This window comes from Salmo salar, chromosome ssa09, assembly GCF_905237065.1.
Source record: "Salmo salar chromosome ssa09, Ssal_v3.1, whole genome shotgun sequence".
NCBI lineage: Eukaryota > Metazoa > Chordata > Actinopteri > Salmoniformes > Salmonidae > Salmo > Salmo salar.
The window spans coordinates 139,463,765-139,596,451 of NC_059450.1; the positions used below are offsets into that span (position 1 = coordinate 139,463,765).

The 132,687-nt window shown below is 43.0% G+C and overlaps 3 protein-coding genes and 1 long non-coding RNA gene across 10 annotated transcripts in view; all 4 read left to right on the forward strand.

The window, feature by feature from the left end:
• Positions 1–20,823: 20,823 nt before the first annotated feature.
• On the forward strand, positions 20,824–25,328 carry LOC106613061 (glutamine amidotransferase-like class 1 domain-containing protein 3, mitochondrial). 4 transcript variants are annotated; one of them, XM_014214943.2, is made up of 5 exons: positions 20,824–20,931; positions 23,723–23,835; positions 24,166–24,337; positions 24,527–24,728; positions 24,830–25,328. In XM_014214943.2, the coding sequence occupies exons 2-5, from the start codon at positions 23,728–23,730 to the stop codon at positions 25,020–25,022; spliced, it is 675 nt and encodes a 224-aa protein (XP_014070418.1). In that variant the 5' UTR covers positions 20,824–20,931; positions 23,723–23,727; the 3' UTR covers positions 25,023–25,328. The 4 variants fall into 4 exon arrangements, with proteins under 4 accessions (XP_014070418.1, XP_014070419.1, XP_045580659.1 ...); XM_014214944.2 differs by lacking the exon at positions 20,824–20,931 and adding an exon at positions 21,288–21,552; XM_045724703.1 differs by lacking the exon at positions 20,824–20,931 and adding an exon at positions 21,460–21,556.
• An 11,346-nt stretch (positions 25,329–36,674) lies between these two features.
• On the forward strand, positions 36,675–45,759 carry LOC106613060 (uncharacterized). 4 transcript variants are annotated; one of them, XR_001330419.2, is made up of 7 exons: positions 36,675–36,840; positions 37,125–37,236; positions 41,051–42,016; positions 42,135–42,276; positions 42,733–42,790; positions 43,100–43,241; positions 44,470–45,759. It is a non-coding gene; the product is annotated as an uncharacterized lncRNA (long non-coding RNA). The 4 variants fall into 4 exon arrangements; XR_001330420.2 differs by having other exon boundaries at positions 36,711–36,840; positions 37,062–37,236; XR_001330422.2 differs by lacking the exon at positions 37,125–37,236 and having other exon boundaries at positions 36,758–36,840; positions 41,847–42,016.
• A 5,733-nt stretch (positions 45,760–51,492) lies between these two features.
• On the forward strand, positions 51,493–78,185 carry LOC106613058 (chordin). The gene is made up of 21 exons (XM_014214941.2): positions 51,493–51,955; positions 57,039–57,142; positions 57,403–57,529; positions 59,109–59,249; positions 59,713–59,830; positions 60,678–60,765; positions 62,187–62,328; positions 64,210–64,347; positions 65,416–65,498; positions 68,722–68,869; positions 70,389–70,495; positions 70,627–70,906; positions 71,839–72,080; positions 72,365–72,478; positions 73,369–73,560; positions 74,132–74,225; positions 74,385–74,441; positions 76,072–76,175; positions 76,333–76,590; positions 77,091–77,184; positions 77,361–78,185. Exons 1-21 carry the CDS (start codon positions 51,796–51,798, stop codon positions 77,423–77,425), a joined length of 2,856 nt encoding a protein of 951 aa, XP_014070416.1. The 5' UTR covers positions 51,493–51,795; the 3' UTR covers positions 77,426–78,185.
• Positions 78,186–118,869: 40,684 nt separating this feature from the next.
• LOC106613120 (chloride channel protein 2) overlaps positions 118,870–132,687 on the forward strand; it is a 222,177-nt gene continuing 208,359 nt past the window's right edge. Inside the window, exon 1 of the mRNA XM_045724704.1 lies at positions 118,870–119,404. Coding sequence (XP_045580660.1) covers positions 119,360–119,404 — 45 coding nt within the window. The 5' untranslated portion in view covers positions 118,870–119,359. The remainder of the gene's footprint in view (positions 119,405–132,687) is intronic.

Below are 132,687 nucleotides of genomic sequence, written 5' to 3' on the forward strand. Positions count from 1 at the left end.
TTGGGGGAGTAAACAGATAACTTCATGCATTTCAAAGCATTTTGACATAGGACAGAGAGAAAATGTTAAAGTAAATTTACACATGTTGTCATTTATTATGACATGTTCATTTGCTATCTGCAGGGCCCTGGGCACGTGCCCTGCATGCCCGTTCAGTAATCTGGCCCTGCCCAAAAGAGTCAGTGTTAGCACCTATCCTCTTCCTGCTCTACATGCTCCCACTTGGCCAGATCTTCAGACAGCACAGTGTCCAATTCCACTGCCCAGCAGACGACACACGGGTGTACATTAAAACAAATCTTCTCTGTCAACATTGTCCTACTGTCTGGAAGAGGTCAAATCTTAAAAGCAGAACAACTTCCTCAACTCGAATATTGATTATGGGAACGCAGTACTTGAGGGCCTGCCTGCAAATTAAATTCTTAAACCACAGCTCATTCAAAACAGTGCCGCATGGATTCTGACAGAAACAAAGAAGGCTGCCCACATCACCCCCATCCTTGCTGATCTCCATTGGCTACCTGTTCCTCAAAGACTTGACTTTAACATTCTCCTCCTCTTCTGAAAAACCCTGAATGGCATCTGACCCACCTACCTGTCAGACCAATTCTCCCCCATGAACCTCCACACCTCCTACGTTCAAGCCACGCTAAACTCCTCCATGCCGTCAGGACCAGGCTCCACACAATGGGGGACCGTGTCTTTTCCTCCAAAGCACCACACCTATGGAACTCCCTCCCTGATAATGTCAGGGCTGTTCAGACTGTTGGGGCTTTTAAAGCAGGCCTTAATGTTCTTCTCTATCATCTGTCCTACCCTTACTCCTACACTTTGATTGTTGCTTTTATGATATGGTTAGATACACAGTACATATGTTTTTAAACTAGTTTTACATTTTTTATACAATTTTATTCACATTGAGATTATTCTTGTTTAATGGAAAGTGCTTTACAAATAAATAATAATAATAATAATTCTTATTATTATTAACTAAGGGATCCATTTATTAAACAATGACAGAATGACAGACAGACAGAGACAGATCACATTCTGATGTTGAGTGGATAAATACAAGTGTCTGCATCATGACCTCTTCACACAAGGGCAATACTTTAACCCCATTGTCATAATTAGAATGTTCAGGCTGGTATGTCTGGGGAACTTTGGAGTGAATACAGCGGACCTACCGTATAGTTCTCTTGGCCCATAGTTCAATCCTATCTAGAGCTGTGTAGGCCTATACCTTAGGATGATCCAAGGAAAGGGTAGATGGGTTTTGAATAATTTAATAAGAGACAATCATTTCTTGGGGTCAATTTCCAATTATTATTAGTCAATTCTACAGTTTGGGAAACACCCGTGATTTAAGTTAGAAGGTAATGTAATCTAAAACAATAATATGTTTCCATTAAGTGGAACTGTGTCCAAAATTGAAGTACATTCAAGTAAATGTTTTTAGTACCAGCAGCAACTTTTTGAAGGACCTAGCAGATTTGTTAAACAACAGGTTTCATATTTTGACTAGTTGATGTTACAGGGACAGTCAGTTGTCAAGGTGTGCGCTACTGGTGGAGAAGTCAGGTGCAGGAGAGCAGAGAGTTGTGAACAGGCGCACACTTTATTTCGGCAGAGGCAATAAAACAGACAGACGCCACTGCGTCAAAACCTCCAGCCAAAGGTACAAGTGCAAGGCGCGAAACAGTCACAAAAATGATCAAATGTTTTACAATAAACATCCTTTGTGGAAAAACCACGGAACAACGGGGGAAAACCCAGCCTGGCGCATACACACGAAACACGTAAAAAAAACAATTTCACACAAAGACATGGGGGGAACAGAGGAATAAATACATGCAGTGTGATTGGGAATGTAAACCAGGTGTGCAGGGAACAAGACAAAACAAATGGAACGGCGATGGCTAGAAAGCCGGTGACGTCGATCGCCGAACGCCGCCCGAACAAGGAGAGGAGCCGACTTCAGCAGAAGTCGTGACATCAGTACAGGACATATGTCAATGCAATAGGTCAAAATGATAAGATTCCAAGAAAGGGGCTCTGGGATTGCTTACTTTAGAAGCTGCCTATTCTGCTTAACTGGACACTATCATCTGATGTGTCTGAAGTAAGAATTTTTAAGTCTGACTAAGTTTATCAATGATTCTGTATCTCTCCCTTTGAAAGGTTTCCTGAGGCAGGTGCCTTAAGAGAGCAGTTATTGAGACTGTGTAGTAATTTGGGAGCTGTTAAGGGAGCTCCCAAATTAAGTAAGACCTGGCCATTTGTTTGTTTTTACCCTACGTTTTACCACATGTCAGCAACCACACACAGCCCACCTCTTATGAATATTTGTGAGGGGTGTTAATACTGTGTTTGATTTATTATGTGGGGTCAATTTATTTTGGTTTTAGTGGGTTTTTCACGGGTTAGAAATTACATTGTCTGAAGTATCTATTGTCCGAGTTTTGGTTGCACACATGTAAATTCTCTTGATAAGAAATGTCCTGAAAAACCCAACGTAAACCTGGTACACAAAATTATTGGAATGTTTGAAATGTCTTTAAATAATGAGTCGGAGACACAGGGAAATAAAATGGAAAGAAACACTCACTTAATGGGGTGGAATGAACTCTGACCTCTGTTCTGACATTCTGGTGAGGCCTGATCACCCTCAATAGAAAGGCTAGAGACATTGGGTGAGATTTAAATGTAATATTTAAACACTGATAATTAGGAAGAGGTTTATAATTTATCAATAGTCCTATGTGTGATTCGGACCACGAGAAGGACAGAGAGAGAATGCTGCCCCTGAATGAGGGACATCTTTCTCTGGTATATTTTACTATTCCTTGAATTACCTTAAGGGATACAATAATTCAATGTGGAGTTATGAAGGCTTGTAATTCTAATTTGATTTCTTATTTTGATTTAACTGGCAGTGTTGGGTTTTTTTGGGACGCATGAATCACAATGTGAGTCATGTGTCAGAAGGGAAGAAGTGTATGTTTTGTTTGTTTTGTGTGTATTGTTGGTGTTGTTTTGTTTGTTTTGGTGTTGTTTTGTTTGTTTTGTTTTTGTCTTGCTTCAATACAAATCTCACCAGATTGGGTCTGCTGGATGGTCGGGATTTCTCCCTAAGGATTACCCCTCTAACTCCCTGACCCTGTATCTCTGCGGTGAGATCACCAAGATGGTTTCAACTGTGTGTTGTTATTCTCTTTGACATTTGTCTTAGACATTTGTTTTAAGAATATTGGTAGAAGTTATAATTTGTCATACAGTGAGTAGTTTGTCTGGATTTCCTGAATCAAAAATTTTCTAAACTAAACTGTTTTACTGGTCTGTCCTCTCTTGAGGTTAATGGTGAAGGTGACCACAGATGGTATCTAGATGCATGGAAGGGATAATTCAGCCAAGAACAGTATGAGCCTCACCCCCTCTAACCAGCTGAAGTGATGACGACAATGGTGTTCACTATGGTGTTTCACCACTTCTACCTGAAACCTGAGTCCAAGCAAGCAACCTGTGCACAGCATCCAGTCGAAGCTATCAACTGCCTTTTCTCTAAGGAGTGCAACATGAGTCCACGTGGAGTGAGCATGGAGAGAGATCCCGTCCAAACTTCTCTCATGCTGCTGGTGTACTGGTAGGTAAATGGACAAGACATAATGGACTATAAAAGATGGCGTTGGCTCAGGTGAGAGATTCATCTGCTTGTGAAAATCTGATTATCGCCAGATATTGAAATTGGGACATTATCAAGGGCGATCCACTTTGATCATGTGCCATTGGGAGGGCGAACTGAAATACTATCTGAAGAAGAAAATGAAGAAACGCCAGAAGAATGACTGCCGGGAAGGAGGGGGTGGTCAACCGTGCCCGTAATTGAGTTAGGCTTATCCCAAATTGTTTATTTGGGGTATCAGTTTGATTGTGGAGGTCTGCAAACTGAGAAATGTATAGTAGTTTAGACAAAAAATGCATTGAGATACCTATCTGTCATTAACATGCCACTCGCGACAATAGTTCCAGCTGAAATGTCATTACCAGAATCCATAAATGAAATTGTGTAATGAAGCAAAGGTCTTAAGCTAAAACATTCTACCTCAATGGTTTTATAGGTAATAGTTTTGGAAACAATCTGAGTCTACAGATCCCTTGTGTGTATTTTAGATTGTACAAACCAGAGTGAACGGTTTGAAAGGATGAAGTGTCTGGTTTTAAGTGTTGATTTCGCTTACTTTAATAGAAGAACCTCCTTTTGATAGAAGCTAAAATCGAATGCTTACCTTAAAATGCAACGACAATTATCACAGAGTGATAAGAGGAGGGAATGTGAAGGAATTTTAAATGTTTGTGCTTTTCTAATAACAAATTTGACTGGGTTCATGCAAGTGACTGATTCATTGTGCCTGGTAGGAATCCTCACTATCAGTATAACGAACATTGTTTTGAGAACCAAAATGGGTGTCTCAGTTTCAAGGTCTCAGCTTGGAGAGAATAAGCCTTGTGATGTATTGGTGGGTCACATGCATGAACCAAACATTAATGATGAATGAATTATGAATAATGAATAATGTAAATCATGCAAATATAACTTGTCTGTGTAAGCAGCATATAAGAGAACTAACAGGACTCCCCAGACAGTGCTCACTTCAGACCGGTACTTTATGTATCTAAGTCTGACTGTAACCTTTCCAGCTTGCTGATAATAAATCATTATTAATTTAATACTGACTTCAGGTGTCCCTGGTGGTAATTTCCACGACAATACCATTCCACTAATTCCGTTCCAGCCATTACCACGAGTCCATTCTCCCCGATTAAGGTGCCACCAACCTCCTGTGATCTACACGCTCGCCTCCTCTCACCTTCGCTTGTACATTTACATTTACATTTTGTAGACTTCAGTACACAACACATCAGCTATCTGTGACCAGGTGAAACAATCTTTTCATGCCAAATCTTCGACTCATGACCGCTAACGGCTACAAACAGCCTAAATTGTTGTCACGTCATAGTCAACATAGCTACTAGAAGTAACACGTTAGTAAACCTGCTACAATCATGGAGTACAATGTACAGTCAGAAAGCAGTTTGGCAGTTACACCGGCGTGCCCCGGTGACAATAAATACATAAAACCAAAAGCTTACCATGATTTGGAAGAGTTCCAGTGTTGGCTAGCCATATCCAGCTAGCTATCATAGCATCCTTCTCTGTTTGAGCCGGTGTTTGAGTAGGCTAAACTAGCTAGCTAAATGAAAGTGGAAGTTTTAAAAAACGTATTCTCTCTCGGTCTCTTTCTTGCTTCTCTTTCATTTGGAAGAAATTAATTTATTCAAACTGTTCAACTATTGTCTTTCTCTCGGTTTGAATCAACTACTCACCACATTTAATGCACTGCAGTACTAGATAGCTGTGGCTTATGCTTTCAGTACTAGATTCATTCTCTGATCCTTTGATTGGGTGGACAACATGTCATTCCATGCTGCACATCCCCTTCATTATCATTGCATCATGTCAACAACATCAAAAGAGCCTTTCCAGACTCTGAATTTAGGAGGACTTTAATAAGATTTAGGTGTTAGCACCAGACTAGCTGTAGCTTGGGGAGTCTGATGGTTGTGTAGAGGTGTCTATGTAGGCAGGAGACTGGGTGGGTGGTGGAACAGTTGAGGACTCTGTAGACTGTGTGTAGTCTTTTTCTGTGTTTCTCTGAGGGTCTGTGAGGTTAGGGTTAGGATCAGGCTCAAATCCTGGGTTAATCTGACCGTGGGAGTGCCTCTTCTGGACCTCCTCAAATATCTGGAGCACCTGGCAGAGACAAACATACATTACATTACATTATAGACATTATACAGACAGACACACACACACACACACACACACACACACACACACACACACACACACACACACACACACGGCCCTGGACATAAGCGACATAGGCGGTTGCCTAGGGCACCAAGCTGCTAGGGGGCCCCTGAACAAAAACAAAAAACTTCAGGGTATCAACTTACTGTTGAGCGTTAGAATAGTAGAATACACAAGGTGCAATTTGGAAATTTGGTTGCGCATGAACAGTTTTCCTTTTGTTTTGTCATTCGCTGACAGTCACTCAATTAGCTCATGTCCGCTAAACTATTTTAGATTGGTAAATTAGTCTACCCAGACATCTAAACTTGCAATAATCATGGCCCAATAACCGATAGGGGACGAGTAGCACGTTCCCAGGGGCTTTGACCTCCATGGGGTCCCCATTGATTTTTTTAGTCACTCTCACTCAGATATCATATTAACATGGCATAAGTCATGGCAAAATGTGTAGAATTTCAGGAAATAAGCTCTAAACTGCAAATATTTCTCTCTACTCCATGGCAAAAAGTATCGAATTGCAGGAAAATCTCATCTAGGACCCCTAAAAGGCTGCATCCACACATATTGCTCCCGAGTGGAGCAGGGGTCTTGGCAGTGCATCACAGCGCAAGAGGTGTTACTACAGTACCTGGTTTGAATCCAGGCTGTATCACATCTGGCCGTGATTGGGTGTCCCATAGGGCGGCGCACAATTGGCCCAGTGTTGGCCGGGGTAGGCCGTCATTGTAAATAACAATTTGTTCTTAACTGACTTGCCTAGTTAAATAAAGGTTAAATTTAAAACAAATGAATAAATAAAAATACACACACACACAGCACCACATATATTACATACAGTACATGAGCTTGAGGTGGTGTTACTTTAATTTCATGTCTTGTCCTTGTGTTTACCTGAGACTTGGGGATGAGGCCCACTCTGAAGAATCCAAAATGGCCACTGTCTATCTTTGTGCAGTCAACAACAGTGGGAGGCAATGTTCTCTGGGGACAGACCGTCACACAACACACCAGACAGACAGACAGACAGACAGACAGACAGACAGACAGACAGACAGACAGACAGACAGACAGACAGACAGACAGACAGACAGACAGACAGACAGACAGACAGACAGACAGACAGACAGACAGACAGACAGACAGACAGACAGACAGACAGACAGACAGACAGACAGACAGACAGACAGACAGACAGACAGACACAGACAGAGACACACATAACAATCGAGTCAGTGTGCAGGGGTACAGGCTAGTTGAGGTAATCTGTACATGTAGGTGGGGGCGAAGTGACTATGCATAGGTAACAAACAAACAGCGAGTAGCAGCAGTGTCAGTGTACAAAAGGTGTGGGGGGGGGGCGACTGGTGGGACCAGTTTTTCCTAATCAGGTCACATGGTTTTTAAAAACTCCTGAAATAAAACTCCTGGCCCTGGTGGGATGAAAACCCTGTCAAGCTGCAGCTACCTTATATTTGTTCATATAAATAATATTTAGACTAGATTAGGAGGGGCCAGACACATACCCAGACACATAGACAACAACTGATAGACATTAGACTAACAGGGCTGAACTTTATGAATGTTTGCATCATGCAGGCCTATGTAACTGTAGGCTTTATAAAAAAGATTTACTCACATCTGTCATCACTATTATGTTGATAGATTCATTCCAGTTAATCATTTTGGATTAAAAACGTATAGGCAGCCTAGCCACCTCAATTTTGAATATAAACACAATTTGATCACATTCACATTTTCTCCTGATACACAAATGGACTATAAATACATAACGTTACCAATTAGTTTACCCTGACCAGATGAACAGGGCCCAGAGGCTGTATGCCGCTGCTCTTATTAGTAGCCTACAGTTGATCAGACGGAAAAAATAGTATTGTTTTCATCCCATTCAGCATGTCAGATTTCTAATGTTTAGGTGTAGCCTAGGCTGCTGCAACATTTATGTCATGAGTTTTTGCTTGTGTCTGTCTGGAGTGATTACAGATGAAGTCGGAAGTTTACATACACTTAGGTTGGAGTCATTAAAACTAGTTTTTCAACCACTCCACAAATTTGTTGTCGGTTCGGACATCTACTTTGAGCATGAGACAAGTCATTTTTCCAACAATTGTTTACAGACAGATTATTTCACTTATAATTCACTGTATCAAAATTCCAGTGGGTCAGAAGTTTACATACACTAAGTTGACGGTGACTTTAAACAGCTTGGAAAATTCCAGAAAATGATGTCTTGGCTTTAGAAGCTTCTGGTAGGCTAATTGACATCATTTCAGTCAATCGGAGGTGTACTATGGATTTACTTCGAGGCCTGCCTTCAAACTCAGTGCTTCTTTGCTTGACATCATGGGAAAATCAAAAGAAATCAGCCAAGACCTCAGAAAACAAATTGCAGCCCTCCACAAGTCTGGTTCATCCTTGGGAGCAATTTCCAAACGCCTGAAGGTATCACGTTCATCTGTACAAACAATAGTACGCAAGTATATACACCATGGGACCACGCAGCCGTCATACCACTAAGGAAGGAGATGCGTTCTGTCTCCTAGAAATGAACGTACTTTGGTGCGAAAAGTGCAAATCAATCCCAGAACAACAGCAAAAGACCTTGTGAAGATGCTGGAGGAAACAGGTACAAAAGTATCTATATCCACAGTCAAACGAGTCCTATATCGACATAACCTGAAAGGCTGCTCAGCAAGGAAGAAGCCACTGCTCCAAAACCGCCATTAAAAAGCCAGACTACGGTTTGCAACTGCAAATGGGGACAAAGATTGTACTTTTTAGAGAAATGTCCTCTGGTCTGATGAAACAAAAATAGAACTGTTTAGCCATAGTGACCAACGTTATGTTTGGAGGGAAAAGGGGGATGCTTGTAAGCCGAAGAACACCATCCCAAACATGAAGCACAGGGGTGGCAGCATCATGTTGTGGGGGTGCTTTGCTGCAGGAGGGGCTGGTGCACTTTACAAAATAGATGACATCATGAGGGAGGAAAATTTATGTGGATATATTGAAGTTACGTCTCAAGACATCAGTCAGGAAGTTAAAGCTTGGTCACAAATGGGTCTTCCAAATGGATAATGACCCCAAGTATACTTCCAAAGTTATGGCAAAATGTCTTAAGGACAACAAAGTCAAGGTATTGGAGTGGCCATCACAAAGCCCTGACCTCAAACCTATAGAAAATTTGTGGGCAGAACTGAAAAAGTGTGTGCGAGCAAGGTGGCCTACAAACCTGACTCAGTTACATAAGCTCTGTCAGGAGGAATGGGACAAAATTCACCCAACTTATTGTGGGACGCTTGTGGAAGGCTCCCGAAACATTTGATCCAAGTTAAACAATTTAAAGACAATGCTACCAAATACTAATTGAGTGTATGTAAACTTCTGACCCACTGGGAATGTGATGAAAGAAATAAAAGCTGAAATAAATCATTCTCTCTACTATTATTCTGACATTTCACATTCTTAAAATAAAGTGGTGATCCTAACTGACCTAACACAGGGAATATTTACTAGGATTAAATGTGTTTAAATGTATTTGGCTAAGGTGTATGTAAATTTCCGACTTCAACTGTGTGTGTTATCATCTTTGCTAAATAAATACCGGAGGACAGTGGAAAGCCTACTTGAGTGCACGCAAAAATAAATGCGCTGCGTCAACCTCTTGGATCACATTCTTTTGTACGATGAGATGGAAGCTATCAAATCATTCGGAATTGTTTGACATCCCAATAACGACAGTCGAAAGTTCAATATGTTCAGCAAGAAAAGCATCGTAACGTGCAATTACCTCTGCAAGCTCCTTGTAGTTGCCCTTGTTGGCCCAAATTTCCCTCTCGTCGTGTCCTCTAAAAGCAAATTCTTGCATGCCCAAAAACACAGTGGGGTTGATAAGACACGTGAGAACATCCCTGTTTCTTCTTACTTCCTCGTTATGTTATGCAGACCTTCGTCATAATCGATGTGGGCATTTATATGCTCCCTGCTTCTGTTTTGCCGTTTAGCTGAACGATCGATGTTCTTCAGGTCAATGTACCCACCTTTCGACCAAGGCTCAGACTTTCCAAAAAGTAGGAAAGGCCAGCAATACAGGTGGCATGATGTTAATTACATCTAGATGTTCCGCTAGCGGAACACCGCTTCAATATTCAATGATAGGGCGTGGCGCGAATTACAAATTCCTCAAAAATCCAAAAACTTCAATTTCTCAAACATATGACTATTTTACACCATTTTAAAGACAAGACTCTCGTTAATCTAACCACATTGTCTGATTTCAAAAAGGCTTTACAGCGAAAGCAAAACATTAGATTATGTCAGGAGAGTACCCAGCCAGAAATAATCACACAGCCATTTTTCAAGCTAGCATATAATGTCACAAAAACCAAAACCACAGATAAATGCAGCACTAACCTTTGATGATCTTCATCAGATGACACTCCTAGGACATTATGTTATACAATACATGCATGTTTTGTTCAATCAAGTTCATATTTATATCAAAAACCAGCTTTTTACATTAGCATGTGACGTTCAGAACTAGCATACCCACCGAACACTTCCGGTGAATTTACTAAATTACTCACGATAAACGTTCACAAAAAACATAACAATTATTTTAAGAATTATAGATACAGAACTCCTTTATGCAATCGCGGTGTTCGATTTTAAAATAGCTTTTCGGTGAAAGCACATTTTGCAATATTCTGAGTAGATAGCCCGACCATCACAGGCTAGCTATTTTGACACCCACCAAGTTTGGCACTCACCAAACTCAGATTTACTATAAGAAAAATTGGATTACCTTTGCTGTTCTTCGTCAGAATGCACTCCCAGGATTTCTACTTCCACACCAATGTTGTTTTTGTTCCAAATAACCCATAGTTATATCCAAATAGCGGCGTTTTGTTCTTGCGTTCAAGACACTATCTGAAGGGTGACGCGCCGGCGCATATCGTGACAAAAAAATTCAAAATATTCCATTACCGTACTTCGAAGCATGTCAAACGCTGTTTAAAATAAATTTTTATGCGATTTTTCTCGTAAAATAGCGATAATATTCCGACCGGGAGACGTCGTTTTCGTTCAAAGACTGAAAATGTAAAATGGACTCTTCACGTGCATGCGCACGCCCGTTTCATTGTTCTCAGATCGACCACTATCCAAATGCGCTACTGTTTTTCAGCCAGGGACTGCAGAGTCATCATTCCCCGTTCTGGCACCTTCTGAGAGCCTATGGGAGCCTTAGAAAATGTTACGTTACAGCAGAGATCCTCTATTTTCCATAAAGAAGCTAAAGAAGGCCAAGAAATGGTCAGAGAGGGCACTTCCTGTATGCAATCTTCTCAGGTTTTGGCCTGCCATATGAGTTCTGTTATACTCACAGACACCATTCAAACAGTTTTAGAAACTGTAGGGTGTTTTCTATCCAAATCAAACAATTATATGCATATTCTAGTTTCTGGGCAGGAGTAATAACCAGATTAAATCAGGTACGTTTTTTATCCTGCCGTGAAAATACTGCCCCCTATCCATAACAGGTTAACCAGCTATACTTTTGTAAGGCGTCTAGGTGTAGCAGGTAAGGCAGAGTCAGGCGCAGGACACAGAGATGAGTAATTCACGTAACTTTACTCAAAACAACAAATATTCCAAGAAGGAAAATAATCAAGCTCACAAATACAGACCAACTTACAAAGAACAAAACACGCACAAAACCATGGGGGGGACCAGAGGGTTAAATAAGGAACATAATTATGGGAATGGAAACCAGGTGTGTACAATGAAGACAAAATAAATGGAAAATGAAAAGTGGATCGGTGGTGGCTAGAAAACCGGTGACGTCGACTGCCGAACGTCACCCGAACAAGGAGAGGGCCCAACTTCAGCGGAAGTCGTGACAACTTTTGATACCATTTGGTATTGAACGCGCTCACATTTTCATCCTTCTTCATGAAACTGATCTCAGGCAGAGGTCAATCCTCGCTTTTAATTCGCACCTTTTCCGTGAACCCCAGAGAATGAAAGGGGTTCTTCAACAAAGTAGATTTTCGGCAGCTTTGGCCATTCTACCATTCTGGCGGAGATGACTGCACACTCATGCTGGTTGCTAGCTAAATTACACTAACTGGACACAAAAATAAAGTTCTAAAACCAAGAAAACAATTTAGAATATACCTCCTCCTTCTCCTGTTTTATTGAAAAAAAAAAAATTAATTGAATGATATCACTCTTAATCTCTTTCGAACAATGTCACCAAGCTTCTCAATACATAGAACCCCCATAATGCTCTGTGGCACAATCCCAATACAACACACTAGGTTCATTCTCTGATCCTAATTCTTTGATTGGATGGACAACATATCATTTCATACTGCAAAAGCTTTGATTGGTTGGAGGACGTCCTCCGGAAGTGGTCATCATTATCATGTATGTCTATGGAAGGGGGTGAGGCCTATGAGCCTCCAAGGTTTTGTATTGAAATCAATGTAGCCAGAGGAGGACGGAAGCTAGCTGTCCTCAGGCTACACCATGGTACTACCCCAGACAGTGCTGTTGAAGTTACTGTAGACCTTCATTGCAAAACAATGTATTTTAACCAATTATTTGGTGACATATGAATATATTTAGTATAGTTTTATCTAAAAAGGATAACTTTTTTAATGTTTCACTATTTAAAAAAAAAATACAAAATTCCACTGAGGAGGATGGTCCTCCCCTTCCTCCTCCGAGTAGCCTCCACTGATACACACACACATGCACAGTGTTAATAACCCACCCCTGGCTATGACCATGCTGATAGAGGAGGGCACAGAGCCTGTTATTCGTAGTGTTTTAATGAGAATGAGGCACTAGAATAGACCAATGGTTGTCATGGTTCTGAAGAGCAACTGTGTGTGCAGATTTGTTGTTTCAGCCCAGTACTGAGACCCTGCATTCTGCTCACCAGGACTTTGAATCAGTTTTGTTGGTACTGGAATGAAGCAAAACCCTGCACCCACAGTATTCACCAGGAGCAGAGTTGGTGACCAGTTTTGTGTCTCAAATGGCACCCTATGCCCTATAACATAAAGCACTACTTTTGACCAGGGAGGGAGGGAGGGAGGGAGGGAGGGAGGGAAAAACATTTGTTTATCTCTGGCTGATACCATGTTCAAACACACAGTAAAAAGTGCTTATTCAATTCCATTAAATCATGAATGCATGCCATAGTACAAATGTTAGTATAGTTAAAGGTGCTCCGCCATTTCTTGGTTGTTCTAGTAGTTTGCCTAATTTTTGTTTATGTGACAAAACAAGCAATGTATAGTGTAGAGAATCATTATACAATCTAAACCGGTGTGAAATATGTTTTCAATATATTGTATTTCAGCTGTTTGAAGCTGCTGTACAAAACCGAAAGACGTAACAACAAAACTTAAGAAAGGAAAGCAGAGAAATAGAACACACAGAATAGATCTACCGCTTCTTAGACTTGCTTTCAATGAGAATTGCAGATCTATAACTCACTTTTTATTTTTTAATTTTTTACTGTTTATTCCGTTGTACACACAAGAGATTAAAAAATAATAGAAATAATATACTCAACTAGAGAAAAAAAAATTGCTTTAAAGATACCGTACTTTAGACAAGTTAAACACAATGGGGCAGAAGGCTACAAAGGTTAAAGGGCAATCTGTAGTACAGGGACAGAGCAAACACCTCACCATTGTTCCTGTAAACAGTCAAGGGATAGGGGTGGAGAAATGCAAGACCAAAAAACTATGTGTGTGCAACATTGAATGTTTGCTGGGCATAAATGACGTTCAAAACCTTTACAATTTAAGTGAAGACCTCCAAAAACGTGTAGCCTCGGAACATTTACTGTTTACTGGGTCAGTTCAAACTGATGCAGTAAACAAATAACCAAAAATATTTTGAGTCACTGAGACGCTATGTAAACAAACTGAATAGGTGAATGAGACAGCCTAGAAACAAAAGAGTTAAGTAAAACCTTAATACAATGAAATTAAAATGACTGAATGCTTGTAAGGCAAGCACACTAGATGATCAAAAAATTAGATCACATCAAATAAGCCTGAATGGGTTCGCCAACTCCCCAACTATACAAGAATAGTATGTTATAACTAAACATAATTGTACCACAGGCGGGCTACTTAATATATACAGTTCGCAAGCAACAGTTGCTGATCTATGAGCAAGTTCAAGACTTCTTGATGTGACTTTGAATGTGAGCCATAGCCTCATCCAGAGACTCAAATGTGTAGTCTTTACCATCATGAGATAGCCATAAACTGCCGGGAATATACTTCACACCTGGATGGTTCGTAGTAGTCATTTGTCCTGCCCGAAAGCCGCACGCTGCCTGGAAACAGTGGGGGAGTAGCCATGGTAGATAGAGAAGCTCTGTCCTTAAAAGCTCAGAGTGGTATTGCGGGCTCGTCGGAGAATCTCCATCTTCTCATGGAAAAAGTGCACACAAAGAATTATGTCACCGGGCCTCTCACCATCCCGGGGCTTTGGGCTCAGCGACCGGTGGACACGATCAATCAGGGGTTTCTCATCCAAGGCAAGAACATCCTTCAGCAGCCCAGAAACAAAATCCGTGGCGCGAGGCATTTCCGCTAACTCTGGGACCGATACCAGTCTCAGGTTATTGCGGGGAGAGAATCCCTCTAAACTCACACAACTCTCCTGCACCTTTTTCAAATCCGCAGCCAGGCGTTTCACGTCAGCCTCCAGGGAGGTAGTTAAGTCGGAGACATTGGTAGCGGAGGTCTCCAGTGCTGCAATCTTTGTAGTGTGCAACTCTGTTGTTGTTTTTAGTGATGTGATTGCTGGCACCGTCTCGTTCCGCAGGATGGTTAGATCTGCTTTTAAAGTATCAGAAACCTCCTGTATTCGGGCCTCAATCGTAGCAACTACCTCCGTTTCCATTTGAACTATCTCAGAGCGTCGAGAATGTTCATTTCAGGCGCCGCCAGGCCAAGCTGCACCCCTGGGTAAAGTGTGAGTCTCCGGGCCCTCAGACTCAGGAGAAGGCGGTGATGGTCCCGTCATAGCCCATATAAACCATTTTACAACTGATTACTCGCTATGGCAAATCAAATCAAATTGTATTTGTCACATGCGCCGAATACAACAGGTGTAGACCTTAAAGTGCAATGGTTACTTACAAGCCCTTAACCAACAATGCAGTTAAAAAAAATAAAAAAACAATAAGAAATAAAAGTAACAAATAATTAAAGAGCAGCAGTAAAATAACAATAGCGAGGCTATATACTGTACAGGGGGTACCGGTACAGGGTCAATGTGTGGGGGCACCGGTTAGTCGAGGTAATTGAGGTAATATGTACATGTAGGTAGAGTTATTAAAGTGACTATCCATAGATAATAACAGAGTTGCAGCAGCGTAAAAGAGGGGGGTGGGGCAAATCAAATCAAAAACCCCAAACAGCAAGCAAATAGCAATTTGGATGGCAATGCAAATAGTCTGGGTAGCCATTTGATTAGATGTTCAGCAGTCTTATGGCTTGGGGGTAGAAGCTGTTTAGAAGCCTCTTGGACCTAGACTTGGCACACCGGTACCGCTTGCCATGCGGTAGCAGAGAGAACAGTCTATGACTAGGTTGGCTGGAGTCTTTGACAATTTTTAAGGGCGTTCCTCTGACACCTCCTGGTATAGAGGTCCTGGATGGCAGGAAGCTTGACCCCAGTGATGTACTGGGCCGTACGCACTACACTCTGTATTGCCTTGCGGTCAGAGGCCGAGCAGTTGCCATACAAGGTAGTCAGGATACTCCCAATTGTGCAGTTGTAGAACCATTTGAGGATCTGAGGACCCATGCCAAATCTTTTCAGTCTCCTGAGGGGACTATATTTTGTCGTGCACTCTTCACGACTGTCTTGGTGGGCTTGGACCATGTTAGTTTGTTGGTGATGTGGACACCAAGGAACTTGAAGCTCTCAACCTGCTCCACTACAGCCCCGTCGATGGGAATGGGGGAGTGCTCTATCCTCCTTTTCCTGTGGTCCACAATCATCTCCTTTGTCTTGATCACGTTGAGGGAGAGGTTGTTGTCCTGGCACCACATGGCCAGGTCTCTGACCTCTTCCCTATAGGCTGTCTCGTCGTTGTCGGTGATCAGGCCTACAGGTACCACTGCTGTGTCATCGGCAAACTTAACGATGGTGTTGGAGTCATGCCTGGCCGTGCAGCCATGAGTGAACAGGAAGTAGAACTCGTTAAAGGAAAAATCTTCTACCAGTTCGTGGTGAGTAATCGCTGTTCTGATGTCCAGAAGTTATTTTAGGTCATAAGAGATGGTACCAGCAACATTATGTACAAAATAAGTAAAAAAGAATTAGTTACAATCAACACAAAAAAAACGAACAAAATAACACAGTTGGTTAGGAGCACGTAAAATGTCAGCCTTCCTCTCCGGAGCCATTCTAGCTTGTCATACCCTACACAGGGATTGACATTAAGGCCTGAAAGGCACTGGCCCATTAGGTAAGTCAGTAGTATGTTTTGGTTGCCTGAAGATTAGGGTAACTTGCCTGAAAATTTGAAAATTGTTGTTTACATGTAGAAATGCCATAACTTGCCCATCACTTAATTAAACAACAGGGAGGAAACAAAAAAAAATCTAATTTACTGGGCAGCTACATCAGACTCATTACTTTTGCAGAGTGTGAGGCATAGACGGCATATAAGGGAGGAGGACATGAGATCGAAAGGGTCAGGGTTCGATGCCCAGTTGAGAATGGGACCTGATGCCTCTCTGCTTGGCATTCAGCATTAAGGAGATGTATTTGGGGTAAGGCCCTGCAAAATACTATTGTCCTGTCCAGGGGGTGGACTTGTACATCAAGCTGCTTCACCCTACATTAACAGAAGATGGGCTCTTGCCCCTATGGCCTTTTTGACTCAGACAAGGCTTACTTGTCCAAGGCTTACTTACTTACTTACCCTTGGCTTGTTTTATGCCTGGGCCAGATTGGTATAAGCTTTCTGCAACAAACAAAACAATTGCACATGTTGAGAATAGTCCTCTTCATGTGAACCTTAAAAAGACAAACAAGGTGTTTTTATGTTTTAACCATTTGTGTTGTATATGAAGTGGCAAGCAAACCAAATATTTTTCTTTCATTTAGAAAAAAAAGCTTTGAGGCTGAAATTGAATTGGTGTACATTGTCACAGCCATTGTATTTCCTATATTGTCCTTAAAACACAACTCAATTTCTTTTAATTTCCTCTCTAAACTGAACAAAAATATAAACACATCATGTAAAGTGTTGGTTCCTTGTTTCATGAGCTGAAATAAAATATCCCAGAAATGTTCCATACACACAAAAATGTTTTTGCACAAATGTGTTTACATCCCTGTTAGTGAGCATTTCTCCTTTGCCAAGATAATCCATCCACCTGACAGGTGTGGCATATGTATCAAGAAGCTGATTAAGTAGCATGATAATTACACAGGTGCACCTTGTGCTGGGGACAATAAAAGGCCCCTCTAAAATGTGCAGTTTTGTCACACAACACAATGCCACACATGTCTCAAGAATGTAGGGAACGTGCAATTGGCATGCTGACTGCAGTAATGTCCACCAGAGCTGTTGCCGGATAATTTAATGTTAATTTCTCTACCAGCTGCCTCCAATGTTGTTTTAGATACTGTGATGAGATCCTGAGTCCCATTGTCGTCTAATTAATCCGCTGCCATCACCTCATGTTTCAACATGATAATGCATGGCTCTGTCGCAAGGATCTGGACACAATTCCTGGAAGCTGAAAATTCATCAGTTCTTCCATGGCCTGCATACTCACCAGACATGTCCCCCATTGAGTTGGTTTGGGATGCTCTGGATTGACGTGTAAGACACTGTGTTCTAGTTCCCGCCAATATCCAGAAACTTCGCACAGACATTGAAGAGGAGTAGGACAACATTCCACAGACCACAATCAACAGCCTGATCAACTCTATGCAAAGGAGATGTGTCGCGCTGCATGAGGCAAATGTTGGTCACACCATATACTGATTGGTTATCTGATCCACGCCTCTACCTTTTTTTAAGGTATCTGTGACCAACAGGTACATAAAGTATCTGTATTCCCAGTCATGTGAAATCCATAAATTAGGGCGTAATGAATTGATTTAAATTGACTGATTTCCTTATATGAACTGTAACTCAGTAAAATCTTTGAAATTGTTGCATGTTGTGTTTATATTTTTGTTCAGTGTATGTTTTCTAAAAACTTCCAGAGAGGCCATGAGTAATGGCAAATCTTGTTAAATGCCCAGTGCAATCAAAATTCAGTATCATATAAAATGTTGTATCATATAGTACAACAGCTGACCAATTCAGCTGTTATTGAAGCAATAAGGCCCTTGGGGCCAATATACCACTGCTAAGGGAGTGTCTGGATATAGCCCTTTGCCGGGGTATATTGGCAATATACCACAAACCGCCGAGATGCCTTATTACTTTTATAAACTGGTTATAATAAAAATGTATGTTTTGTCATACCCGTAGCATACAGTCTGATATACCATGGCTTTCAGTCAATCAGCATTTAGGGCTCGAAACACACCGTTTCTAATTCCTGATACCGGCTGGTTGAAAATACAATCAACACAGGATGTTTTAATAAGCAGGTTTAGCATAGGTGGAGTCGCGGTATAAGTTAATAGACCAGTTCCAAACCTCTCTGCTAATAACAGCTAGTTTCAGGTTTGACTTCATTTCCCTCCCATTAGGCTTTTCTTCTCTGATGACATGATCCACACTGGTTAATGCACCACTTTGTTGCCCTTCCCGTCCCCACTCAGACCACTCCTAGACAGTCCTAGCAACATTTTGCCATGAGAAATAGTTTTTTGCTAAAAATAACAATTTGTGTTTCTTTTTGACCCCTTTAACAGAAAAGTATTACAGTAAGGTACCAGTTGTTAACCAGAAATTAATTAATATTGAGATAAAACAGAATAAATAAAATAAAAACAGCTGCATTGGGCCTTCAAAATGCAGGAAATTAGTTTTACATGCAATAAAAAAATCTTTGTGTGTGTGGGGGGGGGTGTTGAGCCAATTACTCCTATTTATTTCATAGAAACCTGGGCTTGGTTTGCAATCTGTTCACCCTGACCAAAAGTTGTAGCAAGTAAGAAAATGGACTGCTTTTGCGAGTCCCCAGTATAGCAAATCCATTTATAACATTTTTGACATGCGTTTTTCTGGATTATTTTGTTGTTATTCTGTCTCTCACTGTTCAAATAAACCTACCATTAAAATTGTAGACTGATCATTTCTTTGTCAGTGGGCAAACGTACAAAATCAGCAGGGGATCAAATACTTTTTTCCTCACTGTATTTCCACCTCACGCTCAGAAAAATAGGTAGTACTGCTAGGCTTTACACTGTCAAATGTAACAAATAACTACATTTTTTAAATAAATATAAAAAAAGTTTAAAATAATATTTATATTTTACATTTTAGTCATTGAGCAGATGCTCTTATCCAGAGCGACTTATAGTAAGTGCATTCATCTCAAGCTTGCTAGCTGAGAAAACCACATATCACAGGACATGAACAACAATGGATATATAGCGTTTTGCAAAAATTAAAAATTAAATGTCATACACATCTAAAATCTATGTGATGGCAAATCTGAAAACAGTAATATTTTAGATACACATGAAGGTACCCAAAAGCAATAATTTCTGATAAGAAAAACACAAAAATGAAAGTTGGTGGATATAGCTTTTTGGAAATAAACTCTTCAATTGCAAACAAACACTGTAGGCTATAGCCTCAAAACATGGTCAAAACAATAAGTTTTACATAATGGATGATCATCAATAGTTCTGTCTATAAATTTGAGGATGGTTACATTTATTTCAGCCAATCCCGCAGCTGTTTACCAAAACCGAGGCAGGGTGGACACTGTTATTGTTTGAACTAGAGATTGCCCATTTGAACAGAGAGATGAAACTCATAATGCACCTTGTCTTGGTCATTTATGTATCACAGTTCCACTTCATGGTCATGGAAAGGTAGTCTAAGGTGAGACAGATGCACCACATAACATATTATAGGTTGTACAGAAGGAAGCCTGGCATTGACTCTGTGTGGTTGATGTTGTTACAATTACAAATTCACCTGTGAGAAACACACACACACACAAACACACGCATAGTTTGATAATAAGGCCTGAAAAGCACTGGCCCATCGGGCAAGTCAGCAGTATTTGTTGGTTGTCCAAATATTAGGGTCACTTGACTGAAAATGTGAAACTAGTTGTTTGAATGCAGAAATGGCATCATAACTTGTCTGTCTTTAATCAAACAACAGTAAGGAAACAGAACAAACTAATTGAATGGCCTGCTACATTCTATGCATAACATTTGCAGAGTGTGAGACATGCCTACAAATGTCAAAGAAACCTGGTTGTGGTTTGCATGCTGCTTGCCCTGACCAAAAGTTGTGCTTCCAGTGTAGCAGGTAAGACAATGTTCTGATTTTGCGAATCCCCAATGCAGAAGGTGCACCTGTGTAATGATCATGCAGTTTAATCAACTTCTTGATATGCCACAGCTGTCAGGTGGATGGATTATCTTGACAAAGGAGAAATGATCACTAACAGGGATGTGAACACATTTATGCGCCAAATTGAAGAGAATTAAGCTTTTTGTGCGTATGTAAAATGTCTGGGATCTTTTATTTCAGCTCATGAAAAATGGGACCACCACTTTACATGTTGCGTTTATATTTTTGTTTAGTATACAGTGTCTTCATCAATATTGACACACTGACACCATCCATCCAGTGTCTGATTCTGAGAGATTTAGAAAAAGAGCAAACAGAGAGGGCAGTAAGGCAAGTAAGTTTCCCTTTTCCCTCCCAGCATCACTCAATGCTGCCTTCAAGAGCCCACTAGTCTCCAGTCCCCGCCTCCATGGGAGGGGCCACAGAAGGAGGATATTAACACCGTGCGTTCGGAGTGAATAGGAAGATCTACTATTGTAACAAGGTGAGAATAACGTTGTCGATCAATTAATACTGCATCTATGTAGCCTAAGTAAACAGTTTAGCATTAATGTTGTATTTAGAGTTGAATGTAACAAAAGAGCTGTGGATATGTGATGACTGCTTCACATCTAACAGCCGATACTGTTTTAGGCAGTTTTAAGACGCATCTCTGCTGTTGGAGGTAGTAAAATTCAACATGTTAATTAGCTAAAGACGGATAGGCTACGTTTTACCAAAAGAACAGTGCGCTTTCTGTGTTCCGGGTCTTATTTTTGCTGCCGTTTTTTTTTTTTTTTTTTTACATTTAAAATAAGTGTCTGTAACCTTTTTATTTAACTAGGCAAGTCAGTTAAGAACAGTCTTATATTGGCTAGCAGTTATGTGGTCTGTTTCTGGTGCACGGATTTCATGATTCTCGTTTACTACGACACCTGGCTACAACAGTGGCAACTTTGTTTGTTTCATAACGTCTAACCCAAAAGCCGGCAGAAGGCGATATTGAGTCGTGTAATTTTTACCATCCAAACGCATTGTATGCAACCTTCAAGACTTTAGTATCCCTTGCGGACCGGTTCATACCGAAGGGGTTCGATTTCCTCAAACTTTATTTCATGCAGCGGGGGTGGGTATGCTACTTTCCTTATGAAACTACATACTTAATGAGTGTATATACTATTTAGTTAATTTTAGTATACTGTAAACGAACAGTATCCTTTCAGTTGAGCGTACTAGCTCTCTGCCAGTCTACCGGAAGTTGTTGCTATGCAACCTCTTGCCAGCTAGTTAGCATAACAACAAATTACTAGTTTTACATTGTACCGCTTCGGGAGTGCCAGATTGCGCTCGTACATTCAGAGGTTGTCAGATTGTCAGTTTGTAAATTCAGAGCGTTTAGCTCCGGCCGAGGAGTAGGGTTGATTTGAGCGTTGTATATAACGGCAGTCAAACACCCAATCTAACGTTGGCTAGCTACTTCCAGACACGCATGAGACCACAGACCGTTTTACTCGCCCTAGCAGAGCTGGTTAACAACATAACGTTACCGGTACTATTGTAAAGCTATGCTATGTGGTTAGTAATTTGTTAGCTATGTCCTTGTCAGCCAACAACGTTTAAGGTAACTTATTTGGAAAGTTCTTACTTTATTACATTGCTCAACATTTTCATAAGTTTGTCATAATTCGTTAAAGCACTGAATTTGTATCCGCTCTCTTTATACCTCTGCTGCATATTTTCTTCAAATCTGAAAACTACGTGAAGCCACGTCCATTTTCCTTAAGAATTGCATTACTGGCCCTAAAGTACTGAAATAGTGTCCTCTGCGTGTATACTTCATATTTTTGCGAATTTAGTACGACATCCGGGAACTTTTGGCATACTATATCAATACTATGACCAATATACTCAATCACGTCACAAATAGTACGGTTAGTATGAGTATTTTAACACTGCTCAGGGGTTCCGTTTCTTTTAGCGTGCTGCGTCAGCAACATCGCATTAGTGGAAACCAAGACTGTTTTAAGGGCAGACCTGGTTGTAAACTAGATATGTTCGAGTCACATCGGACAACTTTAGCTAATCCTTCATTTATGCAGCAGGTTATGAGAATTAGGTTGTCTTAACCTGTTGTAGGCCTATCTGAACCGATGCTTAACACATCTCTGTGGGTTCTGTACTTTTCCACCCTCCCTCAACACCTGGCTCTCTACCTGTACCAGGTATTGTTGACTAGAGGCATTGGTGTGTTGCCTGGACACAGTCCTTTAGAGACTGATGTGATGATACTCAGGAGGCCAGTGTTTATCATTTGGCACTCGCTATAGGTTAAAGCATTCTGTCCACACCCCTACAGAAATGGGATAATGCCATTGCGCTTTATTTTAGAAATGATCATGGCCCTGTTCTAACATCTCCAAATCATACAGCATTATTAGTGTGTTTTTGCTACCATGAAAGGTGACTGGAGAGAATTTAAGGTGGGTTGTAGCCTCGCAATATGGACGTGTGTGTGTGTATCACGTACGACAGTTTTCTAAATCCCAATTTGTTGCGCATGCAAATCCTAGAATCTCCACGTATGCCAGAATTTAGTAAGCAATTTACTCTCCGTTGATAAATGAGGCCTCAGGCATTTAAATGTTTGATTACATTTACATTACATTTAAGTTATTTAGCAGACGCTCTTATCCAGAGCGACTTACAAATTGGTGCATTCACCTTATGATATCCAGTGGAACAACCACTTTACAATAGTGCATCTAAATCTTTTAAGGGGGGGGATTACTTTATCCTATCCTAGGTATTCCTTAAAGAGGTGGGGTTTCAGGTGTCTCCGGAAGGTGGTGATTGACTCCGCTGTCCTGGCGTCGTGAGGGAGCTTGTTCCACCATTGGGGTGCCAGAGCAGCGAACAGTTTTGACTGGGCTGAGCGGGAACTGTGCTTCCTCAGAGGTTGGGGGGCCAGCAGGCCAGAGGTGGATGAACGATTGATCAATTCTGCTGCTGGGAAGTCATTCTCACGTCATGCTCACTGGTCTTCGTTGTCCCAAATGGCACCCTATTTCCTATGTAGTTCACTACTATTAAACCAGGGCTCTGGTCAAAAGCAGTGCACTATATTGGGAATAGGGGGACACTTGTGTACCTTACCTGACGCACTATCCGACATGCCATGTGTATTGATGAGAAAACAATAGGTATTTTGTGATGGGTACAATCTAGAATTCAGTTTAATCTAACAGCTTGTTGTGCATCACTGTCTCCATACTGTAATTCTTGTCTGTCTGTTGCAGGAGTCATGGTGAAGTGCATAGCCATAGTTCTGTCAGGGTGTGGGGTCTACGATGGGACAGAGATCCATGAGGCGTCTGCTGTGCTAGTCCACCTCAGCAGGGCTGGAGCTAAGGTAAGGCCTCTTTAACATTTATATGGGTAGTTCAAACTCAAGCTTCTCATGTTAACCTTCTGACTGTACAAGCCCAATCTATAGTCAGATTCCTGTGACAACTTCAGACATCCTCTAGTCTAGAAAGTGGCACAGAGTTTGCATTGACGTGCATGTTGTCAATATGCCTCTGACGGCTCCTTTTACTGCTGTACTTCTAATCGTAGTCTCCCCCTGAGTGCTTGTCGTTGGGAATGCTGGTTCCAATCTCATTAGCATGGACACTACTATGACACCCCTGTACTGTAGGTGTAGATGTACAGTATTGACGGTCTAAACTCATCACCTCAGGTCCAGATGTTTGCCCCTGACATGGATCAGATGCATGTGGTGAACCACTGCGAGGGCAAACCCACGGCGGAGAAACGTAACGTCCTGCAGGAGAGCGCTCGTATCGCCCGCGGTGACGTGTCAGACCTTACCAAACTGGACATCACCGCTTTCGACGCCCTCGTCATCCCAGGTAAGCATTACTCCTTAATTTATACCTTCATTATATACCTTCATCACTATCACTCCATTATATACCTCTGTCACTAGCGTTCTTCCATTATCATCAGCATACAACCCTTACTCACCCTTTACCTTTGTGGGACAAAGGCTGGTTTCCACTGCTCTACACTGTGCTCAACCCAACTGTTGTGTCCTGCAGGTGGTTTTGGCGTGGCCAAGAACCTGTCTGACTGGGCTGTGAAGGGGAAGGAGTACACAGTTCAGCCCCAGGTAGAGAAGCTGATTAAGGGGTTCCACGGAGTAGGCAAGCCCCTGGCTATGTGCTGCATCTCCCCTGTCCTAGCTGCTAGGGCCCTGCCAGGATGTGAGATCACTGTGGGACAGGACAGCGAGTGTGAGAGGTGGGTTACAGCGTCAGTGTGTGTGTATACAGTATGTCTCTGTTTGAATGTAAGAGGTATGTGTTTTTAGCCCCTGATGCTCTTCTCCCTCCCACCACTAGATGGCCCTATGCCCAGACGGCAACCACCATGACTGAGCTGGGCTGTAAACACGTGAATAAGAATGTGGGGGAGGTGCACGTCGACGTAAAGAACAAGCTGGTCACCACCTCTGCCTTCATGTGTAACGCTCCAATACACGAGGTGTTTGATGGGGTGGGTGTCATGGTTACAGAGCTGCTCAAACTGGCCTAGAAAGTCTGTGGAATCAGAATGCTGATTTGTAGTTTGTCCCAAATGGCACCCTATTTCCTTGTTATAGTGCTTATGGGCCCTGATCAAAAGAAGTGCACTGTATAGGATGTCATTTAGGACTCTCGCTTAGAATTATGTTTGTTGTTTTCCTGGAGACCATCCTGATCTGATTTTACTACAGTGTCACTTACTGGATTGTGTAAAAAGCTGAAATAGACATCAGAAGCTACATGTTTCTGTTGCGCCATATGTACTGTGATCTGTGCTACTATCAAAATTGTAATAAAAGTGATGGCAAACAAACAATTCTGTAATGAATGACTTGTGATTAGGGGTTCACGCAGCGACGCTGGGTGAAACCCAATTTGTATTTGTTGGGGTTTTATTATTATTAGGGGTTCAGCAGTGACTCTTGTGCATCCTTATTTCGATGTCAAACTACCACTGGTGTGTGTGGGGCCAAAGAGCTCTATTTTTATGTCATCCAAGTAATTTAAACTCCTGGCGTTTGATAAATGGCACTTGGCTTGAAACCCACGCTATGGTCAGATTACATGCACACCAGTGGTGGGTTTGGCGTTGAAATAAGGATGCATGAGCAGAAAATAACCCTATACCTACTGTCAAATATGGTGGTGGATATTTGATGTGATGGGGATATTTTGCGTCCACTGGAATCGCATATTTCAAACCACCTTTTGTAGGTGTGCTATTAATCGTTTGTAACTTATTTTGTAGTTAATGCTGTTGCAACTGTCTCTTTATGGCCGACAATGGCTTCTGGGTATCAGAACAGCGACTTCACCTCGAACTAGACAAAGATTATTATTTTTTTCTTTGAATCCAACAAAAAGGATATCCTGCGTCTCAGACCAGGCCCAAATCCCTGTCAGTCGCGTGAAGAAAAGATGGAACTATAGCAGTCGGAGATCGGGATGCCTTGTGAGAATTTGCCGGCAAGTGTGTAACCCACCTCTACCGTCCATTCTATCGGCCAGCGTGCAATCACTGGAAAATAAACTGGATGATCTCCGTTCGATACTATCCTACCAACGGGACATTAAAAACGATATGTTTCACCGAGTCGTGGCTGAATGACGACACTGGCTATACAGTTGGCTGTGTTTTCCGTGCATCGGGAGGACAGTACATCTACGTCTGGTAAGACGAGGGGTGGTGTGTGTCTTTTTTTGTCAACAGCTGGTGCGCGATGTCTAATATTACGGAACTCTCGAGGTATTGCTCACCTGAGGTAGAGTACCTCATGATAAGCTGTAGACCACACGATCTACCAAGAGTTCTCATCTATATTTTTCGTAGCAGTCTATTTACAACAAATCGATGATGGCACTTAGACCACACTCAACGAGCTGTATAAGGCCATAAGCAAACAAAATCAAGTTGGCACTCCTAGTGGCCGGGGACTTTAATGCAGGCAAACTTAAATATGTTTGACCTCATTTCTACCAGCATGTCACATGTACAACCAGAGGAGAAAAAAAACTCTAGACCACCTTTACTCCACACACAGAGATGCATACAAAGCTCTCCCTCGCCCTCCATTTGGAAAATCTGACCATAATTATATCCTCCTGATCCCTGCTTACAAGCTAAAATTAAAGCAGAAATTACTAGTGAGTCGCTCAATACAGAAGTGGTCAGATGATGCGAATGCCACGCTACAGGACTGGAGTATGTTCTGGGATTCATCCAATGGCATTGACTGTACCACCTGAATCCTACTACACCGGCTCTGACACTCGTCGGATGTGACAGGGCTTGCAAACTATTACAGACTACAAAGGGAAACCCAGCCGTTAATAGCGTTCCACTCATGAGGTCACTAGGACATTTGACTGCAGGAAAAGGCAAAACATCTTAAAGCACTTGGGTTGCTGCATCTGAACATTAGTAGCTTATTTCCTAAACTGAATTACATAAAGATCTGGGCAATACAAACAAATTTCTACATTCTGGTATTGACTAAAACTTGGATCTCTAGCGACATTTTGAACAATATTAATATTGAAGGTTATAATGTGTTCAGCGCTGACAGACAGGGTAGAGGTGGTGGAGTGGCCATTTTATAAGAAAAAATATTTATGTCTGTACTGAAATCCATGTCCCTTGTCATAAAAATGTGAGCTATCCACAGCCCAGTCAGACAAGCCTTTGTCTGTGGAAAATGTATCCATAACTGTCGGCTAATCTTCGTGCATTTGAGGAGTGAACTAGTTGTCTTCTTTTACTAAATCAGAAGTTATTATCCTGTGTGACCTAAATTATGATTGGGAAATGTAGGCTTCAGACAATCTAAAAGACATGTAATGATCTAAACCCAACCCAGCTGGTGACTATGCCTGCACGGCCCAAACCTAAACATCCTTCAAAGTTGACTCTCATCGATCTTATTCTAGTGAAAACACCAGAGAAATATGTTTCTATTGGTGTCTCCACCCAAGATATTAGTGACCATTGCCCAGTTTGTGTTACAGATGTGAGAATACAAAAATGTAAGCCTGTCAACACTAAAATAAACTTTAAAAATGTCAGTGAACAGGCTTTTTTACATGATCTTTATTTTAGTGACCTTGATTATATTTAAACTATCCCTAAACCTGATTTAGCATTGAACCTTTTTTTAGATGTCTTCAATACTATTGTGGATAATAAATAAGGGTTAAGGTTAGATCGAATGCCTGGAAGTATCAGAAGTCTTTCATAAAAGAGATGATCCTTGGGTCAAGGCTGGAACACAGGCTTAGGCCCGGACTGGCAAGCTTTTAAGCAACTGAGGAATCATTGTGTAAGACAAATCAGAAAGGCTAAATCAGATGTTTGTATGTAACCGATATTTTGGATTGTAATGGGAATCCTGTTAAATTCTGGAAAACTGTCAAATCCCTTAAGGGTTCTACTTCCTCCTCCCTGCCACAACAAATTCATTCAGACACTGTCCTCAGGTTATGTCGATATAGGACTCGTTTACTGTGGATATAGATACTTTGTACCTGTTTCCTCCAGCATCTTCACAAGGTCCTTTGCTGTTGTTCTGGGATTGATTTGCACTTTAGAACCACAGTATGTTAATCTCTAGGACAGAACGCGTCTCTTTCCTGAGCGGTATGACAGCTGCGTGGTCCCATGGTGTTTATATTTGCGTACAGATGAACGTGGTACCTTCAGGCTTTTGGAAATTGCTCCCAAGGATGAACCAGACTTGTGAAGGTCTACAATAGTTTTTCTGAGGTCTTGGCTGATTTCTTTTGATTTTCCCATGATGTCAAGCAAAGAGGCACTGACCTTGAAGGTAGGCCTTGAAATACATCAACAGGTACGCCTCCAATTGACTCAAATGATGTCAATTAGCCTATCAGAAGCTTCTAAAGCAATGACATAATTTTCTGGAATTTTCCAAGCTGTTTTAGGCACAGTCAACTTAATGTATGTGAACTTCTGACCCACTGGAATTGTGATACAGTGAATTATAAGTGAAATAATCTGTCAAAACAATTGTTGGACAAATGACTTGTGTCATGCACAAAGTAGATGTCCTAACCGACTTGACAAAACTATAGTTTGTTAACAAGAAATGTGTAGAGGGGTTGAAAAACGAGTTTTATTCACTCAAACCTAAGTGTATGTAAACTTCCAACTTCAACTGTATGCTATTAACCCGACTGTTGATCTGGCTGTGTCAAAACTACAGTTAGATTTGATAGCTATGCAGGAATCCCTTACTGATTTAAAACTTGTGCTTAATACAGGCAAAATGAAATACATGTTGTTTTTAAACTCTCATAAGAATGTTTCAGATTAACTACATGTTCTCTCATTAGATGGCGCTCCAATCAAACGTGTTCCCATGTATAAATACTTACGCACATGGATTGGTATGGATTTGACGTTTATAAAACATAGATAGATATCTTACCAACGGGACATTAAAAACTGTAATATCTTATGTTTCACCGAGTCGTGGCTGAACAACGACATGAATAACATACAGCTGGCGGGTTTTACACTGCGTCGGCAGGACAGAACAGCAGCTTCTGGTAAGACGGGGTGGCAGTCTATCTATATTTGTAGACAACAGCTGGAGCACGATATCTAAGGAAGTCTCGAGGTTTCAGTCTCCCCCTCAGGAGACTGAAAAGATTTGGCATGGGTCCTCAGATCCTCAAGAGGTTCTACAGCTGCACCATCGAGAGGATCCTGACGGGTTGCATCACTGCCTGGTATGGCAACTGCTCGGCTTCCGTCCGCAATGCGCTACAGAGGGTAGTGCGTACGGCCCAGTACGTCACTAGGGCCAAGCTTCCTGCCATCCAGGACCTCTATACCAGGCGGTGTCAGAGGAAGGCCCTATAAATTGTCAAAGACTCCAGCCAACCTAGTCATAGACTGTTCACTCTGCAACCGCATGGAAAGCAGTACCGGAGCACCAAGTCTAGGTCCAAGAGGCTTCTAAACAGCGTCTACCCCCAAGCCATAAGACTGCTGAACATCTAATCAAATGGCTACCCAGACTATTTGCATTGCCCCCCTCCTCTTTAACGCTTCTGCTACTCTCTGTTGTTATCTATGCATAGTCACTTTAATAACTCTACCTACATGCACATATTACCTCAATTACCTCGACTAACCTGTGTCCCCGCACATTGACTCTGTACCGGTACCCCCTGTATATAGCCTCGCTATTGTTATTTTACTGCTGCTCTTTAATTATTTGTTTCTTTTATTTCTTACTTTTTTTGGTATTTTTCTTAAAACGGCATTGTTGGTTACGGGCTTGTAAGTAAGCATTTCACTGTAAGGTCTACACCTGTTGTATTTGGCGCATGTGACAAATAAAATGTGATTTGATTTGTTGAGTTGGTTAAGAAGCTAAGATTTAAAGCTTTTTCTACAGAAACAGATCATGCCTGACTAAGCAGTAGGAAGCAGATTATTCAGTCATCATTTTTATCTGTTCTTGATTATGGCGATATTATTTATCAAAGTGCAGCTGCTACTACTCTTAAACCTTTAGATGCCATTTACCATAGTGCTCTTTGTTTTGTTACCTGTAACAGTTTTGATACTCATCACTGCATCCTGTATCTAAAGGTTGTCTGGACTTTGTTAAAGACCTGTAGATCTCTACATTGCTCCCTTTTTGTTTACAAGGGCCTACTTCATAAACTTCTGTCTTGCCTAACTTTACTGTTGAAGTATAGACACCTGAGTTGCCTAACCCGTTCACAGGATTGGTTAACTCTTGAGGTTCCCAGGTTCTCCACGAGCTAGGTAACTCTGCTTACTTACTTACTAATTAGAAGGTCCTGTGTAGATTGTATTTTCAACCAGTAACTATCAGAAAATAACACTGATCAAATATTTTCACACTTTTACAGTGTTAGTTTCATCAGCTGTTGTACAATATGCTACAAAACACTGGAAAACAGAAATCTGACTGCACTGGGCCTTTAATGGAATGCACTTTATCAATGATTTAATTTTGTAATACAACTCCATATAATAGACCATATCATGCACATTACACAGTTTAAGCAAATACAGAAATATGAGCAAATAATATTGCAATATAAAATATGACATGGTCCAAAATGTTTTGTTGACTAGGACACTTTAATATCAATCATATACACAAAGAGGCTACATATAGAATACAACAAACTCTTTCTCCCTCTTGACATTTTCATCTGGCTCAACTTTTTCCAAAATAGTCATTCTTCAAAAGTATGCCTTTGATTTATATTCCTCTTCCATTCTTCCAATCAGTGCAGTAATCCATTTTAACCAACTATATTTCCACCATGGATGTTTCTTTCCCTCCTGACATGGCTGTGAAAATCCATGCATGTTAGGCTACCTTTACTCTGTTGATATTCCCATTTGAGAAAATAATATAGCACGTCTTCTTCCAATTTGGCACTGAGGGACTTTAAAGTCAGGGCAAAAAGTCTTTAGAATTGTCTAATCTAATAAGAGCATAGGTCCAGTCTCTTTGGTCTTGGTCTCTCTGATAGTGCCTGCTTTTGATAGTAGCCATTTGTAGCCTACTCAGATCCCAACTACCCCTCAACAGGTACAACACCATGTCATGCTTTATTTGACCAGAAGAGGGTGATGTAACTCCATTAATAAATACAGGTGGCAGCAAAACACTGCCATGTAGTACAGACAGCCTCTACCAGGGAATGCTACCTCATCCAGTTCAGCATTGATCATAAGGGAGAGGGATAGAAGAAATCCCAGGTTATCATCTCTGGTCCAGACAGCTGTCTCTGAGGTCCAGGGAGAGCCACTCCAGCTTCCCCCGGAGCAGCCTGCCGTACAGCTGCAGCACCTGGGTCAGACTCCGGCTCTGCTGGCTGGGACAGCCTGGGTCTGGATCTGTCAAGTCACCCTGTGGACCAACAGACACACAGTCAAGTGTTTGTGAGGGGAGATTGGGAGAGAGGAAGAAAGAGAGAGAGGGCTGGAAAGAATTAAAGTGTGTGTGTGCGTGCGTGTGTCATCTCACCTTGATGTCCAGTTTGGTGACTATGTGCAGGTAGTTTGTGATTCCATGCTCAAGTCTCTCCAGCAAAGATGACTGACAGCTGAGTTTGGTCTCTTTCCTCACTCTCCCTACACCGTCCAACAACACTCCCAGAGCCCCTCTCACCTCAGCACGCTTCTGCTGTAGCTAAGGACACACACACACACAATCAATTTGCAACTTTGACTTTGTGTTATAGAGCGTTAAACTGTAGATGTAAGTGTTATAGAGCATTATACTGTATATGTAAGTGTTATAGAGCGTTATACTGTACATGTAAGTGTTATAGAGCGTTAAACTGTAGATGTAAGTGTTATAGAGCGTTATACTGTAGATGTAAGTGTTATAGAGCATTATTCTGTAGATGTAAGTGTTATAGAGCATTATACTGTAGATGTAAGTGTTATAGAGCATTATACTGTAGATGTAAGTGTTATAGAGCATTATACTGTAGATGTAAGTGTTATAGAGCGTTATACTGTAGATGTAAGTGTTATAGAGCGTTAAACTGTAGATGTAAGTGTTATAGAGCGTTATACTGTAGATGTAAGTGTTATAGAGCATTATACTGTAGATGTAAGTGTTATAGAGCATTATACTGTAGATGTAAGTGTTATAGAGCATTATACTGTAGATGTAAGTGTTATAGAGCGTTATACTGTAGATGTAAGTGTTATAGAGCATTACACTGTAGATGTAAGTGTTATAGAGCATTATACTGTAGATGTAAGTGTTATAGAGCGTTATACTGTAGATGTAAGTGTTATAGAGTGTTATTCTGTAGATGTAAGTGTTATAGAGCGTTACACTGTAGATGTAAGTGTTATAGAGCAATACACTGTAGATGTAAGTGTTATAGAGAGAAACGCTTACAGATTTGTGATCCCAGGATGCCTTTAGAATCCTGACACAGGGTAGCTGAAGGGAGGAGGGGAGTTGGTCTGAACCACTACAGCCAACCTGGATGGATTAAAGAAACATATTTACAAAATATAATGTGAAGTAAAGTGTTGGTTCCATGTTTCATGAGCTGAAATAAAAGATCCCAGAAATCTTCCATACTCACAAAAAGCTTGTTTCAAATTTGAGTGAGCATTTTTGAGTGAGCATTTCTCCGCCAAGATAATCCACCCAACTGACAGGTGTGGCATATCAAGAAGCTGATTAAACAGCATGATCATTATGCAGGTGCACCTTGTACTGCGGACAATAAAAGGTCACTCTAAAATGTGCAGTTTTGTCACACAACACAATGCCACAAATGTCTCAAGTTTTTAGGGAGCATGCAATTGGAATGCTGCCTGCAAGAATGTCCACCAGAGCTATTGACAGATCATTTAATGTTAATTTCTCTACCATAAGCCGCCTCCAACGTTTTTTGACAGTAAGTCCAACCGGACTCACAACTACAGACCATGTGTATGGTGTCGTGTGGGCTTGTGGTTTGCTGATGTCAACGTTGTGAACAGAGTGCCCCATGGTGGCCGTGGGGTTATGGTATGGGCAAGCATAAGCTACGGACAACGAACACAATTGCATTTTATCGATGGCAATTTGAATGCACAAAAATACTGTGACGAGATCCTGAGGCCAATTTTTTTTTAAGGTAAAGTATCTGTGACCTATAAAAACAAAGGGAGTCGAACTCTCCATATGTATAACCTCCCAGTAATTTATCAGATAAATGAACACCAACGTTTCGACATCACTGTGCCTTCTTCAGGGTGAAGTATCCGTGACCAACAGATGCATATCTGTATTCCCAGTAAGGTGAAATCCATACATAAGGACCTAATTAATTAATTTAAATGTACTGATTTCCCCATATGAATTGTAATTCAGTAAAATCTTTGAAATTGTTGCATGTTGCATTTATATTTTTGTTCAGTGTACATAAAACAGATAAGATAGACATAATGTGTGGATTTCTGTGTGATTGCCAAGTTTCTGTCTCACCATGGCAACCTCCAGGTCCTTCATGTTGTTCATGTTTCTCCTGGCGTGTGCGTTGCACACAAAGTCGATTGGTCTTGTCTTGGCGTTGGGTACCTCAAAAGAAACCACGCACAACAGCAGGAGCAGAATTCCTAAAGGAGTGAAGAGCAGATATTTCTTAGGCTCTGGGATTACAATGGTGACTGTGTCCCACACTACAATCAAGATAGCATCTATTCCTATACCAGTTCAGTGGCTCTGTAAGAGGCAGGTTTGACCACATTTACACAATCTGTTTCCACCTAATGTCTCTATTATACGGGGTGTTTTTTGGACACTTCTTAGCAACTTCTCCAACACAAGAGCCAAGCCAAGTGTTGTCTCACACTGTTTCTTAACAAAAAAGCCATAGTGTTATTATTACGGTCCATCGATTACCCAACACACTGATGAACTGAACTGATCGTTCTTGCTTCAATAAGTTCTCCTCTATAATAAAAAGCATGCCAAGATTAATTTTCTGATATCCCTGTGGAAAGTTTATAATTCTATTGGTCTAAACATCATATTTCAATGTAAGATCTTAAAATGATAGGCCCATACCACAAAATCAGCCCAAAATAATTACATTGCATTCGGAAAGTACTTTTTCAACATTTTGTTACATTACAGCCTCATTCTAAAATGTATTAAATTGGGGGGGTTTTCTCATCAATCTACACACAATACCCCATAATGCCAAAGCAAAAACAGGTTTTTAGAAATTGTAACAAATGCATTAAAATCAAAAAACTGAAATACCCGAGGATTCAGACCTTTTGCTATGAGACTTGAAATTGAGTTCAGGTGCATCCTTTTCCATTGATCATCCTTGAGATGATTCTACAACTTGATTGGAATCCACCAATAAATTAAATTGATTGGACATGATTTGGAAAGGCACCTACCTGTCTATATAATGTCCCACAGTTGACAGTGCATGTCAAAGCAAAAGCCAAGCCATGAGGTCAAAGGAATTGTCCGTAGAGCCCCCGAGACAGGATTGTGTCAGGGCACAGATCTGGGGAAAGGTACTAAAACATTTGTGCAGCATTGAAGGTCCCCAAGAACACAGTTTTCTCCATCATTCTTAAATTGAAGAAGTTTGGAGCCACGAAGACCGCCAAACCACCAAACTGAGCAATTGGGGGAGAAGGGCCTTGGTCAGGGAGAACCCGATGGTCATTCTGAACGAGTTCCAGAGTTCCTCTGTGGAGATGGGAGAAACTTCCCAAAGGACTACCATCTCTGCAGCATTCCACCAATCAGGCCTTTATGGTAGAGTGGCCAGAGGGAAGCCACTCCTCAGTTAAAGGCACATGACAGCCCGCTTGGACTGTCATGTGGACTCTCAGACCATGAGAAACAAGAAAACAAGATTCTCTGGTCTGATGAAACCAATATTGAACTCTTTGGCCAGGTGTCACGTCTGGAGGAAACCTGGCACCTCCCTACGGTGAAGCATGGTGGGGGCAGCATCATGCTGTGGGGTGTTTTTCAGCGGCAAGGACTGGTAGACTAGTCAGGTTCGAGGGAAAGATGAACGGAGCAAAGTACACAGAGATCTTTGATGAAAACCTGCTTCAGAACGCTCAGGACCTCAGACTGGGGAAAAGGTCCACCTTCCAAAAGAACAATGACCCTAAGCACACACCCAAGACAACACAGGAGTGGCTTCAGGACAAGTCTCTGAATGTCCTTGAGTGGCCCAGCCAGAGCCCGGACTTGAACCTGATCGAACATCTCTGGAGAGACCTGAAAATAGTTGTGCAGCGACGCTCCCCATCCAACCTGACAGAGCTTGAGAGGATCTGCAGAGAAGAATGGGAGAAACTCCCCAAATACAGGTGTGCCAAGCTTGTAGCATCATACCCAAGAAGACTCAAGTTGTAATCACTGCCAAAGGTGCTTCAACAAAGTACTGAGTAAAAGGTCTGAATACTTATATAAATGTGATATTTCAGTTGAACATTTTTAGTACATTTGCAAAAATGTCTAAAAAACTGTTTTTGCGTTGTCATTATGTGGTATTGTGTGTAGATTTGGGTTTTTTTTTTTGGGGGGGGATAATCCATTTTAGAATAAGGCTGTAACATAACAAAATGTGGAAAAAGTCAAGGTGTCTGAATACTTCCCGAAATCACTATATACCGAGTAGGATATTTACTATTAAAGTGATGCGTAAATTTTCCTTAAAAAAGGCTATTGTTTTGCACAAACAAAAGAGGATCAGTTAGGTACCTAAAATATGTATTGGGGTACATTTTAAAAGATACACTATATTTACAAAAGTATGTGGACACCACTTCAAATTAGTGGATTTGACTATTTCAGCCACACCCATTGATGACGGGTGTATAAAATCGAGCACACAGCCATGCAATCTCCATAGACAAACACTGGCAGTAGAATGGCCTTACTGAAGAGCTCAGTGACTTTCAACGTGGCATCATCATAGGATGCCACCTTTCCAACAAGTCAGTCAGAAGCAATGTTAGCACAATAACTGCTCGTTGGGAGCTTCATGAAATGGGTTTCCATGGCTGAGTAGATGCACCCAAGCCTAAGATCGCCAAGCGTCGGCTGGAATGGTGTAAAGCTTGCCGCCATTGGACTGTGGGGCAGTTCTCTGTTGTGATGAATCACGCTTCACCATCTGGCAGTCCGACGGACTAATCTGGGTTTGACGGGTGCCAGGATAAAGTTACCTGCCCCAATGCATATTGCCAACTGTAAAGTTTGGTGAAGTAGGAATAATGGTCTGAGGCTGTTTTTCATGGTTCGGGCTAGGCCCCCAACAAAGTCTTAAAGAAATGCATATCAATGAATAATGCACACAGTTCCCATTTGTATGTCACATTTTATGTTAGTGTATCACATTGCCAGAAAGGTAAAAGTATCACTATTCATCAATCTATACTTATTCTACTAAAATATCACTTGAGGGGTCTAGTAAACCACGCTGATCACTGATCTATTTAACAAAAACATAAATAATTCACATTGCATGTGTATTCATATAGTATGATGATAGCCCGACTACAATGCGCATTTGGATACCCACTGCTTAAAGCCATAGCCCGCTCCTGTGCGCATGACGCCCCTCAATCAAGGCCTTTTCTTCCATGGTGCTCGTCCCCGTGTTCCATTTATTCCAGGAGGGTTATCGTAGGAGTTCGCGACACCGTCATATATGTTTAAAGTCACTTATATTCACCAAATCCCACATTCCATTTTGCGTCTGCCTTCTTGAGCTGTTTATCCTAGGCGTGTGCCTCTGGAAACCTGTTTTGTTTGGTGAGTTTTTTTTGTTGTGCCAACAATTGGACCTAATGTGCGGAAATGTTTGTGATTCCTGAAATGTAGCAATCCGTAAATTCAAATGCCCATAAAACGTATAATATCCAGTGAGCGAGTGACGATAACCTAGTCTAACTTTTGATTAATATTTTAAAGAAGTAGAATGTTGGAAAAAATAAATGACCAAATTAATCGAATCCAACTCACATGCGTTTTAGGCAACAGCAAAAAATGTGGACTGAACGTCATATTTGATTTACCCTGGCGTTAATGTTTGACAGTTGGCCATCCTCCTGTCAACGGTGTGCACATAAACGGTACAACTCTCCTAAAAGCACTATGAAATTAGCTACGTGCACGGGAAAACAAATCTAAATGGAACAAGACAAACCGGTATGTATTTTTATTAATTTTTTTAGCTCAAAGAAAAAATATGAAATAATGATTATTGTTTCATCTCTTATTTCCTACATTGCCATTATCCCTGTGAGTAGAACCTAGGCAACCTCCATTATCTTTTTACTCAAGATTGAAATCTAATGACTAGAATATTGATAATGTATCAGGATGTATAGAGGCTATTGCCTAATCTACCACACTGGATTTTGCTTGCTAAGAAATGGCCTTTGGACATTGTACATACTGCATGCTGGTTTGGTGAACACTGAGCACTCTCATTCCCTCCACTCCAACTCCTGCCACACACTGAATTATGCTCATATCAAGATTAGATTAAAAATAAGTGTTTGGTGGTTAAAGTGAAAGGCACTATGAATAGTTCAGTGGCGAGATAAGCCCCCTACCTCTACCCAGCCACAGCATTGGGTGGGTAGAGCATTGGGTGGGTACATTGTAGAATAATAGTGAAGACCTCAAAACTATGAAATAAAACATGGAATCATGTAGTAACCAAAAAAGTGTTAAACAAATCAAAATATATGTTATATTCTTCAAAGTAGCCAACCTTTGCCTTGATGACAGCTTTGCATACTCTTGTCATTCTCTCAACCAGCTTCATGAGGAATGCTTTTCCAACAGTCTTGAAGAAGTTCCCACATATGCTGAGCACTTGTTGGCTGCTATTCCTTCACTCTGCAGTCCAACTCATCGCAAACCATCTCAATTGGTTTGAGGTCGGATGATTGTGGAAGCTAGGTCATCTGATGCAGCAATCCATCACTCTCCTTGGTCAAATAGCCCTTACACAGCCTGGAGGTGTGTTGTGGGTCATTGTCCTGTTGAAAAACAAATGATAGTCCCACTAAGCCCAAACCAGATGGGATGGTGTATCGCTGCAGAATGCTGTGGTAGCCATACTGGTTAAGTGTGCCTTGAATTCTAAATAAATCACTGACAGTGTCACCAGCAAAGCACTATCACACCTCCTCCGTTTACCTACTCTGCGTCTCACATTGACACGGCTGTTGGAACCAAAGGTTTTTTATTATTGGCATCTGCTTGTAGTGGTTTCTTTGCAGCAATTTGACTATGAAGGCCTGATTCAAGCAGTCTCCTCTGAACAGTTGATGTCTGGTACTTGAACTCTGTGAAGCATTTATTTGGGCTGTAATTTCTGAGGCTGGTAACTTTTTAATGAATTTATCCTCTGCAGCAGAGGTAACGGTGGATCTTCCTTTCCTGTAGCGGCCCTCATGAGAGCTAGTTTCATCATAGTGCATGAAGGTTTTTGCGACTGCACTTGAAGAAACTTACAAAGTTCTTGACATTTTCTGGATTGACTGACCTTCATGTCTTTTAAGTAATGAATGATGGACTGTCGTTTCTCTCTGCTTATGAGCTGTTCTTGCCATAATATGAACTTGGTATTTTACCAAATAGGGCTATCTTCTGTATACCACCCCTACCTTGTCACTACACAACTGATTGGCTCAAACGCATTAAGAAGGAAAGAAATTACACAAATTAACTTTTAACAAGGCACACCTGTTAATTGAAATGCATTCCAGGTGACTACCTCATGAAGCTGGTTGAGAGAAAGCCAAGAGTATGCAAAGCTGTCATCAAGGCAAAGGGTGGATTCTTCAAAGCATCTCAAATATAAAATATATTTTGATATCTTTAACACTTTTTTTTTTGTTACTACATGATTTCATGTGTTATTTCATCATTTTGATGTCTTCACTATTATTCCACAATGTAGAAAATAGTAAAAATAAAGAAAAACTCTTGAATGAGTAGGTGTGTCCAAACTTTTGACTGGTACTGTGTGTGTGAACTCAGCAAAAAAAGAAACGTCCTCTCACTGTCAACTGCATTTATTTTCTGCAAACTTAACATGTGTAAATAGTTGTCTGAACATAAGATTCAACAACTGAGACATAAACTGAACAAGTTCCACAGACATGTGACTAACAGAAATGGAATACTGTGTCCCTGAACAAGGGGGCGGTCAAAATCAAAAGTAACAGTCAGTATCTGGTGTGGCCACCAGCTGTATTAAGTACTGCAGTGCATCTCCTCCTCAGACTGCACCAGATTTGACAGTTCTTGCTGTGAGATGTCGCCCCACTCTTCCACCAAGGCACCTGCAAGTTCCCGGACATTTCGGGGGGAATGGCCCTAGCCCTCACCCTCCGATCCAACAGGTCCCAGACGTGCTCAATGCGATTGAGATCTTGGCACTTTGCTGGCCATGGCAGAACACTGACATTCCGGTCTTGCAGGAAATCACGCACAGAACGAGCAGCAGAGCCTGCAGGAAGGGTACCACATGAGGGAGGAGGATGGCTTCCCTGTAACGCACAGCGTTGAGATTGCCTGCAATGACAACAAGCTCAGTCTGATGACGCAGCGCCCCAGATCATGACGGACCCTCCACCTCCAAATCGATCCCGCTCCAGAGTACAGGCCTCGGTGTAACGCTCATTCCCTCGACGATAAACGTGAATCCGACCATCACCCCTGGTGAGACAAACCCGCGACTCATCAGTGAAGAGCACCTTTTGCAAGTCCTGTTTGGTCCAGCGACGGTGGGTTTGTGCCCATAGGCGACGTTGTTGCCAGTGATGTCTGGTGAGGACCTGCCTTACAACAGGCCTACAAGCCCTCAGTCCAGCCTCTCTCAGCCTATTGCGGACAGTCTGTGCACTGATGGAGGGATTGTGCGTTCCTGGTGTAACTCGGGCAGTTGTTGCCATCCTGCACCTGTCCCACAGGTGTAATGTTCAGATGTACCGATCCCGTGCAGGTGTTGTTACACGTGGTCTGCCACTGCGAGGATGATCAGCTGTCCGTCCTGTCTCCCTGTAGCGCTGTCTTAGGCGTCTCACAGTATGGACATTGCAATTTATTGCCCTGGCCACATGTGCATGCCTCCTCACTTTCACACAGATGAGTAAGCACCCTGACCATCTTTCTTTTGGTGTTTTTGAGTCAGTAGAAAGGCCTCTTTAGTGTCGTAAGTTTTCATAACTGTGACCTTAATTGCCTACCGTCTGTAAGCTGTTAGTGTCTTAACGACCGTTCCACAGGTGCATGTTCATTAATTGTTTATGGTTCATTGAACAAGCATGGGAAACAGTGTTTGAACCCTTTACAATGAAGATCTGTGAAGTTATTTGGATTTTTACAAATGATCTTTAAAAGACAGGGTCTTTGAAAAAGGGACATTTGTATGTATATACATTTTTACCTACGGGTGGTCCTAGGAATCAAACCCACTATCCTGGCATTGCAAGCGTCATGCTCTACCAACTGAGCTCCCTCTTTATCCTCCTGTCTCCATTCTTTCCTCCTCCTACCCCTCCTCCATCCTGCACCCTTTCACCCCAGAAGCCCACTTTGAGCTGACCCCGACCTGGCCCTAGTGTTGTGGAGTGGCCCGGGGGACAATGGCCACACCAGCCCATATGGAGACAGAAAGTGTAACCATGGTGATGGAGCTGTGGCAGATCTTTATATTCACATCATGTAGCAAAAACCCTTTCAGATAATTCACGTAGTACAGCAGGAGACACGGAGAGAGAGGAAGATGAAGGAAAAGGTTTGCATGACAAATTAGTATCTGTGTGTGACCATTACATTAATCCCTAGTGTGTGTGTGTGCTCAGTGGACCAGTCTTACTGGTGTCTTTACATAAGGCCATAACCATGGCAACGCCAAGCAGTGTCTACTAAAAGGCTGCTTTCCTCATATCTCTCTCTCACTTCCTTTCTCTTCCTCTGTCTGCCTTGCCAACCTACGTAGCACAACATGCTCAACATCAGCAGATGGAGATAGATGGAACAGCAAAAGCGAGGTGGAAGAAAAGGACAGGAATATGTCTCTCTCACTCGCCATCGAGTGGAGCCCTCTGTGAATGCAGCCTGCTGTATCATCCATCTGTGTGGGGGACATCTTTGGTCTGTCAAAGAAGAGGATCTTTCATTTACCAGAGTTGGATATCTTTGTGATCTTTTGAGGAAAAATCTCTATCTGCTAGAAAAGGATGTCTGTACAGCGGGGATCTCTCCTCGTGTGTTTCTAAGGAGGGTCTTTTGTGTTGGCCAAGGCTCTCGGAAAAATGCTTAATAGGATACTGTGGCTGCACATGTTACATTGCATCAACCCATAGAAAAGACTTGATTCAGGGATGGCCCCCTCACTATTTGAATCGTCAACAGTACATGTTGACTATGCTGACCTTTGTTTTGGTGACGACTAAAAAATAATTGCATGACAAGGGTGATAGGATGATATTGAGCTATAAATGCATTGAACTCAACATCTGTCAATAATGCGAAAGACACCACCCTGTCTTGACGGAACACTACAAAAGAACGACAAGCGACAGGGTGAACAGGAGGAACAAGAGGAGGAACAAGAAGGGGGTCATCATGATTTGGCTAAATCCTCTCTCTGCCCATCCTGTAGGCGTAGTTTTGACGTTGCCCTTCTCCTACCATGCTCCCATACCCTGTGTGGGTACTGTGTAGGGGGTGGGGTGGGGAGGGGGCAGGGCGATGTGTACTAAGAGGGGAAGGGGTGTGCCATGCTTCCCAAGGTGGCAACCATTCTGCCCACCACCGCTCTACCAGTCCCCCTGTGTGTGCCCTTGCTGTTGCCACCCTGTGGAGCTGCCATGCTGGGAGTGAGCTTCTGCCTCCTGACCCCTGGGTGGACAGCCAGTAGAGCTGGGGAACAGGCGAAGGAGGGACGAAGGCCTTCTCACAGGTAAGAAAGCTTATTTTCTTTTCAGGTAAGATAGTTAGACTTTCATCTTTGAGCATCCATAAGACTTGTCTAAAACAATCTTCTCCCATTGCCCTATTCAATCTTCGGATGGATACAGGTCACACCCTCCAAGTGACCCAGTGACTGAACCCTTCCTGACACACGTTCCCATTCTTTCCCACCCCACTAATCCCACCTGCAGGGGAATCCATTCATCAGGGACACATGGGATGTCAAGGACCAGAGCACTGCTGCATATGGTGAGTGAAATGGCACCTTGGCAGCAGTGGAGGCTGCTGGGGGAGGACGGCTCATAATAATGGGTGGAACAGAGCAAATGGAATGGCATCAAAAACACATAGAAACCATGTGTTTGATGTATTTGCTACCATTCCGCTCCAGCCATTACCACGAGCCCGTCCTCCCCAATTAAAGTGCCACCAATCTCCTGTGCTTGGCAGTTAGTCTTGGTCAGACACATTCTGTAAGCTCCAGGTTTAAACTGGGAGGCATGCCACATAGTTATTGTTGTTGTGGTTACTCTGTTTCTTCAGTGTTGGGTTTCTGGTTCCTCTAAATACTGGTAAACCTCATGGGAAAGTGAGAATAAATGGGTCAAGGATAATCTGGCATGCTTACATCCCTACATGCTTCAAAGGGTGCCAACTGTTTTGTAGGCTTTTTTAACTCTGTTCTCTGTGTATCCATGGATACAGGCTCACCACTGGAGGGTGCTATAGACCTACAAGAGGAAGAGATGGAACAGTCTCTCAGGTCAGTGAGTCCAATGCAAGACTCTTTATCCAAGGATGTATTGATATACTGTGTAGAACAGTGGAGGCTGCTGAGGGGAGGATGGCTCATAATAATGGATAAAATGGAGTGAATGGTATCAAACACTTGGTTTTTATGGGTTTGATTTGATACCATTCCATTCACTCCATTCTATCCATTATTATGAGCCATCCTCCCCTCAGCAGCCTCCTCTGGTGTAGAAGAGGAGTAAAAATACACATCTTATTAATTACAATGCCCCTGATTAGAGTTTCACCTTCTCTTTTGTCCTAATCTCTCCCTTCCCAGGTCTGACGTTCACCCTGGATCCCTCTGCTGGTGCTCCATCTCTCCACCACCTCCCTCACTGTGACCTTCCACGGACCAAGCCCTCCGTCACTACCCTCTCGTCACCATAGCAACAGGGTCACGGGTTCAGTGTACAGGATAGGTGAGGATGTGCACTCTACTCCACCTGGCCATGAGTTAATGGTAGTGGCAGAACAAGTACAAATCACTGCTTTGATAATAATACTCTTAGCCTCTGGCATGCTGATCTATTTCTACTGACAGATGGGCTACATTTCTTACACATAATCATGTGGCAGTTGTAGCCTACAAATACATACAGGCAGTCTTGTGCAAATACTCCCACACACACATGATATTGTCCCTAGGGCATACATGACACAGGCTCTGTCCTACATAAAGTTCATTCACGTCCTTTAACTCTGCTCTGTGGTGCCGCCGAGTGGTGAACAGGATGACAGCATGGATTTCCCAGCGCTTGGCCGAACCACTAACAATTAAATTGTTTCTTTAACAATTTCATTTTGGCTTACAAGGCATGTTGACATCTGCTCTCTGTAAACAACAGAAAGCTCTAATAATTTGGCCCAGCAACAAGCCATAAACAATCTGTTGATTTGAATCAAATATGACAGAAATGTGCAGCTTCATCAACTGTAGCGAGTCAGGCAAAATACGGTATTAGTGGTTGTTGACCAGGATGACTGGCACTGTCGACCGAACATAGGATGGGAACAGCATTGATATTTTACATATTATTGCTCACTCATCCCAATTTGTTCCACCCATAAGTGAGAAATGTTTCTCTTATGGTTTGCACCAATATTATTGTCTTCCCTACATAGCAAAGAGCAGAACCTGACGGTCCATTCAGACCTCAGTTCTACCTACCTATAGGTTATGGAAAATTTGCTCTTTAAAGGTTTTCTCCATTAGGGTTCCACAAGTATATTACAGTCTGCAAAAAATACTACAGTAATTACTATGGTATATTGTTTTTCTTACTACAGTATTTATACCATAGTAAACTGTAACAACTACAGTCTTCATGGGGTCTTCCTGGGGCGTACATATAACAACTTTTTGTTTTTAAGTACAGTGACTGCCACGTACTGCCACTACTAAATGCATATAGGGGAAACACAGGGTGCCTGGGGGCCAGTTTGTTCCTGCTCCAATCAACATGTTTTAGTCAGGCCAAACGAGGCAACAACTATGTAGCTTTGTTGAGTGCAGAAAAAGTCGGGCATAAAGACCACCCCGTTTCATAATGACATGGTAATGTTTATTCACACAATATTTAAAGACATAAGTTCCCATGGTGTCTGTTTTGACACAGAAACCAACCACCTTTCCTGTTTTCCATACAGGAGTGAGCTCATTGGACGATGCTGGTGGCTTGAAAGGCAGGGCTTGTCCTTCTCCACTGTGTACGATAGCCGTCGGGAGCCCTTACATGCCGTGCCACCCCAGATCAAGACCCTAGGGCTGTTCCTCAACATGGGTGGAGGGGCGCTGAGCTTCTACAACCCTCTGACCCAGGAGCACCTAGCCACCCTGCCCACTCGCTTCAGTAACGCTGGGGTGCGTCCCGCTCTGGGGCTGGGCCAGGGCAGGCTGAGGCTCCGCTGTGGCCTACCCCCTCCACCCCACATCTTCCTCAGCCGAGCGTCTGCCTATAGAGGGCCTTCTGGAGCTGGTGAGGGTCGCTGGCGCAGAGACGTGCCCTTCCAGTCTGTACGGGCGGTCATCCAGAAGTTTGAGGAGCTGGCGGTGTCAGATTCTGGCTCAGGGCTGGTGTCCAGTTTTGGGTCGTCCTGCTCCACTCTGGCCTCCTTGGCCGAAGCAGGCCCAGGTCTCCGCTTCAGCCTCAGCCCAGGAGCAGCTCGCCATCCTGGGCAAGAGGGGATGGAGGCTGGGGCAGAGTAACATGTGGAGGACAGACTATAGTACCTTGTACAATGATGGGCCTCTACCCTGCTGTTGATAGAAGCAAACTACTACCACGTCACATTACAAATAGGTTTTTATAAGGTTGGCGATGACACTGTGTGACAAATTTGGGATAAACTTGTGAGGTGGAAGGGCCATTCTTCTGCTTTATGATAGGAGAAAACCATTTGGGATGAGTTTGGATGACTAATTCCATGGCTAATTTCTCATCTCTGAGGAACTCTCTGACTTTCTCATCAGTGTGATTGTGACCCAGTAGTTTACTTTCTCCCCAGGACACTGGGCTTCCTCTCAGCTACACAACCCCCAGAGGTTTGGGGCTGGGCCAGGGCTGTCTGTGGGGGGGTTAGGAGGAGGAGGATTTCTCACTGGGGGTCCCACACTCTGGTGTGGGGGTTGATGGTAGGACAGTAGGGTTGATATGGATGGTGGTGTGTGTGGGAGTCAGTGGTGGTGACACTAAGAGTGTTGACTCTGGGTCACAAAGACAGGTGTTAAAGTACATTTATCCCGCTGTGTGTGTGTGTGTGTTTCTCTCTCCCTCTGCCCCATCTTGTCTCTCCATGATCTCTCTGTTTTCTCTTTCTGCTTTTTGCATGTTCTGGAAAGGACAATCCAATCATTTGGTCAGAGCACCCAAGTTGTAAATCACATTGTAATTTTTTTTTTTTTTAAATCCACCAAATTAAAACAACCATCAATCACGGGAAGAGCCGTTTGTACCTGTGGAGAGGAGAAAACAAGATGTCCACCGAGTAGTTGTTGTGTTGGGCCAATCATTTAATTCATTGACGTGCTACTTGTCACGCATCTTTAGGGAACATAATTACGCACAAAAGTCTGCGTCAATATCAGTGGAATAATTCGGAAGAGACGGTTGGTCTGTGAGTCAAATGCGCTGTTACACTGTCGCCCCCCGAAACACTAATCTTGATGACTGTGTTGATGTTTAATGGTCGAGGTATTTACCGCAGGAATAAAAATGTGTGTACTGCGGCCAGTTATCACTGGGTTCTCGATTCTTGAGCACTATCAACTTTCCAAAGCCGCTTATTAAAATAAAGTGTGGAAGTAATTTCACTCTTATAAACAAAATTAGAAGGGGGTAATGCAGAATTCAAAGGCGCTCAGTAATGACATTTCTGTCGGGGGGTGATTCAAGCCTGGTGTTTGCTTATCGAGGGGGGAGCAGATCTGTAAGCAACACGGGAACAGCTGTAGAGAAGAAAAGACCCACATAGACCCTGAACGTTACATACAGTACTGTAGGTGTCAGTGAGTTATTATTTTGGCGCCAAAGTGTAGGCCGAGTTGTATAACGGACACAACGGTCTGGTAACATTAGAGAATCAAGTCTAGGCCTAAACTACTATATAATATCAGATATATACAGTAGGCTGCTACAGTGGCGACTTGGAGTGACGCAATTGTACAAGCCTAAAGTGAGAGATCACAGTTGGATCCGAGGTGTCAAAGACAAGTGGTGTTGTGTCCCCCTCCTCACCACGTTTCCATGCCAACTGTGTTTGGAGATGGCTTCTGGTCGCTAATTGCATGGAGGGCAATAATTAGGGAACCCTCGAAAATGGATTGTGAGAAAAAGACAACCAGGAGCACCAATTTAATTCGCACCCCCGTCCACTTTCATTTAGCCGTTTCGGCAGTGTTTGCGTATTGATTCCGAGCGTTCATACATGAATTCTAACCAGACCGACATTTACATTTTGAGTGGGTATTCTTTACTTTCCATTGCTAGGGGTAACACAAGAATTAGCCTGACAACACCAAGTCATGTAGGCCTGGTTGGTCTTATTACCATCATGATCAACATCAGCATAACAGTAGCTATAAAGACATCATCCCTTATCGTTTTGTTGTTCTGTCAGTTGCCATTAACAACCAAATTGGAGGCAGTAAAAGGTTCTTCCCCGAGACACATCCTGCTTTCAATTGACCTCATGTGTCAGTTTAGATGATTAGTGCTGAATATCACCGATTTATATTTTATCATGTATACGACGTTTAATTTATGAACACTGGCATGGCTATTCAATCACTGGCATGTTATTATTTTTTCCATCATTAGGCTAAATAATATCCACCTCCTCCAAGGGTCATATTAAGGATTTTATCAAGGGTAAAATAAAATGAGTCATCGTACTTCTGACGACGCTCTATAAAAGTGAACTAATCAGTGAGCAACTTTCCTTTTTTCTGACTTGTTCTTGAGAAACATAATTCCGTCTCGATGTCTGGACTTGATAAAGCGAGCAGTGGTCCAAGGAGAGCGCGGGAGACAGGATGTCCATACTCCATTCAGCGCATTTGTTCTGGTTTGTTTCACGACATTTACACTTGAGTCAGAAATGATTGAGACTGGAATGTAAATTCAGGACATCACGCATATTACCAAACAAATCCATCTCTCAGGTGCCACAGCGGGTTAAATGTGGGTGCGTAAAAGGACAGAAATTGTTGTGACCTCGTTGTCGACCTCTGCCATGTGATCAGTGTACATAAAACCGTGATGGGAACAGGTGGTGTTGGGGGCGCCCTGTAACCGGTTGGTACACATCTGCCAGGCTATCTGCTCCCCCTTCTCGCTGTATTTTCACACCTCCAGTATAATCCAGCCAGCAAACAGGATGCGGTCCCGAATGTGTGCCAGTCAGACGGAAAGAGGATGGAGTGAGGGGGTTTCTGGGAAAGTAGGCATACACAAATGAAACATGCACTTTCGGCTGTCTGTATTCGACACCATCAGCAAATACACAGAAGAGGCATGATTGCATCATCAAAAGCACCAATATGTTCTCACTATATAGCGCCTCTGTTTCTTTGATCGGGTCCTATTTTAGGCCTCGAGTGTGTCCTATCTTCAGGGAGAACATATTGGACAACACTTTGACAATAAAAAGACGCATGGTGTCTGGTTTATATTAGGTTGTGTCTTATCGGAATTGTAACCTTACTCACTCTCATAAAACGCTGGTCACGGTTAATCGATTGTATTAGAACGCAATCAATGTTTTTTTGGCATATGACTTCAGACGCGTGAGCTTTCCTTTCCCTCTAATTTTCTCTCTCGCTCCTCTCTTCTTTAAATGAAACCACAAGTCAAGGCTTAGGGGAACGACTGTAAACTCCTGGCGAAGCTACTTTCATTCTTGAAGTGGGTGCGAGAATGAGACTCAATTTTTTAAAATCGACAGATAAGGACAAACTCTACACAAGCTACCGAGGTGGACTGACCACTTTTCAACCCTGAATCCGTTACTTTTAGATATACAATAATAGCAGGCTGTACAATAGACCCAATAATATAGCAACATTAAAGAATGTCTTACAACACCCAGAATCTGTAAACCAAATGTTGTATTATCTTAGGCATGTCCATACACACACACACATCATTTTTGGAATCAGAAAAGTGCACCTACTGTGTAGCAATCCATGTGTGAAGGGAAATACACAAAAGCCCGCCTCATTACTCTAAGTGTGACCCGCATAATATAAATGTGTGGCGTTAGCTCCAATAGACGATTCGCTAGCCAGTCTAATGAATTGGTCGGTGCAGCAATAAATAAAAGCGGCGGTTATCACTTCGTGATGAAGTGCAAATAGACCATCATCGATTCCATTTCACGGGCGCGCGAAGTGGACGGAGGAGAGGGGAACCCGCGTGTGAATTCACTCACCTCATTGGAAGTCTCTCACAGCCACATAATGTGACATATGCATAAAGATTGCACATTGTCCTCACACATACAACTTCGCTAGCTCCAACAGTGCAGTAATACCTAGCTATACAAAACAATACACACTAATCCCAAAATAAATTCAAAGAAAGAAATGAAGAAATAACAGAACAATGTCAGGAATATAAAATATAATGTGTATATATAGTACCAGTCAAATGTTTGGACACACCTACTCAAGGGTTTTTCTTTATTTGTACTATTTTCTACATTGTAGAATTATAGTGAAGACATCAAAACTATGAAATAACACATGGAATCATGTAGTAACCAAAACAGTGTTAAACAAATCAAAATATATTTTTCACTGGTACTGTATTTGTGTACTTCATATGTACTTTCACCACCAAACTGGCATGTCAGATCTGTACTTTTTCAATAATGTTTATTTGCTCTTCAATTGCGGCTACAATGTCTATCTATAGCATAAACACAAGGGGACAAAATAAGTCCGTTTTATTCCAATACTTTGACAGATATTTAGGGGTTCACACATTCACTTCTATCTCCACCTACACTGGCGCTGGGGAACTAGCCATAAATACAAACGGATGCAGAAAATACAATGCAATTTTATTCAAATAGCCTAAGACTAGTGCTGGCACAATTATCATATAATAATGCAACCGACAATTATGGACAATAACCATGGACCCCAAAAAATATATTGACATAATTGTGTTAATATATGAATTTTAGGAGAAGAGGGGATTCGACTTCATACCGTATGCAAGTAGAACTAGTTTACCCAATAGCAGTTTTTCATTTTTACAGTTTTTTTATGAGTAGAACACCACAGTTGGGAGGAAAAGCTTAATTTCCAAAAGTGCAAGCAGTCAAAACCATTCGTGTTTTGAAGGGTGTAGCCAAAGCTGTGTTGTATGCATTAGGTATGATGTCACATTTTCAGCGATGCATTATTAAATATATATATATATATATATATATTTTAACTAGACAAGTCAGTTAAGAACAAATTCTTATTTACAATGACGGCCTACCGGGGAACAGTGGGTTAACTGCCTTTGTTCAGGGGCAGAACGACAGATTATTACCTTGTCAGCTCGGGGATCCGGTCCAGCAACCTTTCTGTTACTGGCCCAACACTCTAACCACTAGGCTACCTGCCGCCCCAAACACAGTTATGATGCATTAGGCCTACAAACTAAAAAAAATGTTTCGACAATAACCGTTACCCAAAATGTAATAATCGTCACAGCCCTACCTAAGACTTTAGAAAACTTTAATTTGGATATAGACCTATGCTTCGAGACATCGTTGTCCCTTTCTTTTCATAGTTGTTGTTTATAGCACTTGTTAGAGCCAGGGTCACTAGGGCAGAATAGAGGGACGTGGTTTGTTATTGAATGGGTTAGGTTATCGCCATTGAGCATATTGAATCGTCATGTTTAGCATGTGGATGGATTGGGGAGGGTTTGGAGGCGAGAGGCTCGCGCCGTTTCCGGAGCGCGACAGACAAAGCTACAATCAGTAATAGATATATGGTTGTTCTCTAAACAGCCTGATTAACAGCCTGACCCCCCCCGACTTTATTTTGGTTATTTTATTATTCGTTGGGGTAGTTTGAGACTTTGGGAAAGAAGGGCACACAAAGAGTGTGAACCTTTAGGCTACAATAAGCAAATTCATGTCCAAAGTTTGAAATTAGTTATTATGTGCCATTATTATTTTGATTAATATTATCATTACTGTATTATCATCATATTCTGTCTAATTGGGGGTGGTTGTCCTGTACTTGCACTCACTAAGGATACATTACTGTTCCACAGAATGACTGATTGGCGAGACTCTTGCTGTGAATTTATTCAAATAATCTCCGTGCGCACTTCACTGTAAACTTGACCCGCCGAGCGCTCGTGATGCCTCCGTAGGGACCATGCCTGAAGCCTCTTGCACGCATTCTCGCACCTATGGAACATGGAGGAGTGGGAAGCATATTGCTCAACTTAAAACAAATCTATATCAAGTGTTTATTGTATGTCATTTTCACTTTTATAACAATAAGAGAACGTTTCCATAAACAAAATAATAAAGAATGTGAGTCGATATTGTCGATGACTTCAGACATTCTTATCCAATGAGAACTGGATGAAGGGCCGACACAACCTACATAGAGGTCTAGAACAGTAGTCCTACACTATCCAGAACAGGATTATATTGAGTTGTAACTTTAAAACGACATAAGAGTTCAATCAAACCGTTGGCTTACAAATAGGCTACACAAACGTATGACTGTTCAGGTAGGAATGGTAGGTATGTGAAGCTGAAGTTAATATGGCCAAAATAAATAAAGTGCTAAATAAAAAAAAGGTCATTCTGTGATAGAGGATCATGCGTCGCCTGAGCTATTCAAACTATGTTCATTTGTTTCTTTTAAGTCACTTAGGTGTGAACTCTAGAAGCAGTTGGATAAATACAGAACAGGCTGCACACACAGAAACCAACATTCCTCCCTAGCCTACTGTAGGCTACAGCCCTGAAGATTCCACTTTCCTTCACTTGGTGTTCACATTTTACATGGAAATAGGTTAGGGGTATAGGCTCTAAGACCCCTGTTGAACCCCCCCACCCCCAACCCCACCCACTCCTTTCCTTCTCACCCCTCCTTGCCCGTGCCTGCTCCAAGTGTCCAGGGAAAGTATAAAGTGGGAAGGGACCCGCACGGACGGGACAGACGCTTCTGGGCTGGTACAGTCATTGCCTCGGAAAACCTCCAACCTCTTTGGTCACTTTCTCTGCTTCTCTCTGTTGCATAACTTGGGAGTCTTTATTTCCGAATAGGAATAACTTCAAGACCATCAACGAATAGGCTCTCTGGTGACTTGAATGCTGATCTATTCATGTTTATTTAGAGAAGGTTTATTACTAGAGTGACAACTTACCTTCACGTGAAAGCTTCTAAAAACGAAGGGAAGAAGTTTTTCAAGAACAAAAAGGGAAAAGAGAAACCGGAGCCAGTTTTGGATGCTACCCCTCGCCGGGATGCATACTCGCCGCGCGCTGAGTTCCTTATTGTGCGTGATGAGCTGCGCGTGGCTGCACTCTGGACTGGCCTCACGGCTTAAGTCTCCCGTTCTGCCCATCCATTCGGAGAGGGAACCTTTACCATCCAAGGGCATGTCAGGTGAGCCAAGATGCGTCTTCTACTTCTTTTCAACCTAAATATCTGAATTCAATTAATGACCCCTGCTGCGTTTTGAATACTGGCACGGACATTTCAGCACTATAGGCTAGCCTAGTGCTCGTTTGCTAATCTGCCAAATATACATTTGATTGTATAGCCTAATATGTCTATAGCTTTTTAAGACCGTCAGTAGATGATTACTTAGGCTACTACAGCCTATTCTTAGTCTATCATTTTGTCTATCAAAGTGTCTCACTGCACAGCATCACCCTTATTATCAACCCAATCTTGTTTGTTTGTTGTCTTCCTCAAATGTCCCACTGTTATGGTTACTTCATGAACACATTTGCAGAAAACATCTTAATCATAACCACTGAGAATGCCATCTGGTTCATGTGCAGGGCTTTAAAGTGCTTGTTTTTAAAAGGGTAGGCCTACTGGGCCCAAGGGAGTAAGAAGTCAAGGGGTTAGAGCAGTGTATTAACAACTGCCACTAATAACGTTTATCCAATCCTGGAAACTGTAATCAATCGGCTGTCCATTGCTGCAGTTCTTTAGTGTCCTTCTCTGGCTGTGCCAAGCAGTGATTTATATTGCAGTGAGTTGAACGGGAAAGCATGGTGCTACGTCTAACTCTAACGCGACTGGACTGTTTAAAGTGTAGTCACTTAATGAAAGAATAATGCGAACCAGGTTGTTAGCAGCTACGGCAACCGCGCAATATCAAATCAACAGTAGTGAACTTGGCACCGGGGAGCCTCACCTCCAGGCTGCGGTGTACAGCGACTCTGAAACGGGGAGAGGAATGCACAAGTCACACACCCATATGGAGCTAGGCAGGGGAGGGTTGTGGCGCAAATACTTATTGCTGGGGCAATTTTTATGCAAGCTTTTTATAATGCAATACTTTTATTAATACTACTTTAACAATTATTTTGAAATACTCAAAACCTAATATATCAAATCGTTTCCATTACATAGGCCCTGGTAGGCTACCAAAAGCGCATTCCTTTTATTTCTCTTTCCAAATGGCTTGGTGTTTGTTGTGTGAATGGCCTTTTTTATATTCATTTGATGGTCCCCTGCACCATTTAAATGAAACAGGAGGCGTCGGTGAGCTCTGGCGCATGAGACATTCAGTCAATCCACCCAACATGTCCCAGCCGCTGAGTCTGGCTGGGCAGAATCCTATTTTTGTCGTTCTCTCTGAAGCCAATGTAAGAATATGCAGTATTTCACTTCGCAGTGAACTGTCCAGTATATATCTCATTGGCAAGTGCATAGGCCTGGCTATCCTATTGAAGTGTCTGGCAATGCCATGCAATCGTTTCTGTTCGACTAAATGTTTGGTTGATTGTTTTGGTCATAAATTGTGAATTAATTGTAGCCATTTGAAGAAGAAAAAATCCAGCATCATAACATGTTGATCTCAGACTAGGCTATGTAATGGAGTGATATGCCATGTGAACCATGTAATGGAGTGATATGCCATGTGAACTGTGTAATGGAGTGATATGTCATGTGAACCATGTAATGGAGTGATATGTCATGTGAACCGTGTAATGGAGTGATATGTCATGTGAACTGTGTAATGGAGTGATATGCTATGTGAACTGTGTAATGGAGTGATATGTCATGTGAACCATGTAATGGAGTGATATGCCATGTGAACTGTGTAATGGAGTGATATGTCATGTGAACCATGTAATGGAGTGATATGTCATGTGAACCATGTAATGGAGTGATATGCCATGTGAACTGTGTAGTGGAGTGATATGCCATGTGAACTGTGTAATGGAGTGATATGCCATGTGAACTGTGTAATGGAGTGATATGTCATGTGAACCATGTAATGGAGTGATATGTCATGTGAACCGTGTAATGGAGTGATATGTCATGTGAACTGTGTAATGGAGTGATATGTCATGTGAACTATGTAATGGAGTGATATGTCATGTGAACTATGTAATGGAGTGATATGCCATGTGAACCATGTAATGGAGTGATATGCCATGTGAACTGTGTAATGGAGTGATATGTCATGTGAACCATGTAATGGAGTGATATGTCATGTGAACCGTGTAATGGAGTGATATGCCATGTGAACTGTGTAATGGAGTGATATGCCATGTGAACCATGTAATGGAGTGATATGTCATGTGAACCATGTAATGGAGTGATATGTCATGTGAACCGTGTAATGGAGTGATATGCCATGTGAACCATGTAATGGAGTGATATGTCATGTGAACTATGTAATGGAGTGATATGTCATGTGAACTGTGTAATGGAGTGATATGCCATGTGAACTGTGTAATGGAGTGATATGCCATGTGAACCATGTAATGGAGTGATATGTCATGTGAACTATGTAATGGAGTGATATGCCATGTGAACTGTGTAATGGAGTGATATGCCATGTGAACCGTGTAATGGAGTGATATGTCATGTGAACTGTGTAATGGAGTGATATGCCATGTGAACTGTGTAATGGAGTGATATGCCATGTGAACTGTGTAATGGAGTGATATGCCATGTGAACTATGTAATGGAGTGATATGCCATGTGAACCATGTAATGGAGTGATATGCCATGTGAACCGTGTAATGGAGTGATATGCCATGTGAACTGTGTAATGGAGTGATATGCCATGTGAACTGTGTAATGGAGTGATATGCCATGTGAACTGTGTAATGGAGTGATATGCCATGTGAACTGTGTAATGGAGTGATATGCCATGTGAACTGTGTAATGGAGTGATATGTCATGTGAACCATGTAATGGAGTGATATGTCATGTGAACCATGTAATGGAGTGATATGTCATGTGAACTGTGTAATGGAGTGATATGCCATGTGAACCATGTAATGGAGTGATATGTCATGTGAACTATGTAATGGAGTGATATGCCATGTGAACCATGTAATGGAGTGATATGCCATGTGAACTGTGTAATGGAGTGATATGTCATGTGAACCATGTAATGGAGTGATATGTCATGTGAACCGTGTAATGGAGTGATATGCCATGTCAACCATGTAATGGAGTGATATGTCATGTGAACTATGTAATGGAGTGATATGTCATGTGAACTGTGTAATGGAGTGATATGCCATGTGAACTGTGTAATGGAGTGATATGCCATGTGAACCGTGTAATGGAGTGATATGTCATGTGAACTGTGTAATGGAGTGATATGCCATGTGAACCATGTAATGGAGTGATATGTCATGTGAACTATGTAATGGAGTGATATGCCATGTGAACCATGTAATGGAGTGATATGCCATGTGAACCATGTAATGGAGTGATATGTCATGTGAACTGTGTAATGGAGTGATATGCCATGTGAACCATGTAATGGAGTGATATGCCATGTGAACCGTGTAATGGAGTTATATGCCATGTGAACCATGTAATGGAGTGATATGCCATGTGAACCGTGTAATGGAGTGATATGCCATGTGAACTGTGTAATGGAGTGATATGCCATGTGAACTGTGTAATGGAGTGATATGCCATGTGAACCATGTAATGGAGTGATATGTCATGTGAACTATGTAATGGAGTGATATGTCATGTGAACTGTGTAATGGAGTGATATGCCATGTGAACTGTGTAATGGAGTGATATGCCATGTGAACCATGTAATGGAGTGATATGTCATGTGAACTATGTAATGGAGTGATATGTCATGTGAACTATGTAATGGAGTGATATGTCATGTGAACTGTGTAATGGAGTGATATGCCATGTGAACTGTGTAATGGAGTGATATGCCATGTGAACTATGTAATGGAGTGATATGTCATGTGAACCATGTAATGGAGTGATATGCCATGTGAACCGTGTAATGGAGTGATATGTCATGTGAACCGTGTAATGGAGTGATATGCCATGTGAACCATGTAATGGAGTGATATGTCATGTGAACCGTGTAATGGAGTGATATGCCATGTGAACCGTGTAATGGAGTGATATGTCATGTGAACTGTGTAATGGAGTGATATGCCATGTGAACCATGTAATGGAGTGATATGTCATGTGAACTGTGTAATGGAGTGATATGTCATGTGAACTGTGTAATGGAGTGATATGTCATGTGAACCGTGTAATGGAGTGATATGTCATGTGAACTGTGTAATGGAGTGATATGTCATGTGAACTGTGTAATGGAGTGATATGCCATGTGAACTGTGTAATGGAGTGATATGTCATGTGAACTGTGTAATGGAGTGATATGTCATGTGAACTGTGTAATGGAGTGATATGTCATGTGAACTGTGTAATGGAGTGATATGCCATGTGAACCATGTAATGGAGTGATATGTCATGTGAACCGTGTAATGGAGTGATATGCCATGTGAACTATGTCATGGAGTGATATGCCATGTGAACCATGTAATGGAGTGATATGCCATGTGAACCATGTAATGGAGTGATATGCCATGTGAACCATGTAATGGAGTGATATGTCATGTGAACCGTGTAATGGAGTGATATGCCATGTGAACTGTGTAGTGGAGTGATATGCCATGTGAACTGTGTAATGGAGTGATATGCCATGTGAACTGTGTAATGGAGTGATATGCCATGTGAACTGTGTAATGGAGTGATATGCCATGTGAACCGTGTAATGGAGTGATATGTCATGTGAACTGTGTAATGGAGTGATATGTCATGTGAACTGTGTAATGGAGTGATATGCCATGTGAACCATGTAATGGAGTGATATGCCATGTGAACCGTGTAATGGAGTGATATGCCATGTGAACTGTGTAATGGAGTGATATGTCATGTGAACTGTGTAATGGAGTGATATGCCATGTGAACTGTGTAATGGAGTGATATGCCATGTGAACTGTGTAATGGAGTGATATGCCATGTGAACCATGTAATGCCAGCATACTTCTGATTTAAAGTTCTACTAAAGTATACGAACGCCCCAACCTCAGTTCTTATTAACTTAAGCAATCTAAACAGAGGGATGTTACAGGCTACTCACCAGTTTTACATTTAGATGTGGACTGTACCAACTGCTAGTGTATTGTTGTCTTAATGGGTTCTTCTGGACTGATTGCAGGATGTTCATTCGGAGGAAGATTCTATTCTCTGGAGGACACTTGGCACCCTGACCTCGGTGAGCCGTTTGGAGTCATGCACTGTGTCCAATGTTACTGCGAGACAGTAAGTAACACCCTTCACAATAAGCCTAATAGAGTACATGTCAATCTTGGATAGTGGAGACGTTATGTAGGCCTATCAATGGACTGAAATTGGGCCTAAAATAATGAACTAATTAATTATGAATGAATCAATTACCAAAATCATCTCCAGATCTTAGTGCCCCCAAAATGACCCCATTTAACAAATATCATCAGGCTGTGTGATACAGTGTTGAGGTCAGTGTGGATGAGGACTTGATGTTTCTTATCTATTCTTTTCAGCAAAGGGGTCGTAAGAGTAAGGTGTTGGGGAAGGTAAGCTGTAAGAACGTCAAGCAGGACTGTCCTGAGCCGAGCTGTGATGACCCAGTGCTGCTACCTGGACAATGCTGCAAGACCTGCCCCAAAGGTAACCCCTACTAGCCTACTAACTGTCCCTATCACTATATAGACCTGCCCCAAAGGTAACCCCTACTAGCCTACTAAAGATCTATCCTGCCCCATCATGTCCTGTTACCCCTCTCTCGCTCTCTCTAGGTCAGTTAGTTTCATTATGTTGTTCCCTACAGAGGCTGATTGGTAATCAGTAGCAGGTCTGGACTAGGTTGTCTCTCCTACTCAACTGTGTCAAATACGCTCATTCTCGCTCTCTTTTTATTTATTTCTCTTATTCCCTCTTTTTCACTCCCCCATTCACCCAGGCTCACAATCATGCACACGCATATACACCCCCCCCCCCACACACACACACACCACACACACACACACCTGCGCAAACGTTCACTCACACATGTTGGGTCTCATTTTCTCCATAGTTATTCAGCAGTGTGTTTTGGTCATGGAAAGTTAAGGTAAAGCCCTGGGTTTCTCTGAGGTGTGGGCCCCCAGCACTGAGACAACATTGAGTGTGTTTGTGTTCATGTGGGAAAATGTTGAGAGAGTGTGTGTCGTGTGGTGATTTTTTGAAAAGCTTGGGAGTGTGTTGTGGTTGTGTCTTTAGGAAAAGTACGAGTGTGTTTGTCTAAATGTTAAAAAGCTTTGAGTATGTTTGTCTAAGTGATGGAAAACGGTGTGTGCATGCACACATGCTTGTGTGTGTGTGCGTGCGTGTCTATGTGTCTGTGTGTATATTCACTGGTGCACCTGAGGATACAGTACAGAGGAATGGAAGGAGGTGAGACTGACACTACACAGAAGCCCTAGAGCGTGCCCTATGGAGAGAGAGAGAGAGAGAGAGAGAGAGAGAGAGAGAGAGAGAGAGAGAGAGAGAGAGAGAGAGAGAGAGAGAGAGAGAGAGAGAGAGAGAGAGAGAGAGAGAGAGAGAGAGAGAGAGAGAGAGAGAGAGAGAGAGAGAGAGAGAGAGAGAGAGGTCAAGCAGATAGTCTAGGAGTAAAGTGTATGACCTTGAAGAAATAAGTCTGGACTTTGATGATGTGTGTGAGTAAGAGCCTGTCTGTCTCGTAGTGTGTTTTTCTGTCAGTATGCTTTTCAGTGTGTCTGTATTTCAGTGTGTGTGAGGCGCTGAAATGTGCTCATGACATCAGGACACACAGTGGTTTAGAACAGCAGGTCATTGCTGGGATTGCACGTGAGTGTCACTCCCCCTCTGCTCCTCGGACTAAGAAACAAACCTTGTTACCGTGGCACCCAGACGAGCCAGGAGTGCTCCAACAAGGGATTGGAAGAGACACCTGGAGAGAGAGAGAAAGAGGGAGGGAGACACAGACAGAGGGTGGATAGAGAGAAATAAGAGAGGGAGAGAGACAGAGAGAATTAGGGAGGACAGAAAGAACTCTTGGCATTTTAGAATTATTCCTCTCCTCTCTTTCACTCTGTCACTCTTTCTAGCTGTTTCACTCATTCCACATTTGCTGTGATTCTCCTTACTTTATGCCTTCATGTTAAAGAAATGGCAACCTGTAGGTGTTGTGTAAATAGCCCACCGCCTCACACGCTGTGCCCCTGGGTGTTGTGTTGCGCTTGTCCAGGCGAGGTGGACACGAAGCAGGCAGAGGCGGCGTTTGATGGCTTCGAGTACTTCCAGGAGAAAGAGGATGACCTGCACAAGTCCTACAACGACCGCTCATACCTCAGCTCTGAGGACATTTCCTCTGGGGAGAGCCGCACTGGTGGGCATGCACACTCTGCCACACAAACCCACGCATGCAAACACACATACTGTACACTCATGCATGGACATACATCATTTACATTTAGTCATTAACATTTAATGACTTACGGGAGTTTTTAGGGTTAAGTGCCTTGATCAAGGGCACATCAACAGGTTTGGTCACCTAGTCGGCTCGGGGATTCGAACCAGCGACATTTCGATTACTGGCCCAATGCTCTTAACCACTAGGCTACCTGACATGGAAACACACACACATATTATACATGCAGTATGTGGATATACAGTACAAGGATATACAGTATTCATATAAGGACACATACTCTCACAGCCCCCGTAACAAGGAAATCATTCCTCCATTCAGTCATTCTGATTTACATCTTTACTTTACTGTGTGTGTGTGTGTGTGTGTGTGTGTGTGTGTGTGTGTGTGTGTGTGTGTGTGTGTGTGTGTGTGTGTCCAGACTTTGTAGCAGTGTTGACGGGAGTGACAGACTCCTGGTTACCCAGCTCCAGTGGTGTGGCCCGGGCACGCTTCTCTCTCACTAGAACCAGCCTGACCTTCTCCATCACCTACCAGAGGTAACACACACACTGACAGAAAAACTAACAATAATCATGTGATAATCATTAGTAATGACTAGTCTCTAATTTGATAAAATGAAATTATATCTTTCCCTCTTCCTCTCTCCTGTTCTCCCTCTTCCTCTCTCCTGTTCTCCCTCTTCCTCTCTCCTCTCTCCTCTCTCCTGTTCTCCCTCCCTCTTCCTCTCTCCTGTTCTCCCTCCCTCTTCCTCTCTCCTGTTCTCCCTCCTTCTCTCCTGTTCTCCCTCTTCCTCTCTCCTGTTCTCCCTCCCTCTCTCTTGTTCTCCCTCCTTCTTCCTCTCTCCTGTTCTCCCTCCCTCTCTCCTCTCTCCTCTCTCCTGTTCTCCCTCCCTCTCTCCTCTCTCCTGTTCTCCCTCCCTCCCTCTCTCCTGTTCTCCCTCCCTCTCTCATCTCTCATGTTCTCCCTCCCTCTCTCCTGTTCTCCCTCCCTCTCTCCTCTCTCCTCTCTCCTCTCTCCTGTTCTCCCTCCTCTCTCTCCTGTTCTCCCTCCCTCTCTCCTCTCTCCTCTCTCCTGTTCTCCCTCCCTCTCTCCTCTCTCCTGTTCTCCCTCCCTCTCTCCTGTTCTCCCTCCCTCTCTCCTGTTCTCCCTCCCTCTCTCCTGTTCTCCCTCCCTCTCTCCTGTTCTCCCTCCCTCCCTCTCTCCTGTTCTCCCTCCCTCTCTCCTGTTCTCCCTCCCTCTCTCCTCTCTCCTCTCTCCTGTTCTCCCTCCCTCTCTCCTCTCTCCTGTTCTCCCTCCCTCCCTCTCTCCTGTTCTCCCTCCCTCTCTCCTGTTCTCCCTCCCTCTCTCCTCTCTCCTGTTCTCCCTCCCTCTCTCCTCTCCTAGGATTGGGCGACCAAGCAGGGTTGTCTTCCTTGATTCAGATGGAAACACTGCGTTTGAGTACAAGACCCCTAAGGGAGACTCAGACATGGTAAGAGACTGGAACACTCTTTGTTCCTAGGTAGACATTTCCGCTATTTATGTTTTTATTGTGTGTGTATGTGTGTGTGAATGTGAGAAGACGGGGAGAGAAAGCAAAAGTGCTTGTATGTGTGTGTACCCTAGAGAGAAAGATGAAGTACCTCTGTGATAAACGCTCTCTCTCTGTGACTCTCCGGTCAAACTCTCACTGGCCCCCGACATAATTCACCCTGCAATAATAAACACAGACGCTGCCACAAACACACACACGCGCATACAGACACACACACACTCACGGCATTGTCACAGCATTGCCTTATCATTGTCCGAATGATGCTGAGGTAATCAGGTCTTGATTACTGTAAAATAACGCATGCAGCCATTCTCACAAACAGTGGATTTTATTGGGTCAAATGGAATGGTGCAACCGTTGGACTGAGAGGCACAAGGAGCTGCCACAGTCACCTAACTTTACACAGAGTAAACACAGAGAAAGAGAACGAGAAAGGAAGGTATAGTTTATTTAAGAGGGGAGCTGTGTGTATGTGTGGGTGGGTGTGTGTGACAGAGGCCTACATCACCAGTGCACCATTTCCCATCTAAAGCCAAATTACACACGTAACATCATCACATTCTGTAACAACTTAAGTCAGGACCCTGAATATAGGCCTAGAAAAAAAATGTACTTATCATTTTTTTGACAAATGCCCCTATCAAGTGTCGAGTGCTAGAGGACCTTAGTGAAACCTCCCTGGGGCGGCCAGGGGGAGGGGTTGTTGAAACAGATTATCTCGGGGGGTGGTATTTAGTGCGTGACATCACCCGTGTGAAGGAGACGGAGCACAATTAGAATTAAAAGAGGAGATTATCCTGGAGTCAGAGCTATGAGGTGTGTCCCCGTCAAAACATTTCTTACCCCTCTAAGGCACATCTTTTTTCCGGAGGTTTCGTTGTTTGAGTCCAGAGTCTCGACAGGCTGATCTTTTCCACAGATGGAACTGTGTGTTGCAGAGAAATGAAACAGCATATGCAGACTGTTTTGAGTCAGTTTGTAAGCAGTAACTATGGCAGAACACAACACACACACACACACTCAAACCCCAGCCTTGGCTAAGAACACCACACACACACACACCCACACACACACACACACGCACACACACACACTCAAACCCCAGCCTTGGCTAAGAACACCACACAAACACACACACACACACACACACACACACACACACACACACACACACACACACACACACACACACACACACACACACACACACACACACACACACACACACACACACACACTTACACACACACTCAAAGCTAAGAACATGCGGCTGCAACTGTGGCTCACCTGTGTGTGTGTGTGTGTGTGTGTGTGTGTGTGTGTGTGTGTGTGTGTGTGTGTGTGTGTGTGTGTTTCAGATCTGCGGGGTGTGGAAGAATCTTCCCCAATCCCACGTGCGACAGCTACAGGCAGAACAACTTCGGGTTACTATGACAACAGCAGCCGGTAGACGGGAGCAGATGGAAGGAAAGATCATAAAACACAGAGCACTGTTCGCAGGTGTGTGTGCGTGTATTTGTGGGTGCATGAAAGTGTGTTTGTGTATCTGTTTAAATGTGCATAGAAGAAGACTCAATATTTCCATCAATTCAGATTTATGTATATACAGTTGAAGTTTATGTACACCTTAGCCAAATACATTTAAACTCAGTTTTTCACAATTCCTGACATTTAATCCTAGTAAAAATTCCCTGTCTTAGGTCAGGATCACCACTTTATTTTAAGAATGTGAAATGTTAGAGAGAATGATTTATTTCAGCTTTTATTTCTGTAATCACATTCCCAGTGGGTCAGAAGTTTACATACACTCAATTAGTATTTGGTAGCATTGCCTTTAAATTGTTTAACTTGGGTCTAATGTTTCGGGTAGCCTTCCACAAGCTTTGTAGGCCTCCTTGCTCACACACACTTTTTCAGTTCTGCCAACAAATTTTCTATAGTTTTGAGGTCAGGGCTTTGTGATGGCCATTCCAATACCTTGACTTTGTTGTCCTTAAGCCATTTTGCCACAACTTTGGAAGTATGCTTGGGGTCATTGTCCATTTGGAAGACCCATTTGCGACCAAGCTTTAACTTCCTGACTGATGTCTTGAGATGTTGCTTCAATATATCCACATAATTGTCCTTCCTCATGATGCCATCTATTTTGTGAAGTGCACCAGCCCCTCCTGCAGCAAAGCACCCCCACAACATGATGCTGCCACCCCAGTGCTTCACGGTTGGGATGGTGTTCTTCGGCTTGCAAGCTTCCCCCTTTTTCCTCCAAACATAACGATGGTCATTATGGCCAAACAGTTCTATTTTTGTTTCATCAGACCAGAGGATATTTCTCCAAAAAGTACAATCTTTGTCCCCATTTGCAGTTGCAAACCGTAGTCTGGCTTTTTAATGGCGGTTTTGGAGCAGTGGCTTCTTCCTTTCTGAGCGGCCTTTCAGGTTATGTCAATATAGGACTCGTTTTACTGTGGATATAGATACTTTTGTACCTGTTTCCTCCAGCATCTTCACAAGGTCCTTTGCTGTTGTTCTGGGATTGATTTGCACTTTTTGCACCAAAGCACATTCATCTCTAGGAGACAGAACGCGTCTCCTTCCTGAGCGGTATGACGGCTGCGTGGTCCCATGGTGTTTATACTTGTATCGATGAACGTGGTACCTTCAGGCGTTTGGAAATTGCTCCCAAGGATGAACCAGACTTGTGGAGGTCTACAATTGTTTTTCTGAGGTCTTGGCTGATTTTCTTTTGATTTCCCCATGCTGTCAAGCAAAGAGGCACTGAGTTTGAAGGCAGGCCTTGAAATACATCCACAGGTACGCCTCCAATTGACTCAAATGATGTCAATTAGCCTATCAGAAGCTTCTAAAGCCATGACATCATTTTCTGGAATTTTCCAAGCTGTTGAAAGGCACAGTCAACTTAGTGTATGTAAACTTCTGACCCACTGGAATTGGGATACAGTGAATTATAAGTGAAATAATCTGTCTGTAAACAATTGTTGGAAAAATTACTTGTGTCATGCACAAAGTAGATGTCCTAACTGACTTGCCAAAACTATAGTTTGTTAACAAGACATTTGTGGAGTGGTTGAAAAACACGTTTTAATAATGACTCCAACCTAAGTGGATGTAAACTTCCCACTTCAACTGTATGTGTACAGGTAACTGCCAAAATAAAGGAACCACTTGAGTAAATGAGGGATACAATACATTTGTGTACATTTCAATGACGACAAACATTCAGTAATGTATACAGCTCATATTGTAAACAGTATCTGCATGAGAACACAGTGGATGGCATTCATAACCGAATACAGTAAAAAAGGTATGTGTGTATAGCATGTGTGTTTATAATGTGAGTGTGATATCTGTGTGACCCCACAGAGACGTTCAGCTCCACTCTGACCTCAGAAAAAGAGCATTCTGGGATGGGAGGCATTGCCATGCTGACTCTGAGTGACACAGAGAACAACCTTCACTTCATCCTCATACTGCAGGGACTGATACAACACAGACAGAGAGGTGAGAGGGGGAGAGAGAGGGGTGGGGAGGGAGGACTGATACAACACAGACAGAGAGGTGAGAGGGGGAGAGAGAGGGGTGGGGGAGGGAGGACTGATACAACACAGACAGAGAGGTGAGAGGGGGAGAGAGAGGGGTGGGGGAGGGAGGACTGATACAACACAAACAGAGAGGTGAGAGGGGAGAGAGAGGGATGGGGGAGGGAGGACTGATACAACACAGACAGAGAGGTGAGAGGGGAGAGAGAGAGGGGTGGGGGAGGGAGGACTGATACAACACAGACAGAGAGGTGAGAGGGGAGAGAGAGAGGGATGGGGGAAGACTGATACAACACAGACAGAGAGGTGAGAGGGGAGAGAGAGGGGTGGGGGGAGGGAGGACTGATACAACACAGACAGAGGTGAGAGGGGGGGAGAGAGAGGGGTGGGGGGAGGGAGGACTGAAACAACACAGACAGAGAGGTGAGAGGGGAGAGAGAGAGGGATGGGGGAGGGAGGACTGATACAACACAGACAGAGAGGAGAGAGGAGAGAGGGGAGAGAGAGAGGGGTGGGGGAGGGAGGACTGAAACAACACAGACAGAGAGGAGAGAGGAGAGAGGGGAGAGAGAGAGGGGTGGGGGAGGGAGGACTGAAACAACACAGACAGAGAGGTGAGAGGGGAGAGAGAGAGGGATGGGGGAGGGAGAACTGATACAACACAGACAGAGAGGTGAGAGGGGAGAGAGAGGGGTGGGGGAGGGAGGACTGATACAACACAGACAGAGAGGTGAGAGGGGAGACGATGGGGGAGGGAGGACTGATACAACACAGACAGAGGTGAGAGAGGGAGAGAGAGAGAGGGGTGGGGGAGGGAGAGAGGACTGATACCTTCAGCCATAAGACAAGAGACTAGAGATTGCTGTGGGAATAGGGAGTAGGGGCTAAGTCAAGAAACTAGAGATTGCTTTGGGAATAGGGAGTAGAGGCCAAGACAAGTGACTTGGGGTTGTTTTGGGACTGGGGAGTGCTGTGAGGCAGTGTGACATGGTTCTAAGTTTGTTCTGTGTGCTCTCTCTCGACCCTGTAGACTCCCCCCTGGTGCCCATCCGGGTACGACTGCAGTACAGCCAACATGTCCTGAGAGAGATCCATGCCAACGTCACCGCCTATGTACGTTTTAGAAACTACACACACACTCTCTCTTTCTCTCTCTCTTTTTCTGTTTCTCTCTTGGACACAGATCTAGGATCTGCTTGTCCTCACCAAACCAGATCCTAACCTTAACCATTAGGAGGAAAACACACATCAGGGACAAACCAAGAGGCAGGAGGAAAGGGGGGAAACAGATGACATCGTGACATCAGGGACAAACCAAGAGGCAGGAGGAAAGGGGGGAAACAGATGACATCGTGACATCAGGGACAAACCAAGAGGCAGGAGGAAAGGGGGGAAACAGATGACATCGTGACATCAGGGACAAACCAAGAGTCGGGAGGAAAGGGGGGAAACAGATGACATCGTGACATCAGGGACAAACCAAGAGGCAGGAGGAAAGGGGGGAAACAGATGACATCGTGACATCAGGGACAAACCAAGAGGCAGGAGGAAAGGGGGTAAACAGATGACATCGTGACATCAGGGACAAACCAAGAGGCAGGAGGAAAGGGGGGAAACAGATGACATCGTGACATCAGGGACAAACCAAGAGTCTGGAGGAAAGGGGGGAAACAGATGACATCGTGACGTCAGGGACAAACCAAGAGTCGGGAGGAAAGGGGGGAAACAGATGACATCGTGACATCAGGGACAAACCAAGAGTCGGGAGGAAAGGGGGGAAACAGATGACATCGTGACACACTCTCCCGCTGAGACGGATGTGGCTCCTTCCCCACATCCTACTGCTGTTGTTAGTACTGTTAAACCTCCATAGAGATGTGATGGACAAAGAAAAAGAAAGAGAGAGTGTGGAGGGGGGTTGTAAGAGACAGATGTAGTGAGGAAGAGATGGAGGGATGAGAGACAGAAAGGAGAGAGTGAGGGAGAGATGGAGGATGAGAGACAAAGGAGAGAGTGAGGGAGAGATGGAGGATGAGGGACAGAAAGGAGAGAGTGAGGGAGAGAGGGTGGGACGGCATGCACACTCCTCACACATGTCAGTGTTTAGATGTCTGTGGGACCAGAAAGAGGGAGGAAGAGGGGGAGGAAGAGAGGGAGGGATAGAGGGAGGAGGAGGGATGAAAGGAGGGGTCTGTTTTTAATCTGGTGGGAATTATGTGAATCTGAGAGTTGATGTGCCCCTCTTTCTGTTTTACACCCACACACACATACACCAAATAGTCTTTACGTTACATGATCAAAAGTATTTGGACACCTGCTGGTCAAGCATATCATTTCAAAATCATGGGTTGGTCCCCACTTTGCTGCTATAACAGCCTCCAGTCTTCTGGAAAGGCTTTCCACTAGATGTTGGAACATCGCTGCTGGGACTTGCTTAGTGAGGTTGGGCACTGATGTTGGGCGATTAGGCCTGGCTCGCAGTCGGCGTTCCAATTCATCCTAAAGGTGTTCGATGGGATTGAGGTCAGGGCTTTGTGCAGGCCAGTCATGTTCTTCCACAATGATCTCGACAAACCATTTCTGTAATGACCTCGCTTTGTGCATTGGGGCATTGTCATGCTGAAACAGGGAATGGTCTTTCCAAAACTGTTGCCACAAAGTTGGAAGCACAGAATTGTTTATAATATCATTGTACGCTGTAGCGTTAAGATTTCCCTTCACTTGAACTAAGGGGCCTAGCCCGAAACATGAAAAACATCCCTAGACCATTATTCCTCCACCAAACTTTACAGTTGGCACTATGCATTGGAGCAGGTATCGTTCGCCTGGCATCCGTCAAACCCAGATGCGTCCATCAGACTGCCAGATGGTGAAGTGTGATTCATCACTACAGAGAATGCGTTTCCACTGCTCGAGAGTCCAATGGCTGCTAGCTTCACACCACTCCAGCTGACGCCTTGTGTAACAGTGTAGGTTCTGTCCCTCTCTTCGCCCCAACCTGGGCTCGAACCAGGGACCCTTGCACACATCAACAACTGACACCCACGAAGCATCGTTACCCATCGCGCCACAAAAGCCGCGGCCCTTGCAACGCAAGGGGAACAACCACTTCAGGTCTCAGAGCGAGTGACGTCACCGATTGAAACGTTATTAGCGCGCACCACCGCTAACTAACTAGCCATTTCACATCGGTTACACTTGCACTGCGCATGGTGATCTTAGGCTTATGTGCGGCTGCTCGGCCATGGAAACTCATTTCATGAAGCTCCAGACTAACAGTTATTTTGCTGACGCTGCTTCCAGGATTTTTTACGGGCTTCAGCACTCGGCGGTCCCGTTCTGTGAGCTTCTGTGGCCTACCACTTTGCGCCTGAGCCGCTGTTGCTCTTCGACGTTTCCACTTCACAATAACAGCACTTACAGTTGACTGGGGCAGCTCTAGCAGGGCAGAAATTTGATGAACTGACTTGTTGGAAAGGTGGCATCCTATGACGGTACCACATTGAAAGTCACTGAGCTCTTCAGTAAGGCCATTCTACTGCCAATGTTTGTCTATGGAGATTGCATGGCTGTGTGCTTGATTTTATACACTATTCAGCAACGGTGTGGCTGAAATAGCTGAATCCACTAATTTGAATGGTAGTGTGTGTTCTCCTCCCTTTCCTGCTCTTAATATATTACCATCCTTCTCTACTTTCCTTTCATCTCCAATCATGCTTTTTACTCTCCACTTTTCTCAATCAATCACTCCTTCCTTCATCCTTTCTTTCCTTACCTCCCTCCTGTCATTCCTCCATCTCTCCCTCTCTCCCTCTCTCTCTCTTGGCTCAATTCTGTCCCTGGATTTATTGTACATGGATATTTCTATTGAAATGGGCCCCGAGGTCATAAAAGTAATGTGTTCACCACAGTCATACATCTGTCACATTAATATAACATTTTTCAAATAACTTTCCAATCTCTGTTTATCTAAAGTTCTGGCGGTTGGAAGGATATGAAAGTGGGTGCATTTTGTGAGATATTAGCCCCAAAGCAAGCCATATTTCCGGTGTGTCTAAGGCCTATGTGTGTGTGTGTGTGTGTGTGTGTGTGTGTGTGTGTGTGTGTGTGTGTGTGTGTGTGTGTGTGTGTGTGTGTGTGTGTGTGTGTGTGGTGGTGGGGGGGTTGTTGAGAGAGACAGAGAGAGTGTGTTGTTGTGACATAATGAGTGTGTTTCAGTGTCTGTATGTGTGTTTGAGGAGAATGACTTTGTGAGTTTATCTATTATAACCTCTTGTGTGTTTGTTTCTGATAAGTCTGACGACATATCACCATTTCCCCAACGTTCTCCCTTTAGGACCCAGACTTTGCTGAGGTGCTGACAGACCTGAACAGTCGGGAGCTCTTCTGGTTGTCAAGGGGCCAGCTGGTGATTGCCGTGGAAACCGAGGGCCCGAACCCCAGACACATCTCCGGTTTCATCACCGGCAGGAAGTCATGTGACAGTAAGTGCCACGCCCCTTTATGTAGAACAACCAATCAATCAATCAGCCCTCAGTCAGTCACTCAGACAGGTGACATGTTGAATCGATGAAGTTACTCGAGTCGCTCAACATCAAACAATCAACCGTCATTCCTCTTCTGTCATCCCATCACACCTGAAATGAGGCCAACATCAGAGACCTAGGAGGAATGGGTTTTGTCTTTCAGTTCACTTGTTCCCCTTCTGTTCCTCCATGGCTGTTTTAGAGATTCTCTCTCTTCTATAAATACTCCTTTCTTTCAAGTCTTATCACTGAAGTAAAACCATGTTTATAGCACCGCTGTTTGACTTGGTGGTCCAGCAAGACCGGGAGAGGAGGTGTGTGTCGTAGACAAAGTCTGAGACAATTCAGCGCACACATGTTCCATTCAAGCGACTCTAATGCAAACATACTTATATACTTAGATCCCCCCACACACACTCACACACACATTGTCTTTTTCATACGCACACCCACACTTGTGTGTACACACACACACACACACACACACACACACACACACACACACACACACACACACACACACACACACACACACACACACACACACACACTGGGCGCTGCCAAGGTCACAGTCTGCTGGACCTCACTCTCCATACTGGTGTTCCAGCTCCATGATTAACAGGTTGACGTTATGTGTGAAGAATTCAACCAAACACACTCGTTTCACTCTCTCCTTACATCTCTCTCTCTCGCTCGCTCTCTCTGCCTGTCTCTCCTGTTCTGTTCTTTTTCTGTCTTGAACTCCTTCCCCTCTATTACTCCCATTCGGCCTTTCTTTGAGGAGTTTCTCCCTCCTTTTCTCTCCTCTCCTTCTCTATTTGTCTTCCCCTGTCTGTCTTCTAAGCCCCTTCGTGTTCAACAAGGGTTACCTCATCCCACGGTTTAACCTTGGGTTAGGGTGTGCATGTGTTGGGGGGTACTCCACTTAAGCTAGAATTCTCTCTTTTGAGATGACACACACTTACCCTCACCCCAAAGTTCTGTGTGGACGGGTTGTGCTCTATTCCGTTCCCTGTGATTGTCCCCTCTGGTGGAGTGATGACATGGGGTGTGTGTGCATGTGTGTGTGTGTGTCGTTCTACAGCGGAGACGTGAGAGAATGTGTTCTGGCCCTCTCTCGGCTCCCCCTGTCTGGCTCTCCAGACTAACATGGTGAATTATAACATGACAGAGGAGAGCATTGCCTCATCTCGCATGCAAGAGCTGCCTCATCACACACAGATAGTCTGTAGTAGTCTGGGTCTGGGGCTGAAATGGAAAGGGGACAATGTTTTGAGATCAGAGTCAGGGAGACCCTACTCATACTCACTCTCTCATCATCCTCTCTCGTTCCATCTTCAATTTGCTTTATGGAAACATGAAAAGATCCAAATGTGGCACTGCGTGTTCATCTGTTATGTAGAAATATTTTACAAAATGTTTTCCTCTCTCAATTTTCTCTCTTTCCGTCCTCCACTCCCCGTCTTTCTCTCTCCAGCCATCCAGAGTGTCATGTCCAGTGGTGATGCATTGACAGCAGGGAAGACGGGCGGTGTGGGATCAGCATTCTTTCATCTACATGATAACGGCACCCTGGACTACCAGGTATGGATCTGAACTGAACTGAATTGATTTTAACTTTAAATAACTGAATCAAATGGAATTGTACTGTCACTATTTCCATATCTGAACTGAACTGAACCACCAAACCAACCCATATCCTGCTCCGTCCACAGGTCCAAATAGCGGGGTTGTCCAGTGAGGTGGTGGGTTTGACCATTGAGCTAAAGCCTCGGCGGCGCAGTAAGCGCTCCGTGCTGTATGACCTAGCTCCAGAGTTCGACAGGCCCAGCGGGCGGGCGTCGGGAAGCTGGAGTCGTCTGGAGGCGCGTCACATCCACATGCTGCTGCAGAACGAACTGTTCATCAACGTGGCTACCGCACACAGCCAGGAGGGGGAGCTACGCGGACAGATCAGAGGCCTGCTCTACAGCGGCCTGGAGGCACCCAGACATGGTGAGACACTGACCTCAGACCAGAGCAGACACTAGGGCTGAATCCTAAATCAACCCCCTTTGTCTCGCTCCTTCATTTGTGCATTTGCTCCTCCATTCGTGAATTATTTTTGAGTTTGCGCAATTTCACACTAGAATGGAGTTGTGCATAATTATGAGCCACCTGTGTTTGTTTGTGTTTGACACAAGTAACAGATGAAATACCTCCCAAATGACATGTTTAACTGTGACTGTTATCTTGGAAAATGACAGGGGAATTTTTCTCATTTGAATTTAACGTCCATTTTATTATTTAAATGTGGAACATGAATTGCCTCATTCAAGTCAAGAGTATATCCCGAACCTGTGTCACAGCCGGCCGCGACTGGTAGACCCACGAGACAATTGGCCCAGAGTTGTCTAGATTAGGGGAGGGTTTGGCCGGCAGGGATGTCCTTGTCCCATCGCGCTCTAGCGACTCCTGTGGCGGGCCGGGAGCAGTGCATGCTGACATGGTCGGCAGGTGTACCGTGTTTCCTCCGACACATTGGTGCGGCTGGCTTCTGGGTTAAGTGGGCATTGTGTCAAGAAGCAGTGCAGCTTGGTGGGGTTGTGTTAGTATGTCCCGAAGTTGATTGATCCCTTCACCACTCTTGAAATCACCCTTTGAGTTTTGTTAGTAACACGTGACAATGGAAGGCCCTCCGAGCGAGTTGGTAGTGGCGATGGACTGGTTTGGGATTGACCATAGAGTAACTCAAATACACTTAGGTTGAGTAAATGCATAGGTCAGGGATGGAAAACTCCAGTCCTCTAGACTAGAGACAGTGTTCACAGAGGCACCTTTATAAAGTATCTGAAAAAACATTGATCCCAATTTGAGATTATTCTCTTTAACTCTAGTCTTTTGCTTTTCATTCATATTTAACTCTCTCGACCCTCTCCCTTCCCTAGAGATCCCTGTTCCTCTGGCAGGCCAGTTTGTGGCCCCTCCAGTCCTGACCAGTGCTGGGGGCCATGCCTGGGTGTCTGTGGACGAGCGCTGTCACCTCCATTATGAGATCGTGGTGGCAGGCCTCAGCAAAGCTGATGACCTCACAGTCAGCGCCCACCTTCATGGATTTGCCGAAATCGGAGAGCTTGGTGAGAGCAGCACCAATCACAAGAGACTGCTGACAGGGTTCTACGGTTCTCAGGTAGGCAGAGGGAGACACATGAATAATCACAGACACACAACTTTGTCATGACAGTATGATATAGATAATGTATACATACAGCAGAATCTTATTCTATTCCATTCTCTCTCTCTCTCTCTCTCTCTCTCTCTCTCTCTCTCTGTCTCTCTGTCTCTCTGTCTGTCTCTCTCTCTGTCTCTCTCTCTCTCTGTCTCTCTCTCTGTCTGTCTCTGTCTGTCTGTCTGTCTGTCTGTCTGTCTGTCTGTCTGTCTGTCTGTCTCTCTATCTCTCTCTCTCTCTCTCAGGCCCAGGGTGTGTTGAAGGACATCAGTGTAGAGTTGTTGCGTCACCTGGACAGAGGGACAGCCTTCATCCAGGTCAGCACCAAGGTCAACACCAGAGGAGAGATACGTGGACGGGTGAGTAGGACCAGAACTCAACCACTGAACAACCATTATTCAACCACTCTAAAATCCTAACACAGTGTGCATCTCAATCTCAATCCACACTCTTCACTTTGATCATGCATTATTGGAATATATTGAGGATTATAGAGATGGAGCGATGACAGGTGGAGGAGAGGAGGGAGGGAGCTGAGGCTCCTTAGGGCCCTAGTGTGTGTGTGTGTGTGTGTGTGTGTGTGTGTGCTCACTTAGCCAGTGTGAGGCCACACACTCTCACTGGCAGATGGTCTTGTGTTTTTAGAGACATTTTGTTGAAAAGTAAAAGTTTGTGAGGACACACAAACACATCGTTACATGCTAACATATCTGCAGGTGGCCTGGTTTATGATTTTGTCTTAGCTGCCAGGGATTAGAATGGAAGAAAGAAACGTGTGAGAACACACACACACACACACACACACACACACACACACACACACACACACACACACACACACACACACACACACACACACACACACACAGTAAGGTCCGGTAGTTTTAATAGCAAACAGGTCTGACACATAAACAGCCATGTGCCTTGGAGCCGTAGAGACATGGCTGGAAAGTTGGCTGAACGCTCCATTTAGGACTCATTTACAAGTACACTTTATAACAAGGCACCAGGGAGGTTTGTCCAACAAATCACTGAAATCCTAACCTCTGTCTTCCCCCCTCTCTCCCTACTTCCTCCTCCTTGTTCTCTTTCTCTTGGTCCCTCCTCTTATTCTCATATTCTCATGCTCACCCCTTTTCTGCCCCTCTCTATCTATGTCCCTTTCTCATGCTCGTCCCCTCTTTCTTTCTCTCTCTGTCACCCCCTCTCCATTCTTCTCTCCCTCCCTTCTGTCTTTCTCTCCCTACAGGTCCATGTGCCTAACAACTGTGAGTTTGGGACAAGGGGTGAGGTGGAGGTGGCGGAGTTTGATGGCCTGTTTGTGCGTGATCCTGAGGAACTAAAGAAAGACCCCCACACCTGTTACTTCGAGAGTCAACACCACGCCCACGGCTCACTCTGGACCCCCAACTACAACCACTGTTTCACCTGCAGCTGTCAGGTAGGACTGTTCAAACTACAACCACTGTTTCACCTGCAGCTGTCAGGTAGGACTGTTCCAACTACAACCACTGTTTCACCTGCAGCTGTCAGGTAGGACTGTTCAAACTACAACCACTGTTTCACCTGCAGCTGTCAGGTAGGACTGTTCAAACTACAACCACTGTTTCACCTGCAGCTGTCAGGTAGGACTGTTCAAACTACAACCACTGTTTCACCTGCAGCTGTCAGGTAGGACTGTTCAAACTACAACCACTGTTTCACCTGCAGCTGTCAGGTAGGACTGTTCAAACTACAACCACTGTTTCACCTGCAGCTGTCAGGTAGGACTGTTAAAACTACAACCACTAGGGCGGCGCTATTGCTACGCATTCAATTTACTGCTGGTTTCCCAGACACTGATTAAGTCTAGTCCTGAACTAAGAAGCCCTTTCCATGGAGAATCTAGAAGTCTTGAGAATCTAGAAGTATAGTTTCTACTTCTATATTGAGTGACTGTGTCTAACCACTCTCTCTCTTCTTTTGTCCATTTTCTCTTCCCTCATCTCTCCATCTCTCTGTCCTCCCTGTAGAAGCGCACAGTGATCTGTGACCCGGTCATCTGTCCAGTCCTCACCTGTTCTCACACCATCCAGCCTGAGGACAAGTGCTGCCCCGTGTGTCTCGGTGAGTGTGTGTGTATGAGTGTGTGTGTTACTATGTTTGAATAGGATTGTGTGTTTTTCTTATTCTTGAGAGGACTTATTATTGACAGTTCACCACATTACGGTCGTAAAGTTGTTAAATAATACTTTCCTGTGTCCGTTTCCCCTGTCTGTCCTTTAGAGAGGAAAGACCCCAAGAACATGAAGACTCCAGAGAGGCTAGACGAGCATCCAGAAGGTTCTGAACCGTCTCTCTGTCTGACTGTCACTCCTCTTTCTTTCTCGCTTTCTCCTTCTGTCTGTTCCTCTGTCTCTCCCTGCTAGGAGGCACTCGTTCTGTCTCTCTACATCACCCTCCCTCCCTCTCCATCTGTCTGTTCCTCTATCTCTCCCTGCTAGGAGGCACTCGTTCTGTCTCTCTACATCACCCTCCCTCCCTCTCCATCTGTCTGTTCCTCTATCTCTCCCTGCCAGGAGGCACTCGTTCTGTCTCTCTACATCACCCTCCCTCCCTCTCCTTCTGTCTGTTCCTCTATCTCTCCCTGCTAGGAGGCACTCGTTCTGTCTCTCTACATCACCCTCCCTCCCTCTCCTTCTGTCTGTTCCTCTATCTCTCCCTGCTAGGAGGCACTCGTTCTGTCTCTCTACATCACCCTCCCTCCCTCTCCTTCTGTCTGTTCCTCTATCTCTCCCTGCTAGGAGGCACTCGTTCTGTCTCTCTACATCACCCTCCCTCCCTCTCCATCTGTCTGTTCCTCTATCTCTCCCTGCTAGGAGGCACTCGTTCTGTCTCTCTACATCACCCTCCCTCCCTCTCCTTCTGTCTGTTCCTCTATCTCTCCCTGCTAGGAGGCACTCGTTCTGTCTCTCTACATCACCCTCCCTCCCTCTCCTTCTGTCTGTTCCTCTATCTCTCCCTGCTAGGAGGCACTCGTTCTGTCTCTCTACATCACCCTCCCTCCCTCTCCATCTGTCTGTTCCTCTATCTCTCCCTGCTAGGAGGCACTCGTTCTGTCTCTCTACATCACCCTCCCTCCCTCTCCATCTGTCTGTTCCTCTATCTCTCCCTGCTAGGAGGCACTCATTCTGTCTCTCTACATCACCCTCCCTCCCTCTCCTTCTGTCTGTTCCTCTATCTCTCCCTGCCAGGAGGCACTCGTTCTGTCTCTCTACATCACCCTCCCTCCCTCTCCTTCTGTCTGTTCCTCTATCTCTCCCTGCTAGGAGGCACTCGTTCTGTCTCTCTACATCACCCTCCCTCCCTCTCCATCTGTCTGTTCCTCTATCTCTCCCTGCTAGGAGGCACTCGTTCTGTCTCTCTACATCACCCTCCCTCCCTCTCCTTCTGTCTGTTCCTCTGTCTCTCCCTGCTAGGAGGCACTCGTTCTGTCTCTCTATATCACCCTCCCTCCCTCTCCTTCTGTCTGTTCCTCTATCTCTCCCTGCTAGGAGGCACTCGTTCTGTCTCTCTACATCACCCTCCCTCCCTCTCCTTCTGTCTGTTCCTCTGTCTCTCCCTGCTAGGAGGCACTCATTCTGTCTCTCTACATCACCCTCCCTCCCTCTCCATCTGTCTGTTCCTCTATCTCTCCCTGCTAGGAGGCACTCGTTCTGTCTCTCTACATCTCCCTCCCTCCCTCTCCATCTGTCTGTTCCCTCTGTCTCTTTGTGCCAACAGATATGTTTTACCTCTGAGATTGATATGCATTTGCAATGCTAAGAGTCCTCTATTTCTCTCATCCCGCTGAACCCCCCCGCACTCACTCACTCACTCACTCACTCACTCACTCACTCACTCACTCACTCACTCACTCACTCACTCACTCACTCACTCACTCACTCACTCACTCACTCACGCACTCACTCAGGTTGTTACTTTGAGGGGGACCAGAAGATGCATGCTCCTGGGTCTACCTGGCATCCATTCGTCCCTCCATTTGGCTACATTAAGTGTGCCCTCTGCACCTGCAAGGTAGGCTTCTAGGTTATTTCTTCACAGCTAGGATGATGTAAGTCGATAAGTGATGCTAACAAAACATAATTAGAATCATAACCTTTCTGCAGCTTCCTAGAATTTAATGTAAATTACGCTCATTTCCCATTGTGTCCTTCCTCCTCCACTCCTGTAGGGGGCGACAGGCGAGGTGCACTGTGAGAAGGTGACGTGTCCAGCCCTGACCTGCAGTCGTCCGGTACGCCGTAGCCCCTCAGACTGCTGTAAGGAATGTCCGGAGGAAGACAAACCCCCCTTGGAGCACGCTGACATGATGCAGGCAGATGGGACACGTCACTGCAAGTTTGGGAAGAACTTCTACCAGAACAGTGACAACTGGCACCCCCGTGTGCCCCTGATGGGAGAGATGAAGTGCATCACCTGCTGGTGTGACGTGAGTATTACAGGGAGTCAGGGACCAGTCAGGAACAAGTCTTTTACAAAATACAGACACTTAAAAGTGGGTTTGGACCTGTTGCCAAGCAACAAAACTCAAGACAAAAAAGCTTCAGACTGTTGGACCTAAACCCCATAGACCAAAAAGGAAAAAAACACTGTAGAACTCCCTCTGTTTCAGTAAACCTTTAGAAAAACCCAGACTCAACGTTTCTACTGACTGAAGGACTTTTTCCATGCCACTGTTCTCAATACATATTTGTACAGATAGAGTAGGGATGTTTCAGACTTGGGTGAGCTTCATAGCTGTAGGGATGGGGGGACTTGTGTGGTCCTTACCCCTTGGGGAAAAAATCCAGTGTCAGTGTGGGGAACTCTGGGATTTGGAGTTGAGAAGCATTTTCTGGTTTCACAGCATTGTGAGGAGCATTCCTAATGTACCTCCCTCGATCTCTCCCTCCCTCCTTTCTCTCTTTCTTTCTCCCTCTCTCTCTCCAGCATGGTGTGACTAAATGTCAGAGGAAACAGTGTCCAGTCCTGACCTGTAGTAACATCACCCGCCGGGAGGGCATGTGCTGTCCTGAGTGCCAAGGTGACAAGCACACACAAACATACACCATCCTCCCTCATGCTCCCTAGCCAGAGCATCCTAGAACACATGCTTGAAATAGTGAGACATGCTCTCAATCCTGATGACATGCTTTCAAACAGTGATGATTCATGTAGTAATCATAGATTCATTCATATTGGATTGTCTCTTTTGTTTAGATTCCAAAGAGGAAGAGGAGGAGCTGATGAAAGTTCCGGAAAAGAAGAACAGCTGGAGACACTGAGTTGAGATCCCCTCTCCACCCGCATCCCCCACTTCTACCTTCCCCCACCACGCCCCCCTCCCCTCCTCTCTCTACCTACCCCCTCATGGGCAGACCTAGACCTGCACACTGGGTCAGCTAACACCCCCTAAAATCAAGACCCCTATAACCCTCCAGCCCCAACCCACAACCCCCCCTGTCCACTCCCACCCCTTAGTCAGCCTCTGGATTGTAAGGAAGGAAGGAAAGACAGAGGAAAAGAAAGAGAAGCACTGAGGTGTCATGGAAAGAAGGGAACAAAAAGAGATCAGAAGTGAACCAACCACAGCTGCTGCAGCAGTGTCTTTTGACTGGTTCCTTTGAAATGTGACATTTTTGTTTGGTTTTTAGTTATTTTGTTTCCTCGTGATGAATTTTGCCCGCCCTTTCAAAAGTCACATACAATTACCCTTCATATTCAAATACCTGTACGCAAGGTTTTTTGCTTAGTTGTTAAAATGGATGTGTTGGTAGTTTTTGCGTTGTTAGATTGATGTTAATTGTAAATGGTTTGTACTGATGTGTGTGTGTGTGTGTGTGTGTGTGTGTGTGTGTGTGTGTGTGTGTGTGTGTGTGTGTGTGTGTGTGTGTGTGTGTGTGTGTGTGTGTGTGTGTGTGTGTGTTTGCCAGTGGTAAAAATGTTTGCTAAGCAGTGGCCAAACATACAAGACAGTAAACTTACTTGGTGGCTAGATGGAAACACACACAAAACAGTCAGCAATGCTCAGTCTATCTGATAAACCAGCACCACACATACGCCTTGTCATCCCATCCAGTCAGAACCACACATACGCCTTGTCATCCTATCCAGTCAGAACCACACATACGCCCTGTCATCCCATCCAGTCAGAACCACACATACGCCTTGTCATCCTATCCAGTCAGAACCACACATACGCCTTGTCATCCTATCCAGTCAGAACCACACATACGCCTTGTCATCCTATCCAGTCAGAACCACACATACGCCTTGTCATCCTATCCAGTCAGAACCACACATACGCCTTGTCATCCTATCCAGTCAGAACCACACATACGCCTTGTCATCCTATCCAGTCAGAACCACACATACGCCCTGTCATCCCATCCAGTCAGAACCACACATACGCCTTGTCATCCCATCCAGTCAGAACCACACATACGCCTTGTCATCCTATCCAGTCAGAACCACACATACGCCCTGTCATCCCATCCAGTCAGAACCACACATACGCCTTGTCATCCCATCCAGTCAGAACCACACATACGTCCTGTCATCCCATCCAGTCAGAACCACACATACGTCCTGTCATCCCATCCAGTCAGAACCACACATACGCCTTGTCATCCTATCCAGTCAGAACCACACATACGCCCTGTCATCCCATCCAGTCAGAACCACACATACGCCTTGTCATCCCATCCAGTCAGAACCACACATACGTCCTGTCATCCCATCCAGTCAGAACCACACATACGCCCTGTCATCCCATCCAGTCAGAACCACACATACGCCTTGTCATCCCATCCAGTCAGAACCACACATACGTCCTGTCATCCCATCCAGTCAGAACCACACATACGTCCTGTCATCCCATCCAGTCAGAACCACACATACGTCCTGTCATCCCATCCAGTCAGCACCACACATACGTCCTGTCATCCCATCCAGTCTGAACCACACATACGTCCTGTCATCCCATCCAGTCTGCACCACACATACGTCCTGTCATCCCATCCAGTCAGAACCACACATACGTCCTGTCATCCCATCCAGTCAGAACCACACATACGTCCTGTCATCCCATCCAGTCAGAACCACACATACGTCCTGTCATCCCATCCAGTCAGAACCACACATACGCCTTGTCATCCTATCCAGTCAGAACCACACATACGCCCTGTCATCCCATCCAGTCAGAACCACACATACGCCTTGTCATCCCATCCAGTCAGAACCACACATACGTCCTGTCATCCCATCCAGTCAGAACCACACATACGCCCTGTCATCCCATCCAGTCAGAACCACACATACGCCTTGTCATCCCATCCAGTCAGAACCACACATACGTCCTGTCATCCCATCCAGTCAGAACCACACATACGTCCTGTCATCCCATCCAGTCAGAACCACACATACGTCCTGTCATCCCATCCAGTCAGCACCACACATACGTCCTGTCATCCCATCCAGTCTGAACCACACATACGTCCTGTCATCCCATCCAGTCTGCACCACACATACGTCCTGTCATCCCATCCAGTCAGAACCACACATACGTCCTGTCATCCCATCCAGTCAGAACCACACATACGTCCTGTCATCCCATCCAGTCAGAACCACACATACGTCCTGTCATCCCATCCAGTCAGAACCACACATACGTCCTGTCATCCCATCCAGTCAGAACCACACATACGTCCTGTCATCCCATCCAGTCTGCGCCACACATACGCCCTGTCATCCTATCCAGTCAGAACCACACATACGTCCTGTCATCCCATCCAGTCAGAACCACACATACGTCCTGTCATCCCATCCAGTCAGAACCACACATACGTCCTGTCATCCCATCCAGTCAGAACCACACATACGTCCTGTCATCCCATCCAGTCAGCACCACACATACGTCCTGTCATCCCATCCAGTCAGAACCACACATACGTCCTGTCATCCCATCCAGTCTGAACCACACATACGTCCTGTCATCCCATCCAGTCTGAACCACACATACGTCCTGTCATCCCATCCAGTCAGAACCACACATACGTCCTGTCATCCTATCCAGTCAGAACCACACATACGTCCTGTCATCCTATCCAGTCAGAACCACACATACGTCCTGTCATCCTATCCAGTCAGCACCACACATACGTCCTTTCATCCCATCCAGTCAGAACCACACATACGCCCTGTCATCCCATCCAGTCAGCACCACACATACGCCCTGTCATCCCATCCAGTCAGAACCACACATACGTCCTGTCATCCCATCCAGTCAGAACCACACATACGTCCTGTCATCCCATCCAGTCAGAACCACACATACGTCCTGTCATCCCATCCAGTCAGAACCACACATACGCCCTGTCATCCTATCCAGTCAGCACCACTAGAACTCTTCCCTTGGAAAAGCATAACACAGCCAAGTATCTATTCTAATTGCTCACTGAAGAGATTAGAATATACTGTAACTTTACATAAACATTTGATTTAGATTTATTTGCAGCTCTGAGTCTGGTACCATTGACCTGTATTGCACCTCTTCATGTGGTTGTCTGTTTCTCATTTCAGTAATATGTATAATTATTTTATAATACTTTGTTTTAGTGTTGTTATTTTTATGAATTTTGCTTGTATTTATTGAACGTTTGAAGAAAAAATAAAAGTTGTTTGTAAGAAATCGTCTTTTGACAATTAAGTTGACATCCATGACCTTTTCCACTCTCCTCGTCTCTATCTCTCTTTCATTTCTTCTCTCCACTCTTCCATTTCCCGTTTCAACTGGTTCCACTTTTCTTCTCCTAACTTTATTTGGCATTCTCTCTCTCGCTCTCTCTCTTGCACTCTCTCTCTCTCTCTCTTGCTCTCTCTCTCTCTTGCTCTCCCTCGCTCTCTTGCTCTCTCTACGTACAGTATATGTATGAACACTTATGTTCTCTCCCTCTGATCTGTCTGTTTTCTCTCCCTCTGTTCTGTCTGTTTTCTCTCCCTCTGATCTGTCTGTTTTCTCCCCCTCTGATCTGTCTGTTTTCTCCCCCTCTGATCTGTCTGTTTTCTCCCCCTCTGATCTGTCTGTTTTCTCTCCCTCTGATCTGTCTGTTTTCTCTCCCTCTGATCTGTCTGTTTTCTCTCCCTCTGATCTGTCTGTTTTCTCTCCCTCTGATCTGTCTGTTTTCTCCCCCTCTGATCTGTCTGTTTTCTCTCCCTCTGATCTGTCTGTTTTCTCTCCCTCTGATCTGTCTGTTTTCTCCCCCTCTGATCTGTCTGTTTTCTCCCCTCTGATCTGTCTGTTTTCTCTCCCTCTGATCTGTCTGTTTTCTCCCCCTCTGATCTGTCTGTTTTCTCCCCTCTGATCTGTCTGTTTTCTCTCCCTCTGATCTGTCTGTTTTCTCTCCCTCTGATCTGTCTGTTTTCTCCCCCTCTGATCTGTCTGTTTTCTCCCCCTCTGATCTGTCTGTTTTCTCTCCCTCTGATCTGTCTGTTTTCTCTCCCTCTGATCTGTCTGTTTTCTCCCCCTCTGATCTGTCTGTTTTCTCCCCCTCTGATCTGTCTGTTTTCTCTCCCTCTGATCTGTCTGTTTTCTTTCCTTCTCCTCCTCCCTCGTTCTGTCCAGCTGGATTTGAGGAATGGTGAAATGTGACAAACAGACGTAGCTCCCCTCTCTCTCCCTCTCCACCCTTCATCAGATGGCACTCTTTATTTTCCTCTCCTCCGTTCCATAGACATACACCACATGTGTTCTACAGCACCCTCAATGCACTCTGCCCCTGATGGACACACACTCATAATGACTCAGAGAAAGGACAGACAGACTGGAACATAAACACACACTCTGCCCCTGAAGAAGGAACACACACACGTGCACACAGGTTAGCGTTTCTCCGTCACGAATCTTGTTCTGGAAGCAGCTCCGCAGAGTGGTCCCTAGCTGGCACAGACACAAAGTCATGTGTTTTTAAACCTAACCTTAACCCTAACCTTAACCACACTGCAAATCCTACTGCCTAACCCTAACCTTAAATTAAGACCAAAAAGCTCAGGTTTGTTTTCATTAATTTATACAATATAGCCAATTTTGACTTTGCAGCTGGCCTATCTCAAGGGAAATTGTTCAGTTCTGCCTCCAGGACAAGACTCATAACAACAAACGTCAACCTGCCACATGCACACTGATTCAGCCAAATGACACAGACTGAACATCTACCTCTCCCCCTATGGGCAAGGTAAATAGTGCTGACGTAAATCACTTCCTACTGTAGAGCCAGCTGGTTGTGAGTGTGCCCAGTAGCATTTGTTGACCTTCCCATAGCAGAGAGCAGAGAACAGAGCAGAGAGCAGAGTAGAGAGAGAGGCCATGTTGTAAAGCCATCAGCCAGCCAGCTGACCGGCCAGCAGCCATACAGCTGGAGGCTAGGGTCAAAGGTCAACAATGCTGAGCTATGGCTCTGTTCCCACAGCCTGGATTAGAGGCATGTCTACTGACTGACTGGGGAGGGAGGGATGTGGGTCTGCATCTGCATGCCATGGTGTTGGTGCATTTTCATTGCACATTCCTGTTTTCACTCCTTCTCTCTTACCCCCCTCTCTTGTTTTTCTCTCTCCATCTCCTCCTGTCTCTCTCTCTCTCTCTCTCTCTACGTGGCTTTGTGGGCCACAGGGCCTTTGAAAAGCCTCTTAAATCTCTGGGCCTGAGCTGAGCCACGGGCAGACAGCACAGGGCTCAGCTCCACACTAACCCCCTATAGCAGACAGCACACCCAGGGACACAGCCACACCCAGACTGGGCTAGGAGAAAGTTACAGGGAAACAGCCCCACCCAGACTGGGCTAGGAGAAAGTTACAGGGAAACAGCCCCACCCAGACTGGGCAAGGAGAAAGTTACAGGGAAACAGCCCCACCCAGACTGGGCTAGGAGAAAGTTACAGTGAAACAGCCCCACCCAGACTGGGCTAGGAGAAAGTTACAGGGAAACAGCCCCACCCAGACTGGGCTAGGAGAAAGTTACAGGGAAACAGCCCCACCCAGACTGGGCTAGGAGAAAGTTACAGGGAAACAGCCCCACCCAGACTGGGCTAGGAGAAAGTTACAGGGAAACAGCCCCACCCAGACTGGGCTAGGAGAAAGTTACAGGGAAACAGCCCCACCCAGACTGGGCTAGGAGAAAGTTACAGGGAAACAGCCCCACCCAGACTGGGCTAGGAGAAAGTTACAGGGAAACAGCCCCACCCAGACTGGGCTAGGAGAAAGTTACAGGGAAACAGCCCCACCCAGACTGGGCTAGGAGAAAGTTACAGGGAAACAGCCCCACCCAGACTGGGCTAGGAGAAAGTTACAGGGAAACAGCCCCACCCAGACTGGGCTAGGAGAAAGTTACAGGGAAACAGCCCCACCCAGACTGGGCTAGGAGAAAGTTACAGGGAAACAGCCCCACCCAGACTGGGCTAGGAGAAAGTTACAGGGAAACAGCCCCACCCAGACTGGGCTAGGAGAAAGTTACAGGGAAACAGCCCCACCCAGACTGGGCTAGGAGAAAGTTACAGGGAAACAGCCCCACCCAGACTGGGCTAGGAGAAAGTTACAGGGAAACAGCCCCACCCAGACTGGGCTAGGAGAAAGTTACAGGGAAACAGCCCCACCCAGACTGGGCTAGGAGAAAGTTACAGGGAAACAGGATTTGAATGAGGAGAAAAGAGAGTGTGGGATTATAAAAAGAGGAGAGAATGAAAGGAAGATAGAGAGAATGGGGAGCGAGATTTAGAGGAAAGAACAGGAGGAGGAGAGAGCTGTTGTTGTCCTAGTGTGACCCAGGGCTGTTTAACTTTCTCCAGGAGAAGTTACACGAAGGGAGAGGCCAGTAAACAAGGCTCCTGCATCATCAAACCCAGAGATGTAGGGGAACTCAGTAGACCACTGAGTTCCCCTGCAGTGGTCTACTGTGCCCTCTAATGGTCGCTGACAAAAACTGCAATCAAGTTGCTGTTCATTCACTACTAGGCTATATCAAGCCACAGGACACCCTTTGATTTGTTTGAGTGATTTCACTAGATAGATTGAATTCTTGATTGGCACATTATATTATATGAACTTTACCACTCGATAAAATAACTGTTGTGGTTTAGGGTTGGGGTTAGATTAAGGACTGTGGGAACTAGACATTCAGACATTAGTTTGTCTGTGAGTGCCACAGTTCCAGGGACATGAGAGAGCCCAGGGCCATTCCAGCTGAGTAACTAGGAAATGGGGACAGATTATATATTTATTATTGTTTTAATATTATTTTATTGCCATCTGCTGGACTGAGTGAGTATTACAGGAGACTGTATAGAAAACAAGAGAGCAGACTGGCTGACATTTGATTAAACATGACCGGGTATGAGTTGCATAAAATGTCTGATCTCTCATTGTTGAATAGGTCCTCTGTATGCTGGGGCTCACGTAGTGATTCACTTGACTTTGACATGACACCTCATCCAGGGCTGGGGCAAGGAATGGTGTTTGAGGGCTGTATAGAGAGAGGAGAGGATGGGGAGACTTTAAGTGGTCGTTTGAGTTTCCAATGCTCTTCACAAGTAGCCTAATGACTCTAAGCTAAGGAAATATTTCTACCAGAGTAACCAACCAATAGAAATCCCAAGAGCACTTCAAGTCCACAGTGTCCATGTGTATTGGATTCTTCTGCATTCCATTATGTGATAAATTCTCCAGTCCCAAATTTGTTCCATTGTTTGATGAATCTCAGGTGGTATACAGACTTTGGCCGTGCGCTAACTGAAAGAGTGTGGTGAGAGGGCAATAATAGGTTTGGATATTCAAATTACATTATTGAATTTGGGGTCCCCACGCGCTCCCATCTCCACACTGCATTGGCTAACAATATAGAGGGCCCCAGAGTGTAATTTAAGGATGCAGTGGGGCAAAACAAGGTCCCAAAACAATTAATGTTGAGATTAATGCACCAGGTACAGCACATTTGAGTCTAATTTTAGTATTTTCTCTCAGTTTTATACGCAAATGATTTTTCTCACCGCTTTATTGTCGCCTAGGAGGTTCTGTATGAATTGGGAAGTGAAACTATAGTTCCCTGTCAGGTGATTTATGGCAACAATTAATAGGCCTATAATTTGTTTCATTCATTAATCAACTATCTCCTATTAGGAGAAAACCTGGAGGATTCCTTCCCTCCCCGAAATGAGTAGGGCACTAGGGGGTAACTGCCCCCCTGTAATTCACGTTAAGACCACAAGATATCACCTAATTATTTTCCCAACACTTTCCCTCTTGCTCAACAAAAAATGTCCTCTGTGTCATTGTCACATCCTGACCAGCAGATGGAGCTGTTGTAATAGTTTGGGGGTCAGGACGTGGCAGTCTTGTGTGTCTTGTGACTCCTGATCAGGAACAGCTGGGAATCGTTGTTCCTGATTGGGAGTCATATATGTAGGAGTTGTTTGTCACTGGGGTTTGTGGGTGGTTGTTCTTGCACTGTGTTTTGGATGCATGTAAGACTGTCCCTGTTGTGTTTTTTTTGTTTTTTTTCCCCCCAGTGGATGCTTTACTCCTTTTTTTGAAAATTAAAATATGAGTATCCATGTTCCCGCTGCGCCTTGGTCCTCCTTTCAACAGCACGAAGGATTTTGTGACAGTCATCACAACATTTGGAGATATTTCAACAAAACGATATTGTTGTAAGTTAATAAAAAAAAAAATAGTTTTTGAAAATGTTGAAGATATATTTCAATGAAGTTAGATCTATAATAGTTGTTTAAATATACAAGTAGGAAAGCCTTAAGATAGATAGTCCACTTGTTTAGAGACAAAAACGTCATTTCTTTTTTTTGCAAAATAGTAATATGTTGGATGAGTGTGTTTAGGGGCAACTCGCCCCCCCCCCACCCCCCCACCCCCCCCTTACTAGGGGTAACTGGCCCCTGGGCACTTGTTGGCTGCTTTTCCTTCACTCTGCAGTCCAACTCATCCCAAACCATCTCAATTGGATTGAGGTTGGGTGGAGGCCACAATCATCTGATGCAGCCCTCCATCACTCTCCTTCTTGATCAAATAGCCCTTATACAGCCTGGAGGTGTATTTGGTCATTGTCCTGATGAAAAACAAATGATAGTCCCACTAAGCACAAACCAGATGGGATGGAGTATCGCTGCAGAACGCTGTGGGAGCCATGTTGGTTAAGTGTGCCTTGAATTCTAAATAAATCACAGACAGGGTCACCAGCAAAGCCATTTCTCTTTGCTTATCTGAGATGTTCTTGCCATAATATGGACTTGGTCTTTTACCAAATAGGGCTATCTTCTATGTACCACCACTACCTTGTCACAACACATCTGATTGAAGGAAGGGAAGAAATTTCACAAATTAACTTTTAACGAGGCACACCTGTTAATTGAAATGCATTCCAGGTGGCTACCTCATGAAGCTGGTTGAGAGAATGCCAAGAGTTTACAAAGCTGTCATCAAGGCAAAGGGTGGCTACTTTGAAGAATCTCAAATATAAAATACATTTTGATTTGTTTAACACTTTTGGTTACTACATGATTCAATATGTGTAAGTTCATAGTTGTGATGTCTTCCCTATTATTCTACAATGTAGAAAATAGTACAAATAAAGACAAACCCTTGAATGAGTAGGTGTGTCCTAACTTTAGACTGGTACTGTATATATACATTTCTATTTTTTTTTAAATATATTTTCCTTTGTTCCATTGTGTTGGTAGAGTTAGTGAGTTAGTGAATCCTTACCACTGCAACACCTGGCTATCAGCGGATCCTTGTCTAGCAGCGAAACAGTTCATTCAGCCTCATTTACTGCCTTTAAAAAAACATAGCTGACTTGCTTAAACAAATGTGGTTTCTACTGACAATTGAGATGTATAAACTATGGCATAAGGGGACGATGAGCAGATAAGAGGCAATCGATAATTTTTAGTAAGACATTAATGAGCGGGCTAGGACGGATGTAGTCAGTATAACTGTTTCTTCAGCACTTTTGAAATGTACAGCGACAGAATTCAGAACATGGGCCGTTCATACAGTACTCTCCCTGTACACCAAGTCAGAATCGTAGGATAAATAAAGGGGGCATATAAGCAGACAATGAAAGCTCTTACAATATTAAATGATTACATTTCTCGAAAACAGGCTATAGGCTTCATGTACACCACCAAGTCAGAACAGTAAGCTAAATTATGAGAGGGAAAGGGCCCACATTATTAGGGTGAGGCACATGGGCTACTAACAGCTTACTACACAATGTACACTTAGTATTACTTTCTTAGCTACAGTATACATATCTCCCTGGCATATTCCATCATTTATGGAGCAGCATACAAGAAATTATTGGACTAACCTTGTGCTGTGCTCACTTGAACAGGAAGGTGGCATGGCGGTCCTTGTGGGCAAATTTTGTCATCAAACTTTGTCATTAAAGTCTGGCATTCTCTGGATTTATGGTGCTTTCAAGACAATTGGGAACTCTGAAAAGAACAAGGTTCAATTATGACATCAGTGATCTTCAGGTCGGAGCTCTAGAAAGAGGCCCGAGTTCCCGACATGGAATTCCGAGTTGGATGATCATTCAAAACTTACTTTCCCAGTCGGAGTTTGTTTTTTTCAGAGTTCCCAGTTGTCTTGAACTCACTGAAGTCTGAGATTTCCCGGTTTCGACTTTCCAGTTGTTTTGAACGTGGCAGAAGTCATGCTGGATTGACAGCATGGCCGATGTATTCAAACTTTTCTGGCCCATGGTGTTGAATGATTATCCTTTTAAGCTTGGAAAATAGACCGTTAACAGATCACCAACCATTTCAAATACCACCGTACCTTCTCCGCTATGCAATCTGGTTTCCGAGTGGGTCACGGGTGCACCTCAGCCATGCTAAAAGGTCCTAAACGATATCACAAGACAATACTGTGCAGCCGTCTTCATCGACCTGGCCAAGGCTTTTGACTCAGTCAATCACCGCATTCTTATTCGGCAGACTCAATAGCCTTGGTTTCTCAAATGACTACTACTTCTCAGAGTTCAGTGTGTCAAATCGGAGGGCCTGTGGTCCGGACCTCTGGCAGTCTCTATGGGGGTACCACAGGGTTCAATTCTCGGGCCGACTCTTTTCTCTGTATACATCAATGATGTCGCTCTTGCTGCTGGTGATTCTCTGATCCACCTCTATGCAGACGACACCATTCTGTATACTTCTGGCCCTTCTTTGGACACTGTTAACTAACCTCCAGATGAGCTTTAATGCCATACAACTCTCCTTCCGTGGCCTCCAACTCCTTTCCCCTTATGTCAGCCAGGCTCATATTTTCAAAGAAACACCATTTATTTAAATCTCTAGTTTATTAAAATAATGAGTCTATTGCTTCAGTTTTGTTACTTGGTATATAATCAACAACCATGGATAACCACAAATAGTGTCACGCCCTGACCTTAGAGAGCCTTTTTATTTTTCTATTTGGTTAGGTCAGGGTGTGATTTGGGTGGGCATTCTAGTTTTTCTATTTCTTTGTTTGCCGGGTATGGTTCCCAATCAGAGGCAGCTGTCTATCGTTGTCTCTGATTGGGGATCATACTTAGGCAGCCTTTTTCCCACCTTAGTTTGTGGGATCTTGATTTTGTATAGCTGCAGTATAGCCTGCAGAACTTTACATTCGTTTTTGTCTGTGTTCATTTTAATAACAGTAAAATGTTCGCCTACCACGCTGCACCTTGGTCCAATCCTTCCAACAACGAACGTAACAAATAGAATAAGGTAAGGAAACAGTCCATGTGAGCCATGCCCATCTTTTTAAAGAAACAGCATTTATTTCAATCTCTAGTTGAGTAAAATAAATTGTTTTCTTCTGGTCACAAAATAATCCAGAAAATTGTGATAAACAGCGTCACAGTCAGGCAGAAAACTTAATGTTCTATTCTCAGCCAGTCCCATTTTTTAAAAGAAAACAATTTAACGGAATGTTCTATACTCAGCCAGTCCCATTTTTTAAAAGAAAACAATTTAACGGAATGTTCTATACTCAGCCAGTCCCATTTTTTTAAAGAAAACAATTTAACGGAATGTTCTATACACAGCCAGTCCCATTTAAAAAAACAAAAAAACAATTTAATTCTCTCTTTAAGCAAAATAAGTAGTTTTTTGTGATTACAAGAAAATCCTAACAATGCAGGTAATGAGCGCCACAGACAGGCATAAAAATCTGAATGTTCTATCATAAAGTGAGAACAATTACTTTCCCTGGTTGATATGGCTGCTACTTAGAAATACTATACCAGTACATTCATTCACTGCTATAAAGCTGTCTCCAATATAATCAAAAAGTTTACACAGACCCACCACGGACCTTTGACAAATACACCTCTTTCCTATGGTCCTGTTTTGTCAACGAACTCAATGTATTCCAAACATTGGTGGTAACCAAATGATCCCAATAATTTCGGTAGCCTAATAAACGATGCCCCCCTCTGGTGCATTCTATTGTGAACTGTTTGGGACGGAACATCGTTTATGTGTTGCAATGCGGGTGCGTCCACGGGAACTGTTTCTGCCCTGCAATTTCTGGTCCACTCGCGCCTCCACATGTGATGTTGATCAGAGTAGGATAGGGATGGATAGGCTTCGCGTATCATTGTCGTAAGGGGTAGGCTATACTAAGTTGATCATGCCAGCAGTCCCATTCAAAATGTCACCACAGGGTTGAATTAAAATATGACTAAAATAGTGAATACCCCACCTCCCCTTTGCTTTGAATGTGTTGTTCATTCGTGGTACCCTGTGCTACCCTGACTTACACGAGTGCAGTTAATTTGGGTTATTTTTTTAATATTAGCTCTCTGCCTGGCAACCGGTGTGGCGGGATAACTCGATCGGTTGGAATACGGCGACAGGAGCGCTTATGTCAACGAGCACTCCATAAACCACGCCCCAGTGGGCAGATCTTGGCGTGTTGCACTAGGACACGTTTTAATACAGAGAAACAAACTATCTTATGAGTCCGCCGTGGTTCTGTGTAGACTAGTTATGCTAATATATTTGAGACCAGTGTATTGCAGTTCATTTCGTATTTGACTTAATAAGTAAAATATATTTTAGAAGTGAACAGAACCTGGTCAGTTGCACAACTGAATTATATTCAACCGAAATATGTCTGACGCAATTAACCCAACCCCTCTGCCGCTGTACCAGCCTGGCAAGACTTGCTGTTGAATGCTTGTGGTTCGTTTCTATCCCCCCTCCAAAATAACGAGACAGATTCAGTTGACGTCACGTCCACTGATACCTATACCAATCTGTATGTGTATGCCCTCGCAACTTGATCGGTTGTGAGAAATTCAGGTTGGAAGTTGGACTGAACAGCACGATTTCTCATCATCGGCGCGATAAGCCTGGCAGCAGGCGAGGCAGTTTCGGAGGAGGCTGTGAAGCAACAGGAATACCGATTACAATTCCAATTCTTTGACTGCGGTTGACAGCGGTCCCACCATAGGAGCAAACCGACCATCTCCAGTGACAGATAGTGATGAAAAAAATCACCTTAACTTTCCTTATTAAGAACAACACCACTTTCTCTTGTGGTCCAATTTTGACGTCTTCCGCCTACTCTTTCCCCACCCCTCCACCCCAATGCTTAGGGGAGATATGGCGTATCGCAGGCGACTGGAGCCCAACAGGGACACTTTAGGATTGTGAACTGGAGATATTGCATTGAGGAAAGGATGGTGAGTATGGGGAAATGTTCAACCTGCTCTCATCTCCCATTCACCAGCTATTGCCCCCATTCACTCGCCTCACACTCACCCGGTCTCTCAGACCCCCGGTTCAGTTCAGACGGAAGGCCAGCGGTGTCAACGTGGTCACCTTTGAGCGTTATCATCGCATGACATGCTGCGCACATTCGGAGGCGCTCAAATCACAAGATGATGGGGTACTGGGGCAGACTCACACACAGTGCAGCAAATAGATGTCTTGTGAAAGTGATGTTTGCTCATACATGTAAAAAAACAAAAGAGTAAAAGGAATGGAGGATAATACATGGAGAAGATGCTCTACCTCCCTCCCTTCTTCTTTTCTCTCTTACTCTGTTTGTTTTCAGTACTACCCAAAAACTTGTTATAGAAAAAAGGAACATGAGGTTTTAATGAAACTTAAATCCATCAGTAGTGAGTGTGAATGTGGAGGGTGTCTAAAACTTTGTAGAGTATTCTTTAACCATGCTGTTTTCTGATAGTCCTGTCAGCCGAATTCCCTGTTCAAATCCACTAATCCATCCGGTGTGTGTGTTTGTGGTGTCTGGGTGCGCGCGCCGCCCACATATGTGTGCATGTGTGAGTGAATTACCTTGCTCGATTAGTGATTTCTAATACCTCATTGTTCTACACACATCAGCAGCACCAGGAAGATGGATAAAGCTATTTGTAGTTGTACTGATTTCAAGGCTTAATTACATCATTTCCCTGCATTTAGAGTTACCAATGATCTGTTGTCTGTTGATGTTGTATAGATGTTCAATTAAAATGATGTTCTGGAAAGGTTCAGACAGCACCTGTGAGACACAGTTGCTTTTAAACAGAATCCATATTCATCTCAAATATACAAAAGAAACCATAAGTCTGTACCTGCTCATAACATACTGTAGCAACAGGGAGGGAGTAACAAGGTCTGCTAAGATGTCCTCTAGTAGGGACTTGGAGGCCTCTTAGAAATGTTATTTTCAAAGTCTAGACTCCATCGTGGAACTTCATTCCAGAGATGAGTACTCCTCCATCCTTGAAAGAGATATAAAGAAATTGTGAGAAGCAAGTGCATTTTAACTCATTTTGACATTCACTCTCTCTCTCATCCTAGAGATGAGGGCTTCCAAACGTTCCTGAGAGAGAGAGATATGAGGGCACATGTCCATCCCTGAGAGAGAAAGAGAAAATGTGAAGGACAGAAAGCATAAAGAAATAGCTGCGTTAGCTACATTACATGTAGGAATCACTAGAGAAATAGCTACATTACATGTAGGAATCACTAGATAAATAGCTACATTACATGTAGGAATCACTAGAGAAATAGCTGCATTACATGTAGGAATCACTAGAGAAATAGCTACATTACATGTAGGAATCACTAGAGAAATAGCTACATTACATGTAGGAATCACTGGATAAATAGCTACATTACATGTAGGAATCACTAGAGAAATAGCTACATTACATGTAGGAATCACTAGATAAATAGCTGCATTACATGTAGGAATCACTAGATAAATAGCTGCATTACATGTAGGAATCACTAGAGAAATAGCTACATTACATGTAGGAATCACTAGAGAAATAGCTGCATTACATGTAGGAATCACTAGATGAATAGCTACATTACATGTAGGAATCACTAGAGAAATAGCTACATTACATGTAGGAATCACTAGATAAATAGCTACATTACATGTAGGAATCACTAGATAAATAGCCGCATTACATGTAGGAATCACTAGATAAATAGCTGCATTACATGTAGGAATCACTAGATAAATAGCTACATTACATGTAGGAATCACTAGATAAATAGCTACATTACATGTAGGAATCACTAGATAAATAGCCGCATTACATGTAGGAATCACTAGATAAATAGCTACATTACATGTAGGAATCACTAGAGAAATAGCTGCATTACATGTAGGAATCACTAGATAAATAGCTGCATTACATGTAGGAATCACTAGAGAAATAGCTACATTACATGTAGGAATCACTAGATAAATAGCTACATTACATGTAGGAATCACTAGATAAATAGCTGCATTACATGTAGGAATCACTAGATAAATAGCTGCATTACATGTAGGAATCACTAGAGAAATAGCTACATTACATGTAGGAATCACTAGATAAATAGCTACATTACATGTAGGAATCACTAGATAAATAGCCGCATTACATGTAGGAATCACTAGATAAATAGCTACATTACATGTAGGAATCACTAGAGAAATAGCTGCATTACATGTAGGAATCACTAGAGAAATAGCTGCATTACATGTAGGAATCACTAGATAAATAGCTGCATTACATGTAGGAATCACTAGATAAATAGCTACATTACATGTAGGAATCACTAGATAAATAGCTACATTACATGTAGGAATCACTAGAGAAATAGCTGCATTACATGTAGGAATCACTAGAGAAATAGCTGCATTACATGTAGGAATCACTAGAGAAATAGCTACATTACATGTAGGAATCACTAGATAAATAGCTGCATTACATGTAGGAATCACTAGATAAATAGCTGCATTACATGTAGGAATCACTAGATAAATAGCTACATTACATGTAGGAATCACTAGATAAATAGCTACATTACATGTAGGAATCACTAGATAAATAGCTACATTACATGTAGGAATCACTAGATAAATAGCTACATTACATGTAGGAATCACTAGAGAAATAGCTGCATTACATGTAGGAATCACTAGATAAATAGCTACATTACATGTAGGAATCACTAGATAAATAGCCGCATTACATGTAGGAATCACTAGATAAATAGCTGCATTACATGTAGGAATCACTAGATAAATAGCTACATTACATGTAGGAATCACTAGATAAATAGCTACATTACATGTAGGAATCACTAGAGAAATAGCTGCATTACATGTAGGAATCACTAGAGAAATAGCTGCATTACATGTAGGAATCACTAGAGAAATAGCCGCATTACATGTAGGAATCACTAGATAAATAGCTGCATTACATGTAGGAATCACTAGAGAAATAGCTACATTACATGTAGGAATCACTAGAGAAATAGCTGCATTACATGTAGGAATCACTAGATAAATAGCCGCATTACATGTAGGAATAACTAGATAAATAGCCGCATTACATGTAGGAATAACTAGATAAATAGCCGCATTACATGTAGGAATAACTAGATAAATAGCTATATTTCATGTAGGAATCACTAGAGAAATAGCTACATTACATGTAGGAATCACTAGAGAAATAGCCACATTACATGTAGGAATCACTAGAGAAATAGCCGCATTACATGTAGGAATAACTAGATAAATAGCCGCATTACATGTAGGAATAACTAGATAAATAGCCGCATTACATGTAGGAATAACTAGATAAATAGCTATATTTCATGTAGGAATCACTAGAGAAATAGCTGCATTACATGTAGGAATCACTAGAGAAATAGCTGCATTACATGTAGGAATCACTAGAGAAATAGCTGCATTACATGTAGGAATCACTAGAGAAATAGCTGCATTACATGTAGGAATCACTAGAGAAATAGCTACATTACATGTAGGAATCAGTAGATAAATAGCTGCATTACATGTAGGAATCACTAGATAAATAGCTGCATTACATGTAGGAATCACTAGATAAATAGCTACATTACATGTAGGAATCACTAGATAAATAGCTACATTACATGTAGGAATCACTAGATAAATAGCTACATTACATGTAGGAATCACTAGATAAATAGCCGCATTACATGTAGGAATCACTAGATAAATAGCTACATTACATGTAGGAATCACTAGAGAAATAGCTACATTACATGTAGGAATCACTAGATAAATAGCTACATTACATGTAGGAATCACTAGATAAATAGCCGCATTACATGTAGGAATCACTAGATAAATAGCTGCATTACATGTAGGAATCACTAGATAAATAGCTACATTACATGTAGGAATCACTAGATAAATAGCTACATTACATGTAGGAATCACTAGAGAAATAGCTGCATTACATGTAGGAATCACTAGATAAATAGCTACATTACATGTAGGAATCACTAGATAAATAGCCGCATTACATGTAGGAATCACTAGATAAATAGCTGCATTACATGTAGGAATCACTAGAGAAATAGCTACATTACATGTAGGAATCACTAGAGAAATAGCTGCATTACATGTAGGAATCACTAGAGAAATAGCTGCATTACATGTAGGAATCACTAGAGAAATAGCTACATTACATGTAGGAATCACTAGTTAAATAGCTGCATTACATGTAGGAATCACTAGATAAATAGCTGCATTACATGTAGGAATCACTAGATAAATAGCTACATTACATGTAGGAATCACTAGATAAATAGCTACATTACATGTAGGAATCACTAGATAAATAGCTACATTACATGTAGGAATCACTAGATAAATAGCCGCATTACATGTAGGAATCACTAGATAAATAGCTACATTACATGTAGGAATTACTAGAGAAATAGCTACATTACATGTAGGAATCACTAGATAAATAGCTACATTACATGTAGGAATCACTAGATAAATAGCCGCATTACATGTAGGAATCACTAGATAAATAGCTGCATTACATGTAGGAATCACTAGATAAATAGCTACATTACATGTAGGAATCACTAGATAAATAGCTACATTACATGTAGGAATCACTAGAGAAATAGCTGCATTACATGTAGGAATCACTAGATAAATAGCTACATTACATGTAGGAATCACTAGATAAATAGCCGCATTACATGTAGGAATCACTAGATAAATAGCTGCATTACATGTAGGAATCACTAGAGAAATAGCTACATTACATGTAGGAATCACTAGAGAAATAGCTGCATTACATGTAGGAATCACTAGAGAAATAGCTGCATTACATGTAGGAATCACTAGATAAATAGCTACATTACATGTAGGAATCACTAGAGAAATAGCTATATTACATGTAGGAATCACTAGAGAAATAGCTACATTACATGTAGGAATCACTAGATAAATAGCCGCATTACATGTAGGAATAACTAGATAAATAGCCGCATTACATGTAGGAATAACTAGATAAATAGCCGCATTACATGTAGGAATAACTAGATAAATAGCTATATTTCATGTAGGAATCACTAGAGAAATAGCTACATTACATGTAGGAATCACTAGAGAAATAGCCACATTACATGTAGGAATCACTAGAGAAATAGCCGCATTACATGTAGGAATAACTAGATAAATAGCCGCATTACATGTAGGAATAACTAGATAAATAGCCGCATTACATGTAGGAATAACTAGATAAATAGCTATATTTCATGTAGGAATCACTAGAGAAATAGCTACATTACATGTAGGAATCACTAGAGAAATAGCTGCATTACATGTAGGAATCACTAGAGAAATAGCTGCATTACATGTAGGAATCACTAGAGAAATAGCTGCATTACATGTAGGAATCACTAGAGAAATAGCTGCATTACATGTAGGAATCACTAGAGAAATAGCTGCATTACATGTAGGAATCACTAGAGAAATAGCTGCATTACATGTAGGAATCACTAGAGAAATAGCTGCATTACATGTAGGAATCACTAGAGAAATAGCTGCATTACATGTAGGAATCACTAGAGAAATAGCTGCATTACATGTAGGAATCACTAGTTAAATAGCTATATTACATGTAGGAATCACTAGAGAAATAGCTGCATTACATGTAGGAATCACTAGAGAAATAGCTGCATTACATGTAGGAATCACTAGATAAATAGCTACATTACATGTAGGAATCACTAGATAAATAGCTACATTACATGTAGGAATAACTAGATAAATAGCTACATTACATGTAGGAATCACTAGAGAAATAGCTGCATTACATGTAGGAATCACTAGATAAATAGCTGCATTACATGTAGGAATCACTAGATAAATAGCTGCATTACATGTAGGAATCACTAGATAAATTGCTGCATTACATGTAGGAATCACTAGAGAAAAAGCTGCATTACATGTAGGAATCACTATCCAATAGCCTCAGAGGAACTCTTTAGAAGTGTATGTCTGTCTGCTCCAACTCAGGCTTAGAGATGACCATCTGAGGGATAAAGTGTCCACAGTAATCACTCGCTTTTCTCTCTCCATAGAGATGACAAGAACAGAAAGGTCTCTTCTGATTCTGCACTGCGCTTCACAGAAGTGGAGGGATTTGAAAGAGAGAGAGAGAAAGAGCACTGAAAGACTAGATAAGAAATGACACTGGCGGCGGCTGCTACATTTACGAGGCTTCTTTTTTTAAATAACTGCTGACTTCTCTCTCCGAGACCTCTTCACTTTTATTGCTCTGGACTTTTTATCCCTCACACTACCGACTGGGATCATTTTGACCCCAGAGGCATATGGTTTATCATAGTCCAAAGCTGATTTATATAATTCTTCCAATTGTCATGACTTTGTCAATCAACTTGTTGTTAATAAATCTAAATCATTGTTTAGTGTTTCTGTATCAACATGGACGTTATCATTTTTTATAGTCCTTTGGGGTCATTTTTACCCCAGCCAAAAACACCTAAATCTGCTTATAGTAAGTTGATAGATAGGACGTTTATTTAAATCCCGGTTTCTCTGGAGACATAAGTTACCCATACCCCCAGAGTCTGGAGGGGGACCTGTATCAGTGATTTTGACCAGATATACAGTTCATCTGCAGAGATATGGCTCCCCATGTACTCTCCTACCACATATTATATGGCTGTGTGCAAAACCAAAATAACCTTATTTTTGTGCATATAAAAATCTGCCCATGGTGTATAAAGTCTGCCAATGAATCTGCCAATGAATCTACATCCAGAGCTGTATAATTGGTGTGTGTTCTCTAAAAGGTAATACATCTAATGCAAATCTAAAAAATATACTTTATATCAATTAGGTTTCTCTGGAGACATTACATTAAGTTATCCATACCACCAGAGGGTGAAGAGGGACCTTTATCAATGATTTTGACCAGATAGACAGATCACCTGCAGAGATGGCATACCCTATGTACTCGCCTATGGTTATAACTGCTTATAACTAGGTATGACCATGTACAAAATCGATATTACCTTACATATAAATGATGCTTTGTTGCAGTAAAAACAGCTCATAAAAGTCTGTCAGTGGTATGAATACTTGGTAGAACTGTAATACAGAAACAAGGTACACTCTGAATATACATTCTCTGTATTTTCCAAATGTTGGATTTATTTTACAGAAATGTTATATAAATACCAGAATTACTATAATATCCTCCAATATTTTATATCTGCAACATGTTATGGTATTTGGGTTGCTATATCCTGGTTTGAAGTGACTTTGAGGATTTGGGCATGCTTTTTGAAGCACCCTAGTGATGCTAATGCCGTCTGTGGGGTAAATAAAGAAAGAAAACTTAGCCCTTTTTTGGTCATTGTCTCTTAGGATCAATGGATGAATCACTTTTTGTCAATAAAATTACAAATATTTCACATTTTGGTGTACCGCTCCTTTAATGGCAGTTGTTTTTACCACATATGTCAATTTATATTCACTTCAAATGTATTAACTAAATTATACTCAAATCAAATAATGGTAAATTAGCTTTTTAGTACTAATGTGGATTGTACTTTGGAAAGAAGCTGCACATTATTGAAGGGAAAAAATAATATTTTTGTTTTACAGAATAAGCTAAATAACAGTAATTGTGCTAAAATAACAGTCTGTTTTGGTTATTTATTTCAGATAACATTATTTACACGTCTAATGATGTTCTGATAAGAATTACGTTTCTAGTGTCTTCTTGGGGTCAAAATGACCCCAGTTGGTAATCCATGTATGTAAAATATGTAGTATGAGGGATAAGTATGTTTGGGAAGTGATTGTCACCAGATCAGTTTGTTTATGGCCTAAAATGCTTGGTTTCCAATATGCTCCATCATGTTGGTTTGTTTCTGCAGTGGTATATTGGAGACCCTCAGTAACCACAGTCATTACTCAGAAGGATTTATGAGTAAAAAGGGTGCCTACCTTCCTTCAGGAATGTGAACAAACTTCCTGTAAAGCACGCAGGAGTTTGTTGGAAATAATACTGGAGTTTAAAAGTTTGGACACCAAATCTCTTGCTCTCTCGCTCTCTCTCCTGAGAAGCGTGCTCATCAGTGCATGTTTTTACTCCTAACAGAGAGAGCAGGCAGCATGTACCCCTAGCCAAGGTCACTCCAACACACACACTGGACACATGCTGGGTATGCACGTGCACACACACACACACCGAGCTGCAGGTTGTGCAGACAGATGTTCCAGCCTAACACTAACTGTTGAATCAGGAATTCAACTAATTTGTTGTATTTGAGCTGGGCTGGAACAAACACCTGCAAACATGTGGCTCTCCAGCAGGATCAAAAGTGAATAACATTGGAATGCATGTAGTAAAATCCTTGTATTTTTCTATCACTAGACTGGTGGATGCTTCAGAGGTGTGGGTTAAGACCATGTTGTAAAGTGGTGCATATTTTATTGTTGCAGCTTGAGACCTAAAGATATCTGACCTTGCTCACATAAGGAAAAAACAAAAACAACAGCGAAATAACAATCTCAAACTGTTACTGTGTGCGTGAGAGAAACCATGGCAACAACACCTGAAAACAGGAGGGAACGGCAGGTGGACGACCACCTGTGATGTGTATGAGGGAGAGAACGAGAGAGAGAGGGTGTGTGTGAAAGAGAGGGGGGAGAGAGAGAGGGTGTGGGTGAAAGAGAGAGTGTGTGTGAAAGAGAGGGGGGAGAGAGAGAGGGTGTGGGTGAAAGAGAGAGTGTGTGTGCTGCTTGTAGGATAATGAGTGAGCTCAACAATAAAGACGTTAGTTGCTGATTGAACAATGTGCCGGAAATAGAGATGAGACGAGATATATTTTGTTAAGCTGTCGTGTGTGTGTGTGTGTGTGTGTGTGTGTGTGTGTGTGTGTGTGTGTGTGTGTGTGTGTGTGTGTGTGTGTGTGTGTGTGTGTGTGTGTGTGTGTGTGTGTGTGTGTGTGTGTGTGTGTGCGCGCATGTGCATGTAAGCAACAACAGAGGGCAGTGGTGCGAGCTGGAAGAGTACATGTGAATGAATACAACTTTTTGCTAGTGAATATACAGTACCAATCAAAAGTTTGGACACACCTACTCATTCAAGAGTTTTTATTTATTTTTACACTATTTTCTACATTGTAGAATAATAGTGAAGACATCAAAACTATGAAATAACACATATGGAATCATGTAGTAACCAAAAAAGTGTTAAATTAATCAATAAATATGAGATTCTTCAAAGTAGCCACCCTTTTTGCCTTAATGACAGCTTTGCACACTCTTGGCATTCTCTCAACCAGCTCCATGAGTTAGTCACCTGGAATGCATTTCAATTAATAGGTGTGCCTTGTTAAAAGTTAATTTGTGACATTTCTTTCCTTCTTAATGCGTTTGAGCCAATCAGTTGTGTTGTGACAAGGTAGAGATGGCATACAGAAGATAGCCTATTTGGTAAAAGACCAAGTCAATATTATGGCAAGAACAGCTCAAATAAGCAAAGAGAAACGACAGTCAAGCGCTATGATGAAACTGGCTCTCATGAGGACCGTCACAGGAAAGGAAGACCCAGAGTTACTTCTGCTGCAGAGGATATGTTCGTTAGAGTTAACAGCCTCAAAAACTGGCAATTAACTGCACCTCAGATTGCAGCCCAAATAAATGCTTCACAGAGTTCAAGTAACAGACACATCTCAAAATACACTGTTCAGAGGAGACTGCGTGAATCAGGCCTTCATGGTTGATTTTGCTGCAAAGAAACCACTACTAAAGGACACCAATAATGAGAAAAGACTTACTTGGGCCAAGAAACACGAGCAATGGACATAGGACCGGTGGAAATCTGTCCTTTGGTCTGATGAGTCCAAATTTGAGATTTTTGGTTCCATGTGTAGTTCCCACTGTGAAGCATTGAGGAGGTGGTGATGGTGTGGGGGTGCTTTTCTGGTGACACTGTTTGTGATTTATTTAGAATTCAAGGCACACTTAACCAGCATGGCTACCAGAGCATTCTGCAGCCATACACCATCCCATCTGGTTTGCGCTTAGTGGGACTATCATTTGTTTTTCAACAGGACAATGACCCACAACACACCTCCAGGCTGTGTAAGGGCTATTTGACCAAGAAGGAGAGTGATGGAGTGCTGCATCAGATGACCTGGCCTCCACAATCACCAGACCTCAACCCAATTGAGATGGTTTGCGATGAGTTGGACCGCAGAGTGAAGGAAAAGCAGCCAACAAGTGCCCAGCATATGTGGGAACTCCTTCAAGACTGTTGGTAAAGCTTTCCAGGTGACTACCTCATGAATCTGGTTGAGAGAATACCAAGCGTGTGCAAAGCTATCATCAAAGCAAAGGGTGTCTACTTTGAAGAATCTAAAATACATTTTGATTTGTTTAACACTTTTTTTAGCTACTACTGTATATGATTCCATATGTGTTATTTCATAGTTTTGATGTCTTCACTGGTATTTTACAATGTAGAAAATAGTAAAAATTATGAAAAACCCTTGAATGAGTAGGTGTGTCCAAACTTTTAACTGGTACTGTATGTGTGAATGAAGCTTTGAATAGCATCCACATAATTTTTTATCCCAGCATACCACACAGACACATACACACACAGATATGACAGAGGAGTCAGAGGAGGAGCGGGGTAGTGAAGAAAAGGGAATAAATTAGGCTGACTCACAAGAGGCCAAAAGAGAGAAACATAGAGCTGAGGAGGAGGAGAGAAGAGAGAGAGAATGCCAGAAGAGATGACTTGAGAACTGGATTAGATAGCAGAGACAGGACACACAAAAGCAAAGATACGGAGAGAATGGGTCAGGGAGGGAAAGAAGTAGACCTAATGGATAAAATAAGGATGGAGACGGAGACATAGTAAATGTTGCCGTGAGCGATGTTCGGTTTTGGTGGGCGCATGGTTATTGGTGGAGCCACAAAGTGAAATTAGTCTGCCACCTGTCTGGCATTCGGGAGTGGAAAATGGAAGAACCAGGGATGACAAGGCCAGTACAGGCACCACCACAAGTGAGCACGCTCAAAACCACTGTCTCTGATTGGCCAAGTCACCCTTCTACAGAGTTCTTTAATTGGCAAACATTTCCCAAAAATCATGGTGACAGAGTGTGTTGCCCCAGGTGCAGATCTAGTATCAGCTTACCGTCCCCAAATCAGACCCTTAACTAATAAAGAGGAAATCAGAAAACTGACCTTTGATCAATGTCCCACAGGGTTGGGGGCAGTGTCAATTCCATTTCAATTCCAGTCAATTTGCAAAGAAAACCAAATTACAATTGTAAATTGCCCATATTGAAAAGTATTGAACAGAATTAGAATTTCAGTTTACTTCCTGAATTGACTGGAATTTCAATGGAATTGACCCCAGCCCTGGTGTCCAAGGGCATCTCCATCTGACTCAGAAACGGCAAATTGAGAGAAGTTTAAACTTTTACACAAGTTTGTTTTCCTTTGAAGGGGAGGAAGTTTAGTGAGTTTAGATTAAAAGGCAGACAGGCTCAGTAGTTTGGGGAAATAAATGATTTTCCATGTCAAAGTTACAAAAACATTCAACAAAGACCCACTCAACTGGATGAATTCAATCATTCAATAATATATTTTATTTATTATTAATACATAAAATATAGTTTGTGTAATTTGGATCTCTGTGACAATATACTTTGGAAATGAAAGACTAATGTTTGTCATTGCACCAACCTCTCCTCAACCCCATTCTCTCTCCATAGTTCAATCAAGAGCTTTGTGATTTATGTATTTAACGGAAAAGCACTCCTCAAATGCAATTTATGATGAATCACTCTGTTTGGTTGAGCTTTTACCTATACAGAATAGTGACCATAGGGTATTGACCCATTCTTTAGAGCATTTTGCTATAGTCTACCTTTGTAGGTGGAGTGAATGAGTCATTGGAAATCAACATTAAATGATTCAGTTAAACACACACACACACGTTACACTCTCCCCACACACCCTCACACTATCAACAAGAACCCATTTCTAGGTAATAGTGGTGTCATGTTTTATACTGAACAAAAATATAAATGCAACACGCAACAATTTCAATGATTACAGTTCATATAAGGAAATCAGTCCATGGAAATAAATAAATTAGGCCCTCCTAATCTATGGATTTCACATGACTGGGCAAGGGCACAGCCATGGGTAGGCCTGGGAGGGCACAGGTCCACCCACTTGGGAGCCAGGCACAAACATTTTAAGTGCCTTTGAAAGAGGTATGGTAGTAAGTGCCAGGTGCACCGGTTTGTGTCAAGAACTGCAATGCTGTTGTGTTTTTCAGCCTCAACAGTTTCCCATATGTATCAAGAATGGTCCACCACCCAAAGGACATCCAGCCAACTTGACACAACTGTGGGAAGTATTGGAGTCAACATGGGCCAGCATCCCTGTGGAATGCTTCCGACACCTTGTAGAGTCCATGCCATTGAATTGAGGCTGTCTGAGGGCAAAGGAGGGTGCAACCTGGATTGTACAATATTAGGAAGGTGTTCCTAATGTTTGGTGTACTCAGTGTAAATTACATTTCTTTGCAGTTTTACTTTTTATTTTATTTTTATTTAACCTTTATTTAACCAGGTAGGCTAGCTGAGAAGACGTTGTCATTTGCAACTGTGACCTGGCCAAGATAAAGCAAAGCAGTTCGACACAAACAACAACACAGAGTTACACATGGAATGAACAGACATACAGTCAATAATACAATAGAAAAAGACTATACAGCATGTGCAAACGAGGTAGGATAAGAGAGGTAAGGCATAAATAGGCCATGGAGGCGAAGTAATTACAATATAGCAATTAATCACTGGAATGGTAGATGTGCAGAAGATGAATGTGCAAGTAGAGATACTGGGGTGCAAAGGAGCAAGATAAATAAATACAGTATGGGGAGGAGGTAGTTGGATGGGCTATTTACAGATGGGCTATGTACAGGTGCAGTGATCTGTGAGCTGCTCTGACAGCTGGTGCTTAAAGCTAGTGAGGGAGATATGAGTCTCCAGCTTCAGTGATTTTTGCAGTTCGTTCCAGTCATTGGCAGCAGAGAACTGGAAGGAAAGGCGGCCAAAGGAAGAATTGGCTTTGGGGGTGACCAGAGAGATATACCTGCTGGAGCGCGTGCTACGGGTGGGTGCTGCTATGGTGACCAGTGAGCTGAGATAAGGCAGGGCTTTACCTAGCAGAGTCTTGTAGATGACCTGGAGCCAGTGGGTTTGGCGACAAGTATGAAGCAAGGACCAGGCAACGAGAGCGTACAGGTCGCAGTGGTGGGTAGTATATGGGGCTTTGGTGACAAAACGGATGGCACTGTGATAGACTGCATCCAATTTGTTGAGTAGAGTGTTGGATGCTATTTTGTAAATTACATCGCTGAAGTTGAGGATCGGTAGGATGGTCAGTTTTACGAGGGTATGTTTGGCAGCATGAGTGAAGGATGCTTTGTTGAGAAATAGGAAGCCGATTCTAGATTTAATTTTGGATTGGAGATGCTTAATGTGAGTCTGGAAGGAGAGTTTACAGTCTAACCAGACACCTAGGTATTTGTAGTTGTCCACATATTCTAAGTCAGAACCGTCCAGAGTAGTGATGCTGGGCAGGCGGGCAGGTGTGGGCAGCGATTGGTTGAAGAGCATGCATTTAGTTTCACTTGCATTTAAGAGTAGTTGGAGGCCACGGAAGTAGAGTTGTATGGCATTGAAGCTCGTCTGGAGGTTAGTTAACACAGTGTCCAAAGAAGGGCCAGATGTATACAGAATGGTGTCGTCTGCGTAGAGGTGGATCAGAGAATCACCAGCTGCAAGAGTGACATCATTGATGTATACAGAGAAGAGAGTCGGCCCGAGAATTGAACCCTGTGGCACCCCATAGAGACTGCCAGAGGTACGGACAACCGGCCCTCCGATTTGACACACTGAACTCTGTCAGAGAAGTAGTTGGTGAACCAGGCAGGCAATCATTTGAGAAACCAATTCTGTTGAGTCTGACGATAAGAATGTGGTGATTGACAGAGTCGAAAGCCTTAGTGCCTTATTATAAACAGCTTGCATGTTTTGGAGCATTTGTATTCTGTATCGGCTTCCTTCTTTTCACTCTGTCATTTAGGCTATTATTGTGGCGTAACTACAATGTTGTTGATCTATCTTCAGTTTTCTCCTATCACAGCCACTAAACTCTGTAACTGTTTTAAAGTCACCAAAATCCCTGAGTGGTTTTCTTCCTCTCCGGCAACTGAGTTAGGATTGATACGCCATCCAAAGTGTAATTAATAACTTCCCCAAGATCAAAGGGATATTCAGTGTCTGCTTTTTTTCCCGCATCTACCAATAGGTGCCCTTATTTACGAGGCATTGGAACACATTTCTGGTCTTTGTGGTTGAATCTGTGTTTGAAATTCACTTCTCAACAGATAATTGTATGTGTGGGGTACAGAGACGAGGTAGTCATTCAAAAATCATTTTAAACACTCTTATCGCAACTTATGTGACTTGTTAAGCAAATATTTACTCCTGAACCTATTTAGGATTGCCATAACAAAGGGGTTGAATATGTATTGACTCAACACATTTCATATTTTCCTTTTTAATTAATTTGTAAACATTCCTCTAAACATAATCCCACTTTGACATTGTGGGATATTGTGTAACAGGCCAGTGACACAAAATCTCAATTTAATACATTTTTAATTCAGGCAGTAATACAACAAAATGTGAAAAGGTCAAGGGGTGTAAATACTTTCTGAAGACAATGTACATATACTGTAGGCAGGGTTAAAGTGACTAGGCAACAGGATAGATAGTAGCAGCAGCAGGTAGCCAATTGATTAGCTATTTAGCAGTCTTGATTTGCGGTCTCATGGCTTGGGGGTAGAAGCTGTTCAGGGTCCTGTTGGTTCCAGACTTGGTACACTGATACCACTTGTTGTGCTGTAACAGAGAAAACAGTCTATGGCTTTGGTGGCTGGAGTCTTTTATCGTTTCTTTGGGCCTTTCTCTGACACTGCTTGGTGATGGTCAGTAATGGCAGATATGTTACCTACCTTCACCGCCTGGGGGCGGCCCGTCAGGAAGTCCAGGATCCAGTTGCAGAGGGAGGTGTTCAATCCCACGGTCCTGAGCTTGGTTATGAAGTTGAAGGGGATTATGGTGTTGAATGCTGAGCTGTAGTCAATGAACAACATTCTTACATAGGTATTAATTTTGTCCAGATGGGTGAGGGCAGTGTGGAGTACAATAGAGATTGCGTCACCTGTGGATCTGTTGGGGCAGTATGCGAATTGGATTGGGTCCAGGGTGTCTGAGATGATGGTGTTGATGTGACCCAAGACCAGCCTTTCAAAACATTTCATGGCTATAGATGTGAGTGCTTAGGGGCGATAGTCATTTAGGCAGGTTGCCTTGGCGTTCTTGGAGATGGGGACTATGGTGGTCTGCTTTAAACAAGTTGGTATCAGGGGTAGGTTGAAAATGTCAGTGAAGACAGTTGCCAGCTGGTCAGCGCATGCTCTGAGTACGCGTCGTGGTATTCCGTCTGGCCCCACTGCCTTGCGAATGTTAACCTGTTTAAAAGGTCTTAATCACAATGGCTACGAAGAATGAGATCACACAGACGTCCGGAACGGCTGATAATCTCATGCATGGTTCATTGTTGCTTGCCTTGAAGCAAGCATAGAAGGCATTTAACTCGTCTGATAAACTTGCTTCGCTGGGCAGCTTGCGGCTGGGTTACCCTTTGTCATTCGTGATAGTTTGCAAGTCCTCCCACATCTGTCAAGCATCAGAGCCGGCATGGTAAGATTCAATCCTAGTCCTGTATTGATGCTTTACCTGTTTGATGGCTCGTCAGAGGTTGTTGCAGGATTTCTAATAAGTGTCCGGATTAGTGTCTCGCTCCTTGAAAGCGGCAGCTCTAGCCTTTAGTTGAGTGAGAATCTTGCCTGTAATCCATGGCTTCTGGATGGGGTATGTACAGTGCATTCTGAAAGTGCTCAGACTTTTTCCACATTTTGTTACGTTACAACATTCTAAAATGGATAAAATTGTTTTTTTCTCCTCTACACAATACTCCATAATGACAAAGCAAAACCCGCTTTTTTAAATGGTTTGCAAATGTATTAAAAATCAAAAACAGAAATATAACATTTACATAAGTATTCAAACCCTTTACTCAGTACTTTGTTGAAGCACCTGTGGCAGCGATTACAGCCTTGTATCTTCTTGGGTATGACGCTACAAGCTTGGCACACCTGTATTTGGGGAGTTTCTCCCATTCTTCTCTGCAGATCCTCTCAAGCTCTGTCAGGTTGGATGGGGAGTGTCGCTGCACAGCTATTTTCAAGTCTCTCCAGAGATGTTTGATTGGTTTCAAGTCCAGGCTCTCGTTGGGCCACTCAAGAGACTTGTCCTGAAGCCACTCCTGCGTTGTCTTGGCTGTGTGCTTAGGGTCGTTGTCCTGTTGGAAGGTGAACCTTGGCCCCATTCTGAGGTCCTGGGCGCTCGGGAGCAGGTTTTCATCATGGATCTCTCTGTACTTTGCTCCGTCCATCTTTCCCTCGATCCTGACCAGTCTCCTAGTCCCTGCCACAGAAAAACTTCCCCACAGCATGATGCTGACACCAAGCTTCACCGTAGGGATGGAGCCAAGTTTCCTCCAGAGGTGATGCTTGGCATTCAGGCCAAAGAGTTTAATCTCGGTTTCATCAGACCAGAGAATCTTGTTTCTCATGGTATGAGAGTCCTTTCGGTGCCTTTTGGCAAACCAAGCAGGCTGTCATGTGCATTTTACTGAGGAGTGGCTTCCGTCTGGCCACTCTACCATAAAGGCCTGATTGGTGGAGTGCTGCAGAGATGGTTGTCCTTCTGCAAGGTTCTCCCATCTCCACAGAGGAAAAACTCTGGAGCTCTGTCAAAAAAAAGTGAATGGGTCTGAATACTTTCTTCAGCATTGAAGGTCCCCAAGAACACAGTGGCCAACATCATTCTTAAATGGAAGAAGTTTGGAACCACCAAGACTCTTATAGAGCTGGCCTCCCCCGGCCAAACTGAGTAATCCAAACTGACCAATGGGGAGAGAAGGGCCTTGATCGGGGAGCTGACACAAGCTCCAGAGTTCCTCTGTGGAGATGGGAGAACCTTCCAGAAGGACAGCCATCTCTGCAGAACTCCACCAATCAGGTGTCTTCTCCTTCAATTGATACCATGCCAATGTATACCCATCTCATATTTGCTATGCTCTTAGCATTTACATTTGGGTGTCCATATATGTAAAAAGTCCTGTAGGCTATGAATGGATGAATGGATTCAGGATTTAGGATTATGGTGGCAGTAACATTTCAAAAGAGCTTTCCACATAACATTGGACTCCTGAATAACTGAGTCAAATTCCAGGATGTTGATTGTTGTCTGTGTCGTAGGGTGTAGACCAAAACGCAGCGGGAAAATGTATACTCATCTTCTTTTTATTTAGTGAAGAAGGAAAAACACAAACAACGTATACAAAAAACAACCGAACAAGACAGTCTCGTCAGGCATACAGCAAAACCAGAAACAATCTCCCACAATTCCCAAAACAAACACACTCCTAAATATAGGACCTTCAATCAGAGGCAACGATATACAGCTGCCTCCAATTGAAGGCCCCAATCCCCATTACCAAAACATAGAAATACAAACGCCTAGACAGAACATAGAAATAAACTAACATAGAACGATAACCCAAAACCCCGGAATACATAAATCAAATACCCCTCTACATACACAACCACCCCGAACCATATAAACCAATTACCCCCTCTACATGAACACATACACAAACACACCCTGAACCACATAAAACAAATACCCCCTGCCACGTCCTGACCAAACTATAAGAACAAATAACCCCTTTACTGGTCAGGACGTGACAGTCTGTCTGGCTTGTGTTCCCAATTTAAATATTATAAACATTTTTGTGGAATCACCTGTCCATCCAATGACACACATTATAAACACTGAAAAGTATTCTTACATATTTGTTTTATCTAAACATTAAGGTATGAAACATGAAAAGGTGAATGTAAGAAGAGCTCATTTCAAATAGGCTACATGTCATATTAAACAGCATATAAACACTCGAAATAGGTCAGGAGCCAGAAAGAAAAAAATATTATTTAGACTATATTATTTCAAGGCTATAGCCTACAATTAAATACATTGTAAAGCATTTGTGAGTGTGACACTCAAGGCTGGTAGGGAGTCAGGTTAATTAAGCGCTCAGCATTTTAGCAACATTTAGTTGTATTAAATCATTATAGTCTATAAATTGCGTATATACTGCAGGATGTGACTTACTAAGCATTAAATAGCCTACAAATTAAACAAAACATTTCTTGTTCAGCTCAGTCTACAGTGCCTTTGAATTCATTTTTAGAAACAAGTTAGGCCCGAGTCTGTGCCTAGAGAGCAGGCAAGCAGCAGACAATATCCTCTCTGCACTTACACAGTCATGGGGGATGATAAACACCCTTTTGGCCACTCTTGACAAGGCTGGGCAGGGATGCAGAGTTGTTTTTTCTTCTTCTATTAGGGAGGCCTAAAGGATTTTAGGCAAAATAACCCAAATGGAAATCTCCTTGAAAGTTGGAATATGCCAGTCCTATTGGGCCAAAGTCAACTAAGTCCTTTTGTATAGATCAGGTATTCCCAAACTAGGGTAGGGGTACGGCAAATAAAATGTGATTGACACAAAAATATATATATTATATATATATATATATATTACACAGTGAGGGGGAAAAGTATTTGATCCCCTGCTGATTTTGTACGTTTGCCCACTGACAAAGAAATGATCAGTCTATAATTTTAATGGTAGGTTTATTTGAACAGTGAGAGACAGAATAACAACAAAAAAATCCAGAAAAATGCATGTCAAAAATGTTTTGAATTGATTTGTATTTTAATGAGGGAAATAAGTTTGACCCCCCTCTCAATCAGAAAGATTTCTGGCTCCCAGGTGTCTTTTATACAGGTAACGAGCTGAGATTAGGAGCACACTCTAGAAGGGAGTGCTCCTAATCTCAGTTTGTTACCTGTATAAAAGACACCTGTCCACAGAAGCAATCAATCAATCAATCAATCAGATTCCAAACTCTCCGCCATAGCCAAGACCAAAGAGCTCTCCAAGGATGTCACGGACAAGATTGTAGACCTACACAAGGCTGGTATGGGCAACAAGACCATCGCCAAGCAGCCTGGTGAGAAGGTGACAACAGTTGGTGCGATTATTCGCAAATGGAAGAAACACAAAAGAACTGTCACTCTCCCTGGGCCTGGGGCTCCATGCAATATCTCACCTCGTGGAGTTGCAATGATCATGAGAACGGTGAGGAATCAGCCCAGAACTACACAGAAGGATCTTGTCAATGATCTCAAGGCAGCTGGGACCATAGTCACCAAGAAAACAATTGGTAACACACTATGCCATGAAGGACTGAAATCCTGCAGCGCGCGCAAGGTCCCCCTGCTCAAGAAAGCACATATATATGCCCATCTGAAGTTTGCCAATGAACATCTAAATAATTCAGAGGACAACTGGGTGAAAATGTTGTGGTCAGATGAGACCAAAATGGAGCTCTTTGGCATCAACTCAACTCGCCGTGTTTGGAGGAGGAGGAATGCTGCCTATGACCCCAAGAACACCATCCCCACTGTCAAACATAGAGGTGGAAACATTATGCTTTGGGGATGTTTTTCTGCTAAGGGGACAGGACAACTTCACCGCATCAAAAGGAAAGATGGACGGGGCCATGTACCATCAAATCTTGGGTGAGAACCTCCTTCCCTCAGCCAGGGCATTGAAAATGGGTCGTGGATGGGTATTCCAGCATGACAATGACCCAAAACACACGGCCAAGGCAACAAAGGAGTGGCTCAAGAAGAAGCACATTAAGGTCCTGGAGTGGCCTAGCCAGTCTCCAGACCTTAATCCCATAGAAAATCTGTGGAGGGAGCTGAAGGTTCGAGTTGCCAAACGTCAGCCTCGAAACCTTAATGACTTGGAGAAGATCTGCAAAGAGGAGTGGGACAAAATCCCTCCTGAGATGTGTGCAAACCTGGTGGCCAACTACAAGAAACGTCTGACCTCTGTGATTGCCAACAAGAGTTTTGTCACCAAGTACTAAGTCATGTTTTGCAGAGGGGTCAAATACTTATTTCCCTCATTAAAATGCAAATCCTTTCATAACATTTTTGACATTGGTTTTTCTGGATTTTTTTCTTGTTATTCTGTCTCTCACTGTTCAATTAAACCTACCATTAAAAATACAGACTGATCATTTCTTTGTCAGTGGGAAAACATACAAAATCAGCAGGGGATCACATACTTTTTTCCCTCACTGTATATACACTGCTCAAAAAAATAAAGGGAACACTTAAACAACAAAGTCAATCACACTTCTGTGAAATCAAACTGTCCACTTAGGAAGCAACACTGATTGACAATACATTTCGCATGCTGTTGTGCAAATGGAATAGACAACAGGAGGAAATTATAGGCAATTAGCAAGACACCCCCAATAAAGGAGTGGTTCTGCAGGTGGGGACCACAGACCACTTCTCAGTTCCTATGCTTCCTGGCTGATGTTTTGGCCACTTTTGAGACGAAGTCTACAACCCACACAAGTGGCTCAGGTAGTGCGGCTCATCCAGGATGGCACATTAATACGAGCTGTGGCAAGAAGGTTTGCTGTGTCTGTCAGCGTAGTGTCCAGAGCATGGAGGCGCTACCAGGAGACAGGCCAGTACATCAGGAGACGTGGAGGAGGCCGTAGGAGGGCAACAACCCAGCAGCAGGACCGCTACCTCCGCCTTTGTGCAAGGAGGAGCAGGAGAAGCACTGCCAGAGCCCTGCAAAAACCTCCAGCAGGCCACAAATGTGCATGTGTCTGCTCAAACGGTCAGAAACAGACTCCATGAGGGTGGTATGAGGGCCCGACGTCCACAGGTGGGGGTTGTGCTTACAGCCCAACACCGTGCAGGACGTTTGGCATTTGCCAGAGAACACCAAGATTGGCAAATTCGCCACTGGCGCTCTGTGCTCTTCACAGATGAAAGCAGGTTCACACTGAGCACATGACAGACGTGACAGAGTCTGGAGACGCCGTGGAGAACGTTCTGCTGCCTGCAACATCCTCCAGCATGACCGGTTTGGCGGTGGGTCAGTCATGGTGTGGGGTGGCATTTCTTTGGGGGGCCGCACAGTGTGCTCGCCAGAGGTAGCCTGACTGCCATTAGGTACCGAGATAAGATCCTCAGACCCCTTGTGAGACCATATGCTGGTGTGGTTGGCCCTGGGTTCCTCCTAATGCAAGACAATGCTAGACCTCATGTGGCTGGAGTGTGTCAGCAGTTCCTACAAGAGGAAGGCATTGATGCTATGGACTGGCCCGCCCGTTCCCTAGACCTGAATCCAATTGAGCACATCTGGGACATCATGTCTCGCTCCATCCACCAACGCCACGTTGCACCACAGACTGTCCAGGAGTTGGCGGATGCTTTAGTCCAGGTCTGGGAGGAGATCCCCCAGGAGACCATCCGCCACCTCATCAGGAGCATACCCAGGCATTGTAGGGAGGTCATACAGGCACGTGGAGGCCACACACACTACTGTGCCTCATTTTGACTTGTTTTAAGGACATTACATCAAAGTTGGATCAGCTTGTAGTGTGGTTTTCCACTTTAATTTTGAGTGTGACTCTAAATCCAGACCTCCATGGGTTGATAAATTGGATTTCCATTGATTATTTTTGTGTGATTTTGTTGTCAGCACATTCAACTATGTAAAGAAAAAAGTATTTAATAAGATTATTTCTTTCATTCAGATCTAGGATGTGTTGTTTAAGTGTTCCCTTTATTTTTTTGAGCAGTATATATATACACACACAGTTGAAATCGGAAGTTTACATACACCTCAGCCAAATACATTTAAACTCAGTTTTTCACAATTCCTGACATTTAATCCTAGTAAAATTCCCTGTCTTAGGTCAGTTAGGATCACCACTTTATTTTAAGAATATGAAATGTCCGAATAATAGCAGAGAATAATTGATTTATTTCAGCTTTTATTTCTTTCATCACATTCCCAGTGGGTCAGAAGTTTACATACACTCAATTAGTATTTGGTAGCATTGCCTTTAAAATGTTGAACTTGGGTCAAACGTTTCGGGTAGCCTCCCACAATCTTCCCACAATAAGCTGGGTGAATTTTGTCCCATTCCTCCTGACAGAGCTGGTGTAACTGAGTCAGGTTTGTAGGCCTCCTTGCTCGCACACACATTTTCAGTTCTACCCACACATTTTCTACAGGATTGAGGTCAGGGCTATTGTGATAGCCTCTCCAATACCTTGACTTTGTTGTCCTTAAGCCATTTTGCCACAACTTTGGAAGTATGCTTGGGGTCATTGTTCATTTGGAAGACCCATTTGCGACCAAGCTTTAACTTCCTGTCTGATGTCTTGAGATGTTGCTTCAATATATCCACATAATTTTCCTCCTCATGATGCCATCCATTTTGTGGAGTGCACCAGTCCCTCCTGCAGCAAAGCAACCCCACAACATGATGCTGCAACCCACGTGCTTCACTGTTGGGATGGTGTTCCTCGGCTTGCAAGCCTCCCCCTTTGTCCTCCAAACATAACGATGGTCATTATGGCCAAACAGTTCTATTTTTGTTTCATCAGACCAGAGTACATGTCTCCAAAAAGTACAATCTTTGTCCCCATGTGCAGTTGCAAACCGTAGTCTGGCTTTTTTATGGCGGTTTTGGAGCAGTGGCTTCTTACTTGCTGGGCGGCCTTTCAGGTTATGTCGATATAGGACTCGTTTTCCTGTGGATATAGATACTTTTGTACCTGTTTCCGCCAGCATCTTCACAAGGTCCTTTGCTGTTGTTCTGGGATTGATTTGCACTTTTCGCATCAAAGTACGTTAATCTCTAGGAGACAGAACGCGTCTCCTTCCTGAGCGGTATGATGGCTGCGTGGTCCCATGGTGTTTATACTTGCGTACTATTGTTTGTACAGATGAACATGGTAATTAGAAATTGCTCCCAAGGATGAACCAGACTTGTGGAGGTCTACAATTGTTTTTCTGAGGTCTTGGCTGATTTATTTTGATTTTCCCATGATGTCAAGCAAAGAGGCACTGATTTTGAAGGTAGGCCTTGAAATACATCCACAGGTACACCTCCAATTGACTCAAATTATGTCAATTAGCCTATCAGAAGCTTCTAAAGGCATGACTTCATTTTCTGGAATTTTCAAAGCTATTTAAAGGCACAGTCAACTTAGTGTATGTAAACTTCTGACCCACTGGAATTGTGATACAGTGAATTATAAGTGAAATAATCTGTCTGTAAACAATTGTTGGACAAATTATTTGTGTCATGCACAAAGTAGATGTCCTAACCGACTTGCCAAAATTATAGTTTGTTAACAAGAAATTTGTGGAGTGGTTGAAAAATGAGTTTTAACTTTTTAAAGTATAGGGGGCAGTATTTTCATTTTCGGATGAAAAGCGCGCCCAGATTAAACTGCCTAATACTCGGGCCCAGAGTCAAACATTTGCATATTATTAGTACATTTGGATAGAAAACACTCAGAAGTTTCTAAAACTGTTTGAATGATGCCTGTGAGTATAACAGAACTCATTTGGCAGGCAAAAACCTGAGAAAAATCCAACAAGGAAGTGGGAAATCTGAGAATTGTAGTTCTTCTTTTGAATCCCTATCGAAACTACAGTGTCTGTGGGGTCATGTTGCACTTCCTAAGGCTTCCATTGGCTGTCAACAGCCTTTAGAAACATGTTTCATCCTTCTCCTGTTACTGGGCAGAAAATAGGAGCTCAGTCAATGAGTGGACTGCCTGGGACCAGTGAGTTGTTTACTGCGCGGGCACGTTTTGCGCGCCGCTCCTTCTTTTTCCTCTGTAATGAATACGCTATTGTCCGGTTGGAATATTATCGACGTTTTATGTTAAAAAAGACCCTCAGGATTGATTGTAAACAACGTTTGACATGTTTCTACGAACGGTAATGGAACTATTTGACTTTTCGTGTCTGGATTTACGCTCGCGCGTTATGCCTTTGGATAGTGATCTGAACGCACGAACAAAACGAAGGTATTTGGACATAAATATGGAGTATTTCGAACAAAAATAACATTTCTTGTGGAAGTAGGAGTCCTGGGAGTGCATTCTGACGAAGATCAGCAAAGGTAAGAGAATATTTATAATACTAATTCTGAGTTTAGTTGACCCCAGAACTTGGCGGGGATCTGTATAGCTTGCTTTGATGGCTGAGCTATGTACTCAGAATATTGAAAAATGTGCTTTCTCCGTAAAGCTATTTTAAAATCTGACACAGCGGTTGCATTAAGGAGAAGTATATCTATAATTATTTCAATAACTGTTGTAAATTTTATCAACGTTTATGATGAGTATTTTTGTAAGTTGCTAGCATCCCACGTAGCCCATAGAAGTTAATGACTCCAACCTAAGTCTATGTAAACTTCCGACTTCAACTGTATATATATATTTTCTCCACATTTTCAAACAGACCATTTATATTTTCCAACGGGGCTATACATTTGGGCAAGTTTTTTTCTCTCGCCTGAGTAGCCTCGTTTCACTGCCAAAAATCAAATTAAACCATCTAGTGTTCAGCGAAATTTACATTTTACATTTACATCATTTAGCAGACGCTCTTATCCAGAGCGACTTACAAATTGGTGCATTCACCTTATGATATCCAGTGGAACAACCACTTTACAATAGTGCATCTATATCTTTTTTTTTGGGGGGGGGGGGTTAGAAGAAATAACAACACAATGTCAAATACAGGTAGCCTAGTCAAATAATTAACAGCCAATCACATTAACCGTTACTCTCTTGCAGGAATTCCACTAATGGTCCGTATGGAGCCAAAAATAGCTGCTGCTCATTCTGATAGCTCGAAAATTGATAAATGGTTAAAAAAAAGTAAGACCCGCGTCCATAGAGACACATACCAGCTCTACTGGTAGTACTGCTACTACCAGCAGTACAACACCTTCTACATTTGTTGTTTGCCCTGCTAGCATGGACACTGACAGTTGTGAATCTGATGCAGCCAAGGAGCTACTGTCCCCTTATCCGGGAAAGCACTGAACAACAGACAGGGACGTTGGACCACCGAAGAGGCGCAAATATGACTAGATCTACATTGATTTGGGGTTCACTTGTGCCTTTCCTCAGCCACAGTGTGTTATATGTGCAAAGTACTATCTCACAACTCGATGAAAACTTCACTCTTGCGCAGACATTTAGAATCATAAAATGCCAATTTGAAAAATAAGCCACGGGAGTTTTTTGAGCGAGAATTAAGACGACTTTCGAGTAGTAACACATATATAAAAGCAACAGAGACCATTAATAAGATGGGGCTAGAAGCGTCTTATATGGTGAGCTACCGAGTGGCTAGGACAGGCAAGCCCCATAGTACTGTGGAGGACTTAATTCTTCCTGCTGCTGCGGATATGACTGGGGCAATACTGGGGGAAAAGGTCAAAAAAACTATACAGACAATTTCTTCATCAAACAACACTGCTTCACGACGCATCAGTGACATGGCAGGAGATGTTTTGAAACAATTACTGCTTCGCATACAGACATGGCGGGCCTGGCACATCTCCTGGTATATGTCCGTTACTTTTATGGGGCGTCAATTAAGGAAGACATCCTCTTCTGGAAACCAGGACAACAGGAGATAATACTTTTAAAGTACTGGACAGCTTTGTGACATCAAATGAACTTTGGTGGTCAAGATGTGTTTGGTGTCTGTACTGATGGCGCAAAAGCCATGACAGGAAGACAGTGGAGTGGTAATGCACGTGCAAGCAGTTGCTCCAGACGCCACTTGGGTACACTGCAGCATCCACAGGGTACACTGCGAAGGGAATGCCTGACAGCTTTAAAGACGTTTTGGACACTACAGTGAAAATTGTTAACTTTGTTAAAGCAAGGCCCCTGAACCATCGTGTATTTTCTGCACTACGCAATGATATGGGCAGCGACCACGTAACACTTTTACAACACACAGAAGTGTGTTGGTTATCAAGGGGCAAAGTATTGACACTTTTTTTTAAATTGAGAGACGAGCTTAAAGTGTTCTTTACTGACCATAATTTTCACTTGTCTGACCGCTTGCATGATGACAAGTTCCTCACACGACTGGCCTATCTGGGTGATGTTTTTTCTCTCCTGAATGATCTGAATCTAGGATTACAGGGACTCTCCGCAACTATATTCAATGTGCGGGACAAAATTGAGGCTATGATTAAGAAGTTGGAGCTCTTCTCTGTCTGCATTAACAAGGACAACACACAGGTCTTTCCATCATTGTATGATTTTTTTTGTCTGCAAATGAACTCAAGCTTATGGACAATGTCAAATGTGATATAGCGAATCACTTGAGTGAGTTGGGTGCGCAATTACGCAGGTACTTTCCTGAAACGGACGACACAAACAACTGGATTCGTTATCCCTTTCATGCCCTGCCTCCAGTACACTTACCGATATCTGAACAAGAGAGCCTCATCGAAATTGCAACAAGATGGTTAAATAAAGAGCAAAATTATTGATTATTATCATATTATTATTTGTGCCCTTGTCCTATAAGAGCTCTTTGTCACTTCCCACGAGCCGGGTTGTGACAAAAACTCACACTCATTCTTATGTTTAATAAATGTATCGTATAGTGTGTGTGGCAGGCTGACAATGATGGCAAAAAAACATTTGAGAGTGTGCTGACCCTGGTGCTAGAGGGGGTACGCAGCTGGAGATGGAATGTTTGAATGGATACGGAACTATAAAAAGTTTGGGAACCACTGGTATAGATAATAGAACAAAAATTAAGTACACTTTTAAGATATCAGATTTTTTGTTAAAATACTTTGCTACAATGACACAATTAGCTACCCACCTCAGTCCTTTATTTTAGCGTGTGGATGTAGTAAGTGCACCATCATGCTTTCGCCATGTGTCTTTTCAGATTCCACAATGATTCTTAAGTTGTGTGGACACTACCTCACCGCACTCCCTCCCTTGGTCCTCATCTTTGTAAGTCACCTTGATTTTGCACCTGTCTGTTTTATCAGTTTCAAGGGGCTATAGCAGCACACAAGTATACTGAAAATGCACGCTGGGCTGTGCATGCCCTGAGCTGGTGAAGTGAGCGCTACTGAAGCGCTATTGGAGTGAAATTGGAGCAGGCTAGAAGGCTGAAGCTACAGCCTTTGGGAATCTCGCTCTCTTCACTCCTCTCACATACTCTGGATGGGTGTAACATCAGCGCTCCATTATTGGTTAGACCGGCCATAGCCAGGTGAACCACGGGTCAGCTTAATGTTTACATAGCAGGTTAAGATAACTAATGTAGCAGGTTAGGAGAATGAACATAGCAGGTTAGGATAAGTAACGTGGCAGGTTAGGAGAATGAGGTTAAGGTTAGGTGTAGCTTAAATGCGTAGCACATTAGGATAACTAACGTGGCAAGTTAGGAGAATTAGTTTAAAGTTAGGAAAAGGGTTAGGCTTAGCTTAAACACAACAGTTGTCAGCAATCGACTCGTCTTGCATCCCCAATCAGCCACGCAAAACGGTCTTGAGTGGCAACAAATCTGCCCAATTAGCTGATTCGCTTTCCGTACATCCACTACTATTGATCCGCCTACATCTTTTGACACGCCCACTTTCAGACACTGCACGGATCCAGGTTACCCGTGACTCCACTGAATAGTAATCACGACAGCTTGAAAATAAAACACCTTTCAACACAGACACACCAATATCTAAACATTTCAGAACAGCGTAGATAGAAGAACAAAATAATAAACTATCTTTCAACGATATATTTGACTGACAAAACATCAAGGTGCAAGCAAGCATTTAAAATATTTAGCTAACATTCAGCGAAATCCTGAACTTTCACTGTTCGAAAAACTCGAGAACAGACTGTACCATTTGAACGAGCTAAAGGGGTGTCTCGTCCAAGCCACCAAGTCCCGCCTCTGTGTGGATCCTGGAAGAGATTTGGGGATATAAAATCAAGGAACTCTGTTATGCAGCACTTTTGAGTTAATCTCGTGAATGTCATCAACTTCATGACACATTAATTAGCCCCATGTTCTAATCACGCGCAAACAAGAGAGAGCACTTGTGTCTCACTGCAACCTCAAAATAATTCCTCACCCAGTCTCTCTGGCACTTCTGCTGGTAGCGCGAGCCACACAACGCAGCCATGGACGGCGACGATCAGCGCGCGCTACAGTATGAACAAACTTTGGTAAGTTAACTTGTTGCCACTTCAACTTCACTTCGTTACAAAGTGACCGCGGTGTGTGTTGCCCGTGGCGCCTGTTTGATCTAATGTGGTTCACAGTTTTTACCGTCTAGAACGGGTAACAAGTATTATGCTCGCACCTGGGTAGCTGAAGAACGCTCAAACCTGTTCTCTGGAGAAGTTGAGTGTTCCTCATATAGCGACTGGGCTGGTTAGTCTACAATTGATAAAATGAGAGGTGACGACATGCTTATGACAGAGGTTTATGAATTTCACTCATGGTTGGTCAAATAAGTTATATTTTAAAACACAATTGAATGGGTGTAATCTCGTTCAGTTATTCACATACTGAAAATACACTCCTTATCAGGCGCTATTGTGAGAACACATCTGGATTTGTCCAGAACAATGTCTCTCATCACCGCAGCTCAATGCATACTGTAGGCTGCACCAGGTACTAATAGCCGGCGTAATAGCGAGCTATTCCGTGAACGAATAACTTGTGTTCTCATCTTCAAACAAACAATACAGTAGTCAGTGCAGCTATGTGCCTAGTGCGACTGCGTGCGTGGGTTACATCGACATTTTCGACCCAACAATGGGTGACTTATTTTTTGGTGGTGCTGGATTGAGGCATAATGCGAGGACAATTAATAGACAAGAACTCCCCAGGTGTATATAAAACACAGTTGGCACATGTTGAATATTAATTAATGATGACCTGTTCTTGGGAAGTGGGGGTCGAGTCTCAAAGGGGATATTTGACACGTTCTCCTTTGGGCATGACAGGAGCTCAACAGGTGGTCCCCAGCTGAGGTGAAATGCTTATTAATGGGGAACTTGTAATGCGCTGCATGTTACACCTATGTGAGCTGTTTCCCCACTTGGTTTAGTCTATATAACCAGTGGTGTGCTTTGCCTGAGTGCACTGCTTTGAATTGAAATCAAGTGAATCCTTTGCTGCTGTTTGGTATGGAAACCAGCAGCCCCATATGCACTGCTGTCGACCTAGGCCTATTCTATGGCTCCCAAATTGAAGTGGTGAAGTTGATCGAGGGCACAAGTGGTTGTCAGCTGTCCTTGATGATGATGATGATGATGATGATGATTCCCGTGAATTTCAACCCTAAATCCGCAAACATCTATATATTTAGCTTAAAAGCACCAACGGGTAATATTTGACCCCAAATTGATAATGATTCCAAGGATAAACAGCCTTTCAAGCAGTACACTTTGTTGTATTAACCTTTTTTAATAGATGGTTTAAATTCCCCCAAAATAAGCATTTATTTTCAAAATGTTCACACATTTCTAGTGAACGTGTTGTGTTTCTGTGATACTCAAAGGCTGACATACTAGTACGACCTAAAATGGCCAGCATTATTTAGGCGCCGTTGCCATCAGACTTTTCGCTCTAACTTTCTGGAATGCAATTGGGTATCAACTCTGCAGGGTTTCCATTAGGAAAATGTGTTTCTGGACATTTGACCGGCAGCATTTTAATTTGAATAAACGTTTGAGAAAATGAACGGACTGATATGCAGTGGGTTCGTAACCTGATTAGGCCGTCCACCCGTGGTGCTCAGGATAACAGGAATCACATTTTAAATTATGGTAATTCATTTTAACAGAACATGCAACTCCAGGATGCAAAGGCATGCATCCTTCTTACCAAATTCCAATGCACACTTTGAAGATGTTAGAATAACTGCCACATTTACTTTTTCCTCAGCCAACAAGATGAGTAACGAACAGCAAAATCACTTGCCTATGTCAATGTAGTTAAGTTTACGTATTCTATTGGTCAGCTTGTCGCTCTGTGTGAGAAAGAAATAGCCTATTCTAAACAGACTCGGGAACAGTTGTGGGATGATGGATCCCAAATTCATACAACCAGTAGGCCTAAGGTACATAACATTTTTTTAAAGCAATGAGGCTGATGCAATAGATCAGAACATTTAGCTTAAAATGTTGATAAACTATTATTTCTTCACATTATAAGTGCAGTAATGCGCACAAGGCAGTAGGCTACGCACAAATGTTTTCATTCCATAATGCAATTAGCGGGAAAACACTGTTGTTCAAAGCGCATTGCACATACGAGCGGTTTCATGCGATAGCGATGAAAATATCCATTAGAAATTTTGAAAGAGGGGAGATCTAAAGATGCAACAACTAGCATGTGTTGCTAATATGACTAGGATTGTGCCTTTGGCTACTGGAAAATGAAAAGAATTTGATTTGAAAACCAATAGATCATGAGAGAAATTGGCTACTGGTTTCAATGGCATATGGAAGTCTTTATAAAATAATTGCCTCCCACATTTCTATGGTCGGATTGTACTTTGGAGCAAGGTAAGACATGCATCATAATATGAAGTAAAACGTTCCGGTTTCAAACTTTTAAGTATATGATTTCAAAATGCATACTGCCTCCAGCTCATTGCAAAGTGGTGTGATGCGCTGAAGACTTACTACCGTTGCCTATATGCACTTGAATCTCGAATGGGTACACACTTCAATTACCATTTGAGAAATAAAAATAGAAGCTCTTTTTAATCGTGCCAACTGGCCATCAAAAGTGTTTTTAACACCCGATTGCATTTAGAATTGTTACGCAGTGATTGGGCTTTTAAATGCACGTTTCAAAATGAGCTGTATGAAAAGCTGTAGCAGCAGCTTTGCGCTGTCTGGCAGATTTTCTGCACATAGGCTCTGTGTCTGTATGCTGTGTTTGTGATAAACATAACGGCTAATGAAATTACACATGCGCCAATTTAATACCATTTAAATTATACAAATTAATCTGTAGACCGATAAGCATGACTGGTAAAATATATTTCCATTGACTGGTTTTTACATCAATGAATAGGCTAAAAAGCATTATTTTGCAATGGGATTTTATTTTCCTGGACAATTGGCCTGCGCCATTTTTATTTATAGTCTAAAAATTAAAAAAATGTCTGCCAAAACGCCGTTCCAATTGCATTGGAAATATGAAACTCTTGACTTGGTATAAAGTCATTGACTGGAAGCTATATATGTATTTACATTTATTTGTTATAGTGGCTGCCTCTCCATATCAAAATATTTTCAGGGTCCGTACATCTACCTCTGTCAAATTTGGTGCTTTTATCACAGTTTACTACTGAGTCCAGATTTTCAGTTTAGCTATGCACCACTAGTATGCAAAATAGATAATTGGTAATTCCTCCATATTAACATAGAAATCATGGTACATTGTGTTTTTTTTGTCAGTTACTAGTTGCATGACAGTACTTACATTTAAGAAGGATAAAAAAAGTAATTTTTTTTAAATTGACATTTTTCATCCCATGGGATCAAAATGTACTCCTGTCGGCGCTTTTAGGGTTAAAGTATCTCGCTAATATGTAGCCCAGAGCAGACCATCCTGGGCTACATATTAGCTCATATACTTTAAATGTAAAGGCCCACTGAAGCGTGCAACCGTAACTTCTGAAAAGAGCAGTTGGGCCTGTTTTTCTTCTAATTATAGTTTATTTTTACTGAGACTTCCCCCTTGCTGTTAAGCTGTGTGTGTGCCTGTATGTGAGGGAGATTACACAATGAGCTGCTTGCTGATTCAGCGCTGGACACTCTGTCACCCTTGCTGGGTCTTGTGCTCGGGTCTTGTGCTCGGCTCCTGCTCGCTCTCCAACAGGCTCTCTGTGTGCGCCTATCTCTGAAGAGTCACTGAACCGATTACATTTTCCAGTCCCTCTCTCTGTCCCCCTCTCTGTTTTTCTCTCTGACTTCCTTTCTCTATTCCCCACATCTTTAGCTACACTGTGAGTCACCGTGACACTGTTCCATTGTGCCACATTGGCAGCGGCGGTGGTTGTGTGGGCATCGTATGTGGGGCAGAACTGTAAGAGACTACTGTAGCTAGTTCCACATCATGACACCACAACAAACAAACAAGCTGTCCCACTAATGGAAATGATAATACACATGTAAGCTGTCCCACTTACATTTGGTGTTGTATGTCACCCTTTATGTTGTAAGACTTTGCTTATACATTATTGTGAAGAATCTATGATATAGTTTAAATGTAGGAATGCTTATGAAGACTAAATGCATGCTCTAGATACGTTTTGGTTCATTTAAAGTGGGACCATCACTGACAGAATAAAATGGTTGATAAACAGCAAAGGGTGGCCCTTGGCTGTCTACCCCTCCATTTAGTGTATGGCATTCTGCCACACTTGTTTTCTCACCTGCACCCCCTCTATCACCTTGTCTCTTTGAATTCCAGGTACTATCCCTCTCTATCCTCTTACGGCTTCTCACAGTCACTGTCAATCTTCCTGTCTCCTCTCAGGCACACCTGCTCACACACTCTCTCTCCTCTCTCTTGAGCTCTCGCTTGCTCACTCTTTCACTCATTCGCTTTCACAGCAGTATTTATGATTATTTGGCCCACTTTGACATACATCTTTTATGAGTGGAAGTCCAAGAGCTCTGGCTTTCGGATGAACGGGACAAATGGGGCATTAATGGGGTTAGCCTGCAGGAGATGCGATGTCCCTAGACATCCCTAAATGTCCGTTGTCCCTCTGTGACCCTGTAGAGGCTTAGAGCCTGATGGCTTACAGCTTGTGATGTGTCTTTTTAATGTCAATCCGTGTGTGTGTGGAGGGGAAATTGTTCAGTGGGTCAGAAAAGAACTATTAGAGCTGATAGATAAGGCAGGACGGTGCCACAGGACATCCTTGGGCCACACTAAATGATGTTTGATCTCCTTCAGTGCTGAGCAATGGAGCTGTCATATAACTGTTATAGCTATCGCTGTCAGGCCACTCTGGAACTTTACATGGCTGCAGATTTGGAGGCGGGAGAGTGGTCATTGTGATTTGTACATGACATGAATTCCTTTATGACGTGAGCCTATGGTAATGTAGATTACATGGTTTTCCATTGTGACTCATGTACAGTTCAAGTCGGAAGTTGACATGCACTTATGTTGGAGTCATTCAACTTGTGGAGTCACTCGTTTTTCAACCACTCTACAAATTTCTTGTTAAAAAAACTATAGTTTGACAAGTCGGTTAGGACATCTACTTTTGTTTACAGACAGATTATTTCACTTATAATTCACTATCTCAATTCCAGTGGGTCAGAAGTTTGCATACACTAAGTTGACTGTGACTTTAACAGCTTGGAAAATTTCAGAAAATGATGTAATGGCTTTAGGAGCTTCTGATAGGCTAATTGACATCACTGGAGGTGTACCTGTGGATGTATTGCAAGGCCTACCTTCAAGGTCAGTGCCTCTTTGCTTGACATCATGGGAAAAAAAAAAAAATCAGCCAAGACCTCAGAAAACAAATTGTAGACGTCCACAAGTCTGGTTCATCCTTGGGAGCAAGCGCCTTAAGGAACCACGTTCATCTGTACAAACAATAGTACGCAAGTATAAACACCATGGGACCATGCAGCTGTCATACTGCTCAGGAAGGAGATGCATTCTGTCTCCTAGAGATGAACGTACTTTGATGCGAAAAGTGCAAATCAATCCCAGAACAACAGCAAAGGACCATGTGAAGATGCTGGAGGAAACGGGTACAAAAGTATCTATATCCACAGTAAAACGAGTTCTATATCGACATAACCTGAAAGGCCGCCCAGCAAGGAAGAAGCCACTGCTCCAAAACCGGCATAAAAAAGCCAGACTATGGTTTTCAACTGCACATGGGGACTTGTACTTTTTTGAGAAATGTCCTCTGGTCTGATGAAACACAAATACAACTGGTTGGCCATAATGACCATCGTTATGTTTGGAGGAAAAAGGAGGAGGCCTGCAAGCCGAAGAACGCCATCCCAACCGTGAAGTACTGGGGTGGAAACATCATGTTGTGGGGGTGCTTTGCTGCAGGAGGGACTAGTGCACTTCACAAACTATATGGCATCATGAGGGAAAGTTAGGTGGCTATATTGAAGCAACATCTCAAGACATCAGTAAGGAAGTTAACCTGTTGGGGATAGGGGACAGCATTTGCACAGCCGGATAAAAAAACGTACCCGATTTTAATCTGGTTACTTCTCCTGCCCAGTAACTAGAATATGCATACAATTAGTAGATTTGGATAGAAAACACTCTAAAGTTTCTAAAACTGTTTGAATGGTGTCTGTGAGTATAACAGAACTCATATGGCAGGCCAAAACCTGAAGATTCCATGCAGGAAGTGGAAATCTGATTTGTGGAATCACCTTCAACACTTTGCCTATGAAACACACCGTGAGTTAGGATTCATTTAGCGCTTCCACTAGATGTCAAGTCTTTACAAAGTGGTTTGAGTCTTCTATGGTAGAAACTGACCGAGAGGCTTGGAAAGTTGGTCACATGGGGAGGGCCATTACTACTATGACGCGGGCGCCCATGGGTACCCTCTCATTCCGAAACGTTTAGTAAGACAATGCAATCGTCCGCCTTGAATATTATCGACGCTCTGGTTGAAAAAGGCCCTAAAGATTATGTTATACAACGTTTGACATGTTTGAACGAACGTAAATATATATTTTTTGCTCTTTCGTGGCGACAAGTCCTGCGCGCTACAGTACATTATGAGTAGCCTTCGGAACGCGCTAACAAGAAGGAGCTATTGGGACATAAATTATTAACTTTTTCGAACAAAACTAAATTTGTTGTGGACCTTGAATTCCTGGAAGTGCCTTCTGATGAAGATAATCAAAGGTAAGGGAATATTTACAATAGTATATTTGATTTTAGATGAGTCCAAGATGGCGCTAATCTGTATCGCCTAGCCTATTTTTCTGAGCATACCACCTCGTTTATTGCAAAGTGTGATTTCCCAGTAAAGTTATTTTTAAATCTGGCAATGCGGTTGCATTCACGAGATGTTAATCTATAATTCTTTGAATGACAATATTACATTTTAACAATGTTTTCGAATAGTAATTATGTAAATTGTAGCGCTGATTCACCAGAAAATATTTTCCCTCAAATGCTTCCGAACGTCACGCGCCGATGTAAAATTCTGTTTTTATATATAAATATGAACTTTATCGAACAAAAAATGCATGTATTGTGTAACATGATGTCCTAGGAGTGTCATCTGAAGAAGATTGTCAAAGGTTAGTGCTGCATTTAGCTGTGTTTTGGGTATTTGTGATGCATGCTAGTTGCTTTGAAAATGGCAGTGTGATTTTTGTTTTTGGCTGGGTACTCTCCTAACATAATCTAATGTTTTGCTATTGCTGTAAAGCCTTTTTGAAATCGGACAACGTGGTTCGATTCAGGAGAGGTTTATCTATAAAATGGTGTAAAATAGTCATATGTTTGAGAAATTGAAGTTATAGCATTTATGAGGTATTTGTATTTCGCGCGACGTCCCAGGTTCCCAGACAGGTTAAAGCTTGGTCGCAAATGGGTCTTCCCAATGGACAATGACCCCAAGCATACTTCCAAAGTTGTGACAAAACGGCTTAAGGACAACAAAGTCAAGGTATTGGAGTGGCCATAACAAAGCCCTGACCTCAATCCCATAGAAAATCTGTTGGCAGAACTGAAAAAGCATGTGCGAGCAAGGAGGCCTACAAACCTGACTCGGTTACACCAGCTCTGTCAGGAGGAATGGGCCAAAATTCACCCAATTTATTGTGGGAAGCTTGTGGAAGGCTACCCGAAACGTTTGACCCAAGTTCAAAAATTGAATTGCAGTGCTACCAAATACTAGTAGATTGTATGTAAACTTCTGACCCACTGGGAATGTGATGAAAGAAATAAAAGCTGAAATAAATCATTCTCTCTACTATTATTCTGACATTTCACATTCTTAAAATAAAGTGGTGATCCTAACTGACCTAAGACAGGGAATTTTACTAGGATTAAATGTCAGGAATTGTGAAACTGGGTTTAAATGTATTTGGATAAGGTGTATGTAAACTTCCCACTACAACTGTAGATGTGGTTTTCCATTGTGACTTATGTAGATGACGTGGTTTTCCATTGTGACTTATGTAGATGACATATGGGGGAGATTAATGTTATGTCTGGTGGCAGTAAAGGTCTATTTACAGTCCGAATATGTCAAGTGATTGTTGTTGGTGAGAATATTCTAATGTTGACCCAAGGCTTTATAGGAAGTGAGGGGAACGAGGTGTCAATCTAGTGTGTGTGGATGTGTGAGTCTGGCTGTGGCACAAGACAATTTGTAACCGAGTGTTCTTTGCCTGCTGGTCCTTTATGTGGTAATCTGGCTTTATGTAGCTGCCAACTTGTTTGATGTCAGCTTCTATAGCCATAACTACATTTTACCTCGGTTCGTCTTGAACACTCCTTCCTGTTTTCTTTCTCCATCTTTCCCTCTTTAACTAACACTACCTTATTCCTTCTTGCGAAATGATGGTTGTTTTGTCTTGAGGTCAACAGCGCCTTGATCCTGAGCATGTGTGTCTTTTTAATGTCAGGAGAAAGGGAACCTTGCATAACATTGTTTTGTGGCAATAGAGGATTCCAGATATGATCAAATGAGCACCATCATGAAGTTCATAGGAGCGTGTCAAATGAAAGTCTATTTTTGAGAAATTTAAAGTGTGTGTGTGTGTGTGATATTTATATATGATTTTAACCATTTCCCATCCTAAAAATGAAGAATAAGGAAAGGCTTTGATTTCTTGTCAAACAGATGGAAAATGGGTCATGGACAACATCTACCAGGAAAGTCTTTAAAAGGTATTAGAAATGCATTAGAACACATAATGTTGAAGTAAAGAACCCTGCCAACTAATATCAACACTTATTTAGTTTTGGAGAAATTATTTGCCTTCTGTAAGTTTAAGGAACATTGTCTTGTCCCTTGTAATTCTGTTACCAAAAACCTTTTTTAAGGTATTTTATACATTTAGTTAAAGAGAATGCAAGTTCACAGAAGTAACAAGTAAAGGTAGACCTACCAATTAGTTAGTTTTTCTGAAATGAAGTTGATTAATTAAGTGACTAAAACACATTATTTTTCCAAATCAGTAAAGGAATTACTGAAATTCAATTGGCTATAATGGGAAATCATAGTAGTCAGAAACCACAGTTGGGTCACCTTCCACTGGTCACCTGCTACTGTCCTCCCTTCCACTGGTCACCTGCTACTGTCCTCCCTTCCACTGGTCTCCTGCTACTGGTCACCTGCTACTGTCCTCCCTTCCACTGGTCTCCTGCTACTGTCCTCCCTTCCACTGGTCACCTGCTACTGTCCTCCCTTCCACTGGTCTCCTGCTACTGTCCTCCCTTCCACTGGTCACCTGCTACTGTCCTCCCTTCCACTGGTCTCCTGCTACTGTCCTCCCTTCCACTGGTCTCCTGCTACTGTCCTCCCTTCCACTGGTCTCCTGCTACTGTCCTCCCTTCCACTGGTCTCCTGCTACTGTCCTCCCTTCCACTGGTCTCCTGCTACTGTCCTCCCTTCCACTGGTCACCTGCTACTGTCCTCCCTTCCACTGGTCACCTGCTACTGTCCTCCCTTCCACTGGTCACCTGCTACTGTCTCCCTCCCTTCCACTGGTCTCCTGCTACTGTCCTCCCTTCCACTGGTCTCCTGCTACTGTCCTCCCTTCCACTGGTCTCCTGCTACTGTCCTCCCTTCCACTGGTCTCCTGCTACTGGTCTCCTGCTACTGTCCTCCCTTCCACTGGTCTCCTGCTACTGTCCTCCCTTCCACTGGTCACCTGCTACTGTCCTCCCTGCCACTGGTCACCTGCTACTGTCCTCCCTTCCACTGGTCACCTGCTACTGTCCTCCCTTCCACTGGTCACCTGTTACTGTCCTCCCTGCCACTGGTCACCTGCTACTGTCCTCCCTTCCACTGGTCTCCTGCTACTGGTCTCCTGCTACTGTCCTCCCTTCCACTGGTCTCCTGCTACTGTCCTCCCTTCCACTGGTCACCTGCTACTGTCCTCCCTTCCACTGGTCACCTGCTACTGTCCTCCCTTCCACTGGTCACCTGCTTACTGGTCTCCTGCTACTGTCCTCCCTTCCACTGGTCTCCTGCTACTGTCCTCCCTTCCACTGGTCACCTGCTACTGTCCTCCCTTCCACTGGTCACCTGCTACTGTCCTCCCTTCCACTGGTCACCTGCTACTGTCCTCCCTTCCACTGGTCACCTGCTACTGTCCTCCCTTCCACTGGTCTCCTGCTACTGTCCTCCCTTCCACTGGTCACCTGCTACTGTCCTCCCTTCCACTGGTCACCTGCTACTGTCCTCCCTTCCACTGGTCTCCTGCTACTGGTCTCCTGCTACTGTCCTCCCTTCCACTGACATACTGTTATATTCAGCTCATAACTGTTTTCTTTCTCTTTCTACCTGATGGTCAAACCAAGACTGTGAACTGTCTGGACTCTGTCTGTGTACTCTAGTGTGCTGTCCAAACTTTTTGGTCTTGTCCAGATCAACCAAATGTGGTCTTGTTTTTGGGCGGAGCTCATTAAAATAATAGCCAGTATTGAATAATACCCAAATATACAAAGGAGATTATTGCATATTTTTATACCTGTTTAGCTATTTAGGATACGTCACCTCACCATGAAGAGAATGATATTCATATTAATTTCTGTATAGTACAGATCAGGGACCCATGATGTATACTGAACAAAAATATAAATGCAACATGTAATGTTTGGTCCCATGTTTCATGAGCTGAAATGAAAGATCCCAGACATTTTACAAAGCTTATTTCTCTCAAATGTGTTCACATCCCTGTTAGTGATAATTTCTCCTTTGCCAAGATAATCAATCCACCTGACAGGTGTGGCATATCAAGAAGCTGATTAAACAGCATGATCATTACACAGGTGCACCTTATGCTGGGGGCAATAAAAGGCCACTCTAAAATGTGCAGTTTTGTCACACATCACAATACCACAGATGTCTCAAGTTGAGAGCGAGCATGCAATTGGCATGCTGACTGTAGGAATGTCCACCAGAGCTGTTGCCAGAGATTTTAATGTTAATTTCTCTACCACAATGTCATTTTAGAGAATTTGGCAGTACGTCCAACTGTCCTCACAACCACAGACCACGTGTAACCACGACTGCCCAGGACCTCCACATCTGGCTTCTTCCCCTGTGGTATAGTCTGAGACCAGCCACCAGCTAATGACACTGAGGAGTATTTCTGTCTGCAATAAAGCCCTTTAGGAGGGAAAACTCATTCTGAGTGGGTGGGCCTGTGCCCTCCAGGCCCACCCATGGCTGCGCTCATGCCCAGTCATGTGAAATCCATAGATTAGGACCTAATGAATTTATTTCAATTGACTGATTTCCTTATTTGAACTGTAACTCAGTAAAATTGTTGCCTTTTATTTTTGTTCAGTATAATTCTGTTTAGCATCCCTGCAACTTTTTTCCACCTTTGTCTTAAAGGATTTGCCGTTATCAAAGCCTAAACTTTTATTTTCACAAACTGACTTAATCACGATTGCGGTAAAGTGTGAAATGTAGCTTTTATGCTGAGGCGACATTGGCATGCACTACACTCTTAAACTCTTGATGGTGTCTAGGCAGTGCCCGTTACTAGCCTGTTACCATCCTCCTGGAAGTTCTAAACTTTGGTGAAGTGACATGCCTTACAATCTCTTTGCATAGCCCACCACATGCACTGTTTTCTTAACCACAACTGGACGGATGAATAAAGAATTGCTGTGCAAATAAATATCACTGAATGACGAATAAAGTAGGCTAATGCAATTGAAGGCATCCAATTGTTGCTTACTGAAACAACAAGTCATCAAATTGTTATACATTTGAAGTAATAGCCTACCCACTCGTGGTCAACTAGTCCATTTCAGCAATCAATCTTCATTAACCAATGAATGTATTTTATTAGTATTTTTTTCCTGAATCTCCTTTTGGATATGGATTAGGCTGGGGAAATGTTAGCCTAGTTAAGCTGAGTGCTGCTCATGATAATTTACATCTTAGTCATTTAGCAGACTTACAGTAGTGAATGCTTACATTTCATACATTTTTTTTCTTCTTTTTTTTTTCGTACTGGTCCCCCGTGGGAATCGAACCCACAACCCTGGCGTTGCAAACACCATGCTCTACCAACTGAGCCACATGGGACCATCATCTTGTCTAGTTGGTTCATTCATTAGCACTGATCACAACATTTTGCCAGCATGTTATGTAGCTCAACAAGTGGATTATTTTTTATCTTCAGAACTTTAGTAGCCTGTCCTACTGCTTACCTAAAGTCTGTGACTTGTCTTAATCAATCAATATTATTTTAGTGTTACTGAATCTCTGTATATTTGTTTAATTCTCTGGTGGAGGTGGTGTAATAAGAGGTGGTGTAGCTCATCTATAACTGATCAGAAACATTTAGCATGCAGTAACGTAGCCTAAATCAACAGTAAGCCTATTATTTTGCTGGATCGCATATAGGCAACTCCAAAAGCCTGCAGAGGTTGTGAAATATGAACACCAGATTCACATTCTTTTAAAAATATAGATTGGTATTATGGTCTATGGGTATCATGAAGATACTCTCAATGTAAGACCCTATGCCTGCTCCCTAAACAAAGCAGGGTAGGGAAGAGATGAAACATGGTTTTTTAAAAAGCACAGGCTTGGCTCTGTTTTAAAATATCGCTTTTTTTTTTATGACAGAAGTTCCACATGTTCTCATGACGCAAGTGTGTGTGTGAAATATTATTTGTATTTTATTATATTCCGTTATATTATTAGCTTACTATAAAATGTGTGTTGACTGTTTTAATGAACAAAATAACTATTGATTTCATGTGCATGGCACAGCCATGTAGCCTATAGGCTCAAACGCATTGAGAAGGAAAGGAATTCCACAAATTAACAAGGCACACCTGTTAATTGAAATGCATTTCATGTGACTACCTCATTAAGCTGGTTGAGAAAATGCCAAGACTCTGCAAAACTGTCATCAAGGCAAAAGGTGGCTACTTTGAAGAATCTGAAATATAAATATATATTTTCATTTAACACTTGGTTACTACGTGATTCCACGTGTTATTTCATAGTTCATGTCTTCTTATTCTTCAATGTAGAAAATAGTGTAAAAATAAGAAAAACCCTTGGTGTGTCCAAACTTGTACTGTATGTGGACACCCCTTAAAATTAGTGACTAAGGCTATTTCAGCCACATCCGTTGCTGATAGGTGTATAAAATTGAGCACACAGCCATAAACAAACATTGGCAGTAGAATGGCCTTACTGAATAGCTCAGTGACTTTCAACGTGGCACCGTCATAAGATGACACCTTTCCAATAAGTCAG

Coding starts and splice junctions, on each gene's coding strand:
- LOC106613061 (XM_014214943.2), top strand. CDS start 23,728: ATGGTGAAGTGCATAGCCATAGTTCTGTCAGGGTGTGGGGTCTACGAT. Junction 23,836..24,165: donor TCAGCAGGGCTGGAGCTAAG/GTAAGGCCTCTT, acceptor TCATCACCTCAG/GTCCAGATGTTTGCCCCTGA. Junction 24,338..24,526: donor CGACGCCCTCGTCATCCCAG/GTAAGCATTACT, acceptor TGTGTCCTGCAG/GTGGTTTTGGCGTGGCCAAG.
- LOC106613058 (XM_014214941.2), top strand. CDS start 51,796: ATGCTACCCCTCGCCGGGATGCATACTCGCCGCGCGCTGAGTTCCTTA. Junction 57,530..59,108: donor CTGCAAGACCTGCCCCAAAG/GTAACCCCTACT, acceptor GCGCTTGTCCAG/GCGAGGTGGACACGAAGCAG. Junction 77,185..77,360: donor GTGCTGTCCTGAGTGCCAAG/GTGACAAGCACA, acceptor TCTTTTGTTTAG/ATTCCAAAGAGGAAGAGGAG.